A 123,454-nucleotide genomic window follows, 5' to 3' on the forward strand; every position below is an offset into this window, starting at 1 on the left:
GGACCAGATGACCTCTGGAGTTCCCTTCCAACCTCAACCAATCTGTGATTGATTCTGGGATTCTATAAACTTTGCTTTACAGACCTTGACAAAAGAGCAGCTTTTCAGGGAATGACCTGCTCATATCACCTTGAGCCAGCATTCAGGAGAGAGCAAATATCTGTGATAAGGCTGATGAGTCCAGTCGAGAATTTAAATGATTCATAGTCTGTGAGACCTCAGTGAGAGGACTCAGGCCATCTGCTAGCAATTTTAAGGATGTAAATACCATAACCAGTACAGAAAGATCTACAACATTGAGACACAGCATGAAAATATTTTTTGGTTGTTTGGTGCACTGTCTTGTACCTGTTGATTAAGGAGTCCATTTGTCTTAGTAACTCATCAAACAACTGCACTGACTCCATACAATGAAAACCTCACATCCTAGTGTCATGTCAGGGTACATGCCTTGGTATCACCCCTCAGTTATAATCAAAACAAAAGAAAAAGAAGCAGGTACGCAAGTAGAAAAGAAGTTCCTTGCATGACTACTCAGAACTGCCTCAGCCTGCTAGGTGTCCTCTGGAAAGGGCCTTCTGAACCGTTTTGAAATAGGGGCTAGCATGAAGTGACATAAGGGCCTTTAGACCTGTTTTGAAATGGATCACTTTGAGGATCTCTTTTGTTTTCCTTCTGTCATTTTACTGTTCCCTGAAGCGTTTCCTCAAATTCAAACGGTACTTGTGATTGTGGTAGTTCCATGTCTACTTCCCCTCCCTTTAAATAACTGGTTAGAAAGGGACCTTCAGTGAAGTTACTGCTTTTAGTTGCATGTCTTACTTTGTTATTTATTTAGCATTGAAAAATCTCTTGCCCTGCCTAAATGGATTATTTTTCTTCAATGAAAATAAAGTGGAAATTTATTTTACCAGAATACTGTGCTCCTCCTGACTGTGACCTGTCTATACTTGTGATGCATAAGCCCACACGCTTCTTTTCATTATGAATTAGAATGAGTATTTTCCCTGGTTTTCTGTTCTTTCATTTTCTATGGAATCAATAATAAACATTTTATGTCACTGTACATCACTGGAGAGGATACTTCAGTTAGACAATAACTACACAGAGACTTGGTTTTGGGAGCTCCTTCTTGCCTGGAACTAAGAGGAGAGTGGAAATTAAGGACATGCTTTATGCCGCTAATGGCTGCTATTTTTCGTTCTGTATGCATGCTTGTTTTAAAGGAGTTGTGTAGAAAGCTTATTGCACGAAAAAGCAACAAAGATGGTCCAGAGTGTATTTTTTCAATGCTATTTTAAACGTGTGGTTATGACTCTGAGAGACATGGTTTCACTAGCCACACCCTTCTCCTTTTCCCTGCTTCCTCAATCGGTTCCTTAGTGCTAGAGAAGATTCACTCCACGTGGAGCAATTGTGCAATCTTACATCATTCCTCACTCTCCGCCTCCCCATTTCCCTTACCCGCCATGAAAACAGTTGCTCCAATATATTCAAGACATAATCAGGGCATTTTTAAATCAAAGCTCCTAAAGCAGGCATTGCTATAATCTGTTTACATATTTTCTGTCAAATTACCTATAGTTTCATCTCAAATATATCTGAATGTCACATTGGATGAATTCTCAATAATACTTTTAAATCGCTGGCAAAAATTTTGAAGGAGACAAAGTTTTGTGGGATTATTTCCTCATATGATACTTCATTTGTCATGTAAATGGTTTTTGATGATCTTCTACTTTGAATTTTTTTCATGGATTTTAAGTACAACATGTTGAAAGAAATAGTAAAAACACTATTCTAATAGATACCCTCTAGATAAACACTGTATTTTGCAATGTTCTCTAGACAATTAAGCAGAAAATTAAAAAAAATTACCAGTGGGGTATTGGCATAGGTCCTGCAGAAACAGTAGAGTGGACTTCACTTAGGAATAAATTACAGGTTGAATACAGAGAGCTTTCACTGTTAGTTCAATTAATACTGACATTTTCCTAAGTTCCATTTTAATATCGTTTGTGTCACCATTGTACCTGCTCGTTAATGCATAGGTTTTAATACACATCCTGCAGCACAAGGAGATAATTCTGGTTTATGGATGAGGAGTTGAGAAACAGAGATTAAGCAATTTATACGAAGTCACACAGGAAATGTGTGGCTAACCTTGCATCTCTTGAATGCCAGTCTGGTGGTGCAACTACAGCAGCAGCTCTCTGCTTGCCAAAAAAATAAGTATGAGTTGTGCTAAAGCCCTACATTTGATATTGTAAAAAATCAAGATTATTATTAGCTATTAATATATTACGAATGATGCAATGCATAGCCCTATATCTAGTAGTTACGAATCTTAATTTACATAAGTTCTACCAGTCATGTTACTGCAAATTCCTGCTGCTCAGAACACAAGATTTTGGAGCAAGGTCTGCAAGTGTTGACATACTATTATGGCAAGAAGTGAATGAATGGTATCTGTTCTACTTTTGTGATTAAGATTATTTCCCTCCTACCATTGTAAAGTGCAATACTTTAGAAAACTGCTTAACTCTAACGTGACTCTACTCACCAACTATGGTTACTGTGTGTTTCATGACTGCCCACTTATGCGGAGTCCAGATTACCTCACCCACAATACCTCATATTTCTGTAACACCCTTGAATATGTTTCAGAAATACGCTGATAAGAGTGTTGACAGTGACTGCTAATAAAAGATGATTTTTGATGGCTTTGGACAGATTGTGTTGCTAAATTCAGTTGAGAAAATACAGTTGTTCATACAACTTTTTTAGATTTAGGCTATATCTTTGATGATATGTAGATGTGCTCGTATAATAAGGACACAGGTTACTTTGCAACTTGTGTGGATCCTCTGACACACGACCTTTCTGTGGCAACTGGAAGACCACAATGTACAAGCATATTGAGTTCACCATGTGGCAGTCCCTCTTAAGGCTCCTCCAAAACCTTTTAATTAGGTTTTGGTTTCAGTTTTCCCCTCATCTTTTTATTTATATGCCTCGACCCAAGACCCACCAGGTTGTAGGACACCCCCCCATCAGTTTCCTCTGCTGTGCTTCAGCTGCTCTGCCACAGCCTCAGGAGAGGATACCTGACGGGGATCTCAGAGACTTGAGCCTGTTTTGATTCTCTCATCTGTCATGTCTCTGGGCAGAGCACTGCTGCACAACATCCACCAGCTCCTTGGTTGGTTTCAGGGACCCTTGGAAGGGTCGTCTGTTTGTTGTCTCCTTCTATTTCCAAATACTGTTTTTTCATTTCTAACCTATGACCATGAAGTCTCTCTTTCATTTGTTGCCTCCCATCATTGTTTGTTTTCTCTCCAGTTTTTCTTTGTCTCACACACTTTGCTGGGAGGTCTTGGGGAGAGGATGTTCAGCTTTGTTAGGGACTCGCTGAGGCCCATTACTTTTGGAGGAAAATCCGTTAGGGATGGTGATCAACTTCAGTCACTCTGGGAAAAATGCAGGAACTGGACATGGAATCAGTAGTATTTCCCTGATTACTTTCCTGCACACCCACTGATCTGTAGCCTTCTGAGGTAGGTGCAGTCCTTATTCTCCTTCAAATATGATGAATTTTCTTAATACTACATTCAGGTAAATGTCATTCTGAAGGTATTTAGTGGGATATGGATTTAGGTATGGATATTACTGTAAGCCTGCTTCTGGACAAAAGCATGAGAAGATCTGCTGAGGGGAACCTTCCTCATAGAAAATGAACACAATTTTTTCTTCAGAAGTTCTGGATGTGTTAATAAACGCTCACCTTGTATTCTCTACAGTAAGATGACAGTCCACATAAATTGGGTTTAAGGTGCTTGCACAAGCATCCTGTATTAGCTTTCATTCTCAAAGTGAATATTCATACAGATTTTTAAAGTCCATTAGTCACCCAAATAATGTCACATCTAGGAAAAAAAAGCCGAGTGACTCAGTAGTGAGGCATCCCAATCTGAATGATGTTAAGTGGATAATTTCTTCCTCTTTGATTCATTAGTTACCTGCTTGCAGAAGTTGTGCTGTGGATACTTGAATATAAGGAATAGGGAACTAGTGAAAAAATGAAAAATTATTAGGGGCTAGGAAGGCTTGAAAAGTGAGCAGCAAAGAGACATTGCAAGAGAAATAGTCAGGAGGTACATGGAATGACTACCAGATAGGCAAATAATGGTCAGTGCTTAAAGGGTTAACAGCACGATTGCATGGGTGTCCAGCATAGGTAAGCAAGGTAGGGTGAAGAATTTGGGTCCTGGAGCAACTTTTTCATGCTATGTTGTTGCTCAGGGGCAGTGCTGGGGGAGTCCCTGTTCCTTCCAAGCTCTGCTGGAGAGCTGACTAATAAAGTGTTTGCTACACAGGCACAAGGGAAACGAAACTAGAACTTGCAAACTATCAAATTTGCATTGGAAGCTTTGGTAATAACAATTTTAATAAAGTGAATAATATTTCCCAGCTGTAACCTGTATTTTTAAGGAGGTCCTAGAAAAACATGTTGGAAAGAAATGATTCAACACTGGATTCCTGGTCTGTGAGGGTGTTTCTCTCAGTTGTTGATAATTAGCATCAGAAATATGTTCTTCTTATCAGCTAGCCACAAATCCCATCTTCTCTCTCTCCTCTTTTGGGTGTGAGTTCATGAGGTTTGACTAACCTTGGTAAATAATGCAAAGTAAAATTGCAGTGTTATATTTCGTGACAAGAAGAGGGGAGAAGCTGTGGTTAGTCAGTCTGAAGTAAAATCCTACCACAGCCAAAACAGTTTTCAGATGAGATAAGGAGCCAGGCAAAGATTGATTAAGCTCGTTATTTGAAACACACGTCTTTTGTCTCTGATGAGTCTACCTCTGCTAGTCTTGTACAGCAATAATCTTCTCTTTTTTTTTGTTATTTTGATAGCCTTGAATTTGTTCTGACCATTTTCATGATATCTTTTGCCTGTACAGTTACCTTTTGCCTTCAAGATTTCAGTTAAATACCTAATTTCTTATGTTGCTTGGATACTCCCTTCGTTTCTTAGACATCTTGTTTACTTAAAGAGAAGAGAGGTTCCAACTTTCATGTGAGTTACCCAGATGAGGGGAGGACCTGACTATGGAGTAAAATGCTTCAGCTGGATTCTGTTAGTGGCCTTGTATAGGTATATATAGGTGCTGAAATGAGAGTAAACTTCTGCTAACTTCACGGAGTAGGTGTTCGGAGCTGCTTCTCTAATGCAAGTGACTATATTAATGGCAGGGGACTGAAGACCTGGCCGTTGCCCATCTGAAAAATTTTTCTGCTGATAATCACCTAAGATATAAAAATAGGTTAAAAGACTAGATCCATTGCTGGCCAGTGATGGAATTGTGTTATTTTCAGGTATTTATCAGGTATTGAAAACTTGGTAAATTTAGCACTTTCTTAATTTTGTTTTTTAAAAATAAAGATATGCCAGATAGCAGAAATGGAACTGATAATGTCCTACGACTTCTTGTGATGGGCAAAGGGTTGTGCATAATTTCACGTGTGGATTTCTACGAACAGGATGCATGACTGTGTCTTAGAGAGGAGGGATGGAGTAGATTATTTAGACCAGCATAATGGGAAAAGAAGGAACTTCTAGATGCAGGAGCTAAGGCAGTGGTGATCCAAAGACTTACGTCCTTGTCAGGGCTAGCTGGAAGGTTCCAATACCTTTCTGGAAACAATTCCTTTAAGAAAATGGTTTAATTTTTATATATTTTTTCTTTTTGTGAGTCTTGTAGTTGTATTGAATCTTTCAGGATGAGAAAAAGCAGTTTATAACATTCTGGAATTTTAATTCTTTTTTTTGAACAGGGGATTTCTGGGTTCTCCCTTTATTCATTAGCACTTGAGAATGGTTTAAAGGTGTGAAATGCTAGCATCTCTTTATTTTGTTCAAAGTTAAAAAGAGAAATTAAAAACATCTACACCTTTATTCTAAATGGCAAAACTGGGGGAACAGCAAGACAGAATTGGAAGTTAATTTTTGTTATCTTTTTGCTAAGTTCTTAAAATTTACCGGTGGAAGAATCCAAACACTAGGGAACTCCTCACTAAGAAGAGACTAAAGTCCAATCCTTGAGTACAATCGTTTGGATGTTGGCGTAATTTGAGTTTTCCATTACCTCTGATGGGCTGAGGCATAAAGCAGCACAAAGGGGCAGGAGTGGTAAGCTGGCCTGGCCTTGGTTTGTTCATTTGTTCAATAAAATGCTGAGGAGGCATTCGGAACATACACCAGATTCAGGACTTGGTGATTCCTATTTCCCACTGGGAGAGTCTTTCTTACTTTAGAGGCTCTTCTAATGAAGCTGCCAGCCCAGAATTGTCCTGCATCTAATGGAAGAGGAATGAGAAGAGCTAAAATGGTGTCAAACAACTGAATAGCTGACTTTTCAGCAAAGACATGTAGAAATTAGTTAGATCCTGTAGACTAAGTATTAGTATTTTGTTGTCCAACTCAAGAATAAGATTAAAATGGTGAGATCTCTCTGAAGTCCTCTGGAAAATTTGATGAACAATTTGTGAGGATAATCAGCCATGTTGTGAGAAGGAAATTATGCAATTTACCAAAACCTCAGGAGACTTGGGTAAATTTACTGATAGTTCCTTAACCCTACAAGACCAAATAAAGCCCCAGCATGTTGTTAAATCCTTGAAATCTGTCTTTTCCACTGAAAATTGAAATTAGCCCTAAGTACAAGCCTAGCGATTAGTCAAGGACTTGAAATCTGTCTTCTCAGAGTGGCTGAGTCAAGCAGGTTCTGTATTTCGTCACAGGGGCAAGACAGAATCTAACCTGGATCTGATCCATAACAGTTAAAAACAGTTTGCTCTAGAGGTACTGCAAGCAAGACTGAATAACAGTAGTAACTGAACACATAACATGATAAGTGAAGCTAAGCGGTATTTACATTTTCCAATCTAAAAAGTGAAAAGAAAAAAAAAAGGTGGTGGCAGTGGAAAGCAATTCAGTATTTATAGAATTCATCCATGTGAACAAAGATGCAGCTAGTATTTCAGTTGGTGCTATAATAATTGATGACTTCATGTGGGAGCACATTATTATATACCTCATTTCCAAATTACCTAGCTTATTCAAACAAATCTTTTCAAAATGTATCAATTAGATTAGCTCAGTGCATCAATCAGCAGCATTCGAGATTGTGCTGACTTCAGTTTTTGTGGTGTCTTCTTTGCAGTATTGTTCTCTTATAAAAATTGTTTCTGTGGTCCTTTCAGATTTCCAAAGTCGGCTGCATCCAAATTCTTCTAGCAGTGGACATTTTGGGTAGTTAGGGATAACTATTTCCAAAACCACATTTAATTTATTTATTACCTCATCCCAGAACTTATTTTACCCTAGGGCACAACCAAAACATATGTAACTAATTATCCTGAGAATGTCCACAGCTCCAGTAAGTATGATTTTTTTTTTTTTTTAATCCCACTATTTTTCATTCTTTCTGGTGTCCATTAAATCCCACTGAGAAATTTCTGCTGGATAAATTCAGCTTTAAGTTCCTGTGCAAATTCATTTATGTTTCAGAATATTCTGTTTCATCTTTTGCTGTTCAAATAATAATCTAGATCTCGGTCCATGAACTGTTAAGCCTCTGTCAAGCATTTCAAGGATATTGAAAAAGAAAGTCACAAAATGAAAGCACCAAGGCCCAGATTTAGTCTGTTTAAATTCCACTAACGTCCCCATGCCTGGTGATTCCTCTTGGCTACACACAGCTGAAGATGCAGAGCCAGCCAGGAGGAACCATTAGGCAAGAGGAATAAATTGGAATTTAACCAATACAAATCAGATCTCGTGTCTCTGACTTTGATTAAAAAAACAAACCACAAAAACTCTGAATTCTTCAGGAAAGAAAGCTGTCTTATGAGCCTGAAGTTTGTTTAAATGCAGTTATTTTCTCTGCCTTCCTTCCAAAAGAGGGAAAAAATAAATACAAAAAACTTATTGAACTGCAGTGGAGTCATAGGAGGAATAAAGCCAGGCGATTCTGATTAGAAGACTTTTTGTTTGAATTTCTGTGATGTTTGATGTTCTGTGATGTCCTGAGTGAGTCCTTTATTCTAGGACTGTGATAGGAAGTGTTTAAACAAACAAACAAACGAACAAAACCCAACAACAAAAACCTATAGCAGAGTTCAGAGAAACTTTCAGGCAGATGGGTGCTAAATCTCTCTCAGATACACAGATTTTCTGCTCTTCATTGCCACAGAATAGACCCTTCCAGCTTGCTCATAGGAGTCAGGAGAGTTACACTTTAAGAGTATGCTGGTCCCAGTTCATTACAGTGCAGAGAACCAAACCTGTTCAGTCTAAATATTAGAAACATCTTGATTCTCATGGAGGGGAGTTCCACCTATGCTAATTTATCTTATCAGGAAGCCTGGTAAATTAGCCTGAAGCAGCCATCACCAAACTGTCTAAAAATCGGATGTGCATAATGAAGAGAAGATACTAAGTACTTTTGGGTCTCATTTCCTTTGCTGAAGATGTGGGAGCTCAACACATTTCATATTTAGGCTCTTGAATAAAGATTAAATTCTAGTGTCAGTGAAGGTAATGGGAAAACTCCCCTGACTTCAGTGAGGCAAGATTAGCCTGATTGGGCTGATAAAGGACAGGTACTTCCTCAACACAAGAGCAGTTTCACTGCAGCATTCAGAGTACCTGACAACAGAGTATGACTCTACAACTGAAACATATGTAGTTCCTGGTAGCATTGCCATGTGGGAGCAAGTTCTCAATGGAACCGTTTGTTTTTAATCTTGTAAACAAGAGGATTTAATATCTGCCGCTTCACATTTGTAAACTCCCCTCATAATTTTTCAGTAACTATAAAAAGGAATAATTTAGATGCCTGCTTTTTTTAATTAGCCAAATGGCAAAGTATGCTTGGTTCCATAAAAGACAAGTCAGTGTGCCCCCAGAAATAGTAATCACCCTGGCAAACATAGCAAAAGCAGGTTTAATGGAAGACATAGGAAAAAAGAGCTGCTCCAGATTCCTTAACTAATTTTGATGCTGAGTTTCCACATATCGTGTTTGCTGGACTTTTGGGTGACAACTGTCTTTGGGAATGTGAACTACATTTGAGAGATTTTATACAGAAATGTATCCTGCATGGTCTTGCTCTGTGTTGTGTGTGTCATTTATTTTACTTGTTGTCCATTGAAGCTATTGAGCCTATCCACAAGAGTAAACAAAAGATGATAAAAACTTCCCTGTTCAGATCCTAACTCACATCTCAAGATATGTGACCGAACGTCCGACATTCCAGTCAGAAGTCCAGATGAGCTCATCTCAGATAACTCACTGTGTTTCCATCTGGTTCAGATTTGAAGAAAACTATTTAGTTGGAAGAAGAAAAATACATTTTGTATCATTTTAATGCTGAACAGATTTAGTGACATACTTGCTTATTTAATCTACAGCATTGGAGAGCCTAATGAACTGAGTAAGATACATATCTTGGCTCCAGTTCTGTTCTAAGACACCAGAGAAGCCCCAATTGACTTAAACGGAATAGCATCTTTGTTAATGAGTGCAAAATGTACTCCGATGAAAAAAGTGTACAAGCATGGTATGTAAAACTAGTGGAAATTACTTAATGGTTCATCTGCATTTATGTCTTGTGTGTGTTTTTTTAGAGGAACAATACTGTTTAGTCAAGAAAATAGTCTAGTTTTTTCAACTGAGGAATTTAAGCATGTAACTCCCACTCCTGATAGCTGGAGAAATAATAGGTATCTGAATCTTCCAAATTCTGATGAGAGAGTGAAATCCAGTGTTATGCTGCACATCACATGCGGACGTTGTGTGTGCCAGACAGGTTACCTTTGATATAACACATCCCAGGCCTGGGGGATGCCAAGCACCTATTAAAGAGTTCATGGCCATCTGCTGCGTTTCAGAAAAATGGGTTTCCTCAGGAGCGTCCAAATATGCTTCCTTTCTGTTGTACTGAAAACGCAGAGGGACAACTGACATAAAAAATATGTCTCCCCGTAACCTAACTTTTATAGAGAAATTTGCAGCTTCTGGTGACCTTACAGAATCATAGAATGGTTTGGGTTGGAAGGAATATTAAAGATCATCTAGTTCAAACCCCCCTGCCACAGGCAGGAACATCTTCCACTAGATCAGATTGCTCAAAGCCTCATCCAACCTGGCCTTGAACACCTCCAGGGATGGGGCATCCATAACTCCTCTGGGCAACCTGTTCCAGTGCCTTACCACCCTCATTGTAAAAAATTTCTTCCTTATATCTAATCTAAATCTCCCCTCTTTCAGTTTAAAGCCATTGCCCTTTGTCCTATCACTACACTACCAGGTAGCAGCAAATGCCATAATCTTGCTTAAGATTGGCATTGCCATTGGAATAAAAAATCTGGTTCAGTCCATCTCCAGCTGCTCTTTCACTCCCTTTTCTGCTCTATGCCTTTTTCCTTTTGTATGTACTTGGGAGGCCTCATGGTGAAAAAGATCAAGGGAGAAATTCGGCTAAAGCTATCCTGTTGTTTGTGTGGGAAGGGACCATGTAGACAAGAGATGAAGGTGGGAAAGAGAAGTATAAACTGCATGAAGAGTGAGATCCATATTTTCAGTGGCAGTTCCATTTTATGCTGGTTAAAATATGTCACAGTACACATGAGGGTACGTTTTCAGCTCTCAGAGGTGAACGGGCTACTTTGCCACAATAAGAACTCATGTTATTGTCTCTGGCTCAAGCTTCAGCTATATCTCAGTTGTTTGCAATTTATTTTTTTTATTTTCCATGCTACGTAATGCATATGAAACCCTACAAGTAATACTACTGAAAAATACAGGAAAAAATGAGTCTAATTTTTGCTTACAAGTTTTTTGTCCAGTTCAGTTTTCTTAAATGTTGTGCTGTCAATTTATGTTTACACAGTAGTGTCATCATTGAAGTTTGGGATAAAAGGCTTGACTCCTAAGTGCCAATGCTGGAGTGCTGTTTTCAGTTCAACTGAAGAGAGAAAAAATCAGAGGGCTGCTTCTTTTCAAAAAAGTTTATACACTAATGAATTGTACAGAGACTATTATTTGGGCACTCCACTATAAAACATTAGGAGTCTTTTGACAAATCTTTTTTTGTCAGAAAATGTCATTTTGTTGCAGCATTCAGACTGAAATGTCAGTTCACCAAAATTTGGCAAAATAGCTTCTCCAGATGATATATGGAGGGAAGGAGAGATCAAGCTAAGAGAAAGGCCTTGGCTTTCTCCCAGGTGTGGAAAACCAACTTTCCAACCCCAGTTCAGTTAGTGAAAGCTCTCCAGAGGGCTCTCACCCTTTGCTGGGGAGTGCAGCCACTAAGAACCTTCTCTGGGGGCTTTGTCTCAGAGTTGTGCTTTGTTTTCAGTGGAAAGGTCGCGGATTGCATTCGCATGCACACAGAAAGAAATTTTGGAACTATACACAGTTTAATGAAACAGAATTCCAATTTTCCAGTCAGCCTTTCTTGCTACGCTTTGTCATCAGCTAAAGTCAATGAAAAAGTAAGTAAAAAGTAGCATTCTCTAAAAGAAACAGGCTGAAGGGAATATATTTGAAACAGGTATAAAGGCCAAATTTCCATCGCCATAAAATGATTAAGGAGAAGAACTTAGTGGCTGAGTTCTGTCCCCTTCATCATGGGCAATCTGAAGGTGGGAAATTTTCTTATAAAGATGCCAGAGCATTTAACTGCCTTTCTAAATATCACATTAAGTCTGAAGCGTGCATTGTGCCCTGTGCACTGACTACAGCAACAGCACAAACAGGCAGTCAATAAAGAAGGCAGAAGCAAAGGAGACACATTTGCTCTGAGTTCTTTTCAGCCAAACTATTGGGCATAGAGATTCACAGGTGTTGACGTGATCTTCTCTTTTATGGCATGCTGACAAACAGCCACCATTAAAAATCTCTTGGATGTTTACGAAGACCTGGGCAAAGAAGGAAAGGGAATTAACCTTCCTTCTTTTTCCCTTTCCTTGTGAAGATTCCTTCACTCCCTTGTTCTGAATCTTTTATGATGTTAACTGTCCATTTGGTAGAACAGAAAAAAGGTGGTTATTCTTACTTAAAACTGACTTCTAGTTTCTTGAGGACAACACAAGATAAAAACACTTAGGAGGAGATGGAGAACAGGACAGCAAAACAGCAGGAGAGTGCTTTTCTCATTCTGTTTCTTCCAAGCTTGCTGCTTGAGAAAGAAGAAAAGTAGCAGAAAACCTTATCAGCCACTCTGAGACCTGGCAAATTTACACTAGCATTTGGGCTGTCAAAGGCAGCGCTCCCGGTTATCTTGCTGGTTGCAGGCTTGCAGCAGTGTTGGGAAAGAAACAGTTTAGGACAGACTAACTAAACAGATGGCAAGAATGGAGAAAGATTAACTGAACTGGAGAAGGAAAAGGACATAGGACGGAGAGGCTGGGAACAGGAACCTGAGCCTCACATGCTGGATATCATTCAGAAGTTAACAGAAGCTGGTAGAAATGGGGTTAATCTTTTGGATCCTTCCCATCAACTCTGTCTGCCCACATCATCTCTTAGCATTAGGAGAATTAAGGTCCAACAATGCCATAAAGAACCCTCAAGTCCCAGCAGACAGCAGGCACTTTGTGCCACGAAGGTAAATCTTACTCCTTTCAGTCCTCTTGGCATCAAAATATGGACACAAAAGGGCAATAAGCAAAAAAAGATTATCCTTTTGTTGTTTGCCAAGTAAGCCAAATTTCCTGCTCATCACTTTTGGACTATTCCTCCCATTTCTCAAATGTCATCTCACTCAGTACTTCATTTAGCAAGCATTTTTCTCTGAACTTCTTAAGGCTTTTTGTCTATAATCTTTCCTGACTTTACAAACTCTTCTATATAACAGGGAGAGGGAGACTTTTGTTATTTGGACGTTGATGTATCCATTCAACATATATCTTGTTAGTTTTGGATTATTGTTTTTCATCCAGTAATTTAGCCACTATTAGTTTCCTTTAAAAATAAATAAACTATTCTTTTACACAGATTTTTTCATTGTCTTCTAAAAAATCTGATACTGTCTGCCATCAGAAAGGGCCACTGAACACTGATATGCCAGCAGCCTTAGAGCTTCTGCGATAGTGGACTGCCATTTTCTAAAAGTGTATTCCTCTCACAAATACGCCTTGCGAAGTAACTTGAGACCATCTGATGGCAATCACTGTGGAAGTGTCCCTGTGCTATGTGCCTGTCTCCTTAAAGATTGATAATAAACAGAAATAACTTAAGTTGTAAGATGCTAACTGTGCCCTAGGCAGTGTATCCTGTATTCACAGAAATGATTATGTGGCAGCACAGAATTCAGTCTGGGCACCGGGAACTACCTGGGACCCTGGCTAAGAGCCATGCAGTTGGGTCCTCAGCCTTCGTGTTGGCCTTGCTTTCTAAAGGAAAGCTAGTGTGGGCACACCAAGGCTTGCCACAACCACTTCTTCCTACTGCCATGTACAAAGGGAGTACGAAATGAGAACATTATGCAAAGAACGCTGCAGAGAACGCTAAGCAAAAAATGTTCTACAGCTGGAAAAATGTCATTGTCAGATTTCCTCTTTTTGCTTCTGTAAATTGCAGCACTAGGAGAATGGGGGAAGGCAGAAGAAGGGAAGTGGACTACGGCCAAATTTTGATAAGCCATTTAAATCATAGTCCCATCATAGACTACAAAGTCTTCCATTAAGAAATTATTTTTTCCAATGTTGTCTCAAGTTTTTCAAAGTTTCATTCTGGGGTTTGCTGCACTATTGGCCTCAGTAACACAATCAACTCTGCAATGGAAATAATCACCCTCTAGCGCATATTACCTCTTCATGGTGCAACAGACTACGCTGTTACAAACGACATTTCATTCTGAGGCAGAAAACGAATATTTTTTAGCTCACCTGGTGTTCCATGGAGAAGCTACCAAAAAAATTGCCCCAAGAGAGACAAAATAAGGAGACAGAAGGAAAAGCCAGTAGTCTGTTCATATTTAGTTTTACCCACTAGAACTTTGAGCGTTCAGGGTCCTGTGACTCTGAGTCATGCCTGTGTTCTCTGAGATATGCTGGCTTCCCTTCCAGCTCCTCTTCTCTGCACCATTCTCCAGTTCAGTTACTCATATTAAATCACATTTCAAAAACCCTCTTTCTTCCTCTACTGAGTGCTACCATGTGTACCACTAATAAAACCTAATTAGTATGGCTGCAATGCCATGATGTGGGTCTCATGACCAGAACATGAGCATCTGTGGCAGCAGCTTGATCCGGACAAGTGGAGCAGGGTAAGGAGGTGCTGCGCGTCGCAGTGGGCACAGCCTGGTCTGCTAGTGCCGAAGTGTCTGGTGAATGCCAAACCTTACCTACACATATGGGTCACATCTGTGAAATTCTGAAAGAGGAACCAGGGACTACCTTTTACAGATCACCTGGTCATTTTACGCAACTGCCTGAGATACCTATTTGTTAGTATTAAGAAGGAAAAAAATCTCGTGTGACTTCAGTTTGGATTTGCTAGGTATTTAATGCCGAACTCTAAAAGAGACTATAAAAATAAGAACCACCTTTTAAATACAGAAAGCCTTGAACCCAGGGGGGATGACTTACAATAGGAGCTCAGTCTAAGAAACGAAGAGGCGCTCTCTATGATTTTGTTACCTTATGCAAAAAGAATATGACATGAAACGATTAAAGGAAAAGATCAAGCCAGTTCTCTAAAGCGTAAAGCAGTTCTAGCCATAGTAATTAGGAACAGAAACTTAACGTGAGAACTGTTAATGAAAATTGGGAACTATTCAAGGATCTACTGTTGCTTTGTCTATGCACAGCATAAAGGAGAAGTAAAGACTAAGTTACAAGTCAACGTATGCAGGTCATAAATGGCAGTCAGTAGAATAAATGGACTGTTCAAAGTCAATTCTGTCTTGCGTTCCCAATAGAGCAGGAATACATATTCTCTCAGCTGACAACAAACAGTGTCACACTGTGCCATTAGCTACCTTGTGCATGACTGCGTAGATGCCCTCAGCACAGCATGCCACTCACTGGAACTGAAGCACGAGTCTGACGCATGCTTGAGCATATGGGAGGAAACCTTTGAAAAATAAATTTCAATTCAACAGGCCTGATTACCTCAAGGCATACTTACTGCCCTGCCACTGCAAGATACCTACCTATGTAGCTAACTAGCTAGGTCACTTACCACCTTTCTGCTTTCTTTTCTTTCACCAGTAAAGGTAAAACGGAAGGAGAGCAAGGGGAAAAAAAAAAACAAAACACAAAACAGAAAAAAACCCTGAGAACCCAAAAACTGTTGCAGAAGGGGGATTACTTTGAAATGTTTTCTATGAAAATATTAACATTTTCCCCTGGCTCTAGTGAGTGCATGAAAGAGACGTGCTATGTTCGGATGCTTCCTACACCGTTCAGGTTGCAGCCAAAGGGAAGTAAGGGTGGCTTTTTTCAGTTGCGGGTTTTTTGACAGGATTGTTCAGTCTTCATCTTTATATTTCCATTAGAACTTCACACAGAGCAAACTTTAATATTTCCAAACATCTCCTTAGTAACTAACACTTAAAATAGAAAAATCTCAACATTGACCTCACTGCTTGCTCTCTGCCCTCCCAATGATATAGAGGTTTCTAATAAAAGGAAGTGGGATGTGCAGGCATGGTCCAAGAAAGGGATCAGCTCCATGAAGACCTGAATCCAGGAAAGAGGCTGAGCAAATGAAGGTCCAGCAGAGGAGCTGTCTCTCAGCTGCTGCTGTATCCATGCTGTTGTGAACACCACTTTTTCTCTCGTTGCAACAAAGCTCTAATAACAGTACTATCTACTTCCACTTTTTGTGTTTTCTTTGGAGAGAAGAACTGCCAGAAGGAAATTCTTTTGCCTATGGCCAAGTAATGTTATTCAAAATTCCTGTGTTAGACGGAGGTTGCTAAAATCCCTTTGGAATCTCCCTTGTGTAGTGTTTCTGTACAAACACAGCATGGCACTATGTTAAATCACCATGGTTGAATGATCTCTGCAATCCATGACATGAGGAACATAGATTGATCATATGGATTGAATCACAATAGATAGGAAAGCCTAATACAGAATATATCTTCTTTAATTAGGAAATCTTTCTGTCTCAGGTACTCAAAAAGTGAAGCTAATTCATGTAAACATTTTACATCTGGGCAGACTTAAAAATGCATCAGCACAGAATATTTTAAAGTTGCAGCTTCCTAGGGGAAATTCAATAATTTTTTAGGGCCAAACACTGAAGCCAATAGGATTTTCGTCTGTAGAATCAGACTAAAACTGATCTCTGCTTGACTATTTGACGACAGGCACCAGAGCTCCGCAAAGGAAAACAGAAAATGAGCACTAATGAATTTTGAAGTGAACTTGCCAAGATACAATACTGTCTTCATTTAAGCCTCTTCTAAGAATTTTTCCAAGGTATTCACAGGAAATAAATAGCTTATGAAAACAGCAGTATAATTTCAGTGGAACCATTGACATACCCAGGAGCCCAAGTCAAAGCTTTTTCATGTGAGTGAGAGCCTCCATAGCCACTGACAGAATAGCACACGTTTCATCAGTTTGGGGGTTAGTCTGACAAACAGATGTGGGTACAACTGCTTGCTCTGCCCTGGCTTCCTCTGAAAGTCTTCAATACTTTTAGGATGATCCATTCAGTTCCTTTGGGTACCTTTCCATGCAGACATGTCCAAGCCAACTCTGAACCTTTTCATACCAAGATAATTTCTAAATCCAAGTTTCAGATAGTAAAAGGTAGTCCCTGAACGAGCAGTCTTGGTTTCTGGAAGCAGGATAATCTCATTAGCAAGGTACAGGTTGCTTTCCAGCAAGGCCGACTAGCCAAGCAAGCATGTTGTTTTCCCAGTGCCTGCTTTGATTAAGGTGGGTAGATTCATCTGTCCCTGCACCAGGTTGCCTAGTTATAACCACTGAGTCTACGTTCTTTAGGTGTAAAATGAAAGCATTAATAGCCTCCTCCTGCCTTGCACACGTGTAAAGGAAAAAATGTTAGAAGACAGAAAAAAGGCATGTGGGTGTTTCTTGTAAAGGGTAGTAGACCTGTCTAGTATCTCAGATCTCTCTTTCTGACAACTTTGTGAATTTTGAACCCGATTGAGGCTGACTGGCCATGTGATTTCATAATTTTATCCTGCTTTTATCCTCTTTCCCTCCTTTTAGTCACATCCATGTTCAGAGAGTGCAACTGTCCAGAGGGATGGTGAGAAAGGAGAGAGAGAGAGAGAGAGAGAGAGAGTTATCACAGAGCTGATGCTTGGGCTCTGTGAGTTAAAGAAGGCCTCAAATGCAGCGGAAAGCTGGCTGAGTTAGAAGCTTTCCAGCCACTTCCTTTTTCTGCTGCTACCGCAGCAGGATGTGAGATGGGAGGCACCCTATGTTAAGACCTATCCTGAAACTCAGATGATTCTCCCTTGACCACTTAATATGTTTCTGTTGGTAGATGACACTAGCAATGCCACTGAAAGTAGTCATACCAGGCAGAAGGATGTTGCTGAGCAGCCTGCTCGGTTAGAAGACTGGATACACATAATGACTGGTTTTGTATATGAACAAAGAAATGTGCTGTCCTCCAAGGTAAAGAGAAAGCAGCTTTCCGAGGCTGTTCAAAGTGCAGGCAAAACTCCTCTCTGTATCCCCTCTCCTGTTGCGTGGGTAAAATGTCTCACACATAATATATGTTCCACATGTTACTGACTCATTTTCCTTCTCTTACTGAGATCACTTTTAAAGCAAAATTTCAGTCTTTAAAAGCGAGTCCCTGCCCTTTTATATTTAGCAAAAGTAAACGACTTCTCTAAAATCTGTCTGAATTTCTCTGCAGTGGGTTTGTGGAGGTTGTATCACAGATCTGACAGTCATAGTGAAAGAGGAATATGACCTGCTCCATATATGAACCAGGAAGTCTATTCTTTTATGTAGAGCTAGTGAATTTCAGATGAAAGATCTGAATAACTTCCTTTTTCCACTTCAAGCTGAAAATACCATAGCCCAGCCCAGAAGCCAGAGGGATAGAGAGGGACGGGAATAAAGTAGGAGACTGTCAACCCTGTGACTCAGGAGTTGAAAGCCCTGCAAGAACATCACATGCTGATACCGTGAGCTAGACCAAATGGAAGTCTTGCAAGTGCTTACTATGCTATTTAAACATATTCTTAAACCTGTCCGCACTGTTACTCTGCCTTTCTTCCACTTCGTATTGACTCTTAGCAATATATTTTCCAGAAAAGAGGACTTGATGTAAGAATTTTTAAGTAAATGATCTGTGCCTGGTGCTATAAAGAAGCATAACCATGTCATTCTTACTGAAGTCAGCTACATTTTGTCTGCCCTTCATGACTAGTTTTGAGAGATCTCATATTGGAAGGTGAAGAGACTATTGCTTTTAGTCTGTATTTCTAGCTATATTGTCTCTGTGAGCCATGTGGCTGCAGTTCGGGCCTCTAAACCAAGTCTGAATGTCTCTCTGGATAAGTTTAAGTCACACAGCAGGTACGTGCTGTGAAGCACCTCAGGGTGGCTGTATTCTAGTTGTCTGCTTTGAGCATGTGGCTGAACTGTGTGTTGGCTCCTGCCTGCCCACGAGTCCCTCCCAGGAGCTGGTGGGGAGACAATGAGCAACCGAATTTCAAAGAACTGCCACCTGGCACATGAGTGTGAGGGTCAACATGCCTTTTGCATGGCTGGGAATCTATGTCTCATAATGTGGGCCTTTGATGAGGATCTCAGAGATGACTGATAACCTCATTGATTATTCTCTGCCTCTTAGCAGGAGGGTGGAGCTAAGTGGCAGAATTCAATATGTGAAATATCAACTCGAGAAGAGTTGGCTAAGAGTTTCTGTGCTTGGCATTGTTTCAACAGCTCCTAGAATAGTGCGGTTACCACTCAAGAATGATCTCCAAAAAATGGAGAGAACTCAAAGAGGATCTACAGCAATGGTTAAAGAACTGGAGGATTTACAAAGACTCCTAGGAGCTCAAGCTATGTATTCGGTAGGTGATAGAGTTAGGGGAAAGTCTGCAAGTCATGCTCATTGAGGAAGAAACAATTTGATGATAAAGGGCTTTCTGATCCAATAAACAAAAGTAAAAGACCTAGTAGATGTGATCTGAGGCCTCCCCTAAAAGCCCAACAGAAAAGAAAGTCCTCCCAATAGCTCCACTTTGGTCCAGCTTAGATGGTCGTGGAAGGAACTGTTCCTTCGACTGAATCCAGTGCAGGCACTGGCTCCAGCAAGACAAGCTATGGCTGTGGCCCTGGTTTGGCCTCAGCGGCACGGACATGCTATTGCATCCAACGCGCTGTGCATTAGAGAAGAAACCAGGCAAGAGCAATGGCTCTATAGCTGACAGGTCACCTCTGAATTGCTGAGGGATTCTCAAGAAGTCTGGATTGATTTTAATATCAGACCAGGCCTGGTAAAGCAGTCTTTTTAACATGCATTAGGATTGAGCAAACGGCCAAAATTTCATTTTTGGGTGCTCTGATAATTGAATTTGGCAAAGCAGGGTCAGAGGAAGAGACACAGCAATCCTATGACATGGTTCACTCCCATAGATGTCTGACAAATTCTGGAGCAACAAAGAAATTATTTCTGGTCTCGTGATAATTCAGAATCAGCATTTCAGATGAAAGAGGGTTAGAGAATTTCAGACCTCTAGCCAAACTTAGAGTAAAATGTTGAAGAATTTTCTATCACATACCATTTCAAACTGGTATCAGATCCTGCCATCAAAACTAGCATCGGTCAAAACCCAGGCAGCAGAGTTCCAATGACTGCAGGAAGTGCTGGGTTTATAAAACTGGCTGAAAATTTTCTTGTACAGTAAAAAAAGAAGGCCACTTACTTTTAGAACATTTTCTCTTCTTTTATTGAATTTATTAGATTTGGTGATGAAAAACTTATATTTAACTGACTGTATACTGAAAAGAGTTTCTGGAATAATGAAAGAACTTTTAGAGAATGGAAAAAGTAATCACAAAATCTTTAAAGAAATTCTATAGCTGCAGCTCTACTTACGCATCACTTTACTCTGGTTGTCCTAAGGTAGGGTAAAGCAGCCTTCCAAAATTGTATTCTCCATATCAAGGGAAAACTAAGCAAAACCAATTGCAGAATACTTATTGCCATTAAATTTCCTCCATCGGTTTTGGAAGAGTAACATTTAACTGGTCAAATTCTAACACATAATTAAATTGCGCCTGAAGCCCCTCTTGCCTAAACTGACATACACGATCATATTGTTTCATACCTCAGTAACCTGCTTTCCTTTATTAAACAAAAGAATTCTGATGTGCAGCTGGTGTACTTGTTTGTAAAACACTTTTGAATTCTTTAAAGAAAAAGTTGCTCAATGAAAATTATAAAGGCAGCTACACATACAGTGCACAAATTCCTCAGTTTTAGTTTGATGCAACTTAACTTATTAATATAATAGTTGCACAGAACTATTGTATCATCATGATAGTGGGCAAAAAGATAAAATCTATCGAATGAATATGTTGCTTCATGGGTTATTATAAATGCAAGATCTTTCAATTATTATGGATTAACATCTTTAACTTAATTTGTATAATATTCATAAGCCATTTTTCATTAGCAGTAACAACAGTAAAAAAAATTAAACAGCACATTTTTTCTTAAAAATAAACTTGATGCTAAAGTGAAAATGAATACATTTAATAAAGTATAGTTAATTGGAAAAGTTTTCAGTATATATCTTCAAAAGTATCTATTACTTTGTACATCCTTAGTAGTAGGAGCTGTTTTGTCTCCTCTGTATTGCCTTAAGAAATAATTAATTTGGATGTTAAAAATTAAGAAAAATTAAGAAAATATCCTTGGTTCTGAGTAGGAGGGAGTAATGGGTAATTCCCAGACATCACAAATACGTTAATTATAATTTTATATATATATATATCTATATAATTTTATATAGAGATATATATATGTAAAATCAAGGGCTAAAAGTAATTACTTTTTTACTGGAGAGGACCTCGAACAGTGTTTTTAGCCATTACTAAAGAAAAGTCAGAAATAATGCAGAAAATACAGTATGTTCAGTAAGTGGTTTTGTTCTTTTCTAGGGCAGGGGGAATGCAATACTGTATTCACATAATCTGTTGACAAGATACTTTCCACTACAGCAGTTTTCAAAAGGCGTCTCTATTCAACATATAGGAATGGGAGCTTTTGCCGCTTATTTATCCCACCTGTCTTGGGCTCCTCGCTCACTAAATCACTTTCTGAAAGTGCCTAAAGATAGGAAGTGTATCCCATCCTCTGGCTCAAAGAACACAAATTTCTGTTGTAAAGTGGCGTTTCTCATCAGGGCACAACAACAAAACAAAACAAAACAAAACAAAACAAAACAAAACAAAACAAAACAAAACAAAACAAAACAAAACAAAACAAAACAAAACAAAGAGGCTAGTCAGCTGCAGGATGCAGTCAGAGCAACAAAGTGACCTGAACGCAAAAAGGGACAAGTAATCTCAGGATGAATCAAGTGAGGGAAGTTCTTTTTAAAAGTGGGAAAATATTAGTGCTGCTTGCCAAGATTATTGGTAAGATGTTATCTGAAACTCTGTTCACTCATGTTTGAGAGTTCAAACTTGCGCGTGGCAGAGCAGGCACCTGGATGAAATGGGGAAAATCGCTCTTGTAGGGCAGGCGTGATGGAGCTTGTCTTGTTTATCATAGCAAAAGAAAGGCTGGGATGTGATATGATTGCTTTCTGGAAATACATCAGAGGACTGAGCACCACGAGAGAAGAAAGATATGTGAACTAACAGCATATACAGGAAATGGGAGATGGGGAGGTAGATAGATAGATGTATAGGTAGATAGATAGTCACATTCAAAGTGTCTCTCCCCTGTAGCAGTTGCATCAGACGCTCACACAGTTGGAAGCTGAAACGAGAAAAAATCAAATCAAAACAAGACAAAACCTTTAATTGTGATGCTAGTTGTAGCAATTTATCAGTTTGCATTAGATTCTGTCTCAGTTGAAACTTTGAAATGAAAATGTCACGTTTTCTCTAAAAGATATATTTTTGTTCATTCATAGCACTGGTCTTGAATCAGGAATTGATTCATGGAAATTGTATAGCTCCTATTTTGCTGTATGTCAACTAGCTAATTCCCATAGTGCCTAAAATCTTATTGCTATCATTCTACTTATTTAATTTACAGCTCCTTTTAAATTGCAAGAAAAGTGTAAATCAGACTCAATGGAAATGAGAATTGGGTCCTACACTTTAGCACGCCTGTGAAACAAAAATTCATTGTTTTATATGTCTTTAATCTTTCTTCTTGAATGGTTTTATTTCATACATGGTGATAGCTCAGAAGGCAGCTGTTGTTAGCTCACAATAATAGATTATATTCCAGTATTTTTTGTGTAGCTTCCTTTGCTGAGGAGGCCAGCCTCTAGGTTAACTTCTGGAAGTAACTTTGGAAACTAATTTTCAGGCAATGCTCCAAGAAAAAGAGGCACATGTTGAGGAACTGACATAACTTTTTAACACCACAACGAGCATATTTCTTCAGGCAAACCCAGCCAAAACAAGTTGCCAAAATCAATATTGATCTAGTCCTTCATCCAATCAACAAATGCCATTGTTTATAAGATATAACTTTTCTTGGTTAAAGTTCAAAGCTACACGCCAAGGATTTTCAAAACTATTAAAGTGAGAGGATTTAGGTTTCCAGAAACTCTGGCTTACTCTCAGCCTCAGTCAGTATTCTGAGCCATGAGGAATTATCCAAAGAACCTCCACAGTTTTTATATAGAACCTAATGGTGAAATGACAGCAAAGAGAACGTGGGTGCATGCACACATGCATGTGCGTGTGATACATGTACAGAAAAAGGTATTTATATTTTATACCAAAAAATGGCACTTAATTTTTCTGGATCAGTGAGATTTACTTTGAGACTAAAAAAAGAGAATTATGCAGTCTGATTAAATGAAATTTGCAGGATCTCCTGAATGTTGATAAAATGTCTGCTCTTCTAATCCAGCAAAATAAAAATTATGTTTGGTTCAAAATTCCATGAGCTTGGGTTTTATAACTGTAAATCCATTGAATCATTGCATACGCATGAGATTTATTTAACCGTTTCCTTAAGATGTTTCTTGAACAGAACCAGTCAAATATTCTTGAATTTTCCATGGTAATAACATGTCCAGAATTACACAAACCCAGAAGAGGCAGTGCAAACGTTTATCTTTCTTAGCATGAGATTCGCAAATTCCAGTCAAGGATTATATTCCAGAATCTGGGCTTCATTTTGTGAGACATCCTATAGGAGCTTTAGATAACATGTAGGCAGGTAGGCCACATGGCAGAAAGCCAAGTTTTCAACCTCAGTAAGTGGGAGCTGCACTTTCGAATGTTCGGAGTAATAATCTAAGTAGCACTGTCATGGTGTTCTTGAAATATTAGTGCATCCTGCTATCTAGCTTTGGCAGGCCATTTAGGTAGTGATGAAGCCTCTTGCTTAGATATTGCAAGGTAAAATTGGGTTTACTTTCATAGCCTTTAAATTCCTGGAACCATAGTGTAGACATCTGATTTTTAACAGGCTTATTTGATTCTCCAAGGCTCTTGCTTTGCTTTTACCTTAGATTCATGATTTCTGCTTTCCTGGTGAAGTGGTTGAAACCAATTATAATTTCCAGTGTTATCTCACTCCTAAAAAAAAACCTTACCTGCCTATTTGCTAAAAATTCTGGTTATTCATTGCACTGAGTGTAGACAGTGCTGCCTTCTCCTCACTTTTACCATTTCAGTGGCCCAAGACAGTCTAAAGGATCGGAGCAGTTCCTCTTTGTGCCTCCACATGCATGGGACTTAAAGTTTCTATTTTGTGACGCAACAGAGAGCAGTGGTTTAAATTCCCCCTTGCTGAGTGTTTTACGTGGTAATCTTGGATATGACTGAGGACTGTGCCATTTTCTTAGTGTCTTCTTAAAAATCAGAGGTATTTGTTTTGTAAACAGGAATGCCTGTGTAAATAAATGTGAATTGCATTAGTTTCACTTAGCTTTTTGAAGTCTTCTCTCTAAAAAATAATATGATAGATTATATAGTCTGGTATCTGGTAATCAGGCTGTGAGATGAATAACATAGCATGTTACAGAGTGGGAATTTGGTACAGAAATACCTAAAGGGCATTGTCTTTTTAGGTATTCTGAGAGTCCTTTAGGACTTCTTCTAAGCGGAAAAAAATAAGAATCCATGGTGCTTACTGATGAACACTCATAGATGATAGGTCTAGTTTTTCCAGAAATTGTGCATTATTGTGGTCTTAAGCTATGCCATGCTTTAACTTCTGGGTTTCATAGTCCTGGTATAGTCTCTGTGGTAAGACATACATTTCATGCAGCCAGTGTCACAATTTACAAAAAAAAATCCAAACCCAAACCCCAAAACATCTTCTCAAAGAAACCCACTTCTCCCTAGATACTGGGTTATTAAATTCCATCAAACTAACTTTTAAGTGTAGCTTCAAAATGAGCATCCCACTTGGATGTTAGTAGGCAGGGAAATACCTACTTATCCCTAGTTGTTACCTACAGGTTAATCATCTTTTCTTTATTAGGTGTAACTTGTTCTGGTTTATGGCAAGCAAAGATAAGGACCTCTTCCTCTACCCCACCAGCAGAGCCAGCCCTCCCTCCATGCAGCAACGTAGGCACTTTCTAGCAACCTCAGCCCAGAACTCTGACCCATCCCACAAAATGAGGGGCAGGGCGTAGTACCATGAAAAAATTCCAGCAGTGCCTTGGGTACACCACCAAGTATTCAGTGCGGAAGGGCCACGCGGGAGGGCAAGCTCCTACTCTGAACTGGTCAGAAGGGGCATTTCCCAGCAGGAGAGGGCACTTACGGCCAGCCTGGTTGATAGGGGGCGATCCAGTCTTCAGCTGTGGTTACATATGCTGCCTTATGGATTGAGTGGTTTGCACTGTGGCGGCCTTGTCTGAAAGTTTCACACACTTGAAAGTGATGAGGAGACGCCACTGCCATTTCTCAGCCCTGACGGTTGTAAGGTGCTATGAGCCAGTTGGACCTGTGGGACCTGTGGAGCAGTGGTGGACTGGGCACACACCAGAGCACAACTACACTTACCACACTTATCTGCTAATAACGTACTACGAGTTTTCTCTACCTGTTCTTATTTGATTCAGAGTGTTTTAAAGGGCTCCTACATAACTGCTTCACTGTGATGAATAATGATTTGTAAAGCTACATTGGGTTAATGTGTTCAGCATTTTAGGATCAACGGCGTCTGTACAACAAAAGCAGAAAACCCTACCCTCCTCAGCCTTTGCTTTTTTGAAAATCTTCCTGGATCTTGCTTAAAAGTAGGTGTAATGTTCACTTTTTTTTCCTCTCAGATACCAAAGGCCATTCTGGAGTGGACATCCAATGATATATTTTGTTTTCAGGGAGACATTTAAAAATATTTGAAATCTATTGCCAGTAAATATTCATAATATTCCCTGCAGAAAAGCTTGTTCCCAGAAGTTGCCATAGGTGACATGGAAGTTCAGGAATGATAAATGTTTCTTTTTGCTGACGATTTCACATTTTCTTCTTGCTGCTGACATTTAGACAAAGTTTTCTGCTGACATTAGAAAAAAAAAATTATTTTCCCTGTCCAGAATGTTCCTAGCCAAAACATCACTTTTGTGCTTGCTTTTACATTCTTAAGTTCCCAGTTGTCCTAAACAAATTCTTTTTTATTGATCTAATGATTACTAGGTTCAAATTCTCCCTGATTATTCTTTCACTTTATGCTTTCTCTCTGTAACTGTAGTAGGAAAGCTCAGCTGTTTCATTTTAATACTTTCAGTAATCTTCCTCCCTGTCTAGCCACACAATAACTTTCACCTGACTTTAGGTTAGTTAATGGCAGGTGGCTGCATGAATTCACATGGAGGTTTTTTCCATCTCTTCTGCGATCCAAATTAGCAATACTTTCCTTCACATACGATTCTCGAAAGTGCATCTACCCCATCTCTTTGGTGCATGTGTTCATGTGTTGTTTTACAGCAATAGGGTTGTAATTTTTTCACCACTCTTACATTATCAGGCATCTCTATCCCTGATCACATCTAGCGTTGTCTGTCCTCTTGAGTTCTGGGCTTGGCTTCTCTCTGAACATCATATATAACATTCCTCAGTGCTGTACAAAGTCAACTCAGGCTAAACTTAAGGTTGCAATGGCCACGAATGAATAGTTTTTGAAATGGCCTTACTTTCTAGAACTAACACTCAGTACAAGCTTTATTGGTTCCAGATTTGCTCAGATTTTTAAATGCTGCTAATTCAAAACTTTTGAATTTACTTTTATAATACTCAGACAATTAAATGCAGGCTGGACAACAATGAACAAATCTGGGACTTGTTATGACACCATTGTTATTATAACAGTTCTGGCTGTTTGTATTTTAAAGTGAGAAAATTGAAAGTTATTCTGCTCAAAACCAACGCTTGTGAATGCTAAACTTTTAAACTCAATTTCATTGCCTCTGTTTTTTCTACCATGGAGAAAAAAAAAAAAAAAAAAAAATCACAAAAAATCAGTTCTTGAGTGTCATTATGTGGCTACCAATCAATAAGTAAGCAAGCAGGGCACAAGTCTGCAATAATACAGGAAAAAGAAAACAAAACATGCATGCCAAATCCTAGCAGAGCTGAAAAATTCTACCTGTCTTACCTCAAAAGCCAAAACAGTTGGGGAGAGGCAACGAAAACTGTCTGCAGAAGAGCCTACTGCACCTTTGTAAATTGGAAAGATTTTTTCCATCTGTTGCTACCGAGGGAGAGGGAAGAGAGGACACAGAGAGTTTTGCAGGAAACACACGCTTGTGCAGGCCTTTTTAATACTGCTCTTGTTTATCACTTAAAATGATGGGAACCTGCACACAGCTGTTCCTGAGGAGCAAACCTCTTATGGTGGTAATACAGACCAAGAAAAACATCTTGGTGGGTTCCTACCTTCATTCCCTAAAGAAAGGCCACAGCATGAATGCTTCCTGGTGGCTGTTTCCTGGGGTTCTGGATTCCTTGGATCCACACCAGTAAAATAGTACTTGGCCTTTGGAGCCCAGTTGCCCATTTCCATGCTTCCACCCTTGTAAATTCAGATGCAGTCTGTGGCAAGGGAATTGCTTTGCAGTAAGAGGACTCGCACTATACTTTCTGTCCTGCTACTCCAAACACTCTGTAATAGCCTTTACTCTACTGATGATACAGGGATGGGAGGTGTAATATGTAACAAATATCTGCAAGGTTAAAGGCCCTATTCCTGAAGGCTCTTTGGAAGCAAAATGGAGAGCTGATAGCACATACAGCATGTTGAAGGTACATTACCTAAGAGACTCTTTTCCCCCACCACAAAATTCCTTCTAATACAAAAAGAACGAGAACTTCTAGCAGAAAAGTCACCCCAAAACTTCCTTTTCTGTTCGTGCCACTCCTAGTAGTGCCCATGAGAATGAAGCAATGGAAATGAGAAATGGTTCAGCTGCATGAAGGTATAATACCTGATATATTAAATTTCAGTTAAATTAAAAACTTGACACCTTGCATTAGGTGACAGAGAGGACTATATAAATAACAGGAAGTTTCCTGCTAAAGCAGGAAGCTAATTTTAATTTTTTTCTCAGAAGCCCTGCAGAGAGAGGTGGTAGTTACAAAGCAGTGATGCTTTGCACTCTTTTTCCTACTCATCTGACTCAGCACAATGGCTGCAGGGGCTTCCTGGTTTGGAAACCAGAATCATCTAAAAATATACATTGTTAACTGCAGAAGATAGATAAAACCAGTACTAAAACTAAGGCAACACTAGATGTTCAGGCAAACGTCAGCTTTGGAGCCTTCTAAAATTGCATTTAGGTGTATCCTTAAACACGATGTAATCCCAAGCTCAGACAGGTACCACTGGGAACATGCTTTCCTTCTCAACACAATTCTATATTGTTCAGCTGCAGGAGCACAGGAAGTTTAAGAATTAGGAAGCTATGGAGGACTTTTCCTTATGCACCAACATTAACCTTTTTTTTCATGAGCGATTAGGCGCTTCTTTGTGAGCCTTAAAAGGAGACATTTTACAAAACAACCCACAAAGGAGAACATTAAAAATTACAGCTGCTGTCTTCACAAAGGTTAGTGATGGTTCTACAGCTGGGCAGAGACCTTACCAGAGCTGCAGAGGTAGCAAAAATTAATTTTCTGAATTTCCAGATCTTGTTTATGGTAAAGAATATGGAAAACCAAAGAACCTGGCTACAAGCCCTTCATGGGGTAAACTTTCTCAGATTTTAAACATAAAGAAGCTGGACCTTGTCAGTAGAGCTCTATCTTTCCCTCTGTTAGGGTAACCCTGTGCAATCTGCTACATTTTGAGAGTCTCTCTCTTTGAATCTATTAAATCTTTCTTGGGATTTAAATACACTGGAGGTGACCAAACCCCAGAATATCTGAAGGGATGAAATTTTGGCACTTTAAAATTTGTTTATGTGCAGGCTAGAGGGGGAAAAAACCTGTGAAATTTCCCATTGAACAGGCAAAGCGAAAAAAAAATAATTCTGGAAATACCAACACACATAATTTCAAAAAGGAAAGGTGCTCTCCAGGGATCACAGCAGCAGTTTTGAGGAAGTGGCTGCTAGTCAGGGTAAGCAGTAGAGAAATCAACAGGAATCATGTCAGCATCTGCTACGGCTTTGAGACTCCGGGTGGGCTTAGGGAGCCTCGAAAGCCATCTGGACGAGGAGCCTGGAAACCCTGGGACCCTCAGCCCAGGTCAGTCTGAATTAGTGATGAACATCTGCAGCCTCCTCTGTGGCAGGATGCCTGGCAGGCAGGCTAATTTTGGCTTGAGCTGGGGTTGCAAGGTGACTGCTACAGAGACGGAGGCCAAAATAAAGCCCGAGCTTCCAAGGCTTCCATGCTCTTGGCTCAAGTAGGATCCCAAACCCCCTCCAGCCCCTGGCCCCAGGACTGCTTGTTCAGAGGGCTGTTCTGGAGCTGTGGGCTCTAGAAGCATGGGCTCCTAGATGGAAACCTCACAGCAATGCCACTGCAGCTCACCGGGACCAGGAGAGAGCACTTCAGGTCTGACAGATTTGTAGAAAAATTGTGTAACTTTTGTTCTTTTTGAAACTAATGAGCTGACCTCTGAACCAATGCTTCCATCCTGGCCACAGGGATAAGGCGTGTAAGAAGAAAACACAAATGTCTCAGACTGAACAAAGACTATATAGCAATTTCACAGAATTAGTAAATGTGTCTCTAAAATGTCAGAAGAGACATTTGCTGTCATGCCATCAATCCTATGGCTTTAACCCTGCAAAGTAGGATAAAACCTCTTGCTACTCATCTTAATTATATCGCTGAAGCCAAGACTGGCATTTTCTTTCTAATAACTGGGTCATGGCACATTAATGGCTATCTATACATCATGTGTCAGCTGGAAGTGGAGTAGTAGAAGGACAACAGTGTAAGAACTTGACTGAACCAGAAATCCCAATGGGTCATTTTGCCTTTGACTTTGCTACCACTATAATTAATTTTTTTTTCAATGTCAGTGTTCAAAGGACCCAATTAAAGCAGGTCTGCACTTTGACCTGGGAACTGACTACAAACTTAAGAGTGATTGTACTCCTGAACCTAAACTGCAAAGTCAGTTGGTGCACAACACATCTAGTTTTTCAAAATGATACAATTGTAGCCTTACACTGAGACAATGAAAGCTGTATATCAAAAACATTATGAAACATCACTTTGAAATACAGTGATTCAATTTAAGACCCAGATTGGCATAAATAGAAAACAGATGCTAAAACTGCACTCCTGTGGATCTTGGTTGAAGGCTAAGCTAATACTCTTATCTCTGAAAGTAGCCAACACTGATTTCTCTGAAGGTATAATACTCTGCTGCTTCTAATTTTATGCTTATGTAAGAAGGAGAAATTTTGTCTTCACTGAGCTAGGACTGTGAAGCAGGACTGATGTTTCTAGAGTCTCTCCCCAGCTGGTAGTGTAGCAGTGGAGGCAGATGCAAAGACATTATAGAAAGTAACATCCATCAGTTACATCCATCTTTATTCCTTTGGTACAGTATATGAACAAATACACAAGAAACATTGCCTTAACAAACAGAACAAGTAATTAATAGGCAAGAAGAAGAGCTGAAGTTCACATGCAATCATAGTTCCTTTTATTTCCCTTTCCACAAGATAAATTTTTTTAAACATGGACCAAGCTCATTATTCACATGCAGCGTGAACCCCAGGCTGTAGTCTCTCTCCCCACTTCCCCATATGCCTATAGAGCACAAAGTAGTGGGAAAATACTGTGGCTGCTTCTTACTGATTACTGTACATTTTTGTGATAAAATGGTTTGTGGGACTATCAGGATGAACTCCAGCTGACTGCTTTAGGTCCAGCAATATTCCATATAGCCAGGAACTAACCCTTGGAGCATTTCCTTCTTTCCTTGAGCTCTGCAGTGAGGAACACTGGGTAGTTATCTGTACATCTTGAGTGCTTCTCTGTATTTCTTTAAAGCAAGACAAAGAGGCATTCAATAGGAATTTGCCTGTATTATATAGCTTCTACTTCTGTTTTTGCCATCACCACGTATCAGCTCTGTTTTTGTTCCCCAGCCAAGTTCTTTTCATATTTTCCAGATCATTCAAATGCCTGCACCCAGTGCCTCAACAAGGTTTAATGAACAAATCAGTATCACTTTTTAAGCAAGCAATTATTTTTGATTCATCACTTTTCAGATCTGCAAGGGAAACAGTGAATAAAAAAAAAATAACGCAAAGGAGTTCTTGCTGCCACTACCATGTGCCAGCTCTGAGCCAGAGCCTGTGTAACATTTGCAGGAGTCATGAGTGTGAAATCAAGGTGGATGATGGCTTTTCTGTAAAACGGTTAACAGCGTTGGTCCACTTTCACTCTTCTTATGGAAAGAAGTCAGACAGTTCTTGCAGAAGAGCTCAACTTAAAAATATTCCCAGTCAGCCTGCAACAGGGAACCAGGATATCCTCAACCAGAACTAGCTCATTCAACCTTTCCCCCTACTCCCAAACATGTAAAAAGTTCATAGACAGGGGTACATTTGGGAGTCTGGCACCAATGACTGTTGCCATGTGAAGGAGTTCAGATCAGGATTAGGTCTTTTGGATGAAGATTTGGGCACCAAAGTCCATTTATTTTAAGGTTGGTTTTTTTTCCACTTCTGTTAGTCTGAAATACCTCCAGAGATGAAATTTCTGCACGCCAATGTCCTACCATAGCCAGTCTTTAGGAGAAAACACCTTTGTCCCTCTCACAAGAAAAGCACAGCAGAAGCTGGAAGTTTCCATCAAGCTCTGGCTGAATAGCATCAGTTTTTTGTTTTCCTTTTTAGCTATGGTTTTTGTCATCTCTCTGACATCTCAACCTACAAGCATTACTTTATTTTTCCCATGTCGTTGACAACTTTTTATGTCTTGCATTGGTGTATTGGAGCATTTCTGAAATGACCATGTCTCTAGTGGCCGTGGAGGGCAGAAGGAAGTAGCACATGCTGTAACCTGTAGGCAACTTTAGCATCCACTAGGTGCTCTTTGGTCTTCCCTCATCTAGGAATGACACACTAAAAGTAGAATCCTAAATTTAGTCTCCTAAGTGTATCTCATTTAGATGTCAAAAGCAGATAGTTTTTGTCACTTTTCTACATGCTTACGACGACAGAAGATAATCCTTGTCTTCCTCTGCAGCATGACAACTGCCATCTTTGTGGTCCTGATGACTAAGATGTCAAAAGAAACACTGATGCTAACAATACTGCATCTTTCCACACCAACTTCATGCTAAAGCTCTTTATCACTGTGATGGCTTGCACCTGAACTTCCTTTTTTATTTTCCCCTCTCTAGGTGATGCTAGCATGAATGTCTAAAACTTATGCTGATGTTAAAGTTTACATTTTATTTTTGCTTATGTTGTGTCTCTTCAGGCAGAGTTAATATTAAGGCTGTACTTGAAAATGAGTCAGCACATTCAAAAACTGCAGTCTTGAGTCCTCGAATGCTTAACCTTATGAGAATAGTTTTATATTGATAGCCAAGGACTCCTGAAGATTGGGCCTGGACTAGCTGGGATTGTAGTACTTGAGATGCTGATGTAAGTTTGCAACTTTTATTTCACCCTTACGAAGTTTCTGGTATTGCCTGTACACATGAATGGGCACAGATCAGCTGATACAACACAGATATAAACACATTTGAGAGAATTTGAGTTAGACTCCAATTAAACTTGCTTTGGTACCATTCCCTCTAATATTTTGCTTTCAGAAAGGCCATGAGCTCTTCTGGCTTAGCTGGCCAAGGAAACATTCCCTCTGCTACAGGCAATCCTTAGATGCAGGCAGCTGGAGTCCCAGTGTTCCAACACTCATCTTTTTTAGCCCCATTGCAGAGCTTGACCTGAAGACAAGAAACATGCCTAGGTCCTAAACTTTATCTCCTTCTTCTTCTTTTGGCACCGATTTCTACTTGCATCACAAGTCCCTGATTTCATTATCATTAAAAGGCCTTTATCACACAGAACCGTGATCACAGCTCCAAGCAGCGTTGCCTATTTTGAACTTCTATAAAGCACAGTATCTCACCACACCTTCCACTTTCTGTCTGGAAGCATCTCCCGACGTTGCCTGCTTTGGTTGTAAGGACAGAAGCCACTGCAAGTGTTCCTCTGGACTGACTGTAACGGAGGAAAAAGAACAGTGCAGCAACTTTCTAGGAAGGGTTTTTTTTAAAATGAAAACAAAGCCTATTGACTGGAAATGATCTAAATGTGATTCTAGCCACTGCCAGGTCTTTTGGCAGTGTGAGCTGCCAGCTTTCCTTTCCTGTTTTTTTTCCCTCTGATAACATATGTAAACAATCAGTAGTACACATCAGAAGGTTTTTCTTAGACTTACGTAGGACCTGCAGCATAAAGCACACACACGATACAGGATGGCGAAATCTACTCCATCAGAGCTAGGACTCGTTCTGTCATAGGGCAAATTTGCATTTGCAGGACGTAAAACAGCATGATGGTAATGGAACTATTTGCAATTCAGGGAAACAGATGCTGAGGACAGGGTCAGATGATTGCAAGCCTCTGCCCAAGGCACAGCGTGACATGATGATTGCGTGGTCCTGGCTTCTCACACCCATCCCATGGTTCATTCCCATTTGCCCCTCGTAGGCTGACGGAGGCACAGAGGTCATTACAGCAAAAGCCAAGGTTTTGGAGGGTTTAATAGGGTCTTCACATTTTTCTCCTCCTGGCACATGGATTTATTTGATAAAGTTGTCAGGGAACCCTGAAGCTACTGAACTTCATGATCCAGATCAGCATTTCTCACAGCTATTGTTTCAGATGGCACATGCAGGCATCAGTATTGGCATCTGTATTTCTTCAGAGGGCCTTATTTTTGAATGAAAACCAAGACTGTGATACTGCATCTCAGGAGGTTTTGGCTCTAAACTATTAAAAGAAATTATGCGTATACTGCCAGGTAGGTCTTTCCCACCTTCCCATCTTAAATCCTCCATCAGTTCTACACACACTCTTAAATTGGTTGAAATCCTTTAAATGCCTTTGTGCTTGCCAGAATAGCTATTTGGACCAGGGAGGGAACATGGTATAAAAAGACAGAAGAGACTGCAGAACTTACTGGTGAAAAACAGAAAAGAATAAAAAGTTGTAAAAACAGGGGCAAAAAGACACTCCGAATCCTCTCCTTCTGAAATGAAATCTCATGAATTGGGGGGGAAATGAAACCTGAGTTGGGTAATTAAACCTTCTGCCCTGTAAGCTCTGATCTGGGAGGCTCCAGGGTAGTCCTGGAACTTAACTAGGTTTGATCCCTGAAAGACTTCACTGGCACTGGAGAGTGTAAACAAAAACACTTTGTGTTGCCTTTTTTGTTTTCCCCACTAGTGTAAACAATACAGAATTATGTAATTTTGTCTGTCAGAGTGTCCTTAGAGACACTGACCTGGTGAATATCCTTGATATTAAAGGAATTGCGAATGATTCTATCAGATGAACCCCTGGCTCAAACAGCTGATCCATCAATACCTTGAGAATTATTTAAACAGAAGTGAACAATACCATATTGACACAGTAGGAAGCTTATCAGTATCCAGATAATTCTCACTCACTGAATTATTAAGCAGAAAAATATGTTGCATTATTAAATGTTATTTGCCAGAATATTTGACACTGTGATGTCAGACAGACAGCGAGGTGAGTACATGACAAAGTGATAAGCAAGTCATAAGTCACAGACAAAATATACTGTCTCTATATCAAGAAAGTAGCGTGTAAGTCATCCGCTGCTTCATCGTCCCAGCACCTTTGTATTGCAGACTGGAAAGCAGAGATTTTAAAGAAGAGGCTTGAGTACCCAAAAGGACATGCAACGTGTGCTCTTCTCTCTAAGGAGCTTCGAAAATATTTCACCCACCAGCTGCAGAGCACACCTACTTTGTAGTTGACTGTAGGCAGCAGTAGATGTGATGTCCACAAGGCCATGCCGCCCCATATTCAAGTCCACTTTTCCTGGTGTATCTTTGTCACAAATCGTAAAGCCAAGCTATCCACATGCACACCTTCACTCCTATTTTAAAACCAAGCAAGCAGTCAGATTTCCGATGCTCATTCTCAATGGCCTGCTCTGCTCCATAAGGTAAGAACAAGAAAAAGTCACTAAAAGCTGGGCTGTGTTTATTTCATTTCTTCAGGCTGACTCATACTCTCCAATCCCTTGTCCTTAGGGAAGATACAAGGAAATGATGTAATTATTTTGGGGTTTTTTTTCGTGCTTTAGACTTTTTTCTTTTGGCATCATCTGCACTGGGCCTGTTTTTTAATTAATCTGTATGGACCGTGCTAAAGTAAAAGCCTCCACCGTCTGTCTCTCTACTCACTTGTATTAGGAACATAATAGTTGAGGACAAAAAGTATTGATCTCCATGACTTACCAGGTGACCCTTTAACAATTGCTCAGGAGCTCTGCAAGCTTTCTTTAGACATCAGACATAAAAAGGCTGACCAAATTTATATTTTAAAAGCCTGATATTTTTTTTTAAAAAAAAAAACAGCATCTGTTTGAGAGATGCAGTTGTTATAACTTCTGCAACTCTAAACTTGTCGTAAACCTGGGGTGGAAGGGAAGATACTTTGCTTTTTTGTGTAAAATTGAGAAAAGGAAATCAGAAACATTGGAAGATGTTCAAAATCTGGATGCTAGTTTTACAAACAGCTCCTGGTCTTTTATCAAACTAACAGAGACCTTATTTCTGAACGCTCCCATGGACCACATCCAGTCCAGATTGAAAACTAAATCTGAGGCTATCTGTAGTGTCCGACTATGAGAAAACATCTAGTTTTGCAAAAATGAGGTGGAAGACTTTACAAAAATATCTTCTGATCAGGAAACAAATATACTTGTGGTCTTCTAGGACCAGAACTAGAAAGGGAGATAAGGTGTGCTGAGGCCGAGAACACCCAGGAAGTGGAAAATGTAGGTTTGAGTCCTCTCAGACTCAGAAAGGAGCTGAGCATGGCTGCCTCTGAAAGTTTCCTAAACTAGAATGACATTTCAAGGCATAACTGCAAAAGACATTCTAGAAGCAGGTTTTAGTTAGCGTGTGATGTGCCAGGAGTTTGGAGCCGCAGCTGACTGACAACATCGTAGCTCCCAGGGATGCAGCATCTTGCGGCTCTCCAGACAAACAGCCTCTCATCGGGGGATAGGAAAATTACAGTTTGGGACACTATTCTTAAAATATTATTGGAAGGAACCTGGACCAAATTGGATAGTGCACAAAACTGGAGAGCAGCAATTCCTACTTCTGCCTTGAGAAGAGAAAGAGAAATCCTTCCTGCTCCTGCCACTCATACCAAACTCATCCCGTACGACAGCCCCGGTGTCGTTGCACCAAAGCTGTTGTATCGCTCAAGTCTCGATGGCAGTATGCTGCAAGTTGGGATACACAGCTCTGAATTTCTGCAAATGCAAAACTGCAGGTGCCAAAGGTGCCGCCAGGTCAAAATGAGGAGGCTCTCAGAGAGCTCAGGCACCTCCATGGCAGAGGAGCATGTTTGCCTGAATATCCTGCAGTGCTCACAGTTTTAGGTGCCACCATTCCCTTCGGCAGCTAGCAAAGCAACCTGGAATGCAGATTGTGGGTATAATCCGCAGAGTAAACGTTGAGTGCTCTCTATTAAGGTTAAACAGAAGCTGAGCTGAAGTTCTAACACATACTTTGAATTTTAGGACATAATTGCTATTTTAAGTGACCAAATCCCTTTATGGATCAGACCCCAGTGGAAGAAATTCAGGACTAGTGACAGCCAACATGGCTGCCAACATGGCTTCACTAAGGGCAAATCCTGCCTGACTAATTTGGTGGCCTTCTATGATGAGGTTACAGCATTGAGGGATAGGGGAAGAGCAACTGACATCGTCTACCAGGACTTATCCAATACATTTGATACTGTCTCACACGACATCCTTGTCTCTAAACTGGAAAGACATGGTTTTGATGGATGGACCGCTTGCTGGATAAGGAATTGGCTGGATGGTCGCACTCAAAGAGTTGTGGTCAATGGTTCAATGTCCAAGTGGAGGCCAGTGACAAGTGGTGTTCCTCAGGGGTCAGTACTGGGACCAGTGCTATTTAACATCTTTGTTGGTGACATGGACAGTGGGATCAAGTGCACCCTCAGCAAGTTTGCTGATGACACCAAGTTGTGTGGTGTTGTGGATACGCTGGAGGGAAGGGATGCCATCCAGAGGGACCTTGACAGGCTGGAGAGGTGGGCCTGTGAAAACCTCATGAAGTTCAACAAGACCAAGTGCAAGGTCCTGCATGTGGGTCGGGGCAATCCCATGCACAAGTACAGGCTGGGCCGAGAATGGATTGAGAGCAGCCCTGAGGAAAAGCACTTGGGAGTGCTGGTGGATGAGAAGCTCAACATGAGCTGGCAATGTGCGCTGGTGGCCCAGAAAGCCAACCGTATCCTGGGCTATATCAAAAGGAGCGTGGCCAGCAGGTCGAGGGAGGTGATTTTGCCCCTCTACTCTGCTCTTGTGAGACCCCACCTGGAACACTGCATTCAGCTGTGGAGTCCCCAACACAAGAAGGACATGGAGCTGCTGGAGCGGGTCCAGAGGAGGGCCTCAAAGATGATCCGAGGGCTGGAGCTATGAAGACAGACAGAGAAAGTTGGGGCTGTTCAGCCTGGAGAAGAGAAGGCTCCGGGGAGATCTTATAGCAGCCTTCCAGTACCTAAAGGGGGCCTACAGGAAAGCTGGAGAGGGGATTTTTCCAAGGGCATCTAGTGATAGGACAAGGGTCAACGGATTTAAACTGAAAGAGGGGAGATTTAGATTAGATATAAGGAAGAAATTTTTCACTCAGAGGGTGGTGAGGCAGTGGAACGGGTTGCCCAGAGAAGTTGTAGATGCCTCATCCCTGGAACTGTTCAAGGCCAGGTTGGATGAGGCTTTGGGCAACCTGGTGTAGTGGAGGGTTTCCCTGCTTATGGCACGGGAGTTGGAACTAGATGATCTTTGAGGTCCCTTCCAACTCTAACCATTCTATGATTCTCTATGATCTGCTTTACACTGCGTTTATAAGATCAGGTACTTTTATAGACACACAGTTTCCATAGTTTTTTTCCAACCCATGTGGGTTGGAACTAGATGATCTTTGAGGTCCCTTCCAACCCAAACCGTTCTATGATTCTATGATTCTATGACTATTAGAGTGATGCCAATAAAGTACACTACTGTAGGAATTCTCTTTTTTAGCGCTTTACATTCCTTTCTATTGGATTTCTGGAAACATGCATTCACTGAAAATATGCCTGATCATTTGTTGAGAGTGAATGCAAAAATCATATATGCAAGAATCATCTGAAACTAGATTTTTGTACTCGTAGCAGCAGCTGCACTTAGAAACTTGCCTGAGCTCTGGCAATCCAGCCAAGGAACTGAAATTACATAAATCAATGTGACTAATCAAAATTAAAACACTCAGTGCAAAAAGTTAGCCAGCAGAAGTAAAGGACATTCAGAGCAGTGTTTTAAGAGTAAAGTAATGACTCATTCAAATAAATAAACTGGAAATCAGAAAGGTAAATTGTTAAGTGTTGAACTCTTTCTTCTGCTCTTCGAAGTATTAATATGCCTTTGCTCAGGTGGGAAACTTTGAATAGTAACGACTTGACAAAAGCTGAAAATCATTGACAAAGTCAGAATTAGCATTAAGGAGTTCTGACTTTGCATTTCAAATGTTACTCAGAATCACCTCTGGTAGAGGGGAGTAAGAACAAATGAAAGTTAACTACTTTTTTCAGACTTCAGATCTGATTCTTTCCAAGTTTTGACTGATGGTTTTGGTTAACTTTTTCCTTGACGAATGTAGAAGCAGAAGACAGACATTGCTTGTCACAGAGCTTTCGAATGTATCAACTTGCTTTTCAAGATTAAGCATCAAAACAAGTGAGCTGGAAAGAAAACGTTCTCTTTTGTTCAGATGCTGACATACATTTATTTGCTGTACTCATTGCTTAAAACATAAGTGAAAAGAGAAGTGTATGATACAAGCTGAGATATGAAAGAGAAAGGTCGATCCTAGCAGCAAACTCAAACTTTTAATGTGGGTGAAGTTTTAAATATCAGCTGCTTAAAGATCCCAAGTGTCATCATTTCAAGTTACTTCATCTGAGTCCTTTCTCCCGCAGACTGCCTAAAGTTCATCAACTAGGGGAAGCAATCAGTATTGTGGGTTTTTTCCCAACTAAGAAGACAGAGGAACTTGTTCATTTATTTTAATATCCAACATTTAAGTGAATGAATTTTCAAGCATATTGCTTTAAATGAAGCCTACATGATTCCAGATTTTTTTTCCCTTCACTCTTTATGCATACTCATGAAATCCTGCGTAGAGCAGGACCTTCTTTGATCACAGACAGTTAGTCTCTTTTCCTGATTTGGCAAACCCATCACTTTCTCTTTTTTTTGAGAACCAGAGTAAAACTTCCTTGATTTACACTGCAGTTATTTCATCACGCAGCTTGGAAACCAGTTCTTCATACTGTTTATGTGAGAGCCATAATTGTTATCACTTGATAAAATAAAATCTGCTCTTCTGAGTTGCGTGTGAAGTACATATGTAAGAATCTCTCTGCTTACATAATGATTCAGCGTAGCTGGCTTCAGTCTTTGCATCATTAAACACAGAGAGCTTACCAGAGGTTGCTGGCCAGAAAAGTATACAAACAGATACATGAGCATTACCGTGCAAAATCGCTGGCTTTGCATACAACAGAAAAATACGCAGTGTCTTCCCAAGGCCACAAAAACATATATGGTTGCCTATACATTAGCATTTTGGTTCAGAGCAGTAATGAAGTTTTGAAACAAATCCCATCCCCTGACCACGCCCATTGGTTTGGCTCTCAGAGCAGTTTTGGTGCGCGGAACGCTGAATTCCCTTTGCAGGGAACTAACCCAGCAGCTCTGCCCAGTGCACATGAGATGTGCTCCAGTGCCCAGTGGGGACGTAAGAGTCCAAACCAACCAGTGGGCCTTCGGGCAGCTTTAAACCACTTGCATGGTGAGAAGAGCCAATCCAAGGGATCAAGTTAACTGTAGCCTGAAGTTCAAATCCTTGAAGTTCTTATAATGAACATGCTTATTCTCAGCACTAACTACTTCAATATGGTGATCATTCTGTTATGAATAATTACTCATTAATGTAGACATAGCCAGCCCGTGAAACATACCCAAAAAAGAAAAAAAAAAATCCCTAAAAGTATTAAATAGGTTTTTGCACAGTATTCTGGGAGGTATTTCTACATGTTTGTTTATCGTGCTGGTAGTTCCTCTACAGCCCTTGCTCCTATCACCTCCTCCTATGACATAAAAAGTACAGCTAAGATTTTACAGATGAAGCAAGATACCTTTGCTTTAAATTAACTTATAGTTCAGATGGAAAAATCCTGAAATGGTAAATTTGAAAATATGGTATCAATTTTGGTCTGTTATATGTGAACCAACCAGACAAAATAATAAAGTAAACACTATCTCATTCTTAAACTGCTATACAGTGGGGGATTTCTGATGAGACAGACGTGATGGTGGTCTCATTTTACAACTGCTAAAGCATCTGTAGGTTCTTTCAAAATTATAACACACAGTAACTCACTAGTAAAAATATCACAAGAAGATCAGTTCCATTCTACACTACCTACTATTCCTACAGAGAAAGACAAATTGATCACTGATTTAAAAACTGGGGATTGTGTAGATGCCATGGGCCATGTTCAAATTAAATTCACTTTGAGAAACAGATTTTTTTTTTTTTTACTTTACAGGAGAAATTTCTCAAGACTGAAAGTAACTGCCAACTTCACCCAGCAAATGGAAACATTTTATTTTAAACCTGAATGATAACTGAAAATTTTTTAAGGTAGCTTTATTAACTTCAAACTCCTGTCATCAGGACAGGAGCCTTCCTTTGGGTAAAAAAAAAAACTCATTTAAGATGATGACAGCAGAGTGCTCAAAGGCAGATGCAGGTAAATTGAGCTTACCCACTTCCAACTTGGGCAATACAGAATTTACCATCTTCTCCGTTCCTGGCTGATATGCTCTAGAAATTAATGATAGCATTTCTAGTCTTCTGCCTCAATTTTTATGGTGCACTTCTCTGACCTTTCAGAAAGCAACAATTCCCAGAAAATCTGTAGACATTAGTGTTGTCCCCCAAGCAATACTCTCTTTTGCGTGCTGACATTGCCAAGTCATTCCCAGTAAGAGTAGCCATCTGGAGTGAATCTGTTGGTGCTGAAGACCCCGTGTTCACCCTCCTATATGTTGCAGCGGATTTTACTTTGAAGTAGCTTGAGCTGGACCCGTGGACTGAAAAGCCATGAGCTGTGTGAGTTCATTCAGGGAGCTCCTTCCAATCTAGTTGCTTTGCAACAAAACTCAGCTTTTGCACCCCCGGATTGCCATTTATTCTGAACAAGCACTGCAAGCGGGGGCAGATGGGAGATGACAAAAGTGCTACCACGGGCATATCTCCTGAGCTCTTGGATGCCCTCTTAGATGTCCAACCACACAGCCAGGCAGACAGTGGTAAAAAAACAAACAAAACCTAGCCATGCTGCTTCAGTCTGAGCTATGGGTGATGCCCTGGTTTCCACTCTGCTACGCATTCTCTTAGCCCATGCAATGAAATACAAGGGAAAGGCGAAAATGAGCCAGCTCCATGGCTTTGTTTCGGGCAGTATTTTTTTCCACTCCTGGTTGTTCTGAGCAACGTAAAGACATACCATCTTCCTGGCTTCCGGGGCTCTTTAACTCTTTCTGCTTCTCTCTGGAGGACGAGGACGTGAACTGTCCTGTTCACAGCACCACATGGTCCCTGGTGTGGGACCTGGTGTCTTGCAGTTGCTCCGTACTTCATAACGGTATTTGTGAAAGTGGGGGACTAATGTAAGCGTGTCTGTATCTCAGAGAGGTGGTGAGAGGGAACATTCGTAAAGTCTTACTTTGTTTTCTTGAGCCTTGCTATTGCAACTATATTCTTTGACAAAGCAGTGCAGAGATGTCGGATATGGCAATGACAATTTATTTTTATCACCACTTTTGCAGTGATTATAGAATCATAGAATGGTTTGGGTTGGAAGGGACCTTAAAGATTACCGTATTTTTCTTTTGATTTTGTCTTCCTGCTTTCAGCTTGCTCCCACATTCCCATTTAATTCTCCCCCCTCCCTCTTTTCTCCCCCTTCCTTGTTTTGTCTCCCTCAGGTTCTTTCATCGTCACATTGTGCTCCTTCAAATGCCGCACACATTTTGTCAATGGAGCCTCTGTAGTGGCTGGAAACCGAGAAGACCCTGTACTGCTGCTTGCCAGGCAGCAGGGGAGCAGGGTTTTCTCAGCTTCCAGCTGCTTTTGAAGCAGCACTGATTGGTTTCTCTCGCTGCTGCAGAAAAGGCTGGCACACGGGAGCAACAAATTCAGCATGTCCTTCTGGCCTGTTTTCAATAGATCTGCAAGTGCCAGAACAGAGATGGGGAGCAATTTGATGCTGTCTGCTCAGCCATCCCTCTCTCTATTTATTGAAGCAACAATCTCTCCCTTTCCCTTTCTACCCCTTTTTCCTTCACTCCTTCCATGATTTCTCTCTCTGCCACATCTCTTTCCAGTCCACAACTATGGCTTAGCCAGAGTTTCTGTAGGACCTTAAAGACAACGTTTTCCTCTTGTGCTACTTTCGCAGCAGTATTTAAACTGAGCAAGCGCAGTTCTGTCACTCGGCGAGGTGCTACTCAGCCATTAACACAGTGCAATGGCTTAAAAGGTGCAAGTAAAACAGAGTAATGCCAGCTGCTTTTGTAATCAACATAAAGGACAAAACAAAAGTTTAGTAAGTTGATTAAAGCAAGACAACCCTTTTAATAATCCTTTCAGGAGATTTCTATATCCACGAAAAGTAACACCATAAACAATGGGAACAAATATATTTAAATATTAAAAGCTTTGAATGTCTTTTTCTCCCTCTTGAAGTTTTAAGCATTTGCAATATGTTTGGGGAACCTCCTGTATTATATGCTTAGGAAATACCACTGCAAAGACTTATTCAATCAGGCAAATTCAAGGGGCTAAAATACAATGCTGTAAGTGGGTAGAGCAAGCAGTGAGAAGGGACGGAGGACAAAAGCACCAGAAGTCCACAATAACCGTATGTATGCCCTAGGCCAGCTGCAAATCACTAAAATATTGCTTTCATAAAGCTACATAATTGTATTTTATGAATCCATTATTTCCTAATGGTCGTTTATCTGGCCATTAGGCATCAGAAATTGGCAGACATTACTGCAGAAGCAATTTAGAGAATAGATTTGGAAGAAGATAGGTTAGTAGATTTGTAAATGAGTTCAAAGCAGATATGTTAAGAAACAGCATATAAGTGGTTTGGAGCTAAAAATCAGGCCAAGGCTCCACCAGGCAGTAAATCCAAACTACAGCAGTTAATCCCAGATCAAAAATGTCCCACCTCTTGATGCAATGTACTCAACTGGTAAAGCTTAAAGTAATAGATTAAATTTGCTCAAAAAGGCAAAACCTTGCCTCTGTGCAATTTGAGTTTGATGAAATATCACTTTTCCTCCCATAGTTGTCACTGAGGCAGCGTAAAGAATAAAGCTGGCGTAAACAGCCATTATGTGTATGTATTGTGTGCTCTGGCTGATTCAACATACGTTTCATTGTGCCTACTCTGCACTGAAATTGTATTGCCCAGAGATCTGGTAACTTGCAGAACTGGTCTTTACAAAAACATACCTACATCCTCAGAGATAAAGGGTGATGTGGATGAAGTAAAGAGGCAATGAAAAAATAAAACCGGTATTCTGGCCTAGATTTTCCCAACAGCTTGTCTCCCACTTAAGTATCTAAATAAAAAGTTGCCAGTGCAGCCTCTGGATGCTGTGTTGTTTCAACATTAGACTCCTAAGCTGTATGCCTAACTGGATAACCATTGGGCTGGGCACTACATAAATTCACTTCATCTAGGCAATTAGTAAAAATAAACTGAACTCTCTTGTTCACACAATGACAGATTTGCAAAACAGAAGTTAAGAATACAGTTTATCCAGGGCACCGTTTCTTCTAAGTATGCCACAATATGGTTGAGGAGGAGGGAGTATTCCACCAACAAGAGCATAGTTTAGCAGGAACATGCCATAGAACAAGGGTACCAGCATGATTGTTCATTTGCTTGTTCAGTAAAAGTTTTAATTTTATCAGAAAAGTTATTTTATTAGGCAGAATGTATCTATTCTTCTATTTTACATTTGTTAGTAAACACAGGACTTGTAAAATATCTCTTGAAGTCCCTTATTTATCTGCAGAACACATGAAAACAGTCCTAAATTTTCCCAGCATTAGTTGAATAATATGTCTGAGCTACGTCCAGAAGGCTGACTGAGAAACCCAGTCTATTCCCTCTGCTAATCTAGTCACTGGCTGCTAGAATAAAGCTGCCAACACAGGTGCAAGCAAGTGCCAAAAGGGATCATTTCCATGATGTACCACCCATCTATTGTGGACTAGACACACAGGACAACACATCACTTCTCTTGGACTACTGATGGGAATGACTTTCAGTCCCTACACATTTGAGGCAGTTTTATACCAATTACCTACAGGTTAAAGGTTCTTTCATTTTCCTTTCATTTTATTACTAGTGTCCTGACAGAGCCACTCCACCAGCTTCCCATCCCTTGCCTTCCCCTCTCCAAAATGAGAGACATTGTTATTTACACTTCACGTACATTTTAGTATGTATCTAAACTATACACTGACTACTCTTCTGTAAGTTTTTGCTTCAAACTCAGTTCCACAGCATTAGATTGTCAAAAAAATTCCTTCTTTTAGTTCTGATTCAGCACCGAAAGGCTGCCTAATTGTAGTACGAACCTGTGCAGTTCAGCTCCGTGCCGAACGGCTCAGGACAAGTGCCCTCCAAGTACAAATACATAGCTGAGCCTGGTGATGTTTTCCAAGGGAACACGCAAAGGCTCCGCATGCCCCCGCAGGCTCCAGAACCAGCTCAGCGGCTCCAGGGTGTGCTGGTGCCAGCAAGGCCGGGGAGGTGGAGTCTGGAAGGCATGTAGGTGCAGCTATCTGGAGGTCTCCTCTTCCGTATTATGTTTTCAGGCAAAACATCCAAGAAGGCTGTCAAACGTTACATGAACTGGAGAGGTTTTATGCAGAAATGCCCACAGTGGAGCTTAGTAAAAAGCGATTGAGGAGAGGACCGAACAAGATTGGGTTTGCTTGTGCCAAAACCACTAATTATCAGATGAAATGTCAAAGATTATCATAGAATCACAGAATCACAGAATGTTAGGGATTGGAAGGGACCTCAAAGGATCATCTAGTCCAATCCCCCTGCCGGAGCAGGACCACCTAGGTTAGATCACACAAGAACGCGTCCAGGCGGGACATAATACACTAGTGCTAATACACACTAGCACATACATAATACACAGCTAGTGCTGTGACAGACACTGCAGCTATGTGAGGCAGGGAGTACAGCAGTCCTTCATACGTTTTTGCTAGTACAGCATGGTTTCTAGCTATTTGGCAATGAGCCCCACTTTGAAAATGTTCTGGGTCCAGCTCCACCTGCCCTTTTCATAGCTTTCCAGGGCTGCTGCCCATTCCTCTCACCCCATGCTGGCGCTGCTGCCTGTTTTAACAGTGCTGATGCTGAGACCAAACTAATAAACTGGGTTGAATACTGCTGAGTTTGTCCCAAGCAATGCAGATGTCTGTGCACCGGGCTCCATCGCTCTCCTGCTTCCATTTTGATGCAGTGCAGAAACACTGGCCCTAGCCCTGCAGCAAGCTAGCCCAGATTGAAAAGTTGTGCTTTACCTCCGTACCTCTGCACTATGCATTAAGGTGCAGCAAGGAGACCCACCTCCAGTTCTCAGGTGTCTGTCTGTGTGCATATGTTCAGCCAAGGGTGCAGGACAGCACTAACTGAAGGGTTTGCAGTTCCCCACCATAACGCCTGATGTGTCACGCCAGTGGTGTTGAAGCAGCCGTTTTTAGCAGAAGAAAGGCATTGTTCACTAGTTGTTGTTCGGGCCAAAGAGATGCTAAAACTGCTCATTTGGTTTCAACATCACAGTGACACAGTTGTACTCATCCTGTTTCCAGGAACTGTTCAGTTTACGTCAGTCAGGGCTCTCTGCACCGCGCTCCGGCACATGGCATAAGCCCTGTAACAAGAGATACGCACAGACACGTTGGGGTAAGTGGCAGAGATCATCTTGCTGCTGTTACAGAATAATATACCCAAGTGTTTAACAATTTATCGCCAAAGATTTTCCTGTTTAACTGTCTTCTACGCAGGACTTTGTCAATAGGAAAAGGGGAAACAGAGACCCAGGCACCCTTTCAGCAATGCTACGTCAATTACAAATACAATGATCACTAGGTTTGGGCTTATTGGTGACAGTTTTTCTTCCCTTCAATTTGTGTTACGGCCTGAAATCACAAAGCTGTGATCCCCGAGAACCTCCTTTGTAATGCATATCAACTTTCGTTGTGCCCCTTTGTTCCTAATGTGACGGAGCATTGTGGTGCCTGTGTCCAGGGAGCAGGTTCGCTTTATTGTTCTTGTAAATATGTACTGCTGGGCGCAGCTCGGTGGAAGGCATTGAGTTTGTGCATGACTGACGCCGACCCGGACAACTGCTCTGACCCCCAGCAGATGGTGGTGCAGGGACTGCAATGATCTGGAAGTAATAGCATGTGCCATTTCTTTTTGTTTGGAACAGACAGCCAGACCCTGCGTTTCCCTCCCCTGCGCGGCAACAGCTGTATATACAGTACAAACTGGCAAAACCCTAACTGTCACTCCCGTCTTCCTCCTCTGCCATTAATCACAAAACCTTGGGTGCTGAGACTTCATTGAGACTAAACACTGTATGAACACCACATGGCTCTTTCCAACGTTAATAAAATTGTGTGCATTGGGGCATAGATCAGTTGCTTTCCTAGAAAAGAGTGAGTAATAGCTAAAAACATCTACCATCCGCAATATTAGACTCGGTAGTGGTGGAACTGCTGGTTTTTAACCTATACCCAGAAAAGGCAAGGGTACAGGAGTCAGTATTAACTAAGAATTTTAACTTTTAGACTACAAATAGCCTCTACCGTAGCTCTAATAAGTTTTCATTGACATTTGTATTTGTTTTTATCAGGGACCAAAATAAGTCTTTGTTTTGAAAGAAAGGTATAAAATGGGTGAAAGTCCAGAAGTGATGTTTTTTTCCAAGGCCACGAGAGATTTAGTGCTTCAGAATGACAGTGGAGCAGTTGGTATTTGTTTTCGTAAGTGAGAGGCCAGATCTTTTATAATTTGTTGTATATGGAGCATCTCATCAGAGGTCAAAAATGACAAATTATAGCGTGTTGGAGTTAATAATCATTCACTGTATGTTTGGCCTGTGTTACCAATCGCCATAAAATTGTCCTGACGGTCCAGAAGGGAACTTCCTTCAGATGGACAGAATAAGTGCTCTCTGCCCCTCCTCTCTCAGCCCCAGCCGAGAAGGCTATCAAAGAAAGGGGCTGAAAACCAGCTGCACTCTAAACATTGTATTTCTGGCTGCTGTAATGCTTCTGCAAGGTTTTCAGCCAGCAGGTCAAAGAAAGGCAGACTTGCAGCGCTCGAAATGAGGAACAAAGGTAGAGTAGGAGTAATGGCAAGGAAATTAATTTCTTTTTCCACAGAACCTCTTCAGACTTTTTCCACACTCTATACCAGCATAAACACCTCTTGAAGATTTCACACAAAAGACCCTCAACCTATAAGCCCACATCCAAACTCTCAGACCTTTGCTCTGAGAGAGTGGACACCTTTACGTTGTTTAATTCAGAGCAATCTCCCTCTTTCTGTGCAGGGGAAACCTGTCCTGGGTTTGCTGCTCTCAAACTCCTCACGTTAATGAAATATTCCTGGGGGGACCTGAAGTCTCCCAGGTCACAACATCATGACATTGCTATCATGTTACAGTCAGCCTCTGCTGCTGGGCCGTTGGCTGAGAAGCGTATTTCTCATTATCTTTCATTTAGAAATTTCATTGTAGACTTGAGAATGACCTCGTAAAGTTTACTGAGACCAGCTTCAGTTTTGACAAATCCCCATCTTCCAAAGAAAAAACAATTTTAGAAAATCTCTGTTCGCCTCCAGTGTGAAACCACCTTGTGTTCATCATCTATCAGGGTTGGGTCAAGAGAAAAATGTTTGAATTTCTCTTTATATGACTTTTAATGAAAATTACTGTTCGGTCTGAATTCCTTCCAGACTTTCCTGATCTTGTTTCTAGTTGCACTACCTCAAACGACAAACACTTAAACAGAAGTAGCTTTACTTTCCTGACTAATCCCATCAGCTTTAATGAGTCTAATCGCATGAGTAAAATTATGCATGTGCTCTTGGCAAGGTCAGTGCCAGTAACGAGCAGAAAAACAAACTGATAATGAAGCCATAAGTAATAAGAACGGCTGGATATCTGGATTTCTAGAAAAAAGATACAGCTGTCTGGAACGTTAAAAATGAAAACACCACTTGTTAAGATTAAAGAAGAGAGAGTGAATTCTGAACCAAGACTGGCAATAAATAAAATTATACAGAAATTCTTTAATTAATTAGCATCCATGACGTCTTCAGTTACCTCCGTAACAACTGTAAGCTCATTACCTTAGTTATGACTTATCTCTTCATCCATTCATTTACACAAAGCTCATCAATATGATATCCAAGCACTAATGAACTTTAGCATCAAAAGGTCACATGTAATCCTCTAAAAGGAAAAAATGCAAAAGGTTATTTTATTCACAAGTGTCAGCCACTCTGGATCTGAGCAATGAAATATTCTTAGGCAATTTGTATGGAATTTATTTTCATTAATTACTGCCAGAAATAGTCTTTCTTTCTTCAGGATGAGGATTATGGAAAATGGGCTACAGAACAGCAGAAGTTCAAAATGAGAGTGGTATGAAAGTTAGACTAAGTCCACAACAACTAGAATTTGTGCAACTGTTCTTGACAAAAGAAATAATCCAAATAGAGATCAACATGGCAGCATTACAAGATAATTATTTTTTAGGATTACGTGTTCTTTGACCATGCCTTTAGACTACTTTAAAAATATCTCCTGTTTCAGGAGCGTATAACTTCCTCAATGTTTTAAATAAACAAACAGCCCCAAACCAAGTATTATCTTCACATAGCCTGGGGCCATGGACAGTCTCTGTAAGCCTCGAAACAGACAAAAATTAGTTTAACTTCTTCATACAGGACCAGAATGAGGCTTAACTGTCACTAAATTCTCCAAAGAGTGTTTACATGGTACTTACCTTTATACTTGTGAAGCAATTCATTTCCTAACTCCTCTCTCCAACCAGAACTAGGCAAATTCCTGTGTGCATGTATTTGTATGTGGAATTACAGGTTAAGGATTTCTGTCTACGTTTCCTCCCATTTGACATAGTGTGCGGTTATGAATGGGACCTAGACTTTCCCAGTACATAGTAAAATGGGGTGGTTTATAACGTCAAATAGGTTTTTAGTGGTAGTTTTATCAAGGGGTTACGTGCAGTTTGTGGTTTTCTTTTAGAGTAGGCTGCTGAGCTTTTTTTTTTGTACCTTGTTATAGTTAGTCTGAAATTCCCTTAAGCACTATATCCAGCAGAAAAATGTGTATAATCAAGAGTGTGGGTTTCTCTTGTGTTTTGTCGAACCAAATGAGTTCTCATTCTTTGGGAGCTTTTCCAGAAACACATTTTGCTTGCAGGTAAAGGTGAAGCATGTTAGTATACATTTTCTCAAAGAGCTTCATGAATGGGAGAGCAGACTAGCTGAAAAAATCAGCTCTAACTCAGTCACTGAATCACAGGCTCGGATGTGAGCACATCTCTGGCAGTATAGACGGTAAACTAATATACACCATGAAAACAACAGAACTGTGACACCACCTCTGGCTAAATAGTTTTTCTGCACAAAGACATCTGTTTTCACATTGGTTCAGAACTGTAGCATTGCAAATTCGATTTGTATTTATATATTAATAAAATTGGTAAAACACCTGGAGCCTTATTATAATCTTTAAATATTCCTCTTGCTTTGTTAATTATTTGTGATAATTCACAGTCTAACTGACTAGTTCAGTTTTTCCTGTCCTCTTGATTTCAATGGGATGCAACTAATTTCCTTTGGTGTACTCTGCTCAAAGTCAGTCCTATAGGGAGCAGACAGACTGCAAACAAGCTGTATCTTCTCTAGCATGTTTTGGAAGCGCAGAGATTTTTGCAGTTTATCCTGCTATACTCTTTGTCAGTAATGACTTTGTAATCCTGCGTATTGCGGTTTAATCTTGGAACTGGTTTGGTGGGTACGCAGGCTAACCACGGCACAGGGTCAGGGCGGCGTGGGAGCCATGCTCCCGGCAGCACCCAGGTGGGGCCCAGTGAACCTCCGCTCTGTCACTGTCTGTCATTGTGAACACCAGGGTGCAGGGGCCAAAGGTATCTGCTGGGTGCTGGGCAGGCTCTGCCAGCCTCCAGGACATTTTAGTCTCCAGCTGATTCTTAGAATCTTAGAATCACTTAGGCTAGAAGAGACCGCTCAAAGATCATCGAGTCCAATCGTTAACCTAGTCCACCACTAAACCATGTATGTCCCTAAGTGCCAAGTCTGTATGTCCTTTAAATACCTCCAGGGATGGTGACTCAACCTCTTCCCTGGGCAGCCAGGTTCCAAAGCCTGACAACTCTTTCAGTCAATAAATTTTTCCAAATACCCAATCTAAACATCCCCTGGCACAACTTGAGGCCGTTTCCTCTCATTCTGTCACTTATTACTTGGCAGAAGAGACCAGCACCCACCTCGCTACAAGGCTGACTGAAGTCTGGTGGTACCTGCAGGGGCACTCCAAGGATGGCGAGGCTAATGGCACCAGCCCACCGCTGCAGATAGCACCGCTGTAGAAGAGGGCTGCATGTGGAGAGCAGGGCTAAGGGAATACGCAGGTGCCACACGTAACTGTTGGACAGGCACCCCGCATGTGCCCGTGCGGAGAGGAGTGCTGTGTAAGAGAGTTTCGGAGACAGGCTCTTTGAAGAGCCCAGTAAAACTGAGGTGAAGAGAGATGCAGGATAGTTTACACGCAAAGAGGAAAACAACTTCACCTTATGAAAAACAGGTGAAGATACTTTTCTGGGGTAAGGTGAAGAGCAAAATTTAATACAATGCAAAGTGTCTTAACAGCGTGTTCTAGAAAAGTATTTAAAAATAAGAGGTTACAGAAGTCAGTCATCAAGCTGTTCACACTGTTAACCTACATAACCACATGATGTTATTACTGTTAACCTCATCTTCCCTCCCCCTCTTCCTTCCTATTGTTTGCTATACCCACTTCTTGCACCTTGCCTTTACATCATAAAAACGTTCTGTGAAGGGACTGTACTTGTTTGCAAGGCAATAGCAGAGTGAGGCCCAAGCCTGACTATAGCTTTTGGGAACTACCACACTAAGGCACACTTATGCCTCAGCTGGCATCGAGATGCAGATTCAGATTTTTCTGTGTGCTATCGTCCTCTCTGAGGTTATGATACACGACTGAAAACTATATAACAACACTCCTGCTGCAGATTGCTAACTAGCCTATCCTTTCTCCCTATCATCCTCAAGACAACATTGCAAATCCTCTGAGCTGTGTTGAACAACAGCTTTCATTTCAAACAGCAGAGGCACTTCTGACATCAAGTTGTCCAGCCAGCAGCTGAAGCGATAACTTCTGTTGGCATACACACCGAAGTTCAGATGTAAGATACGCTCTGTGGGCAACTGTCTGTTTATTTTCTTTTCTAGACACGCGGTTAAACCACACTGTACATCCTGTGCTTATAAAATTCCAGCAGGGTTGTATCACAGCACCTACTACTAGAACGTGTGATTTACACCACCAGATACAAACTGCAACATCTCGAGATAAACCTGCTGCTTATAATGAAGATTCAGATAACTGTGTGGTTCTACTACCTACCATGCTTTTTAAGGTCGCTGGATTTTATAAACAGCTAGGATTTTACAAGACACACTGTGAGTAATTTTTTGTAAGAGGACAGACTCAACTGAGAGGGGACTCTTGTTCCCTTGTGTGTCTCTTACGTGCTTGTCCTAAGCACTAAGAGACACAGGGTGCTTCTACACAAACAGGTACAGGTCTGTTGCCTTCACATCTTTCTCCAAGCCAGCAAGGTGGGAGGCTCCAGCCAAACCAGAAGCCAGACAGCATGTTAGCTAGTGCTCTGCCCAAAGGAATGAGCTTAGGGGAAGCCCAGAGCTAAGGCTGAGATGGAGAAAGTTTGGTCCAGACTGGTCGAACAAGCTGTTGAAATCTTCAGCCTGGTTATCACAGCTTACATCCAGCACTCCCTGCCCCCACCTGCCCTTACGCTCCGGAGCTGGGCTGCTCAAGCACCACTGGCCAGCAGCTCCTTCAGTACCATCGATGAGACAAAACTTTGGGCCAAAAGACCTCCGCCTTGCCCACACAGAGGGCCTGATCCCTAACGACTCTGTGGGCTATTGCTAGGCTCCCTGTCTTTTCTCCTCTTTCCACCCAAAGTAAGATTCTGGGAGGACAGAGGAACTGCATGATTCTCAAATGAAGCCACTGGCATCCACTTAGCACAGACGCACGGACCTGGCTCTGTCCACATCTGCATGTCTCAGTGAATCCAAAGAAGTAGGAGATGGTCCTGTCCCTCAGTTTACAAGTCAGAGTAAACTGGATCTCCCTCTTTAACAGTCTTCTGCTTTTGAAGGCACCTAATGATTCTGAGCACCTAGCTGGAGTCACTCAGCAGAGCGTCTGCTTGGAAGAAGACTGAAGCCCAACACTTCCTGAAATCACATCCTTCAAACGTGCCTCCAAGCTCTGCTTCTCCAAATCACCTCTGAAGCGACAGGCCTGATTCAGAACCCTTCCACCAGCCCCAGCAGTGCTTAAATAACTACTGATTTGCATAGCAAACATGAGATTCTAAATGGTGCAAACCTTATATTTAAATTTGTTTTTCCACCCCAGCTTTGCAAGTGTTTACATTCATTAGAGGCCAGAAAGCACGGTCTAGTTCCCTTAAGTACTAGATGCTTTCAGTTTCCACTAAAGTCAACAGGAATTGCTCACACTCTACTATGTGAAATACCCACTTTCAGCAGCAAGAAGAAAATTAAATGCATGAACAATATTAAAAAACCCTCTGTGGTTTTATTATTTTTCCTTCCACCAGCTACTTGCATAATTTCAGGCTATTGTTTTTGATCTGAACAGTATTCCTGGCCTTGTGCACTACAGATTGTTTATAATCAAAAAGAAAAAAAAATTCAATTGTTATTTGTTTTATAATGTACCTCTGTCAGTGACGGAAAGGACTACAATAGTTTCTGTAATTATTAATTCTTCGAAATAATATACCTGCTCCAGCATCCAATCAATCTGGTTATTAATCAAAATGCCGTCTTTGTAAAATATTAAGAGTCTAGACACTGCAGATTACTGTGTGCTGTATTTTTAGATTTTCCAGTTTGATTCAAAACACACTAAAAGAGGGGCCCCAGAAAATGACCATCTAGAGACAGTCCATGGCAAATATCCAGAAACCATTCTTAATGGAATGGAGCTAGCATGAGCTGAGATCATTCTTTAGCCTTGGGAGGAAAAAAGAAAAAAAAAAAAGAGACAAGATGTTTTTAGGAAGAGATTTCCAAAGGGACTACGAGTTGCTCTTTGCAAACAATACAGAGGATTTCCAGTATACATTGTGCTTTTGCCGAGAAGTGCACCTACGAGGGAGCCAATCGAAGTCCTTTCATACCTAATGAGGAGGGGGAAATCACGATGGGGAAAGTCCCTTACTGATAGCAAACAACAGCTGTTTGTACAGTGAGTAGAATTACAGCAAACTTTGTTGCCAAGCAATCTCTTAAAACATGATTTTACTCATCTGAGACGTTATTCATTGAACTAGTATTAGCAGCAGAGAGCATACGCGAGGGAGAAACCCAAAATCATATTCACAGCATTACTGAAATGTTACCTTTTTTTCCCAATTTGGGAGACACCAGAGGTACGGACGTGAAGTAATAAATATTATGCGGGTTTTGGAATCTCAGCAGATCTTTAAATCACTATTGCATTTGTGCTTGAAGTTAGAGTGACATGTTATACTAAAGACACACAGGATGTTGAACAGACAGGACAGAATCCTTGATGTAAAAGGACAAATTTTCAAACATGCTCCTCTAATGGACAATCAGACTCTCACTTTGAAACGGTAATGTTGTTAAATGAATCCAAAATCGGGGTCTTCTGTTTTTTTGTTATGTCAAAATGTTGGAGCACATCCAGGTAATTTCCTTTTGCAAATACCTTCTGTCCCCTGCCTGTATTCAGCAGTCTATCTGAGAGGTCACCACGAGGTTCGCCTTATCAGTTGGCATCTTAGCAGACTCCACAACTTTTGTTTGCTAAGCAAACGTTATCTTACGCATTTGGGTTGCAGATGACAACAAAATTATGAAATCAGACTTTTCATTTAAAACTGCTTTTTCAAAAAAGTGATGTAACATTTCCATGTAAGAAACCCAGTAGATCTTTCTAATAGCCGTGCCTCTAGATCCCAGCCTCCTACTGTTAAGCTTTTATTCACTATTTGGAAAAGAACTTCTTTTCTATTTCCCACTGGTTTCTGAGCCCTGTGTGAATTAATTTGCAAACTCAGTAATGAATGAAAAAGCGTTTGGAGCGAGAGCAATGACACAGGTTACCCCCCGCCGGTGGGTTTTGACTTTTGCAGTTCTGGAAGGAAACCCAGGCTGCTGGAGTTACCAACTCGGCCTTATTTTTGTATGATTTAAGCGGTGCGGACACAGCAAGCATGTCACTTATTAACAAAACTTCCACAAAAGCTCCGGTTCGAGCTCCTGAGAGGACGTCCACTTTTTACCGGGGATAAAAGCTCGTCCGCCTTCCTGGCACCCCGCCGCCCACCCCGCTTCGCCCGCCGCCCACTGAAGGCCCCGCGTCCCTGCAGGCGCTTCACGGCACCGGAGCCCGCAAGGCCGCGCACGTGCCCGGCCCGCAGGCAGCACGAGGCGGGCGGCCCCACCGCCGCGTCCCGCGGAGGGGGGAGCGGAGGCGGAGGCGGCCGCCAGCTCCCCTCGCCGGCGCTCCCGCCAGAACCCCCGTCCTGGCGCTCAGGCAACCACCTCTCCCCTCCCTCCTCAACCTGAATGGTTTCTCCCCACCGCCGCCTCCCCGCGTTGGTCCGTCCCTCCCCGCCGGCGGAGGAGGGAGCAGGAGCGAGACGCGCGAGCGGGCTGAGGGAATCCCTTGCCCCCCCCGCCCCCCCGCGCTCGCTGCTCTCGCGAGAACTGCGCCGCGCTCCGCTCTGCCCGCCGGCCGGCGGCGCGCCGCTCTCGCGAGAGCGGCGCCGTTCCCACGCCTCGGCTGTTGTGTCTGAGGGGAGAGCCCCGGCGCTGAGTGGGCGGCGCGCGCCGCCCCGCGCGTGTCTCACGGGCCCGCGCACGCGCGCTCCGGGACCGGGGAGGGGGGCGCTCTCGCGAGAGTAGGAGTTTTGGCGAGAGTTTGTGGAAGATGGCGCCTGTTGTGACAGGGTGAGTGAGGGGGGTTCGCAGCGCCGCGCCGGGAGCCGTCTGTGTTTGGGGGTGTCGGGGCGCCGGCTGCTCGGCTCCTTCCTGTCGGCGCCTCTGCCGCCGCTCCGGGGAGGGGAGGGCTGCCCTCCGGGCGGCCCGGGGGCAGGCCCCGAGACGCAAACCCCGGGGGGCTGGGATCCCCCCGGGTGGGCACACGGGAGAGGCCCCCCGCGCCCTGGGTGAAGGGCTGCGAGCGGCCGTGTTCTCCGGCGGCCGGCCGGCGCGGAGGTCCCGGCAGGGCTGGGCGCTTCCTTTGCTCTCCTTCTCTCCGGCACGAGCACACCGGTCGGGACTCCCGGCAGGGTCAGTGCTCATCCCCGCTGCTGCCGAGGGGTTCCTTCTCTGAGGGCTTCCTAGAGAGCCGCGGAGCCCAGCAGGGAGGGGACCCGGGGCTGGCACGGGCCGTTCCCCCTTCTCTGTCGCCCCAGCTCATCCTGCCGCAGAAGGGGGACCCTCGGGCTCCCTCGGTCACAGACCGGGAGCGCTCGGACAAAGGCTTCTGTGGTTCGGAGAAGTTGAGCGCAGTGTTCCTGCCCTGCCTCAGCCCCCCTCGGGCGGCGGGGCCGGCTGGAGGCCGCCGGGCCGGGCTGCGGAGCGAAGCGGCTCTGTCACTGCCGCCCGCTGCGGTGGAGGGCTCTCGGTCGCGCCGAGTGCGGTCAGGCTTTCCGCTCCTGCTAGCAGGACACCCGTTCTCTCAGGCTGGGGGACTGCGGTTCCCTTTCTCTCCTCCCTGTGCACCATTCCTAGGGCTTTGTTGAGTATCCTTAGCTGCCTCCCTGCTAATATTGCATTGCAGGGAAGGGTAGCAGCCTCCCCACCCCACTAAGCCACGCTGGAGCATAATGAATGATAGTTGCCGTCCCTTTCAACCGCACTGGGTAATACTTAATCATGGCTAGCCAGCTGCAGCATGTGTCACTGTAATAAGTGACACCCTCTTAGCCACCTACAGCTGATGAATAATAACAGATCCACTGCTGGTATTCAATACGCAATCTCACCTGCAGTGTTACATTGCATATTGCCATCCTCACCACATCTTGAATTCTGCTGCTTATCGTAAGTGCCGTGTCCTTTATTTTGGAGCATACTGAGCACGTGTGACCTCCCTTTAGGTGTTGAGGGAAGGGACAGTCAAGAAAAGAACCGTCAGTTTCTGTACTCCACCTGTTTGTTCCAAATGACATCTTGACTGGTGAAAGTACTACTGTGTCTTTCTAAAACATGGACCTTATTTTATGATTTCACAGTGTGTCTGTGGCCTTCTGTCTTCCCTGTGGGATTACATTGTCTACAGTATTGGCTCTGTGGTTACAGAGCAACAGCCTGCTTGGGGGTGGGGTGGAGTTGGTGGTTGATGCTTTTGTTCTCATGAAGAAGGTAGCATTATGGTATTTTGTTGTTTTGTTTGGCTGCAGTAGTGTTTCCAATTTTTCACTCTTGTTTGTGGAAAACTAAATCTAAGCTTTTGTTAGATTTCTCTCCTGATAAAGGCGTCTTGCGCCTCATACACGTTTCCCAATTAAATGTTCTTTAGGGAAGCTGATCTTGTTTGTTATGGTTCCTGGAGTGTACTATTGTAGAGATTAGAGTTGAAAGAAGGGAGCAAATGCTTTTAAAGTTTGGTATAAGTACTAGTCTGCGCTCTAGTTAGCAATTAAGTTTTTCCATGTTTCTGTTAGTTTACTCATATGAGTATTTGGGTTCTGTTTCCTTTTGTTTATTGATTATTACAGGTTTGTCAGAAGTGTTCTCATGTTTGTGACGTTACTTTTGTCCTTCTGGGACATCTGTTAAAATGTTGACAGTAACAACTGTAGACTTTTTTTTTTTAATAAATATCAAATTGAACATTAGGAAAAACAGCATTTTAACAAGAGCGAAAAAATTGTATCTAGTTTAGGATTTTAATGCTAAATTTATTGATCAAAACCTGTAAGTTGAATAATTCTCTGAAAAAGTAGCCTTGCCTTCTTATTGCTAAATATTTTTAGTGTTGGTATAATGAAGTCTGTTAGCTTTGGCTAATGTTATAGTTAGATTACATTAAGGAGCCTTATGTTTTTGTATTATATGATCCATTCCGAAGTACGACTCTGATGCTGAGTTGTCTGTGTGTATTAGGATTAAAAATTGATGATACTCCAGTAGCTGAATTTTTTTCATAATAGTCGAGGCAGTTTTCTTTCTAGTCTGTTCTGTAAAAGCTGACTTGCACAGGAAAAAAGTGCTTGCAATTAAAAAGCTGTAACTGAAGAATGTAGTACCCAGATACCGCATTGTATTTTCATGAGCAGCTTGCTGTTCCTAGGAGTTCTCAAACTTTGAGATAAAGCAAATGGCTTTTCTGCAGTCAGTGTAAGCTGAATGTAAAAACCTATTTTTTTTCCTGTGAAAACTGTATACCTAAGCCTAAATTATGGTACATAGGTCTATGCTGTATTGGAAGGGAATAGTAGGGATTTACCGCAATAATTTTGGAGGGCAATCAGAGTATATTACCAGTTTCTTGTTTGCAGCATGTGGCACGCTCCTGCTACTTGCATAACAAGGAAAGTTTTGATCAAAATTGCTTGTATGTATGGTATGACTGAACCTAAATTGCAGTGGCAGAACTTGATACAATGAGAAAGTACACAGAAGCATGAAACAGGTAACTGAAAATGAATTATTAGCTGTTTGAACTATTATTTAAAATGAAGTGGCTGATTTATGGCTGGGCTAATAGGATAGAATTTTGGGGTTTTGTGGAGTATTTCTCGTTTTGCTTGTGAATGGTTTGGGGGAAACTCATCATTATGACAAAATTAATGAAAATGCTACTTAATTAGAGAAGCACATTTTGAGTGCAAAACACTTTGTTTTAAATAATTACTGATTCTGCAAAAATACCTGTAGACCTCAATTAGTTTGAAAATTGCTGTGCTAGACCTAATACAACAATATGACAAAGAGAATTTCTGGTCCTAAGAACTTATTTGGTGTTATTTTTAAGTGACATAAGATAAAGAATGGTGTCTTCTCTGTAGCTTGAGACAAGTTGATCTTTAAAATACTAGAAAATAATGTAAGAAGCCATTGCAAAAAACACTTGCAAAGATTCCTATACCAGTGAATAAGTGAAAAAAATTTATTAAGGGTAGATAAAAATACCTTGCCACTCAAGAGATAGAGGCAGGGGGAAGACTTGTGTGATCTGACCTTAGGCTAAAAAAGCTGTCTAGAGAGGAACGTTCAGAATAAATAGGACAGGGTCAACTCTGGATTTTGAAAGATGAAGAAGGATACTTCACTAGTTCAAGATGTGAGCTGCTGCGATCACAGGATAAAATTTAAGCTACTAAAGGCATGTTTTAGTGATGTGATGGGCATTGCCAGGATCTCAAAACCAAGTTATTTCTAGGACCTATAGAGAACCATGGTATGAAGGCTGATGCTTAGAGTCCTGGAAGTCAATGACATGCAGCGGTAGAAAGGAGACTGAAGCAATGATAGAAAGAGTAAGACCTGTGTTTTTTCTGTGCTGAGACTGAGCTGATAGTGAAGCATCCATATCGAGACAGAGGGATGCAAGCTGAGGTGTTAGTCTGGACAAACACAGGAGATACGAAGTAGAAAGTATGTTTCTGATTAATGGCAAGAAGTTAATAGTTGAATTTGAATCCTGGCCCTGGATAAAGTGAAGGAGAATGGAAAGGGATGCAAGATAGAAACCTATTAAATGATTCATAAAATAGTACAGGTGAATGACGAGGCTCCTTCGAGAGAATACACTGAAAGAATAATTAGAATGGTAAGAGATGAATCGTGAGAGCAACAATGCCAAGGAAACCAGGGAGAATGTTTCTGGAAAAGAAGTATTGCTGGTAGTCTTGGGTGATTGACAGGTCTAGGAAGATAAGAATTACATATTGATTCTGAGCCTTATCGTAGGGTTAGGCTGCAAGTGATGTTAGTGAGAATGGTTTCCGTGAAGCTCAAGGAGTGGAAACAGGATTATATAGACTATAGGAGTAGAATTCAAGGATGGGATCTTCAGGCTACAGTTTTTACTGTCACTAGAGGTTAAAACATAGTGCCTATTAAGATTTGAGTAATGGCATAACTATGACTGTTGTGTATATGCACATGATGAGTGTTAAAGGTTGGGAAAAACTCGTTTACAATCAAATGAGTAGATGGTTTTGTGTGACTAACATTTAAATCATTATCAGGGAGCAAGTCAGTGTCTCAAGTCTGGCTATTGGGAAATCTTTGTGAACACTATATTCTTGAAGGAGTCCTCTGAGATGCTTGCAAATGTTCTTTTAACCTTTCATAATTTCAGTAGGAGCAATTTTATGAAGTTAAGCTTTTGATTTGGATTTTATTCATTTTCATTATTTATTCATTGAATTAACCAGCTCTTTGTCATTTCTGACTTCTTCTGGTTGATACAGAACACAAAGAAACTTTGAAAATAATATTTTTATAGCTTGAGTTCTCCAGAAGTAATCTGCGGTCTGTTTTATTACAGGCATAATATGTGTGGTTTTTACTGCTAGTTAAAAGGCAGTATCCTTCGCTGGTATCTCTTTGCAGAGATAACTTGAAGTATGCTACTCCATACTGCAAATAGCATAAATGATCACGGCTTTGTGAATGAGAGAGAGTTTCTTTCCTCGGACTTGCTAATTTCTACTTTGCAGTAATAATTCATTCTAGGACTATTTGTCATTATTTTGGACTTAAGCAGTTTCTACTTTTAAAAATAATGTGAAAAGAAGCTAAAGTAGTATATAGCTACTTACAAAGCCTTCCTAAAAGACCTGTGGTGCCTTCATGGGCAAAGATTTTGTATAAAGATTTTGTAGTTAGTAACTTATTTTTGTTGTGAAGCTAAGGTGCAATGCATACCTTTTCTACGCTGTTTTTTCTTTGATAAAATCGAAGAGAGAAATTGTAATTTTAGACTCATAAAATACATAATTAATACAAACAAGTATTCTATCTTACGCAATACATTTGGATCTCTATTGGGAATGAAGAATATAATTTATGCAAAATATTAGTTTCACATTTGGAGAGCAAATCATGTCAGCAGAACTTTAAAGTTTCAGGGTATCTTCTCTACGTTTGTAATACTTGCAACCCTGAATTCTTTGGATTTTAATTGCAAGCACGTTATTGACTGACCTATATGGCACTGTAATGTGCTGAATCACTGCCTCCCAAGAGCATTTCACAGGGAAGGTGTACTTTTAAGTGGATTTTTTTTTTGTGTTATTGCAGTATTTTAAAAAGTTGAGCAATTGTAGTGCCTACCTGCTTTTAAAGAGCTGCTCATTTTTTCCTGTGTATTTAGGTAAGAAGGGAAAAACATAAACGTTTGTATGTTTTGTCATAAAAGCTGTATTGTCAGATGAAATCTTAATTTTGTTGACAAAACTGGGTATGCCTTTCAAGGCTATAGTGTTTCAAGGCAATTTTATAATTACAGGTGTAAAATTATATTCTTGATGTTACTGAACTTTCATTATTTTTACGTGGAAATGCTTATAATGTTCTCATATTGTACACTTTTCATAACATAATTGCAATAATAATTAAAATTATACGAGGCTAGAAAATAATATGGAATTATGGTTATCTCTTTCCAATGTAAAAGCTCAGAAAGGAAAACAGCTGATAAATTTCTTTGAAGAGAAAATTATTAATAGAAAGTAGCAATTTTCATATCATTATATTCTTACTGAGTCCTGGAAAAGTAAGCACTAAGCCTGGAGTTTGACATTATCTCATTTCCTGGGGTTCTACTTATGTTGTGGTGCTCTTTTCTCATAATTCACATATGTGTGTATTCTGTGGTTGCTACCTTGTTTTTTAAAAAAATGTTCAGTACCCTTCACAACCTAAAGAAACTCTTTCATTGCCTGTTTCTATGTGACATCACAGGCTGCTTTTCAGAGCCTGTGTATACTATTAAAAATAACTTCATTTTCTGAAAAATACTTCATACTCCTCAACTGGAGTTTAGTTAGCCAGACAGTGATGTATGGCCATGTATTTTCATGCTCTTTTGGTTGTAAATGCATAAACTACATATTTGCAGTAGTTAGCTCTTTTACCAAGAAAGGAAAGGTAGGGGTTTCAGTCTGTACGGTGTGAGACATCTCTTGATTGAGGTCACAGTTTAACATCCTTAGGAATATACAGAGGTTTTACAAGCATAAACACTATTTTTGTGTTCAATTAGTATTTTTTGTAGTTTTTGAAATGCTTGGCTGATCTATAAAATTTTACCATAAGATATAATCATTATAAAGTTTTACTATTTTGATTAATCAAATTATTCAGTGAAGGACATGCCGCTGCAGTATGATTTATCCTTTCTAAAGCAGTCTGAACGTCTCAGTCAACAGCATGTTTCTTCAGTAAGCTTGTGAAACTCTTATTTTCAATGTGTCTTTTTATGTACATAAGTCATATATTTCTGTAATTACTTAAGTTATTTTCATTACTTCACTTAAAAAACATGAAGACATTGAGGTAATTGCACTAAGGTACAACTTTTCCTTGTTTGTTTCTTACTCAGGAGCAAGAATGATCTCTTTTTCATTTTATTTGCATGACTAACTTGTATGAAGTGCCATTTAATCACTATATTCAAAATGCAGAACACTTGTTGTAATAGGCAACAAGCTGTATTGTCAGGTGGTGATTTCTGACTGCTCTGTGTGAGATTACACCTGTTACTTCATTTAATTTTTCTACTTCTGGTAGGTGAGATTCAATGGTTCCTAGTCAATCTTTTGATTGTTAATCTAATTATTTATAGTTATTTGAGAGGCAGAATGAACATTTATAATTTTCCCTTTACAAGTATGGACAAATGTAGACATTTTTCTCTACGTGCCAGTAAAAAGTCGTCTTACTGGTATTCTTGATAACGTTGCTTGGTCTGTAGAACATTTCATCTGCACTTTGTTTTTTTCAGAGCTATACTTGCAGCATATTTCCAGTGTGTGGTGCTTCGGCAGATTACCAGGGAACTTGGTATCAGAATGAAACTTGATCAGGCAGCCATGAAATTTAGAATTTTCTAAGCCTGAGAGAGGGAATTGAATTGTGTAAAATACTGGCTCCTAATTTTTGCTGGACTATAGAAATGGCACAGAGTGAAAAAGGCTCTCTAGGCAATATCCTACTTTTTTTTTTCCAGGCTGTTCTTATTTTAATTCTATAATTTAATTTTGTCTGGGACCAGCGGACAGTGTTCCTTTTGCAAGCTGTGGATTAGGAACTGCCAGTGTAGAAAATAAGGTTAAACTTGTTTGCTCAGCAGAAGAATTCATGAAACGAAGCTTTTATCAGTTTTTGATACACTGTGGAGGGTCTCTGATAATGGATAACTGCTTTCACCAGCACTCTTACGTAAAGCGAACTTCAAAATGAAGGTCTAGGGAATCAGAGGTGTTTGCACACACTCTGAATTTATGCCATTGCGGAAGAGTTCTAAGGCCTGGCATAATAGAATAAATAATAATTAAATTTAATCAGTTATTTTGTTGTTGTTACTGTTCCAGCCATCTGCGTAAAAGCCCTTCATGTCCTGAACATGAGAAAACAAGCCCAGAAAACCAGTGACTTGCCAAGGTCAAATGCAGAGTCCATGGAGAGGCGGAAATAGAATTACTGTCTCCTCATTTGGTTCTCGTTGGTCTGTGTGGTTGTGGCCGTTCGCTGTTTGGAGTTTGCTGGGTTTTAACGGGTGGCATCATGTCTTTTCTCCCGGCTGCAGCGGTGAAAGATGGTCAGAAGATACCAGACTTTCTTAGGTTTTTAATCTGCGTAACAGAAAGGTATGGTAAGGAAGACTAAGAGTGACTGCATTAATAATTAATGTGTTTCGGTAATAGTGAGGTATATTAGAATAGACACTAGAGAGATGCTGCTCTTACATTGTTGCGACGTAAAAACAATGGATAGGGCATGACCAGTGGATAAATGTGGCGTGAAGGAAAATAAAGTAGCACTGCAGTGTGCTAGAGCCATGTCTTTAAACTACTGAAGAAATTGTTCTGTGTAGGTATTTATTTTTAAAATTCCAAATATTTTACCACTTTCCAAATCAGCTAGCCAGCTCTGGCTTCAGTAGTGAGTGTAAGAATTCAGAAAAGAAAAAACTTTATTGAAAGACTGGTGTTATTCTGCATGTGTGTGTTTCTTTTCATGCTCTCTTAGTTTTGTAGTAGGTATACAGTGATGACTAGTAAAATCCTTAATAATGTAATATCTTCCAGAAGTGAGGGGGATATAGCAGAACTATTTTGGACATGTCTTCTCTGTCCAAGTATTTTTCTGGCCAATTATTTTTTCTTCTGCTGTTCTGTACTACTTTGCCAGCACTGAGTCCTGGGGTGTGGGTTTTGGTTTGTGTTTTTGTTTTTTTTTTCCCTTTGCATTCCATTTTTTTTTTTTCTGGTATTGAGTGGTTGGTGTTTTTGTTTTGTTTCCATATGCATTACAAATCTCTCATTAATAAGCTATGCAAAGCAGTTAAAGTAAGTGTTTGGGATCAGACTGCTTCTTTGGAAGGGAGGCCTCTAGCACTTTGATGCGTTGTGACAAACTCTTTCAGTCAGCACAGATGATACTAACTTTGATTCCTAGTCATGATGTAAAAGTTTGAGAAATCTTTGTGTAAGCACTAAGTTAACAATAGTGGCTTCCAATATTGTTTTGATGATCATGATGGAGGTGAATGTGTCTCTTAGTTTGTCTCCAAGAGTGATAGAAGAATGTATTAAGTAGAGATAGAAAATAGTTCTCTAGAGCTGAAGTAGTTTTTTGCCATAAAAGTCATCAGAAACTGGAATGTTCAGGCATAAAAACTTATTCTAATATCTATTTTAATCAATAATGCAGACATTGGCCGGGTTCATGTTCAGTTTTGATAATACAGTAAATAAGATTCGTGTTTGCAGTGCTTACGTTTAGATAGCAGCACTCTCAAAATACTAAGAACTGTGTTAAAACAAACATGAAAACTACGCTAAAACAAACATCAGAACTTTTTGCATTTTTATTTGCAATGGGCAAAATACTTGTATTTCTCAATAGTTAACAGGCAAAACAAAGAAGTTGTTATGAAACAATGTTTAAAAAAGGTCTTATTGAGTAGTTTTACTCACAATTAGCTTACTGAAGTGATAAATCATATTTCAAATGGTAGCCAAGAAAAAGTGGACCAGACTCTTTGTCATTTGCAAGTGTTAAAGGCTACTGGAAAGTACAGGACAACTCTTTTTATTGCATCTCTTGATCTGTAAGGGTAATTGTTTGTCTTTTTGACTAGCTGCTGCATCTACATGTAGCTTTTGAGACTGCAGTAAATAAAAGATGACCTCAGAAGATATGCTGAAGCTACCTGCAAGGACAGAGGTTGAAGCCAGTCATTATTGTCAGTGTTCCCTGAATCTAGGTTGAATTTTCATATGGAAATAAAATATATAAGAAAGAAATCTCTGGCCATATTCAGTGGTTTTCCAGTGTTTCATTCAGATAGTTTTTTGGTTTTTTTTTTGACAGTTTTGTTTTTTCTTTTTTTTATCTTCAATACTTAGCAAGCAATCAGAAAAACTGAACTGACTCTTAGATGTTTCACCTTACTGCTGTATGACTCTTAAAGTTAGCAGTAGACTGGTCGGATGTCAGTTTGCATATTCATGAAAGTCATATTGCATCAGTTCAAATTTTGGAAGTTTATCTTTTTCGGTTAAAACAGTTCTCAAAACACCCAAAAAGCAACAGACCTATGTTTGCCAGAAGTTATTAGGTAGTGATGAGTATTACATCTGTAGAGATAAGAGACTTCTTCACTTGCTGGAAGTTTTCCTCTGTGCTTCTGGTGCATAGAATTCAAATTGTGGATATTGTTGGTTTAGGTACTTTGTTAACATGAATTTTACTGGCGGCATTTTTGACACTTCCTCTATTGTATTCAGTATTCTCCTACTTGATGTCCTGATTTTAGGCGATTTCCTTCAGCAATGACGATACTTTTTTTAAAGATGGAAGATATTATTCTACCAGTGTCCAAATTGCTTTCCTAACTAATATTTTCTCCTTTTTGTTTTGACATTAGTTGAAAAATGTGTATAGCCACTGATTCACATTCCTTTCCTCTGATTCCAATTTAATTCCGGTCAATTCTGCTTCCTCTTGTTACATATACAGCATATTGAAATACTGTTGGTTTTTTTAATTTTACTTAGTTGCTTTCAATCTTGTTCTCTCCTGAATTTTGTGACCAGCCCTCAATTAGTTTTGCTTCTACATCTCTTTTTTTTTTTTTTCTTTTTTTAGTGGAGTAGTACACCAGAATACTTTCTCTCCACTTTTTTTTTTTTCTGTGGAAGTTTCTGTATAAGCCCTGTACTTTTTTCTCTTGAGCAGTCTGTGTTCACTTACCTTGATCCAGAGCAGTACTTCCAGGGTACTTCCCAATAGTGTTGCCCCTTACTCTGAATCTGTCCTGTTACTTTTTTCCCCCCAACTTTTGCTGTTACTAGCCCTGTAAAGCTTGTGGGTGTGCTTACAGCATTGCCACCATTATCTACAGAATGGGGAAGTAACTGTTACTACTAAACTAATGTCATAATCTAACAACTGTATGTTTTAAGTCAAGTCCAAGCCCTATTCCTTGCTTTTTGGAGCTTGGAGGTTTGCTGTATCTGTGTCTTTGATCGTGAGAGGAAATACCTATGGAGGACTGGTATGCTGCTTGTCTCCCAGCTAAAGAATTGGTGAGGACTGGGGAGAAAATAGAATCTAAAGAATTCAAGAACCCCAGATACCATGTGTAGCAAAAGACAAAACATTGATACAGAGAGATAAAGAAAATTGTTATATGGGGAAAGCCAAAGAGAGAGCATAAGTGTTAATATTATGAGGACACGATGTGTATTTTGGGAGGGATAGGAAGAAAGCGTAGTGGAGGATCGGTTCATTTTAGAGGAGATCCGTTACTTTTTTTCACCATACGTCTCTCTTTTGACATATTTCATTCCTCTTCATCATCTTAGAATTGTATGGGAAGCTATTAGTAGCTTTATTATTCTTTTTCTACTCCAAAACGGATGGATAAAATACAACTTTGAATGAATTCGGAGACTACAATCTGTTGCTAGTGGCTTTGTAGGGAGTATATTAAAAGCTGTGAAGAAACAGGACACTTTGTTCTTACTGACATGGTTCATTTCTGAAACAACAGAACTGGGAGGAAGGATTGGTTTTGAAGTGATGAAAGCAAACAAAGGAAAGTTGAGACCAGGTTTTGAAAGCTAAATTCTGTAAACAAGCATTACCCAAAAAAGGGTGGGATGTGTGTATACAGATAAACTTCAGATTGTTATACAGCTTTGTTATACAACTTGAATTTATATTTACTATACAGAAAGTTTCTCCCGAGGTTAGATGGGTTAAAAGAGCGTATGTAACTTTCTGCATAAAATTGTAACTTCTTTTTTTGCCTGGTTTGATGGTTGAGTACAAACATTAATTTGCTTTTCTTAATACCTTTTCAGAATCTTAGAGAAATAGTATTCATACCGGAGTGTTTTAATATGGGTTAATAACTACCAGTTTGATTGAAATAAGTTCACTCCTACATTTATTGTTCTTGTCAGAGAAAGAATCTTTAGTAGTTTGTGGATTTTATGATACACTTGTCATGAAGTTGTCTGCTGTTGTTGCATCACAAAAAATACATATTTGAAGGGTTAACATCAAGATACTCCTGAGAGAGATGTGTAACACTGGTGCACTTTTTCTTTCAACAGTGAGCCTCAGTGATTAAGCAGCATATGTAGCCCTGTGGCTAAAGCACTCCTTCCCCCTATGTTTTGTGACAAAATTTAAGAAGTCAAATAGGCATGTCCTTTGGGTATCACAATTGAATAATAGTTCCAGCCAGCGAGGCTCGATGTGTGCAACCTTTCTCCTTCGGTAAAAGGAACCTTCGAACATTGTCTTGCAACACTGGACCGTAGTTGGAGAAACAGGAAGCAAACACTTAAGCTTTGTCCCACATCTTCATTGCTCCTTCTGTCTGTGGCGTCTTCCTTTTTTTTCATCTGCTTTCCTAATTTCTGTCTTGGAAGCCAAAACCTAAGAGTTGAGTCATTTATCAGCTTCTCCTTTGCCAAATAATCTGTAATGGAATCCACTACATTTTCTTCTGTGTGAGGATGTTTATTGTATTGTCCTCTTGCTTTTGCTTTTCTGTCTCAGTCTTCTTGATTCCTTATTCTGTTATCTGTTTTCTACAATGTCTACAGTTAATTGTAGCTGTTAGAAACATCTTCCTGAGGTTGAGTTCAGAGCGCCCTAGGTCTTGGCACAGCATCGTTCCTGTAAGTAGCCTGTATTCACCTATAAGTCATACTGCTTGCAAACTTTGTCTTGGGTGGCATGCAGGTTCAGGGAGCTTTTTTAACAGGGGCTCTAGTATACGTGAAAGGATGGACTGTTGGTTTTCATTAAAAAAACAGTTGGGATAACTGGAGCTCTCGCGACCTCTCTGTGCTCCTTGTGTATTGTGAAGAGTGGTGCCCTGATGGTGAGTATACCTCACGTTTGTTCCAAGGTGTGCTGGCATGGTCCACCAGATCCTGTAGCTATTAAAAGGGGTATAGTTGAGCAGCTTTTGTGTGCCTGTCACGGCGTTGTCTGTGTAGTTAATGAAGACATATTTCCTAAAAGACATTGTGCTTTGTAGTTGCCAATCTCTGGGGAAAACTGAAAATCCTTTCCTTTGAAAAAAAAAATAAAAAAAAAAAAAAAAATAAACCAAACCAAACAAACCCAAACCAAAAAGACCACAAAACCCCCAAAAAATCTCAGCTGGATTGCAGGTTCTTTTTTTTTTTAAAAAAAAAAAAAGCTATATTTTCTCATTTATTTATATAGCTTTCTGAAAAACAAATATATGACTAGTTGAGATTCATTATAGTTTCCCTTACTGTTTGCAGATAATTTTATTCATAAGCATTTGTATTATACTGCTCGTGACAGCTGGTTTTCTGCGCGTACCTTCAGGCACCTGTGGCGTTCTGTCACAGTGCTCAGGTCAGCGGTGGGCGTCTGCGGCTTCTGAGCCATGTGATTTGCAGGCTTTTCAAATGTCACTCCAGTATGAAACTAGCTTTGCTGACATGTTTAAATGGCATTTTAGTTCTGGGGTGGGGTGACCCTTTGAGGCTGACCGTACTGAGGATGCCAAATTGCCTTGGGGGTTCCCTTGAACGTCTAGTGTAGCCCTGTTCTATAGCACAACTCTCCCTTGGTCTCTTCTCTGCCCCACTGGTCTCCAAAGCGCATAGTGTGTCTCCTTCACTATCTACAGTATGCTTGGACCACGTGAGGTCTCGTTGTTAATAAAAGCTGTGTTCATTCCTGTCATCATCATTGGGCTCAGAAATCCCTTGAACTGAAAATAGTCATAGGCAGGAGAATGTTCAGGGGAAGTACCATTCTCGTGGTTTAGGCCACTCTTTATCCTCTCCTACAGTACGTGAAAGTTCTGATTGGGCAGGACCAGCTCGATTGGCAGATCCTCTAGTGTTGACAACCAGATGGCTTTTGCTAAATGTGTATCCCAGTGTTTGAAAGTTCCACCACCCATTGCTTTCAGTGTGGTTTTTAGCAGTCTGTTATATTGTTCCATCTTCCCAGAAGCTGGTGCACGATAGGGGATGTGATATACCCACTCGATGCCATGCTCTTTGGCCCAAGTGTCTATAAGATTGTTACGGAAATGTTAGGATTGTCTGGTTCTTACTCTTCTTCAGCTGTCCATTAATTCTGCTGTTGGAGATGGACAAATGCATTGCTGGAGCCTTGGCCTGAATAAGAATAGCCCCTGCATCACCTAGCAGTGGGAGCCAAAGGCCCTACACCTCTGGGTGGACTGCCTTAACTCTGCTCTTCTTCCTCATCATTGTCTGACTTGCCTTTGCAGCAGCAAAAGGGAGTGGAGGGGAATGGATGGGCAGTAATGTGGGGTTGGAGCAGTGAATTAACTCTCTAAATACAAAACCAGATGATGTGTGGAGGCATCCTAATGTTCTTTTGTCTTTTGATTCTCTTGAGTTTTGTGGTACTGCAAAGACTTTGTTGTCTGAAGAAATTTTGGAGGTGAGAAAATTAGGTTTTGCTATCTCAGTGTTGAAGGTTTTGTCTGATTCTTTACTTTTTTTAAATTATTATTAAAGCATGGAAACATTGAATGACTTTTCTGTTTTACACATGTTCTTGTATTTAACTGTAGGGAAGTTGGTCTTTCTCCCCCCCCAAGGGAGTTTCCTGTGTATATGGAAAAAATACAAAACAGAAGTGAAAAATACCTCAGGCTTCCAAACCTGCCACTCACATTTCACTTCTCCCACTACCCTTCTCATCGTAGGAACAGTTCAGTAGTTCTTCCTCTGTCCCCATAGCAATACTGTCTATTTAAAGAGCTAGACACCATCATAGCTAATATGGTAGGTAAATTGGCAGACAGAATTATTACGACAACCTGTGAACCACTGGGAAAATAAATAAGAAAAAAAAATTTATGCAGTGAAATGCTTTTCTGGTGTTTATCTTTAAATTGCCAGAATGTTTTATTAGGCTTTCTTCAGGCTAGTAAACATGACATGATTTGATAGCTGTTCCAAGAGGTTCACAGTAATAAATAAATTTGGCATACAACTCATGGGTGTTTTCGTTTAAAAATCCACTTAAGTCAGGGGCCCTAAAATTGTTTGTAACTCAACAGTTATGTTGCATTTAGTAATTAATTATTGTCCGTAGAAATTCTGGATACCCTCTGCTTACAATCTGACTGTAGAACAAACAGTTGGTTTCTGTGTTTCTTACACCTGGGTGAAGACTTGTAAAATGAAATGCTGGTACTGTATTTTATATGCGTGAAGGCTGTTTTGACAGTGTTTAAATTTTCCCATAACCATATAAGATAATTTAAGCACTTTAAAATTGCTATTCTGAATTTTCTTCATTTGTTTAGGACTGCATTTTGCTTATGCTATTGTCAGTAATAAGTAACAGGATGTTTTTGGTCTTCAAGTTGTTCTGTAAACAGCAGGACTAAACAACTTGCTTTTCCTATACATTTGTGCTCTGTATGGTGAGGAAAGTTTATGCGACAATATCATGAGTTCCTTCATCCCTAATGGGCAGCATGTAGCTGTAGTGTAGCTAAAGCATATGCCTACTATCTACCTAAATGGCATATGCAACGTGACCAGCTGTGAAACTGTACGTAATTTCCAAGTTCTGCTTGTCTTTTTCAATGTCATCAGTATTTTGGAAATGTCTTATCCAGCCTCCAGTTTTCATAAAGCTCATAGCAACTTAATTGTCTTTAAAAACTCTTTTCTTCTTTTTAAACTTAGAACTGATTTATGGGTTCCAAAGTTACTGCAAGCATGGCTAATCAGTTTTATAGCATAAGCTTCATTTTTTAGTAAACTGGGAAACTAAACCGATGAGGGAACATTAGCTGTTAGTAGAATACTAAGGGTGCCCTGTGGACACATCAGAGTGTCCATGTTTTCCAGATTGCATTGCCTTGGAAGAAAGATAACTGTCTCTCTAAAATGCTGAATTCTAAGCCATAACTTCTAATATAGATCATCCCTGGATTTTCTTTAGGGCGAAACTTTTTTTTGTTCATTTATCTTGGCTGCACAGGCATCTGCATGTTTTAATTCAGCAGTTCAGCTTATCTATCTGATTGCTGAACCTTAGTGACCACATTTGTTAGTGGTTTTCCCAGTTTTCTTGGAGAGCTCAATCTGCCCTGTTTGAAGCAGCAGTAGGCAGGAATTGCGGGAAGGAAACCTCCCTATTGATTAACATGTTCCAGGTACTACACACTTGGCAGTCGTGTGCTGGCAATCATTTTTAAACCGGTAAGGATACGATTGGGATGGCGATAGCCATTAACTGAAATAACTTCTTAAATTTGATTGTTTAATACGTCAGAACGGTTCTGACAATTTACTTTTCCCTTCTGGCCTGAATGTACTTGAAAGGATGAGACAATGTTTTGAAAAGAGGTTGGGTTCAGAGCTCAGCAGTCGGGAGTCTTCGCAACACTGCTCTTAGGCACGCTTATCATGCAGTAAAATCCTTACACAAAAAATCGTGCCAGCACAGACATTATTTTGGGAAACTAGTGTTGTAGCAGTCACAGGTTCAAGATCATGCAGCAGTTAAGTGCTGTTGGGTAAAACTTTCTTTAAAATACTAGTTCCTTAAACACTTCAAGTACCTACGTCACATAGAATTTGTCTCAGAAACGTTCTTGTTTTCAAGTTGGCTTCATAGTTTATAGTGTACCTCATTAAGATGCAGAGAGAAGTTTTACCAGTAATTTGCATCTGTGTGGAGTTTAAACTTGACAAACTTGAAAAGCAAGCCTACTTGAATTAAGTATGATTCACACACTTTCCATTTAAAAAAATGGACAATAATAACTGCTGTGCTTTTGTGCTCTGCAGATTTTTTTTTTTTCCTATGAAAAACACCCCATAAAAGCTATTTGGGTGCAATTCGAGCATCTGTAACTATGTAATCGAACAGTAATATTATAATACCAGAAGAATGAAGGATAAGGTGCTAGCCTGCTGACATCCCAGGCATGTAATCTAATCTTATTATATGGTTGTTGTAAATGTACTGTGATAAGGAGGAGTAGAAGTGTATTTTTGGATTGTCCGTTTGATTATCTTGTTCAGAATCATTGACCTTTTTACCACAACAGTTATTAAAAATATTATCGTATTTGGTGATAGGCATTGTGGAGATTATATTTCTTCAGCAATTTGTTTCTAAATATTTGAGTTTTGCAATTAAGTATGGAAGCAATTGAAAGGAACTTACAGCTTATATCATTTAAACAGAAGTATACTTGTTGTTATACATACCCTGTTTTCCTCTTTCAATAGTCGATTTGTTGAGTTGGGAATCTGAATTTCTCTGTCTTTCCTGTGTGGGAATGCTCTAATTATTGCAGGGCAGTAACCGAAGTATAAATCAATCTCTTAGAAACACTTCAACAACAACAACAAATCCAAAGCTTTTAAATCTTTTAAAACATTTATGTTTTATTAAAACACAGGTTTGTAAACTGCAGAGGAAATATCACCTAATTTTGCTGTCTGATTATGTGACTAAAGGTTTAAGAATAATTTGATCATATGAAATGCTTCCCAGTTGGAGACCTTTAGCACAACTACAGTGAAAAAGAGTGACGATAAAGAACGGCCTCCAAATAATTTAGCTGTCCTAGAAAGTTGAAAAAGAGCCTTCTAATTCTCCTTGTTTCTGGAATGTGTGTTTGTTGCTGCTGTTTTTATATTCATGGGATGATGTATTCATAAGCTTAATTACAAAACAATATACTAGAGATTGATTAATTCTAGGATACTGACAGCTCATTTTGCAACTGTGCCCAGTTAATGTTGGTGTAACCACATAATTCCTGGGTGATGCAATAAGAAAACATCTGAAATCTAGGAAACCCTGTAATTTTGTAAAACAGGTTGGTGCCAAATACGACCTTGTTAAAAAGAATATGTATTCACAGGTTTTGTGTCATTTTAATCTACTGAAGAGATGAATTTTATTTGCCAGTTTGGAAATTACTGTTTGCATGGAAACCTGCTTATGAGCTGATAACCTACTCTCTGCTTACATACTGATAGAATTTGTGAATTGTTTTACAAGTCTGGAATCAGTGCATGAGACATAGTTGCATAGAAGTAAGCTTATATAACTCTAGCATTTTCCTTTCAGTGAATTTAAGGAGCTGCTTCCATTTTGCATTTTGAAGGATTACAGTGATATGGACCCTGGAGGAAGAAAGGGAATGAAAGGAGAGGGTGCAGACTGTAATACTGTGGGGTGGATTTGTTTGTTTGTTTTTTTAAAAAAAAAAAGAAATATTCCACAGTATAAAAAGTTGATTCAACTGACTGAGTTGCTGACTCAACTGACTGAAGATGATAGGGAATCATCCCCATTTCCTAAAGGTATTTTTTAGAAGTAAAAAACATAGTAAAGATTTTTTTTAAATGGCTTTTGAAACTTTTGCTTTGGTTGGCTAAGCACTGTATATACAATTGCTGTCAGAGCTTACAGTTCCTAAAACAAGGTTACTAAAGGAAATGTATGAATTTGTATGAATTATGTTTTATTATGTGATTTAAAATCCAGTGGAGTGGCTCTAAACTGAAGCTGTGAGTGCTCCAGCTTTCTAATCGCTCGCTGCTGCCGAAGTGGGAGGTTGCGTTCCCCTCTGTGTGTTCCTGCTGATTGCATGGCGGTGGCACTGGCAGTCGCTAGCTTCATGACTGAATCAATAAAACTCACTTTCCTTCCTTCCTTTCATCCCCCTCCTCCCCCAAAAGATAGTTGTTGCTCTGGGTTGCTAATTTGAACCTGTCTGTGGCAGGGTCTGAAGAGTGCTGGGTTCGGTGTGTAGGGGTGGGCCAGCGCAGCCGGGGAAGCTGGCAGGCACAGCCAGTGTTGGTGCTGACAAATATCTCAGCTGCTGCTGAAGCCACAGTCCAGCTGGGAACAAGAGCGGCCGGGACACAGACGCGTTTGCTTACCCTGACCTAGCAGAGAGGTGGGAAAGGCGTTTGAGGCAGTGGTGACTTAAACTCTCACGGCAAGACTTGTCAGGGTTGGTCTGCTTAAACCTTAGAGATGTTAGTATACTTAGGTGCTTTGCATTAAGTTCTGACTGTGTTTGGAGTGAGAGTCTTGTAACTATCCTAAGCTAAACTTTGACAAGGGGTGTTAGTCTGCTGGGAAGATCTCTAAATTATGCTTAAGACTTGTTTTTTGGAAGTCATTTTCCTTACAGAATTATTCTGTATTGTTTTCTTACATACAGTTCTTTCCCATGAGAGTTACACGCTTGCTAGAATGTAAGAGAAACCAAGTTTAGCTGCTCCTTCTGTGTTATCTCTTTTGGCTTCTGTTAAAGTTGAATTTGCTGAGGTGACTGAACAGCTTTCTGCAACCAAAACCACTGGTTTCCCTCTGTCTCCTGCTTTGCAGTGTATTAGTGGTGTGACAGATTGATGGCCTGAGTTGGCTGTCTCTGAAGGTCTGAGCTTTGCAGGTGCTGCAGGGGAAGCTGGTTGAGAAGCCTGGAGCAGGACAGTAAGCCCCTTAACAGAGAGATTAGTCTGTTCTCCTTGTTTTTCTGCTGATAGGAAGCAGTCGCTGTAGTAATGAAGCTCCTTTGTTTATATGGGTTATAGAGTAAGGAAAAGCACATGGAAGAGTGATAAATCTATTACTTTGATGGAGCTGTGGTTAGAAATTTTGAACTGACTATCCCTGTCAAGAACCTGTTATCTCTTTAAGAGATGTTCAAAAGAAATGTGTATTTGCCTTTATGGTTAGTGAGGTTAGGCTGGCTTTTTGAGAATCTTCCTCCTTTGCAAGTTCGGTATGGTTCTTTACCACTTCCTTGCAAAATCATTCACAATTTCTACATCTATTATGTATTTTTGGCATTACAGTGAATGGTGGCAATTCAAAGAAAACCATCAACATTAAGTTTTTGTGCTTTTTTGTTCCTTTTTTTTTTTTGTAAGTTGCCTTCTGCTCAGGAGATGAATGCTTATCTTCCAGTTAAGGAGGGAAGGTATATTTAGAGAGGGGACACTGCAGACATTCAGTCATTGAAAGCAAGGTTGAGCAAATCTTCGGGTATAGTGGCGGGTTCCTATATTGGCAGGAAAGTGGTCTAAAAAGTCTCATCTTGTGTCTAATGTGTGCCTTTTGTTGAGTAATAGGGCAACAGAGGTAAAAGTCAGTAGGTTTATTAAAGTTGATTCCTCATGTATCTAAAAAAATCCTTCTTCAAACTAAATCTTATTTGCAATTATGGGCAGATGGTAACTGTAAAAAGCATTGCTTTGTTATGTAAAAGGTCTGTTCTGACCGTATTTCAAAACTTAATTTCTTAAAAAAGAAAGGTAGCTGCTTGGTTTTTAAAGGCTTGCTGTTACTTAAATTATGGTTTAGTAGGGGACACAGAGTCACTTTCATAGGAAACAGAAGCCAGGTCCACTTGTGAAATATCTATTCATAGATGATGTGCAATGTGAGATCCAGGGGAAAATTTACTGTGCTGGATGGACAAGAAGAATCCTAATAAGCATACACTGAGCAAAGTAGTTGTCACTGAAAGCTGTGAATGTGGGACGCTACATGTGGAAGCATGCTTCAGACTGTTTTTATATATTAATAGTTTACCATTATTTTAGTAGCCAATTTTGTGAACTACGTGCAGTTGTTTTCCTTTTTCCAACAGTCGCTCTTTTTTGGTTAGAGTGGATAAAGATAAAACTAATGAGCCTTATACTACATGTTCCCTATGCAGTTACAATAGTTGAGCCAAATTATATTGTGTTTTAGAGACTGAGATTCTGTTGGCATGCTGATTTTTCAAGCCGATAACTCTTTCAGTTGCTAAGGTGAGTGTGTGCAAGTCTGCAGTTTCCACTGAACATTTAAGCCAACATTATTAGGGAGTCAATGAAAAAGAAATAATAGCGTGTGAATATAAAGGGATCTTAATAATTGGAGTCATTTTTTGATGATATTTCTCACATTCTACACCATTCTAACTTCTTAATGGCATCCTTTAAGTTGATAATATTAAAGTGCTTTACTTGAGATCTTTGGACTACTATAGCTTCTTGCAGCAGGCACCTACAGCAAAAAGCAAAAGCAGGAAAAACACATCTCCAGCTATATGTTTAGGCGCTTTCTTGTTCTTAAATAAGCTGTCATTACTGACTTTCTTGTCAAACTTAGTGTGCCAGAGTTCTGAGAGTTCTGTCTGGATTAAAATTTTTGGAGTACCCCTTTGATTTTTAGAATCATGTACAAGTATAGTGATTTACCGGATGAAGTTTTTTTTTCCCAAATGTAGGTAGACTACTATAAAGAAGGGAAATTTGTTTACTTTCTGTAAGTTGCTTTAAAGTGAGCCTATTTACTGATACGATGCAAGCTGTGTTTAAATTGCAGTTGTGGTTCTGTGATTTTCTTTTTATGGGGATTGGAAAGGGGACAGGACAATAATGAAAGCAATGTGGGAGGATGAAAGCAGGTCAGAAAAGGGAGAGGGAGTTTCTAATTGAACCAGTGACTTCCAGTGAGAGGGCGTGACTAAATGAAGTGGAGCTTTTTCTATTGTATTTATGTCAGTATTATTTGATATAGTGCCAAAAGTGTATATAGTGCTGTACAGTAGAAGACTTGTTTCAAACACGTAACATGCTCCATGTGCTGGAGGACTTAAATTCTTTAAATTTAGGCTGGAGGAGTACAGGATCATGCATTACAAAGATGTGATAGTGCATGGTTGGTGGCATTCATCCTGGAGCAGGTGGGTCTTTTTTTTGTTGTTGTTGAAGAGGAGGAATGTTTTGTGTATGGATCAAAAACTTACTGGTTTTGTGAATTCAGGGGCTGCTGTGCCCCCTACTTCCAAAGAGCCACAGTGCAGTTGGACCACCCATCATTTGCTCTTTAGAGGGCAAAAAAGGACTTTAGGAGTAGGAGAAATGCTAGCATTGTTCTCATCCCTTAGACATTCTCGATTGGTGAGGTTTTAATTAATATTATCTTTTGTAGGAAGGATAAGAGAGAGTACATTGGGTCAGTAGTATTTCAAAGCAGATTGGCTGAGATTGGCTCTTTGTACGTTATGTGTGGATATGAAAACTGTATTTATTTTTAAAACTGGGTTAGCTTTTAGTTCAACTCCTAATCTTCAGGACAAAGTCTTTGTGGCAATATTTATTACTGTAGACACCCTAATGAGAATCAGGGCCTAAGTGCTGCTGGCAGGCGAAAAGTGAGAGTGAGTTGATGACTGCCTGTGATGCGTTCATCCTGAATGATGAACCATGCTGCAGCATGGTGGGTGATCTGGAGACTGTCATTTTGCTGACTTCATCAGCTCTAGAGAATCGCACTTATGAACACAGTTACACCTGGAGGGAGCAACAGGGCAGACAGGTGTCTTGTCTTCAGCAGTTTCCATACCTCACATGTGTGGTATTAGAATAAGAGCCTCTGAAATGCGTCATTTATCTGTGTATTTAGTTACATGTCATATTATATAAATCTAGGTATGTTCACAGCAAAAACCAGAACGCTCCTAAAATACATATATCACTGTAAAGTAATGGATCTGCGTAATCTTCAGTGTCTGCTGCACCTTTTTTAGAGCTGAATAATGGACACAGCAGTATTTTTATTGAGGAAGTAGCACAGCAACAGCTTCTGTGGTTCTAGTAAGTGAAAGGAAATAGTAGAAGACCATAAAATGTTCAGGACATGAGTAGTCTAAAGATTTAAAAACTCCTTTCTCTAAGATGCTGCGCAGATAGAGCCACAGTAGTTAGTGAAACTCACAGTGTAGGTTAGGTCTACATATTAGGCTGTATGGCATTAAGTTGCAACAAACTATAAAGATCAGTGGAGGGCAAAGAAAAAATATGTGTATAGCTGGAGGGTAGCCTGAGAAAAGTCAATCTGCTCGGAGCTTTGTGAAGAACAAAGCTTGTGTGGAATTGTAGGCTGTGGAGTATAGAGTGGCCGAGAGAAGAATGACTTCGTCACCTGTCCTTTCTTTTGACAATATAGGCTGGTTTATTTTAGTTCTTTCCTTTTAGTTTGTGTTTCCAGTGTGGTTTTTGTTTAGCACTGAATGTTACTGGTAGTACAACTGTCTCTTTTTCCCCTTAATGATCAGACTTGTGGATATTGAACCCATTTTTGTTTTGGAGAAGATAAAATTTTCCTTCTGAAGGTCTTTGTTTTAGACATTTGTGTGATTCATTTATTCCATATCCTCATCCATGGAAAAGATAAATGTGAAATGTTCTGTTTGAGCATAAATAATATTAATTGTCTGTGTTTAATTCCATTTTAACTGAATTCATACATCCAATTTGCATTAACCTCTTAGACATTGTGTCTTTTAGATGTTTTGTTATTTTAATCATGTGTTAAACCTGTAGAACATCACTTTTTGAGCTGTGCATTTTTACCATTGGCAAATCACAAGTGCCCTATTTTCAGCTTCATTTGAAAAATAAAGGATATGTGTGTGAAATAAGGTGCACTTACAGAAATCAAATGCATCAGTTATCTCCAACAGCAAACAAATATTAAAAGTTATGTGAATCAACAGCTACGTTAAATGTGTATTTCGTAGACCAATCATAGCAGAAACCACTGTATGAAATTTTGTGGTCTTTTTTATGTACCAGCTTATACCAGATCATAAATGGCCATTTTTTTAATAGGTAGGAAATCTCTCTGTATCTGTGAAACCACCAGATGAGATAATGTTTCCTAGTGATAGATGATCTTTTCCCTTGGGAGTTGTGTTCTAAAATGTTTGTAAGGGAATACGGTTGTGTAGGTGAATGCACAGGAATATTTTTCAGTATTTGCATCTTGTCTTTACAGGAATCTGTGCACAGGAAAATATGCCTACATTAACAGAAAATTCCTGTGGTTTAAAATGTACATCTGCTACTTTGCTTTTACTCTTGAAGTAGTGTTATTTTGAATGTAGAAATCTGCAAAAACAAAACAAAGCTGATGTGGAGTAGCTGTGTCTTACCATGTCCGTTGCATTATACTACTTCACCCATACGAAATGTTTTTAACAAATGGAAGATTGAGTAGTTCTCAGGAGCTATCACTTAATGTGTTCTGTACATGGGCACAGTTGTATATATGCTGACTTTGATAAGTTTAACCTTGTTTAAAGTCCATGAATATGAACCTTCCTCAGTGCTTCTTCAATTTCTCAATAATTTGTCTGTGATAAGCAAATTGGAACTGGAAATGGGCAGAGGACAGAGGATTAAAAGAGAGAGAGAAAACAGAGTCACAGCATGCTACTTGAATCCAACTCTCAGCTTTTCTCAGATGATGTCTCTGTTAATGGCTGAAAAGGATTACTTTTATGTTAATCCTCAAGCTTTAAATGTAAAACTAGAAAACCTAGTTTTTCACTTACCTAGCTCTTAGATAACCTCAGTAGGCTAAGTAAACCTAGTGAGCTCGTTTACTGGTGAGCTTATAGTACGCCACGTTTAATAGGTTTGTGATAACTGATCACATGGTAACTTGAAATGAACTCTTTGAAAAGTATTTGTTTCTTATGGTAGAAGCAATAGGGCCTGTTACGATGAACCTCATCTTCTGCTAAAGGCTGAACATACATTTGAAAGACCCTCTAGCTTTCCAGATATGTAGCAGTTGTTTTAAAGTTGAGGGAGAATGATAAAAAATACCTGTAAATGACTTGTTTTATAAAAGGCTTTTGTCTCTCTGTCCACCCCCAAACTCTTCATATTCTTTCACAAGTTTCATGTCTATGTAACAGATCTAGGAGAAAGCAGCATCTGGCAGTTGACTGTGATTTTTGAACTGGGATGAAGTGAAGCACAGAGGTTTCTTTTGCTACACTCCGAACTACAGTATACCTATAGTAGTTGAAATGGCAGTATTTCTTCCTCCCCAGTCCTGTCACACTTAATGGCTTTTGGGATACCAACTATCTGGTAGGTATTAGAAATGACGGAACTTAACTTCAGCCTCTCACCAAACTTCATTGTCGCTTCATATTGTTGGAGAGCAGAGGTTGGAATTTATGTTCTTTCTTTCTGAATTGCATAGTGTATTCTGAAACTTCTCTAGAGATTATCCAAAAATCTGAAGTTATTTTCATTAGACTCCTCCTGTTTCAAGCATTGTTTCCCTCAGACCCCCTCTGAGGAAGTAAAAAATTTCTTTAGTCACTCTATTCTGTATTTAATTTAGTATTGTTAATCATCTCTATCCCCTAGTAGGCCTACGCAAAGCACGCTGTATTTGTCTCAAAAGCCATTTGACAGCTTTGTTTAAGGCAAGTGGGACTTGCCACTCAGTCTCCAGGTCTTCTGCTGCCCTGGATTAGTGATTGCCGTATCTTATTTCTGACAATGTTGAGAGGTTTGTTCTTCAGGAGAAGGAGATGGAACAATTGCGCTAAACAGTTACGGGATAACTTCCTTCCAGGGAAGTTCCCTTCTGAGCAGTTGCCTGGAGTTGTTTCCAGAATCCATACTGGCGTCTTACAGTCATCTCTTGTAGCTTATGAAAGAGTTCCTCTAACGTGTTCTGCATCAAATACTGTGATATATGCTATCACATAACTGGACTAATAAGGAAATGGTTTCGCTGTTCAGGAAAAATGTTAGGCCTTTGCTAGATGAGTCAAAAGCACAAACAAGTGTGTAGATCCAGTTGGAAATGATTTGGCCATCGGACGTTTGGGAGTGAAATTTTTCCAATGAATGAACACTCTGTGCCTTTTCAAAATTGGGCGCTTGTTTCCCATGCAGAAAGCATCCATTTTTCTTTAGTTTTCTCATTTTACTGGGTCTTTCTGAGATGGATTTAATTTTCTTCATGGCAGCTGGTATGGTGCTGTGTTCTTTGTGACCAAAGCCATGTTGATAACACACTAACGTTGTAGCTCTTGCTGAGCAGCGTTGCCGCAGCGTCTGCACAGTGTCAAGGCCTTCTCCATTTCTCACTGTGTCCCATGGCTGTCCCCACACAGTGGCCGGGAGGGGGCACAAGACACTGTGAGGAGACACAACCGGGCAGGTGACTCCAACTAACCAAAGAGATTCCATGCCATATGATGTCATGCTCAGCAATAAAATGGAGAGGCAAGGGGTTTAGAGAGGTTACCCAGCTTTTGTTTGGGAACTGGCTGGGCATCGTCCTACCTGTGGGAGGTGGTGAGGAATTGCGTTGTTTTGTTTTGTTTCTCTCCCACTTCTCCTTTGTTTGTTAAACAGTTTGTGTCTCAACCTACAAGTTACCTTGCTTTTTTGCTCATGCCTTTTTCTTCACCTGTCTGATAGCAGGAGTGAGTAAGTGACTGTGTGGTGCTTAGCTGCCTGTTGGGCTTAGCCCCCAACACCCATGATGATCTCTTCATGTTTGTGTAAGGCAAAAAGAAAACAGAGATCTCTGTTCATATCTCACACATGGATATCTGCTATAATATGTTTTGAGATTATTTTGCTTTTAAGACACCCTGAAAACTTCTGTCACGAAAAAAGTTGACAGAGAAAACAGTAGCTAGTGTATTTTTAATAGTCTTTGTATATTCTGGAGTTAAATCTGAATGTTTTGCCTTGCCACAGGCTTTTCTGATGCCTCATCATCCATAATGTTCTCAGGCCCCTTCTCACCTAGCAAGTCTTAGTTTGCCACTCGTGTCTTCCCATTTCAGTCCTTGCTCTCCCTGTTATTCCCACCGTGTTGGCCTTTCCAACATACTTACTTTCTGCTCAGCTGTTACTCCCACTGTATTCAAGTTTGACAACTCCCTTTTGATTTTTGCCTCTCTGGAGAGCATTATTTACAGAAAGATCCATGCTATTCCTACTAGATGCCAAAACTTATGTCATTCTGTAGGCCAAGTGAAGATGAAATTCTTAAAGCGAATTACTGAAGTTTGCCTCTATTTTAATGTTGTGGAAATATTTATATATATTTTAAGGCTTCTGTGCTTGATACATAAAGGTGAATGGACTTTCTCAGTGACTCTAAAAAGGATCTCCTTGGCTGAAGGCCAATACTGGAAAAATTTGAAGTTCATATTCTAGGCAGGAGGATGCTAGAGCAGTTTAATGACCACAGATTTTCAGTCAAAGTTGTGGATGGGACAGCGTGTGGGGTTTTTTTTGTTTGTTTGTTTTTTAATAATTTTTTTCTTGCAAATGGCAGAACCGTCTTGGTTAAAATAAATTTATTTATTTTCCCTTCCAAAGCTGACTTGACACATAGAACCATTGAAAAAAAAATAAAATTCAACCAAACCAGTTAAATTTATCTCCAGAAAGTAAGACTGCATAACAGAAAAATAGTTTGGTACTTCAGTAGAGGCATATAATAACTGATACATTTTCTTTGTGCACCTTTGTAGATACTGGAAACAGTGGAAATTTATACTTCTGCACCGTAGAAAATTATAGTGTAGTACATATTGTATCTGAACTAGGAATTCCAAATAGGATTTGGTGTTCAGATATTTTCTGAAAACATTTGAAACTTACCCTGTATGTTGTATCATGTTTTTACCTAACCTGAGAATATTAAAAGTTTGAGCAAAACTAGTTAGTGTGCTTGTAAGATTAATGTTAGTGCTCTTGTTCATTTCCATAGTTGCTTGAGTGGCAGGGTCCTGGTTTCAGCTGGGACAGAGTGAGTTTTTTCTTTTTAGCAGCTAGAAGAGCTCTGTGTTTTGGTTTTAGTCTGAGACTTGCCCTGAGAAGAACGCTGATAGTGCACTGATGTTCGTAGTTGGCACTGAGACCTCAAGGACTTTTCAGCTTCCCGTGTTCTTGCCAGTGTGCAGGAGCACAACAAGATGGGGGGGAGCATGGCCGGGACGGGGGGTCCACGACTCTCCTTATGATTTGTACTTAAGATTGAGGGCCAAACCGGCCAATTGGTATTCCATATCATGCAGCGTCATGCCCGGTATAAAAGTGAGGGACAGCCAGAAAGAAGGGCCTTTGCTTTTCTGTGACTTTCACTCTCGGACTCTGAGTGCTTTCTCTGTCTCGCTCTCTATTTTCGGGCCTCTTGCTTGTCCAGGATTGCGGTGTTGAGACTTATCTGTTTCAGGATCGTTAATTTGGGACGAGATGGGCAATTGCACTGTACACGTACTCATTTGTATATATTTACCATTGTACGTGCGTGTATATATTCCTATATTAGTAGTAGTAGTATTAAATTGTTCTTATCTCAACCCACGGGTCTCTTTCTCCTTTAATTCCCTTCCTTATCCCTGGCGGGTGGGGGAGCGTGAGCGAGCAGCTGTGTGGGGTTTAGTTGCCGGAGCGGCCTAACCCACGACAGTAAAGAGGTAAAAAGAAAAAAGAGCAAGTTCACTTCCCATTCTGTGAATAGGGAAGAGACGTTTGAATAAAAGTTTGAATGGCAAACTCGAACTTGCTAAGTGAAAAGGACGGACTTGAAAAGAAGAATGATTTGGGACATGATATCAGAGAAAAGTTGTGACTACAATGTAAAATGTGGAAGTGAATTTATGTAAAGCATCAGAAGACAAATAAAATACATGAAATAGAATACAAACTAGTGGTTAGAGAAAATACAGGACCGGGAAAAGAATTACTAGAGCAAGTATAACTTGCTTCAAGAGCAAGTGATTATGGTATGACTAACACTCGCACGCATTTGCAGTGCAGTGTGTTAGGGAAGTACTAACAAAATACATTTTGCACTGAATTAGTTTTGTGAATTGAAACAGCAGCTTCCCTATATGTCCAGAATTCCGATACAGTACACCTGAAACAGCACTTAGTCTTGGATAGTAAAATTTAAAAAACAAACAAACAAAACAGGAAAGGAACTTGGTGAGCATTCAGATACAATGATGTATAACTTAGAATTAGAATTCTGAATTATATATATTTAGCTTGCTAATAACCACTATAGGAATAGAAGTATGATACATTTTTAGTTTCCTCTCCTGCGTATTTTTGGTATCTATCAATGTGCATGTTTTCAATTTGTAAACAAAGAGGAGGAATAGAAGTACTGAATATAAAAAAAATATTCCAGAACAGTGAAATTCAGGGAAAAGCTACACAAGGAAAATGTTACAGTCTGTCATCTCTGACAGGTTACCTTAAAACATCTGAACTGGCTTATTTTTCAACATGTCAGTCAAATATGAAAGTTCGAAATAACAGCAATCATAGCTTGTACAATGTCTGTCATTTAGTATGAAACCATAGATAATGTGTGTCTTGCACTTTCAAATGGGCTGTCTTAACATCAGAAAAATTTAAAAGCATTTTCGTCTTTCCTTCTATGTGGTAGTTACTGATAGTTTTTGTACTTCGGGCTGTGTTGTCAATGCAGGTATCTACATTAAGTTGCAAACGTACAGAAAGAGTAAACCAGATGAACTGCTAAATGAAATACATGTGATACTTTTTGTTGTTGTTTTCATGTCTTGTTTGTGTATCTTGAGTTTTGCAATGTGACTGGCATCCTGGATGCAGTCACTGCTGTGGAATATATCTGGTTCATAGGAGAAATAAATACTGGACCATTACTGCTAGTCATCAGTAATGGAAGATTAAGGAGAGAATATGAAAGACAGGGTAACTGAAGACTGTTTTTTTCTTCCTGGTAACTTCTTTGCTGCTTGTAGAATGTGGTTTAGGTTTTCCTGAGAACATGGTTGTAAAAATATAGATCATTAGGCCTAATAGAAGCTAATGGAGTTCTGTACCAAACTTTCATTTAATGTTTTGAGTCTATTTGTGCTTTCAGCCTCCATGATATCCTCTGGCAATATGTTTCACAACTTAGTTATTGTAGAGCAAGGAATTTCTTTTTTTAATTTTAAAATGAAATTTTCAGATATTAGATATATTTCCCAATGCCGAGTTTGTGCGAGAGAAAGAATAACCATCTCCTTTTCACTTTCTGCATATCTTGTATTAGTCTCTTAAATCTCTGCATCTATTTGTCACTTTTCTCTTGTGCTCTCACTTTCACTAAAGACCGAAGAGTTTTAGCCAATTGCATATGACAACTATTGATCATCCATACTGAATTTTGTGGTATCTTTGATTACTCTGAGATAACTTTTTTCCCCAATATATTTTCAGTGAACTTCAGTCAGTTTTCAGAATTGTGGGTATGTGGCAGAGTAATACTTTGACACGGTAATGTTTGTGTTCCCTGTTCCATTCTTAATCATTCTAATTCTAACTTCTTTGGCTGTTGCTGTTGAGCCTAGGGAGGCTTTTTACTGGATGTGTAAGAACGAAATGTCAACCAACCTTATTCATGTACATATTGGTCATTTATTTAAATAATTTGATTCACAGGATTCTCATACAAGTCACATTAATTTTTCCAAAAATATAGTTATCCCTGTGAAAATGTCTACTAATCTAAGTGATTTGTAGGTCAAGTCTTAGCATTCTTAGATCTGAAGAACATTTATGGGATCTTTGAAATTATTTTGAGGTGGTACAGGAAAGTGCTGTTCCTTGACTCCAAGGCTAGGGTACATAACCATCAGTCATCCATCAAGATGACATTATTGAGGGAAAAAGAAGCTGAATTTAATTTAGAGACAGTAAAAAATTGGACTTAAAGTAAGTAAATATGCATATGTAATTTCTTCCTCTTCTACCTCTCCCTCTAATGTGTATTGAAAAAATAATAAAAGATCTACCAAATTTCATTTGCACCATCTCTGTGGAAGGTTCTTGTTGCTAAGGATAGCATTGACGTGTGTTCACAAGTCAATTACAGTGACATCATTAACTTTATTCTGGATGGAGGAGGCTAGGGAAAGCTGGCATGGGATTTATAAGGTACTGCACTGAGCATCAGATGATCAGTTTACCCTGTGCACTTTCAAAATGACTCAATACTTGAGCTCTGCCTCTAAAGAATGGAGATTTTGATACTTTTTCCTGTGCTGAATATTCAGGATTTGACTAAAGAAAAAGATGGGGTTCATTTCTTTCAGTAATTGCAACTGGTTTATGTAGATGCCTTGTTAATAAAGCTCTTTGTAGGTAGCAAAAAGTGTACATGCAAGGGGAAAGTATCTGCTGCGCTGAAGAGTTCTGCATGGGTAGATGTTGCCTTTCGGGAGTGTAAGATTTTGTCTGGGAGGATTTTTGTATTAATGCAGTTTCTGATGTACTAGCGTCCTTGTCTTGGGTTGGATCTGTTGGCCACAGTACAAACAAGCGTGGTGTGTAGTGTCTCCTTTGCTCCAAAATCGGCGCTTCTTAATTTTTTTCATGGTGGATTAAAATGTGCAGAGGGCTTGAAACAAAGACTGTAGTTCTCCTCAAAATCAGGCAGCTAATCTATTGGGATGTTGTTTGTCTGTACAATATTGCTTAAAGGAAACCTGTTGTCTAGTCAGTGAGTCACAGGCACGTGAGTCCTCTGCCAGATACAACAATCCTAGGTCGTCAGGGAAGAACAGTAACTATATAGATGTGGGAAACGCACACCTACTCACGCTGTTATCCAGGGAAAATCAGAGACACAGGGCGTGCTCAGGAGATGAAGCTAGGCAGATCCTGAAAAGATAAGTGGTAGAAGCAAAAAGGCTTTGGGATATAACTTTCCTGCTGCCAAACTGCAAAGCTGTTTGGGTTTTCTAGTTACCTTTTGGCATTACAAATACGACAATGCAGTGGTACATACCACAGAGAAACATACAAATGAAGTACATGTCCAATAGACCTCAAAATTTAAAATACATAAAAACAAGTTTTGCAGCAAGAATTTTCATAGAATCATAGAATGGTTAGGGTCGGAAGAGACCTCAAAGATCATCTAGTTCCAACCCCCCTGCCATGGGCAGGGAAACCCTCCACTACACCAGGTTGCCCCAAGCCTCATTCAGCCTAGCCTTGAACACTTCCACGGATGGGGCATCCACAAGTGCTCTGGCCAACTTGTTCCAGTGCCTCACCACCCTCAGAGTGAAAAATTTCTTCCTTATATCTAATCTAAATCTATCCTCTTTCAATTTAAAGCCATTGCCCCTTGTCCTGTCACTACACGCCCTTGTCAAAAGCCCCTCTCCAGCTTTCCTGTAGGCCCCCTTTAAGTACTGGAAGGCTGCAATAAGGTCACCCCGGAGCCTTCTCTTCTTCAGGCTGAACAGCCCCAACTCTCTCAGCCTGTCGTCATAGCAGAGGTGTTCCAGCCCTCCGATCGTCTTCGTGACCCTCCTCTGGACTCGCTCCAGCAGCTCCATGTCCTTCTAGTGTTGGGGACCCAGAGCTGAATGCAGTATTCCAGGTGGAGTCTCAGGAGAGCAGAGTAGAGGGGCAAAATCACCTCCCTCGACCTGCTGGCCACGCTCCTTTTGATACAGCCCAGGATACGGTTGGCTTTCTGGGCTGCAAGAACACATTGCTGGCTCATATTGAGCTTCTCATCCACCAGCACTCCCAAGTGCTTTTCCTCAGGGCTGCTCTCAATCCATTCTCGGCCCAGCCTATACTTGTGCTTGGGATTGCCCTGACCCACGTGCAGGACTTTGCACTTGGCCTTGTTGAACTTCATGAGGTTCTCACAGGCCCACCTCTTCAGCCTGTCAAGGTCCTTCTGGATGACATCCCTTCCCTCCAGCGTGTCCACAACACCACACAGCTTTGTGTCATCAGCAAACTTGCTGAGGGTGCACTCGATCCCACTGTCCATTGTCACCAACAAAGACGTTAAATAGCACTGGCCCCAATACCGACCCCTGAGGAACACCACTCGTCACTGGCTTCCACTTGGACATTGAACCGTTGACCACAACTCTTTGAGTGCGACCATCCAGCCAACTCCTTATACACTGGCAGTCCATCCTTCAAATCCATGTCTCTCCAGTTTAGAGACAAGGATGTTGTGTGGGACAGTATCAAGTATTTTAGTTTCATTGTTTCATTTAAAGCTAAAATAAAGCCAAACAAGTGAACAGTATACTAGCAACAACAAAGTAAAACATGAAAGGAACTTCTGTCTAGTTGGAAAAATAAATTTTAGCTTCGTTGTTTAAACTGAAAAAAATAATTTGACTTCATCTTGTTTATTCAGTTCCTCTACATAGAGCGGACCACCATAACTTTGGAAGTTTGGTTTCTCAAGCCCAGTTTTGGGCCCCTCGCTTTAAGAGAGATATTGAGCTCCTGGAGCGAGTCCAAAGAAGGGCGACTAAACTGGTCAAGGGGCTGGAAAATAAAACTTATGAGGAGCGGCTGAGGGAGTTGGGGCTGTTTAGCCTGGAGAAGAGGAGGCTGAGGGGAGACCTGATTACAGCCTACAAATACTTGAGAAAAGATGGTGGGGAGGTAGGGGAAGGGCTCTTTACATTAGTGTTGGGTGATAGAACAAGAGGAAATGGGTATAAGCTTAGTCAGGGGAGATTCAGGTTGGATGTTAGGAAGTATTTCTTCTCTGAAAGGGTTGTCAGCCACTGGAATAGGCTGCCCAGGGAGGTGGTTGAGTCCCCATCCCTGGCTGTGTGTAAGATGATCTACTTGGGGATATGGTTTAATGGGGATTAGGGATGGTTGGATTCGATGATCTCTAAGGTCTTTTCCAACCTAGAAATCTATGAAATCTATGAGAAATAACTTCAAAATTTGCTGAATTTTCTTCTTGCTGTCTTTTCAGGAGAGTGCTATTCTGCTCAACTATATAAATGGCAATAGCTTTGTATTTTTACTTTATACATTTCTAGAATTGCTCAAATGAAATTGGAATGTATCAAATCATTCAAGCACCAGTTGCTGTAGAGTTCTGGACAGATACACTGCACAAACAGGGGATTTCTTATCACATCATTTCATGATCAAGTTCTTGTCCTAGGGAACTTCCAACACTGTTGAAGGGCAATATTAGAGAGGGGTTTTTTTCACTATCCAGGATGCATAAAGAGAAAGATATGCCCACTTATCAAAGAGTTTGGCAAGTTATAGAGATATTTATGAACACTGACAGCAGAAGCAGAGTCTTGTATGCCTCAGTTTATTTTTAGATAGAAAGATTTTAAGTTAAGCCTGCACTTCCCCCTGCCCCTCCCTCTCCCCTCTTTGTCCTCATTTTAGCTTCTGGTTATACTTCCTTAGCAGGTTGAGCAGATCTACATTGCAGATGTACATTGCTGTGTGCAGCCTTCCTTTTTTTGGGTCTTTTACCTGACTATTTTGGTTTAATCTGAGGATGTTTCATTGATGAAAATGTTTGTCCTGTGTAAATTCAGTGTCTTATGTAAACAAAGACTTTTATGGAAAGTCTTAACCTAGTGTAAAGAGTGTACTCTCTCTCCAGAGCAATGTTAAAGCACTGAAAAAGATACAGCTGTCTCAAAACACTTTATGGCTAAAAAACATGAAGTGTGTAGCAGGATATTTCTGGATATCATGCTTGGCTGTGTTCGAGAGCATTTTCTTATAATTCTGTACTGGCACATATGAAATACATTTTCATCTTTTTTCTAAGAAGTCATTAAGGAAAAACAGATTTCTGAGAAATTGTGCTGATGAGGGAAGCATTCCCTGCGATTTGTCAACTCAGAGATAAGTCTGTTAATTTCTGTATGTTGGTAATAACTGCTTTTTCTTGTAATTTCTGGTCAATGCTGTGGCAGAGATCTCCTGGGTATGATATCTGAACTTTTCAAAAGCAATTCAGAGACAACATAAATGTGACTTTAGCAAAGAAAGTTATCTAGTGTTCCAAATAAATAAGCCTCTGCTGTTGTGGAAAAAGGAGGTGGTTGATATTTTAATGGTAATCTATCCAGGAAATTACAAAGAAAAGACACCAAATTCCAATACATTTTCAAAAATTGTAAAACTGGGATAGTATTTCACTGTAAAATTATGACTAAACTCTTTATGTTAAATTAGCAACTTCTTCTTTTTCCAGGAAATTTGGAGAGCGACCTCAACCGAAACGGCTCACCAGGTAAGCATTAAAGAAATTATGTTTTTAACAATTTTCTAAAGTTACTCTTTCATTCTCAGAAGGATTTCTAAGTTAAAAAGTTGTGACTTGCTAAATCTAGAATTTTAAATATCAGAGGTTTTCAATTAGTCTATGCAATCAGCAGCCAGAAGTAAAATTTTGAAAAGCGGCTTGTTTTTAGTATGATACTCAAAATGATATTTTTGATATGATATTGATTTCACATATCAGTTATTGTAGATTATTAAGTAGGATATGAGCCCTAGTTTTAAATCGCTAGGAATGAGCCAGATTTCTTTTTTGGGGTAAAAGTGTCTTGTGAGGTCATGTAAAATAACACTTTTTGCCGCCAAAATTCATCTGTTACGTTACTGCTGTCATGCAGCAGGTAAGAGCAAAATGAACACAGTGCTGTCAAGGAGTATTTTTGGTGAAACATCAGCAGTCAGAGATAGCATCAAATAGTGCCATGGAGTCAGTGCATTCCGAGAAGTGTTTAGAATGACTGCAGTACAGTGCCTGATTTGCTTCTGGTCTGCCTGGAAAGTATTTATACTGGAAGCTGTTAAGTAGTCAGGTTTTTTTTTCAAACTGTGTTGTAATACAGTCTGTGCAAATATTCTGTGCCACAAACTGTGCTGATGAATTTAAAATCCACTGTTTGCTTGAGGTACAGATGTGCAAATTTTTAGTTTTATGTGATAATAGTGCTTTATAAAGACATGGAAACCCATTGTCACTCTGCCCCACTTCTGTTTTGAATGAAATTATGATGCGTGATGGAAAGCACGAGGTGGGAGGGGAGCATTTACATTTCATGTTGAGGATATCTGTCTTATTGCATTTCTCAGTAAGTTTCAGGTTAGCTTGTGTCGTTGTTAAACTTCATTTCAATGGAAAATTGATCTATATTGACTTATAAGTAATTGAACAAACATTGCTGTTTCCTGCTGGCCTACCTATTTTCAGGGATATTTTACGAAGTTTTAAGTAATGAACTGATTTCTGTCTTGAGCTATTAACACCTGTTGGTATCACTGTGAAGTTACTGATAGAATTTATCTTCTATGATTTAAGGACAGCAACAACAACAATAATGACTCTTCACTGTAAGGTCTTTTAACTAATTTTTCTATTAATTATAGTGACTCTGAATTTTATGTGCAGGATTATAGCTAGTAGATGTGCCAGGTACTCTTTCCTGTGAGTAGAGTAGACATCTGGGAACTGCTAGTCATCATTCAAAGCAATAGCTTGGAAATATTTTCTATATTGATAGAGACTGGAAGCAAGCAACCTAACTTTTTTCCTTTGAAGAGAAAAATGTTAAAATGGGAAAACCATCCCACAAATTTTTAAGATAATGTTTTGTTTATGTAATGCTAAAAAATGTATCTGTAAACACCTAAAGCCATTTAGTTCAGTTATTTGAAAATTATTCTGCTTTTTTGTGTAAAGGCAGTCCTGTTTGTTTAATAACTTATTCATCATCGTGCAAACTCCGATGGAACAACACTACCTTGTTCATACTATGCTAGTTGTTTTTAGACGTAAATGATAATAGTACTACCTCCATGGACAGTTCTAAGATTTAATAATGAAAAATGTCCAGTAAGAATTGCAATGGTTATGTTTTCTTTATCAGTGGGACGGGTTGGAGGGGAACATTCCTAGTTCTCCTAGGACCTTGTATCGTACAAGTCCGCTGTAGCAACAGACCAGTAGAAAAGCCAGAATTTCTTCCTCAAACAATCCTAAACAAACATTAGATAGCACCTAGCATTTTTGTGTGTGGGTTGCTGGTTTTCACTGTTTTTTTTAATGGCAGCCAAGTCAAAAGTTTTTAATATAACAGATGTTCTTCATTTAGTATGACAGTGCTTTATTAATAGAGTATTTCGAATTGTCAGATAAAAAGTTTTTACACCACTTAAATGCAGCTAGTATATATCATAATGAAATGTATAATAATAATCTCACAGTGAATTATGTTTCGTGGTTTAAAATACATTCTTAAACAATGGTTGTAAATTAAGTCTGCACTTTGAGACAGCTGTTTCATCTGTGTCTGTGCTTTCATGGATAAACATCAGTTTTACCAATGTTAAATGTAAATTAGATCAAGTTAGTCCAAATTTAAAGCAGTAATTCAAGTCTTTGCTCTTATATCCTGCTGTTTACGCAGAAGATCTGGCACACTGATCACTGTCTTATGCAGGCATGACCAATGCAAGAATTTACAAAACATCATTAGCAAAGCTGGATTGTTGTCCAGCACCATCACCCACCCGCCAAGCTGTTCGCTTTCTATTATGTGGAGTTTTCTTCTGGAAAAGATCTCATCAAGAAAATACTGCTTCTTTTCCCTCTTTTTTCACTGGAAATGTTTGGTTTTCTAGATCTGTCTGAAGAGAATTCAACAGTTGGGTGCAGTTCACACACGCGTGTGCGCACACACACACACACCCCTCAACAAAAAAAAAAACCAACACCAACCAAAAAAAAAATCCCTCTTCTGTTATGTAGGGTTTCATCTCTTCATGTAACTTCCTGTTAAATTTATAATTTGTTTCTCTGGTTGATGACTTCGAAGATGAGTGCATTGGTGGGCGTTCAACCTGCAAAAGCTCCTCCAGGGACTTAAAAGTGTTCCTGTCAGCACTCCGACACAGCGAAACCCCAGGGTGCTGCGTTTGGCGTGCTGCTTAATGAACAGTTAGATTATTGTACAGAAGAATGATAGGGTGTATTGTTCTCTTACTTCTCTCAAGGAATTGCTGTTGGTGTGTTTGAGGTAATTACAGCTTTTATGTGATGTCTGTCATTACAGTGATGATGAATGATAGAAAATCTAGTTAGTTTTTTTTTTTACCTTTTTGTATGCAGGAAGTAGAGACTTTCTCTAGAAAACTAGATGAAACAATAAGCTGAAGAACTTAACTTTTCCTTAGCGTCTTTACAACCAAAAGACAACTATTATATAAACATTGCATTGATTTAGTTAATAGATTAAACAAAATTTCAGAACAATTTGTCATTATCATGCGAGTCTAAATCGATTAAGGAAACAAAATGGAATTTAAAAAGGTGTTCTAATCAAATATTTGTGGCATGATACCTAATAAAACCAGGCTTTGAATGAGATGCATAGATTGACATGGATACGATTTTACATCACAAGCATCTTTTTTCTGGAAAATGTGGTAATTTTAAATGACCACAGACTCCTACTGCTAGCTTTGTGCAAGATAGTTGCTTCTTCTTGCTGTGTAATTGTCTTCAAAAACCAAAACAAACACATCTTAACCCTGTTAATGGTTGCCTTTTTTAAATTCTGGATGTTTGGGGGGGGGTTTGTCCTAAAGCCATCTTTGGATTGTTAGAATTGTAAACAAAACCAAAAGAACTTTCAAAGCTTATGTTGTCTTTCAATTTTTAGGGAAGCAATGCGAAATTACCTAAAGGAGCGAGGTGATCAAACAGTGCTAATACTCCACGCGAAAGTTGCGCAGAAATCGTATGGAAATGAAAAAAGGTAAGCTTCTCTTCTTCCCTGGCTTCCCTCTACAGCTCCCAGCTGGGGAGATTACAGTGTGTAGTCTCCAGTGTAGTACATTGCAAAATTCCTCAGGTTGTACTATAGTTGGAAGAAATGGAAAATAAAATGTGTTCTCATAAATCATTTAATTATTTAACAGATGCTGCAAACCTGTGGCACTGAACATAGTGATGCCTGTTTCAACGAACAGGTTCTCTATCCATGGGTGAAGTTTTTCTTCCATTGAACTAAAATGCCTCCAATTTTAAACCTTGCATTTTAAGTCTGCAGTAAACAAGGTGATTAATGGTGACTATCTTTAGAGGAGTATTTTCCTGCGCAATTTTAAATTAACATGAAAGGGAAATTGCTAGCCTCATTAAGATATTTTTCTGAATCACATCTGTAATAGCTTTAAAAAGAATGACAGGTCAATCATAACCATATTTATGATACACATTCCCTTGTAAAAATCAGTACAAAGTTGCAACAGAATCATAGAATGGTTTGGTTTGGAAGGGACCTTGAAGATCATCTAGTTCAAACCCCTCTGCCATCGGCAGGGACACCCTCCACTACACCAGATTGCTCAAAGCCTTGTCCAACCTGGCCTTGAACGCTTCAAGGAATGAGGCATCTACAACTTCTCTGGGCAACCTGTTCCAGTGCCTCACCACACCCTCAGAGTGAAAAATTTCTTCCTTATATCCAATTTAAATCTACCCTCTTTTAGTTTAAAGCCATTACTCTTTGTTCTATCACTACGCACCCTTGTAAAAAGTCCCTCTCCAGCTTTCCTGTAGGCCCCCTTTAAAGTACTGGAAGGCTGCTAGAAGATCTTCCTGGAGCCTTTTCTTCTCCAGGCCGAACAGCCCCAACTCTCTCAGCCTGTCTTCATAGGAGAGGTGCTCCAGCCCTCGAATCATCTTCATAGCCTTCCACTGGACACAGCTCCATGTCCTTCTAGTTTTGGGGGCCCCAGACCTGAAGATAGTACTGCAGGTGGTCTCTGAGGAGATCATAGCAGAGGGGCAGAATCCCCTCCCTCAACCTTCTGGCCACACTTCTTTGGATGCAGCCAGGATACGGTTGGCTTTCTGGGCTGCAAGCGCACATTGCTGGCTCATGTTGAGCTTCTCATCCACCAGCACCCCCAAGTCCTTTTCCTCCGTGCTGCTCTCAATCCATTCTCTGCCCAGCCTGTACTTGTGCTTGGGATTGCCTCGACCCATATGGAGGACTTTGCACTTGGTCTTGTTGAACTTCACGAGGTTTGCACATGCTCTCCCTCAAACCTATCAGGGTCCCTCTGGATGGCATCCCTTCCTTCCAGCATGTTGACCATACCCCACAGCTTTGTGTCATCAGCAAACTTGCTGAGGGTGCACTCGATCCCATTGTCCATATCACCAACAAAGATGTTAAATAGCAGCGGCGGTCCCAATACTGACCCTTGAGGAACACCACTCATCACTGGTCTCCATTTGGACATTGAGCTGAGACCGCAACTCTCTTGAGTGTGACCATCCAGCCAATTCCTTATCCACCAAGTGGTCCACCTGTCAAATCCATGTCTTTCCAATTTAGAGACAAGGATGTTGTGCTGGATAGTGTCAAATGCTTTGCGCAAGTCCAGGTAGATGGAGTCAGTTGCTCTTCCCTACCTACTAACACTGTAACCTCATCACAGAAGGCCACTGAATGTGTCAGGCGGGATTTGCCCTTAGTGAAGCCATGTTGGCTGTCTCCAGTCACCTCCTTATTTTCCATGTGCCATAGCATAATTGCCAGGGAGAATCTGCTCCATGATCTTGCTGGGCCCAGAGGTGAGACTGACTGTCCTGTAGCTCACTGCCTACAATAATAGGTAGTTTTCTAAGGTACCGAATCTGTAGGAGAATGTGAGGATGAATGCTTTTTAGGCAAAGGTGAATTTACCGCAGTCTTCTCTGTGAAGTTTTTATTGCAGGACTAGTAGAAGCAAATAGGATGGTCCTTTATATGCAAATTTCTAGTCCTCTCATGATGAAATAGCATTTTCTTTAAGTGTAAATTATACTTTTCTACCTTAAATTTCACTCAAGTAAATAGCGTAGTATTTGGTTCATTTTCAGATACTTTGTATTATTAATATTTGTTCACAAAAGACCACATATTCAGCACAGTAATAGTTTCGAAGTTTTAACCTTTTTTTCACCGCTGTTGAGTAAGTCTTGTTACATCGTTATGTTTTTTACAGTTTTCTGAGATTTGAGACTTCAAACATGTTTATGTATGAAAGCATTAGAAAACAGGAATGTTAGAGTTAAGCCTGGAAAGTTCTTGTTTCATTACTACCAGTCTAAATCACACTTCCTGATGTCTGTGAATCGCAGAGAGGCAGATTATATTTTCAACTCTTCTTTAGTGTTTTGTGCCTGAGTACTTGTCTCTCAATGTGTCATCTTTTCTGTTAGCCAGTGTCTCAAATCCTTTCTTTTGGGCAGTGTCCAGGTTTTGCAGCTCCATGGAATTGTTTACTCAAAGTGCTTTTTAGAACTTTCTGAAATTCGTGATGAGAATCAAATGGGAAGTCAGTGAAAGAGGAAAGGCACAGAAACAGATTAAGTGTGCTGTATATCTGCTATGTAACTATACAGCCCTCTTGCTCACTGCCAAACTTAAAGGGTGGCAATGCAAGGTCTGACTAGCAGTAAATGTTAACTTTAACCCTTTACAGCAAACTCAACAACTAAAAAGATTTTTTCATTGCAGTACAGGGACATCTGATTGTTATCTTCTCAGTTGTGCTGTCATTCAAGAGTTGCATAGTTAACTCCTTACTGCAGATGAGTTAAGCCTATTACTCCCAAAAAATGAGGGGTGTGCCTGCAGATAAGAAAGTGACCTTGTGTCAGTTTGTTCTCCTGAGGCCAGAGCAGTTCATGAGGACAGGAACATTTTGCAAAGCTGTCCCGTGTATCATGATTTTGAAGAACAAATTGCATCAAAAGAAGGGAGACAATAAAAAGATAAATCATGTAATTTTGATTATTAAAAGTTCTGTTACTGTTTGGAAAACTCACATAAATGTTCTGAAGAATACAAGGCAAAGCTTCAAATGGTTATTTGCTATGTGCGTTTCATAGCATTGCTGTGAATTCCTGTTGCCTTGAATATGCACGTATGCTTCACTTGATGCTGTTGAAGTCACTCTGGCACATACATTACTGAGTACTGGTAATGTTCAGTAAACTAGTCACTGGTTTCTCACTGCTCCAAATGATTGCTAACTGGACTTAGGCATTCTTTTACCAGTTTAGATTTTGTCAGATGCAGTTCAGTTGGCTATCCCAGCACAACTGCATTTGTTCATGAAAGGTATCTCAGATTCACCTCTTTAAAGATGGAAGCATGTCAAATGAGTGTAGAGAATGTCAGAGCTCTGCAAAAGGTGACTAGGAGTGAAAATACTTGGATGTTTGTTATAAAATAACATGATGGTAAAATGATTGCCATTCTCCTATAAGTATGAAATGGAATTTGGAATACATACTAAGATTTCATTTTTCAGTTTAAATATTTTAGTTTTTCTTACATCTTAATGAACCATTTTGACTGTCTCTGGTACTGTTCTGCTAGCTCCCAGACTGTTAGCATTAGTAATGATGTCCTGTTGTTATTAGTGTAAAGAAAAATGCCAGTTATTAAATGCTTGGATCCATGTGTGCTGTTGCATGCATCTACTTTATAGATAGAAACCTATTTCATACCTGTTTTAAGGAGAAATTTCGTGTTTTCCATGGGCCTTCATTATAGCATGGATATAATCTCATTAATTTTTGATCCAGAAAGAGTAAGTTAAATTGCGCTATCTTCATAACTAAGAATTCAAGTTACAAAAGGAATTCTTTCTTAAATTTGATATGCCTTTCAAGTAAATATAGAACCTAAAAAAGCCCTGAACAAACTTTCACGTTTTGTTCCAGTCTTTAAACCTTGTTTGTTGTGAAGTCATGGGAAACATTTATCATTAATAAACTTTGCATGGCGTAATTAACAGGTAAGCACAATAACTACCTGTCAGTGTTTTGATGAGGCTTAGTCGATGGTGAGATACTCTGAAAACTCACTGTAGACGGTGCAGATCTCACGTAGTGTGGTTTGGTTTAAATAGGCCTCACAGAAACACAATTCTAGGTTGTTGATACCTGGATGGAGACTGTCTGGGTTAATTTGAGAGTGTTCTTGATATTTGTCCCTAAATAACAGTAGTGAAATCAGGCTTCTTTCTTTTTTGAGTGGACTCTTCATATAAGCCTTGCTCTTCCCAAAGTCAATGTTTTGTAGTTTAATAAAGAAGCCAAGAGGTAAGAAGCTTAAGGATGGACTTTAGTTGAACTTAAGACTTTTTGCCTAATGTTTCCTGTTGGATATCTGTCATTTTTCAAAGGCATTCAGCTGACAGAGACTCAGGTGATGTTTAGTCCTGATGAGTGTGGGTGTTCGGCTTATGCCTCTTGTATTTTTTCCGTGTTTACCATTCACTGAGACTTCTCTTCAGGATCTGAACAGTATGAACATTCAACAGTTTAAAGGACTGAAGTGTTTTGGATTCCAAGACATAGTTCATCAGAGACTGTGAGCCAGATTGGTAGTCGTGGATTACATGCTGTTCTGAATTTAAACGTTATCACTACTGATTAGCCTGAGAATGATGTAGCTACGTCTTGTTTTACGTCTGTTAGTGAAGGAGCTCCTGTGATTTCTGCACAAATACTTTCTTCACAGAACTGAGTGTGCCTGCCCTCTGATTAATGCTCGTTATTGAAAGCGTTGCCTTTTCCAGGGCTTGCCCCATGGCTCCACTACTTCATCCTCAGCACTCTAGCACCTAATGATTTTTCGTTTGTTGTTGTAGTATTGACTTATTTAATGAATGCTGCTAGTCCTTTCAGCTCCTAAGAAGGAGTAGTTTCGTGCTCAGAACAACGTGGGTAACACATCTTCTGCCTTGACTGACTCAGAATTGACCCACAGGTACAAAGGAAAAACTTCCCTGTTAATGTCATCCTGAACATTAAGAAAAACAACTGGTAGACACTTCTAAATCCTCCTGAAGGCAAAGACTTCTGTAAGATAAACACAGGGATGACTTGGATGATTGGAAAAAGCAAGCCTGTCTGAACAGAAGCCTGTGGTTTGAAAAGAGCATTGAATGCATCAGAACTAGGTGGCAATGACACAAGCTGATATTATTTTACTTTCTACCTCTTGCTTCCTTACTTCCTGGAAAGTTCAGTTAGGGTAGCTTCTCTACTTGAAGTACCGTATTTTTTCTGTGTTGATTGGCCTGAATTGGCTGAAGGGACTGAAGGAATATTGTTTTCTCCTTCAGTGATTGTCTGATTTAAAACAATATTCCAGGTGGTACCAAAGACTCAACCTATTCCTTTTTCCGTTATTGCAGTCAAGTCTCTGAAACTGCTTTTTCTTCCCTTCAAGTCATTTGGAATAAAGGGGAGCATCCTTAGACAAATCTCAGCTTGGTTTTCTTCCAGTGGAGAAACGTTGTGTTTCCAGTTGGTCTGATGGAAAAGATCTGTCTGAACAGATGAGTAACAACAGCTTGCTGTGGTTTGCTTTACTGAGTTACTGATCCTGGAGTCAGGCATGAGGTTGGCAGTACCACGGTCTTTCTTCACTTGAGTGACCCATTAAATTATAGTGTAAGAAAGCTCTATGGGGACGCCCTTTACTTTTTGGCGTTTGATCCTCTGTCCTTTCCTGGATAGTATCAGTCCCAATGTTAGCTTCATTTAAACCTGCTAATCGTTTTAATTACACTGATCACAAATTCTTGGAAGATGCATAAGAGGAGCATCACGGAGAGCCTCTTCCGAGAAACTAGGAGTCCACACAAAATGTTGTAGAGATGTGTTAAATGCATGAAGTATTTGCAGAGACTTGGTGTCCCAGAATGTTACTCTGGTTCAGCCACTGTGCTTTATATCAGCAAGTAGGAAGCACTGAATCTACATCTCGTCAAGCAGCTCTAACAAGTGTGGAATAGGTTTTGTCCAGGAAACACATTCCTGGTTGGTATACTTACCGTAATCAAAGAGCTCACAGAGTTGATCCTTAACAGATCTCGTGCTTTTTAGATCAAGTTGTTAGGTGTTTACCTCATGGAAGAATGTCATGTGCTGTTTTACTGATCATTCAACAAGGAATTGTCAGTCTACTCATGGCATAGAGAAGAGGTATTAAGAGAATATGTTATAAATCCAGTGGGGAAATTACATCCTACCTGATTTTCCACCATTACTTCTTGTAACTGAAAATTCTGAACAAGCTCAGAAGAACCAGACAGAGCTGTCTTTCACTCCAACGTAGTTTTCTTTTTACTGTAGGTCAGATTAATGCTTGAGAAGAATTTTTACATCCTACTCAGTCTAACTTTAGTTTTGTGGTTAAAGAAAAAAGAGAGGTAGGCCTTGTAAATCAAAGGTCAAAGGAAGAGTACTTTCATTTGTTCCACCAAACATTGTCCTACCTTATTTGCCATCAGTAATACTGGAAATAAATTACTTGACTTATTTTGGGGGGGTGTTTGTCTTTTTCTGTTTTCCCCTTTATAGTTGTCTGAAAGCCAGCCTCTCTCATAAACATTTACATACCTATTTACATCAGAAATGTTTCATTAATGAGAGAACCTGTTTCCAGCTTTTATTTTATACATATCAAAGAGACTTTCTTTAATACTCATGGCCTACTCACTATATTGGATATAAAATTTATAGTTAATCTCTTCTATACATGAGTTCTTAGGATTGTAAATATGAAGTAAAAAGCCCCCGTACTGTACTTGTCTAAATCTGAACGGTGAATAAAAGGCTAACACCTAGGAAAACCCATTCAGATTGGGAATGTCCAGGCTATTTCTTCTTGTTTGGTAGTTTTAACCAAACTTAAAATTCTCCCAGCTTCAAAAGTTTCTTTCTTTGTTCAGTAAGTCATAGTTTTCCAAGGTTTTTCTCTGTGTTCTAGTTTTAGGAGTGCTTTAATTGTTGTGGCCTGTTTTCTCTTCATGAATGGATTAAAAATTGTTTCTTGTAGGTCTTCATTGCCATCTAGTGGCCATAGTTTTTCAATGGACTTGGTTTAGAATGAAGCTGGAATGAAAAAGGATATGAAAAAGTTTGGCATTTTTTTCTTGTGTTCTAACCAGTAAGAAAAATGCAAAAGAGTACGTGAGGAAGAAAGGTAAATGTACAATGTTTGTTTTGTGGTGTTGTACCTACTTGGAATACAAGGGGTTTGGTTTCTTTTTTGCAAAGCATTGCTCTGTTAATAAAGGTTGATATTAATGTTTAGTCTGTGTGTTATTTCTTTATTGGAAATATCTTATAATTATTCAGAAGAAAATTAGTGGGATACATTCGTTAACACTGAAAGGATCTTGTGTTGTCATTTGAGTTTGAGAGTTGAAAAGCCGGCTAGATATATGGTGTGCTTTCTCTGGCAATCTGAGTTTTTCCAAAAGATCCGCTCTTGAATAAATGCATCTGTTACTTAAGTTTCTTCTCCAAAAAATTGCATTTCCTAACCTTGAAGTTAGTTCATAACCCCCATCTGAAAAGTATTATTCGTAGAGGATCACTGTCTTGTTTCCCTCATCTGGGATGGCAAAGTAGAGTAGGCCTCCTAAACAGTACTTGGGCATGATCATTGCCCTTGCTTGACCCCATGGTAGTATAGTAAAAATGTGACTCTTTCTTAAGCTCTTGCTTCCTTCCCATCTGCATATATATATATGTGTGTGTGTGTATATCTATATGTCTTTTATAATGTAATTACAAAAAAAAAGCTGTTAGTACTTGCTTTGTTTTGGTTTCCTGTTTTCCCAAAACATGCCGAAAGTTGCGGCAATCAGTAGATGAGCTTCAAAATAGATTTTTAACAATTATGGTATTTACATCTAGATGTGGGGTGATATAGAGCGTATAAGTTAGATTGGTCATGTAGAAAGTAAATACACACCTTGTACTTTAATAGAAACTGTGTGAACTTGACTGTTGTCATTGTGCTGTCTCCCTCATAAACATAAATCCTCTTAAGATCATTTTTCCTTTAGGGAAGAGAAGTGCTTGAGGGAAGTTAGGTCATGTCATCTGGGCTGTTTGAAATAAATGGAATTGAAAAGTAGGAAATGCATTCCTGCTTTTGAGATAAAAATTTGTAGTAGGAAGGGGAGGATTTAATTGGCAGGTAACAGAAACTCATGGTATTCTTAAATGTACCCCTGATGCATCATTCAGCGTCTTCATGAAGAAAGCTGTATCACAGAGGTCAAGTGGCAGAAGCAGCAAAAGGTGCAATAGCAAGCAAAAGGGGATACACAGTCTGTGCTGTTTCGTAACATTTATTACTGCTTACTCTTTCTGTGTGGGGTGATTTTCAAATTTCGGAACTTCTGTTCTTGCTGCAGTAAAGTTACAGTAACACATTCTAATGTTGATAACTATAAATTTCAGCTTTATGATTCATGGCTGGGCTAGTGGAGGTGTTCTCTTGTGTTGCTACTGTGAAAGTGTTGCATTTTATTTCTGAGATAGTTTATTGTGTATATTCTCAAGTTGACAGTTCCATCAGGAAACATCTGCTTTGTGAATCGGCGAGTTTCTACCTGTTGCCTTGCTTCTCTGTGTTCTGCATTTTCAGTTGGAAGAAAAACAATTCCAGAGCCTTCATATGACTCATAATTACCCCAAAGAATAAAATACAAATAGTTAAAACCAATGCAATAAGGACATGAAAAAATGTTAGTTGTTAAACTTCTATTAGTTTGCTTCTGCAAGTTGCTTTTTGTTAATTCATAATTCCATGTTTTATCAAAATTTCTACGCTTCAAAACAGCATGAAGGTGATAAAAAGAACAAATAATTGTTATAAGTCTTTGCTGAAATGGATTATCATAATAGAGGAAATATAGCATTTGCTTCTATTTGTTTAGAATAATCTGTAGGAGCAGTTTCACAAATTAATTTAATGATCTTGTCAAATGTGCACCTTTTGGTGTCACATAGCAAACTACTTTCTGTAAATTCTCTTTTCTAGGTCGTCTTTTTTCAAGCCAGAGCACAATACTTTTGAAAGACATTCATAGATATTTAAGCTGTATGCATATTGATATATCATCAGTTTTGTTGTCTTTTAAAAGGAGCAAAATTAAGTGAAGAATATTTGCTTGGATTTACTGGCAAAATAGAAAGTTTGATTTATTTTTTTTTTTTGCCTGCAGTAGGTAATTGTTGCTCATTATCACAATCACTGAGACATTTTGAATTGCAGTAAAATTTAAAATTTGGTTGGTTTTCTCTAACAAAGAATATACATTAATTGTGTGCATTAACTGGAATTATTACAAATCCTTGCATTTATTTATATAGACTCTTAGTATTTACATGTTATTATTATGTGATTATCTCAGGACTTTGATTTCATTTGTTAAGAATTCTATTACTTAGAAGAGAGAAGCATTTTATATCTATTATGGAAAGTAAAGATAATTTTACTGAATAGTTGAAGTAAAGAAGTCTGTTAGACTTGATTTTCATACTAAAGTTGACTTCCACTAATCGAGGTTTGTATAGTGTTTAATAGAAATAATCCATGAACTTAGTTGTCCCAAGCCAAATTAAAAAAATTAAATCCTACTTACCTACCAGTATAAGGTAGGAGTCGTCTTTGGATTTCAGAAGTGCCAAGTTAAGCACTACTCTCCAATTTGAAATAAATAGAATAATTTAAAACTTTTTCACTTAACGGTCTCCCTTCATGCCTCATTAGCTACCTCACAACTGGATGTACTCATTCTGCTTTTTTAACTTGGATCTTAACTAAGTGATGATAAAAACACTGCAGCTGTTGGCTAAGCTAAACTCAAAAGTGATTAGGATTTGCGTTTAACAGTTTGCAGAAACTTCAGGACCAATACATTGTGTTATAATGCTGCATTTAATTTCAAACATGTTGCTGTAAGTAGCATCTAGAACTATTTCAGTCGGTGCTGCTAAAGGACTGGATCGTATCTTTTAAAGTTGCTGATGAAGATGTAAAATCATCTATTCCATTTGAAAACTGAAGAGAGATTTATGCTTGGACAAAGTAGACTTCCTCCTTCCTCATGATGAAACACTAAATGTTTAGGAATTGTAGTCAGCAGTTGTTCATTAAATTAGTCTGTGGAACTGTTCTGTGTGTATTAATTGTTGCATCGTGTTAAGCACCTACAAAAGCAAAACACTGTCATCACTTCCAAGGCCTTGACTTGGTTTGAGAATCTCTTCTTTGTAAGGGTAGAAAGCATTTTTGTTTTATAGTGATGCAGACTGTAACCTATTATATATTGAACTGGAAAGATACTTGGTGACAGTGCATCTCATGCTGATTTTTTCCTTGCTTTTTCTCTCTTTTTTTTATTTGCATTTTAGAAAATCTTTCAAGGAAAATGAAGGATGGGCATGTATAAACTCGAATGGAAAGTGTGAATGGGCTGCGAAAGCTTCGGGTACACAACAGTTCCTGTCTTAAGAAATTTCTTGAAAGCTGTGTGTAATCTCATAATGCATTTTTCATTTTCAGGTTTTTCTGTCCTCCTCCATGTGTCTACCTTATGGGCAGTGGATGGAAGAAAAAAAAAGAGCAAATGGAACGAGATGGTTGCACTGAGCAAGAGTCACAGCCGTGCGCCTTCATTGGAATAGGAAACAGCGACCAAGAAATGCAGCAGCTGAACTTGGAAGGAAAGGTAGAAGAATTGTAATAGGCCACTCAGATTACTGCAAAGGACATTATAGCTATATGGTGCATATTTCAAGGAATACCTTTGCTTATTTTTGCTAACTTTTGTTACACTGTATCAGACATTACATAAGTGGTTTAAAAAATCCCTCAAAAATGTGTCGGACAATTTTATAGGTGGATTTGTTTCAGGATCATAGCAGGGTACTAACCTTTCATTTGTAGGTTGTTGGTTCAGAGTCAGTAAACTGTTATGTTATTTGGTAGGCATCCTTGGTTTACTGAAGTAAGGTTTCTGGCCCAAACTCTGTGTCCCTCTCCCTGGCTTGCATGAAAGGATAATCTTATCAAGGAAGTATCTAAAAAACATTTGCTGCTAGAAGTGGTCTTTAAGTCCTTTTGCATAAAACTACAATTAAAATAGCATCTTAATAAATTTAGTAGATTTTTTTTTTTACAGTGATATAAATTGCTACAGGATTTTTTAAAGATTTTTATGATGACTTAAATAGTTGGAATAGAACCAGCAGCACGAGTGCTTGTTTTAGCTGGTTGTTTTATTAAGCAATATTTTATAGCTACCTAGTATTTCCAGCACAATCTACTTGGAAATGCTTCATATGTTGCTGAATAGGAACAGAATAATGAAAGTTCTTTTTGAGTTTTATTTTTTTTTTAAGCTCCTGTTGTCACCTAGCATAAACACTTAGCCAAAAGTAACTTTCTAAGTGTTTCAAAACCCAGTCATCTTCCATCCTTTCAAGAAAAGTTACGCTCAACATGTTTTCTGCACAGGCAGCCCCTTGTGCATGCCCAGTGTACTGTCTGTATAGTTCTACTCAATTGTAATTTTTAGTAGTGCTCTCAACCACTCAGAGATGGCTTTGACACAGCTATAGTCTCTAATCATCTGTTTTCCAGTCCTGGTAAGGGTCTGTAGAAAGACAGTAAAGTAATGAAGTTGGGTGTAAAACGCACAGAGATAAACAGTAGTCATAAAAGATATCCATATGGAAGAGATAGAAAAAGCAGTTTCTGATATGTTTTAGAAACTATTGCATCAGTTTTCCTATTTTGTTCATAATTAAATATACATAGTTTCTTGAACTGGGTTGACTTGAAAGAAGGAACAACAGTATGTTTTCACCTGCAGAATTATTGCACTGCCAAAACGTTATACATATCAGACTCAGACAAGAGAAAGCACTTCATGTTGTCAGTAAAAATGTTCTATGGCAATAGTGACGACATCGGTGTGTTCCTCAGTAAGCGGATCAAAGTAATCTCCAAACCTTCTAAAAAGAAACAGTCACTGAAAAACGCAGACTGTAAGTATTTTACAGTTCTTTTCTTTATGTAGCAATTCATTTTGCCTCCTGTTGATATTTTCTTATATATTCTGAGGCCTGACTACAAAGTAAATACAATGAAATTTTCAATATCCCTTTGTTCTAATGTATTTCAAAACTGTACCCTTCAATGTATTTTAAAGTATTACAAAATAGGTTACACTGTTGAGTTTTATGCAGTCACAGTTAATTATTTAGTAAATATAAAAGGTCCACTAAAACACCTGTATTCTGAGGAGTGAATCCTTGTAGACAAATGCATAGAGAATGCTCTACCTGGTGCTTAGGATGTGTTGATCAGTATCGAAAAGATAGCTTACAGATTGTGATAAATGAGTAGCATCATGTTATCCAAACTGCACTTCGTCTTATCACAGCCACCTTCTTACTGTCTCATGCCATTTTCATGTTGTTTTTATTTTTAAGATCTCTTGCATGGTTCCTTTTAAGTAATTGGTTAAGAAATCCGTATGGTGATATTTCACCCAGATTTATTTGGTTACCATGTTTTTCAACTAAAGATATCTCTGGTGCTAATGTATAGCTGGGAGCATTTTTGCTTTTCTTCCGAAGTTTTTGCCTGCATACCACTGGAGCACCTCAAGAGATAGCCTTTTTTTGTTTGTTTGTTTTTCTCTCTCTCTTCACTAGTGCTTTAAAAGGCTCTTCCATCTGTGTTGGGCTGGAACCCATTCACCTATGGAATGTGGATCTCGGGGCCGCTAGCTTGCCACATGACTAAAGGCAATCTGTTGCTGTGCAGTTCACGCCCGTGGGCTCAGAGTATGCACTGTTGACTTTGTATTCAGACAGATAGTTTTGATGGACAGTGAATACGAACCAAGCATTCTTCGATAGTAATTGTGAACCAAGTAGAAGAAACATGCCCGTTTTGATGACAAAATGCTAGTTGCTGATTTTTTTTTTTTAGGGGAGCAGACTTAGCATTTCTCTCTTTTGAATAATAAGTAAGTTCAGATCTGAGAAAATCTCAAGTTGCATGGTTACAATTTTATAGTTATGTCTGTGTTCCTTTCAGTTGATTGTGATTTGTAAGAATAATTTCTGTTAATACTTCAAATGATCACTGAAGGTTGTCTTAAGTACTTCATGAGGGTAAGCTAAAGCTTCTGCTCAGATTATCAGTTGTTGGAGAACTATGAAGAGAAGGAGTTTTCAGCTGGCAAGCACTGGCCCATTTGGCTAAGTGGCAAAATTCTGTGAACTAGCAGGCCTTTGGAGAACGGCCACTATGTATGTTATTCGACTTGTAATTTTGTGATTATTTTTGGCCTGTCACAGATATAAATATTTTCTAAATTAACCAATAGTTAAGAATTATTTCTTGATTTCCAGTATTCATCAGTTTATTTTACTGTATTTTTGACTTTTTGTTATTTTTCTATGTAATAATGACGTAATTTTATAATCTCAAGTCTGTATGTGTTCCTTGCAGTATGTATTGCGTCAGGGACAAAAGTGGCACTATTTAATAGACTTCGATCCCAAACAGTTAGCACCAGATATTTGCACGTAGAAGGTGGTAATTTCCATGCCAGTTCACAACAGTGGGGAGCATTTTACATTCACCTCTGTAAGTAAAAATGAAGCAATATACTTTTTCACCTCCCTCCCTCCATCCCCACAAAAAAAAAGTCCTGCATTTTCTCCTCTATAATAATTGCCCATATGCAGATTTGTTTTGTTACTGAGTGTATATTTGGTGTACTATGTGATGTTAAATGTTCCATGAGAAAAACAATGATTAAAACACATAATGTGAAAATTCCTGTTTCATACAGTGGATGATGATGAATCAGAAGGAGAAGAATTCACAGTGAGAGACGGCTACATTCATTATGGGCAGACTGTCAAACTTGTGTGCTCAGTTACTGGCATGGCACTCCCAAGACTGGTACAGTTTAATTTCTCCAATGCTGTAATTAATTTGTAGATGGCTACTTGGTGTAATTGCATAGTTGGGTTTGCATTGTTTACAATTTTTGGCTTTGCATGCTTCCTTTGGTAATACATGTTTTGTATGGAAAATGGCATTCATTTTAATAAAAGCGTATTTTTATATCTGCAGATTAATTCTGTAAGCAAAGAACAGCTTGTAAAATAAGCATAGGGAATTTTTCAGAATTCAAACCTGCCAAAGTAGGTTAATCTGCAAGCTGTCCTTAAGGAAATGTCTGTTTTAAAAACAGTAATGTAGGTCCCAGTGTAGCAAAATACTTTAACTATTAATATTGAATAGATGAGTAAAGTCTTTGCTGACAGTAGGACTATTCCATTTGTTGAGTTCGGCACAGCTTTAAAAACATTCTGCTGATTTGAACCTAAAAGAACTCTGTGTACTTCTAAGAATATATAATTGTACCAGAATCAGCTTGCAAAAGCATTTTGGACATTTATTAATACTGTCTGTTTTAAATATGGATCATTGGAAGTGCCTTTGGAATAACCTTTTTTTAAGAAGCAGACAATTTCAGCCTTTGTGACAAGATAGAAAATTGATTATGATACACAGTAATGGTTTTATAAATAAATTGAAGTATCATTACAGCTTTTTTGTCCTGTTTTATGCACTTAATGCCAGCCTAAGTAGAATTTTATGCAGTGAGTAATAAACAATGCTTCACATGAGAACTTTTGTGAAATTGTGGTTTGTCAGCCCATTATGAATTTCATACAAGGCTTTGATAACTCCACTTTTAACTAGAAACAATTTTTAGAATGTGCCAATGTAAACCAAAACTTCCCTGCAGGCAGGTTTTTGTTACTCTTCCTGGGCTTATTTTACTAGGAACGTGATGAGAAATTCTCTCATTCTCTCCCAATAGCAAACTTAGCTGAAAAAGTAGATAGCCTGCTCAGACTAAATGGTATAAAATGATCATTTAAATAGATCTTTCTTTTTTCCCCTCCCGTTTTTAAATCACATTATTTGACAGAAAAATCCAGATGTGGTTACTACTGATCAGGTTCAACGCACATGAAATTCAGTCAGAGGATCTCACTTTCTTTGTGGGCTTCATGTTAATATTTTCGTATGCCAAAAGGAGGTTTCATCATTTATTATTCCATGAACCTTATTTGTAGGTGGAAATAGATTAAACCAAATTAGACTAAAGGTTCCTGTTACATTTGCTATTGGGAACATTTGTCATACCACCTTGCGAGATTGTTTGGAGGTGATGCGATTAAAAGGTAACTTGCACACATTTTATAGGTAAATGCAAAGAACTTGGAATAAACAAGTTAACCTTGAAACTTATATTGCTAATAATGCCATTTATTATCATTAGAAATCCCAGAGGACATGGTTGGCTTTGATTGTCGACTTAGAAATCTTCAAACGCTTTGGCTGCTGCTTCTGCTGATGTTGCATAAAACAAAATATTAATCTGTTTTCTAGAAGTTGAGTTAAAATTCCAAACTACAGATTTCAATGTCTGTAAGGGAATAACTTTTTTAATTTCTAAGAGTAAATTAGTATGACAGCTCTAAATTAAGTCAGCAGATACTTTTTTTGCTGAACTACCAGATGTAAGGAACAATTGTTCTTTGCAGTTGTCTTTAAGTAATATTTAATAACTGACTATTATTAAGATACACTATGATTGCTGTATTTGAAAAGCTGTGCTTAAGGGCATCTTAAAAGTAAATCTTAATTTTCAGCTGTTTTGGTTCAGCAGCCAGTCTACCACAGAATGTTGTTGATGCTATCGATGGTGGAAGCTTCTGTAGACATCCATTAACACTTGACCTACTGCTCTTTTGTACCAGGAAGCAGAACAAAAGTAGATTTTGCTGAAGCTTCAAGTTTTTTCCCAGTCTTATAGCAAAAAGGATTAGCTATGTGTGCATGCAGCACATTGAAGCTGTAGTACTGAGCGTCACTTCCATGTTATGTTCTTGTTTCAAAAGCATTGGGAATTATGAATCTAATATTGGTATTAAAACAGGAGGCATGGAGATTTAGAAAAAAAAAAGACCTTTCACTTCTTTTACTAACAGTATGTGTAATCTACAATGTAATGAAGTACAGAAATTGTCCTAAATATATATGTACAATTTTCATTCACAGATAATTCGAAAAGTAGATAAACAAACAGCGTTATTGGATGCAGATGATCCAGTATCGCAGCTCCATAAATGTGCATTTTACCTTAAAGACACTGAGAGAATGTATTTGTGCCTTTCGCAGGAGAGAATAATCCAATTTCAAGTGAGTTTTTTAAAACTATTTCAATAGATGAGAAGCGTGGTTGTGACGTTTTCCCAAATAATCCCAAAATATGTATGAATGTCAGTTTTGCAGTTGGTTTTGAATGCGAGTCTAATATTTTGGTTTGAAAAAAATGAGAATGGAAAGCAACAAACTTTATCTGTCTCTTTCCAAATCTTTTTTTCTTTCCTCATAATCTTCTTCCATGTCTTTCTAGACAATGAATTCTATTTTCTCCAATGGAAAAAATGGAAACACACTAGGAATTTGTGCATGTAATGATGATACCGTGGCTTAACATGTTGACATATGCCAGTGGAGTTGCACCACTTAGTTGTGCATCCACTTCAAGATTAAGGCAAACAGGAAATGATACAGTTCATGATAGTCTTATTTTATGATGAACTTGGCAGAGTTGCACTGTCTTGCTCTTGGCTAAGAGCAGAAACATAAGACAGCTATGGGAGTTGACCACAGAAATTTGATTTGACTGTAAAGAATGTAGCTGTCTCAGTCTTGAAATATTTGTTTCTCCAGCAGGTGGAGAAAAATATCTCTAGCAAGTTACTGTAATGGGAATGAACCCCTAGGGAGAGCTGTAAAAAATACCACAGTGTACAATTGTTCTGGCAGCTTACACAATATGCTGACAAATTGTGGTTTTAGTCTCGGGTGTATGTTAGCATGCTTTTAGCAGACTTTCAGCATGGTAATTGCCATCAGAGTAACAAGACTGAGCTAAGTTCAGGCCTACCTAAGTGTTGTAATTTCCTTTAAACATCCAGGGCAGCTCAAATAGCAAAGGGTGTTGAGAGAGAATGCTGTGCATTCAGGAGGAGGACCTGACTCAGGAAAGACTTGGGGCTTCCTTAGGAGAACAGCTGTAGCTTCTTGGGTAAGCAAGGTAGAGGTAGGAAAGTGGGAAGCTAACTTTTTAAAGATTTCCCTTAATTTAAGGGTAGGGACGAGAAGCATTGTTAAAGGCTCAGTTGACTTCTATCCTGGTCACTGGTGTCCGCTTGGACATCGAGTCATTGACTGCAGCTCTCTGTGTGTGACCATCCAGCCAATTCCTTATCCACGGTGTGGTCCATCTGTCAAATCCATGTCTCTCCAAGTTAGAGACAAGGATCTCATGCAGGTCAGCGTCAAGCGCTTTGCACAAGTCCAGGTAGAATGAAGAAGAAACTCCTGCTTCTTTGACAGCTGCCTTACTTCGTCATGCTGGACTTATCTGTGGGACTACCAGGACATCCTACCACTGTTCAGTTTCTGCAGCATTCATGGTGCCCAGTCAGATAAGAGCTGTGAACTTTCCACATGGGTAGGACTTAAATAAAAGGACAACTCATTATTCTAAATTCTTTCAATGGAGTAGGTACTTGCTGCTTTTACTTGTTGAATAAAATGTGGTAACTTGCACATCAGCTGTTATCACTGTTTGGTAAGTGTGTGGAAGATAAACTTGTTCTACCAGTGGAAGGAGAGAAATCCCATTTTATTTGTTTTTTCCTTTGGACCAGAAGACCAGAAACAGGAATGTGTTACATCTTTCACCTGCCTGCTCTTAAGCAGTTCTGTTGAATACAGTTCCTGTAGTAGGAGTCTAGACAGACTGTGGTCACTGTAAAAACAAACAAAGAAACAAACAAAAACCCAACAAAAAAAAAACAACCAAACTTTAGGGTGACAAGTCCTTCTTCGATGAAATAGACCAAAATAGAGGCTTAAAGCAGAGGGGCTGTAAAAAAAGTCAGCAGGTTAGCATGAACGTGCAAAAACCTTGAAGTTCAGTTGCTGAAGTACAAGCCAGATCTCTTTTTAAAGATGTCCATGTATTCTGGAGGATACAGAAAGAATATAAATAATGCCTTACTGGATCAGAGCATAGTCCGTATCTATGTCGAACAGCAGCAGGAGGCGATGGTGCTTACAGGAAGCAGGCAGACCTGGTTGCTTTGTGCAGTCCAGTGCAGTTGTACTCTGCCAGCTTTCATGCTTCTTGTATTAAGGGGGGGTAAAAGGCTGCGTCCCTGATTCTGTTGTTTAGTGTTGTCATTTGGTAGGTGTGTCGTGCATCAGTTTGATTCCTTTTGAATGTGCTGATGCTTTCTTTTTCTGCAGTGTGCTGTGGCAGAAAGTTCAAAAGGTTTCCTATCTGTGTAGTAAACTTTTGCTGTATTTGTTTTGAATGATCTAATAGTTTCTGTGAGTGATTCCTAGTTGCAGTTTTGCAGGATTTGGTGAGCAACAGCTCTATGTTCGCCCTGCCTATCAACATCTCAATTTCTTCTCTCCAAATTGGAGAGTCACAGTCTTCAATTTCTTCTTATAAGGTTAGCAGCTCCTTCGTGATTTTTGTTTGCCCTTTCTGTACCTTCTCTTTTTTTCACTATGGCTGTCTTAGATGAGGAGAGCAGAACGGCACACTGTATTACAGAATTAGATGAACAAAGGATTTATACTGGCAAAATAATACCTGATACCTTGTATTCATTTTTTCTGATCATGTCCAACATTGTGTTGCCACTTGTGGCTGCCACTGGCATGCTGGGCTGGTGATTTTGGAAAACTGTTAATGGTGACTCCAGGATCCCGAGTTGCAACTACCAGTTCCAAGTTCAGTATTTTATGGGCATCACTTACAGAATTTTTCTTTAGAAACCTCACTTTTATCTGAATTGAAGTGCGTTACCACTTTTTTTTTTGCCCTTTATGTTCATTTTGATGTCCTTCTGGACATACAGTCCGTGCAATTGTATCGACATTTTTAACTACCTGAAAAATAGGATCACACAGAAGTTTGAAGATTTGGCTTTACCAGCGCACTGCTGAGGATGTTGAATAATACTGATAGCAATGCTGTTCTCAGGGAGGGGACTGCACTGTTGGCTTCTGTGCCTTTTCAAGAGAGAATGACTGTTAAGTTCTACCTTTTGCTTTTTGCTTTCCTTTAATTAGCTTTATATTAAAAAAAAAGCCCACAACTTTTTCTCATGTATTTTAATTTCATTTCTTTAATATCCTTTGGTCCAGAGCTTTTGTAGGGTTTTTGGGGGCAAAGAGGTTAGTGGTGTTTGAGGGTTGGGGTTTTTTTGTTTCTTTGTTTTTTTTACTCCAAATATATTATATTCCTTGGTTTCCTGTTGTCTGTGTCCTTGTTGTAGTTACCTGTTCTCGGGGAATTCTGTCCTTTGTCCACTGATACTATGCAATTGTTTCCCATCCTGTCTCCATGTGAAGCCAGTCCATACACGAGGTACTAAGCATGGTGTTAAGGCATTTCAACCTTCCAGTACCAGCTATTTAGAAAGTTTAGTAATAAAAGGAAAGGAAAGAGGTGGGGAAAAAGTGCCTGGAGGTGAACTGCTGTATTTGGAAGTGACAAGGAGCAATGCTGCTCTGGAAAAGGAATCATAGTCTTTCAGCAATGTCTGTGACAGAAAGAGTAATGTGTTCCTTGAGAGAGAAGAGAAATGATTCTTGACATAGTAGGACTTTCAGAACAAATTCTGTGGCATTTGCCTTCCACTGTGGCAGGGATTTGGCAGGTCTGAAAAAGCCAGTCAAGGATCTTGTACAGGCTCATTCATTTTTTATATCCATATTTTTGTCATGAGTTAAAATACATGGGTCCATTCATGCCAACAGGAATTGTAGTCACCCTGTAGGATAAATGTCATTCATTGAGATAGTATACAACACTTCCTCTTTTGAAGTTGAGCTAGTATTTTAAAAGCTCCATGTACTTCTAATAAAAATATCCATTGGGTCTTGAGCTGGGAAAGATTTGTAGTTGCTATCCTTATTGCATGTTTACCTTGCAAGCTGTTTCCAGTGCTTTTTTACACGATCGTATCAGAATGAAGAGTCCACAGGAGAATGCAGCTTTGATCTTAACTTCCTTTCATCTGAAATGGGAAATTCGTGCTAATTGAAGTTTATCTAACAATTTTGAAGAGTAAAGGTTGTGGTTACATACCTAGATATCTTTAAAGCTTGATGGAAGAAAACAGAATTTAGATATTAAAATTAGAATTTTTGAGCCCTGTTTTTTTTCTCCTGTGTTTAACTAAAACACAATTTCCTTATTGGTTGTTAGATAATGGAATTGTTCAGAGAGGCTTTTGTTGCCATAAAAATAGTTGTCAGTGTACTCTATGTATGTGTGTATACTAATTTAGTAATGTTTACAAGGAGATAGTGCAAGTTTCTGACTAATTTGCAAGGTTGTCATTTCAGCTTCTCTCCCATGCCTTTGCACAAACACTGAAATACAAGTTTGTGTTTTCTGTCATTTCATAATTAATGAAAAGTGTTCCATTTCAGTCTGTAGCTGGTTTGGTCACTTTACATTAATACAAGATCTAATTTAAAGTAGCTACTTCTAGTTGTAGTTTGTTGGTTAATGGCTATTGAAAACTGTACTAAAATAAAACCCAATAATAAACAGAAGGTTGGAGAGGTGACAGTATCACAGGTGCGAGTTATCACAGGTTTTAGTTTTCTATTGGTTTTGCCAAAATGTGTGTCGCTGCTTCTCTAGATCATTTTGTTAGAGGAAAAACATAAGGAAACATGTTCTTGAAATAATAGACTTTGTTACTGACTGAGTTGGGTTTTAGCTCTGTGACTGGCAAACAAGTCTACAGGTCAGATTTTAAAACTTTTCTTTCTTTCTAAGGCCACTCCATGCCCAAAAGAACCAAATAAAGAAATGATTAATGATGGAGCTTCTTGGACAATCATTAGCACAGATAAAGCAGAATACACGTTTTATGAGGGGATGGGACCGGTCCATGCTCCAGTGACACCTGTGCCTGTTGTAGAAAGTCTTCAAGTAAGTTTTGTTTTGGTTGTTTTTTTTGAATAAACTCTTTTTATGTGAGAGCATTTTTGTCATACTGATTTAACTTTCATGGTACCTTTGTGGAATACTGTAGGGAAACATTTGTACTAGCTTTATAAATAGGTAAATTACTTTATGTTGCAGTAATTTTTCTCACCTACATTTCAGAATACATAAGCCTATCTGTCATAGGAATGATATTGTTATATACATAAAGAGTTTTATTTCTTGAAATAGTATGGTAGTGATATCCTTAGGACTTCTACTTCTGTTTGATTATTTAGAAATTGATTTTGGCTCTTAATACAGCCAGTTACAGATCAAAGAGAATCAGACTGAAACATTATTGACAAAATCAGCATTCTGCTGTGGAAAAACTTGAAGCTCTCCTAACGTCTTCTCTGAAAGATTCTTTGTTTTCAAAACCTTGTTAGTTTTTATTCTAATTGGCCACTATCCTTCAGAATATCAAATTATGTGGCAGTATGTTTTAGTTGTTTTACTCTTTACAGTTCAGTTGTGCGGGTGTGTTTCAGTTTTGTCCAGCTGATAGAAACAGCACTGTTTACAGTTCTTGTATGCATGTGAAGACTTTTTTCTGTTGTTTGTTTTGTGGTTTTTATTTTTTTTTCTGAGAGGGAGGGTTGTTCTTATTAATACATGTTTTTTTGTGGATTTTCTTTTCAATTCACTCCCTTTCCAGTTGAATGGTGGCGGAGATGTAGCAATGTTGGAACTTACAGGACAGAACTTCACTCCAAATTTACGTGTCTGGTTTGGGGATGTGGAAGCTGAAACAATGTACAGGTATAGTGTTTCCTACTGCTTTTATGGTGATTACATTTTACTGGATGCTTTGCAGAGTGTATACTCTTGTGTATACACTCAAGTATATACTTTCTGCCCTGCAGAAAGGGATCTGGGGGTGCTGGTTGACAGTAGGCTCAGTATGAGTCAGCAGTGTGCCCTGGCAGCCAAGAGGGCAAACCGCATCCAGCTGGTCAAAAGAGGTGAGTATTCCACTGTATTTAGTGTTGGTGCAGCCTCACTTTGAGTACTGTGTGCAGTTCTGGGCCCCACAATTTAAGAAGGATGGATGTTAAGGTACTCAAATGTGTACAAAGGAAGGCGACAAAGCTGATGAAAAGGCTGGAAGAAATGTCCTTCGAGGAGCAGCTGAGGACTGTGGGTTTGTATAGCTTAAAGAAAAGGAGTCTGGGGGGTGACCTCATTGCTGTCTACAGCTTCCTGAGGAGGGGACATGGAGAAGGAGGTGCTGAGCTCTTCTCCCTGGTATCTAGGGACAGGACACATGAGAATGGTTCAAAGCTGAGTCAGGGAAGGTTCAGACTGGACATTAGGAGACATTTCTTATTGGTAGTCAAACACTGGAACAAGCTTCCTAGAGAGGCGGTTGATGCCCAGTTCCTGTCAGTGTTTAAAAGGCATTTGGACAATGCCCTTAACAACATGCTTTAACTTTGGGTCAGCCCTGAAGTTGTAAGGCAGTGGACTAGATGATTGCTGTAGGCCCCTTCCAACTGTTCTGTTCTATACTTTAAGCTTAAGTTTTATTATACTCAGTTGACTTTCCTGTTTTTCAGATGTGCAGAGAGCATGCTATGTGTTGTTCCAGACATTTCTGCGTTTCGAGAGGGTTGGAGGTGGGTCCGTCAGCCAGTCCAGGTTCCAGTAACTTTGGTCCGTAACGATGGCATAATTTACTCCACCAGCCTTACCTTTACATACACACCGGAACCAGGGCCACGACCACACTGCAGTGCTGCTGGAGCAATCCTCAGAGCCAACTCAAGCCTCATGGCTTCCAGTGAAACAAATACAAACAGCGAGGGAAGTTACACAAACGTCAGCACAAATCCAACCAACGTCACATCATCTACAGCAACTGTAGTTTCCTAACTACCGTTGTTTGTCTGGACTTTAACTGACTTTTAAGTGCTACATTCAAGAGAACTGAACGATTTTTGTGGTTTCATGGGAAAACACCTTTCCATATTAGGTGATATTATTTGAACCTTGTTACCTGCAAGTGCTGATCTTAAACATAGAAGCCACAATAAAAAAAAAAAAACACAAAACATCCAAAACATAAGAACTTTATTGAAAATCTATTTTTCAGCTGTTTTTTTTTAATGGGCAAGAAACAAAAAATGTGGCTGGGATACATGTTGAGCAAACTAGAAAACATGAACACAACATAGTTTTTATGGACCAAGGACCTTGTATAAGCTTTAGTATAAAAGGTACATTTTCACCATACCTTTTTTGTATCACAACATATAGTACACTTTTGTTACCAAATAGTTTATATTTTTTTTTTTCCTCTGAGCTTTTGCTCTGAAGTATATTCAGGTTCCAAGCCTGACCATGCTTGTATAATCTAATTACCATACTCTTCCAGTTTTAAAAAAATATATATATTTTTGGTCTGTGGCTGGAACTGTTCCTTTTTTTAAACTGAAGTCTTGTGACTTTTTATGAACTGAAATTGTTTTTATTTCAGCAAGTAGAACCTTGTAAAGGCCAGCATATTTTTTTTAAGATTATATGAAGTCTGTGCAAAAGCTTTAAAAAAATGCCTCTGCCTTGCCTGCAATACATGCAATGTATGTTAACTTTAGTGCTCTGTTTTCAGTCATTGTTAATAGTTATTTCTGTTTTCCTTTTTTAAATATGTATTTATAGTGATAATTCATGAGGTTCTAACATTACATGAGTTTTTTTTTAAAGTGGCATCTCAAGCAATCATGTTAATGATTGTTCATGTCACAGGCCTACGTTGGTGTTTTTGAAGGGTTGTTACTGGGTTACTCCCCCTCCTCCTTGCTCAGTCATATTGCATCTGAAAATGTTTCAGGATCTGTTCAGGTTTTTCTAATCTTGTACATAATTTGTATTAAGTGTAAGTTAAATGTTTTATTTCAAAAGTGGAATGTTCCCAATAACTTCATTTGGCAGCATGTCTTCTGTCTTGTTGGCATGTAACTAAGATACCATGAGAAGTATGTGCTACAAATGGGATTGGTAGGTAATGCCCTTCATCACTGAGAGTCACAACAAGCATGTTTTTCTTTATACTGTTCAGTGAATTAGGCCAGACTTTGGTGTAACACTTGTATTGAGAACGTGCTTTCATTGTGAAGTGACCATACCATAAAAACTAGAAGTAAATTTTAATACTTAGAAATGGGCAAATAGAAAATCGTAAAAGCACTATGAAGATGTCAGCTCCTCCCATCCTTATTTCCTGTGGGTTTCTCTTTCCCTGCCAACAGCTTGTGCAACATTCAAGTCTTCTCTCCATCATAAATTCAAGGCTCATTTGCACTTTGACTTTGTTGGTTGTTGCATTTGTTTTTCATTTTGACTTTGCCATGTTTTGTCCCTCCTTGTAGACCTGCCTGCTTCATTTGTATTTGAAAGTATACCCTGGTAGTTCATTTGTAGTCACAGCACTAGGCATAGACTCATAGGACAAGTTCTGGTAGCGTGATCTTCCTCTTTAAAAGCCAAAATACAAATTTTATGGTGTGTTCAGCCTTTTCTATACCCTGAAGCAAGAGCCACAACTGCTGTGTAAATGTGAACCTGTGGCATCCTACAGTGCATTGCTTACAAGCTTATCTTTTGACCCTTTTCGTGGGGTTTTTACTTCTGACCACTTATTCCAGTTTCATCATCCACCACCACCATTTTAAACGTTGTCTCTGCACCATATTTGTGTACTCCGACGCTCCATTCTACTTGTTTGCTTTAGTGCTCCGTTGTACGTGTGAAAACAACGTGGTTAAAGGAAGAAATTGGTTACGAAGCATGTTTAGCTGATAGTTTAAATGAGTGCCACTGTCCTAAAACGTGCTTGTATTGTACCACAGGCCTTCATGTTTGCTGTTCTGTATTACGAAGCTTATTCCCGTGACATAGTCGCAGTGCTGGTTCGTAGCACGAGTGAATACTGCCTCACCTCATCTCCGTTTCAGTGACCAAGGGCAGAATTCATTGTGGCCTTATCTCTATTTTAAACTGTTTACTGGCATTTACTTGCAAATCTGTTTACCTTTGTATGTGCTATAAAATTTTGTTTTAATTGTGTTGTGGCAGGAATCATTTCACGGTGTTTTTGTTAGAAGCGCGTACGTATCTTACAGTATGGCTGAATTCAGAGCCACAGATTTTCATCACTAATTAGAATCATAGAATGGTTCTATGGTAATTAGACCGAGAATTAAAATAAGCAAGATATATATCAGCTTTAGAAGGGTGTTCAAGAACAAACTGTGATATACACACAGTCAGCAAACCGTAACAAGCCTTTTAACCTTCAAAGACTACTTTACATAGCTTTTCAGAACTTGACACCTGCTTTTATACTCATTATTTTAAAATAATTTTTACATATAAATGCAATACTTTTTATATTCAGTTTCTTTACTTGCAATAATTTTGCCCAATAGATGGAATATTCCTTGACTTGTAAAGAGCCTAATGACAGCTTAATTTCTGCTGTTCTACACACTACAGCCAAGTGAGTGAAAAGAGACTATTAAGTTCTGCTTACAAGACCATTTTAAACCCCATTTTTCCCTTCGGCTCATGGTGCCATTGTTGCCAATAGTTATTATGTAGTACAGAAATGGTCTTCCAGGTCCTTACTGTTGTTAAGATGTCCAGTTGTTCAGATATATTCCTGAACTTTTTTTCTGTGGGGTGATATTGTTACATTTATTGGCCTTGTGAGCTTTTAATCAATTTTCATGGTATTAACAATATCTCAAGACTTTCATGAAACTACTTTTAGAATGTTTCAGTATGAAACTATTACAACGGTTCAAGTCTCACTGTTAAGTCTGCTGTTAATTCTGTATACGTAGAAATTGAGTCTGTGTTCAGAATGTTGTTATAGTTCCAACTATAGGAAGAAGAAGCAAATTAATGCTCAAATTTAGCTATGCCTTTTCTTGTTTTATTTTGTTTGGAACTGCATTTCAGAATTCAACACTAGTGTAGTCTTTAATCTGCTGCTGATGTTTTTCCTAATTATTTGCCCTGAGGGCATCCCACAACTGTGTTAATAATGGTCTTGTGTACTTCTTTTCATTGCACAGACTTACAAAATCGGAATTGTTACCTGAAAAGACATGAGCTCCACACATAAATCAGTGAATTCCCCATATACAAAATATTAATGCCAAGTGAAACAAATTATCTATTGGAAGTAAGCTACCCACTTGTAGGTTAAATGACTCCATAGAGGTGTCCATCTTGAAACTAAGACGCTCTTCAATTATTAACTATATTATTTACTTTCTTTCAAAAGCAGCTGTGTTTATGAGTACTGAACAAATGTGTATACTTTCCTGTGCCAGACTTTTGACTTTGTTTTCAAGCACTGTACTGTGGGATTGAGTGGCAGCTTTGTTAGAAAAAGAAGTATATTAGGGTTTCTACTTAACCCTTTTAGGACTGAACAATTTCTTCCCTTTAGAAGCTGTAAAATAAATGAGCAGTTCTAACTTTGTAAACATTCTGTGTTCAGCACTGCATTTACCCCATCTGGAGGTGCTATGCTAGTGTCCTTTTTTTAAAAATCCTGTAGCATGTGTATGCATTCAGTCTTAAAAGGGTTATTTTTACAAACTGTGCACCTGTAAAGTTTCTTAGCAATAAGGTAGAAAAATGAGCAAGTTTTTACCATAATTTTGTAGAATTAATTGCTCAGTTCCATATTTCATCAAGAAAAACCCTGCAATATGGGCAGTTTTGAGGATTAAATAAAAGTGAAATGTAAACCACATAAAAGCGTTTTTGTCAAGTGTACTCTGTGTGTACTTACATATAATATCGGGTTTCTTTTTTTTTCTACAAGGCTAAAGATAAAATGTCATGTTACTGTTGATGTGACAAACATAATTGAACACCTGTATGATGATATCATAAAAGTAGTTACGCTTTGATGAGGTGTTGAAACTTACCACGGTTTTGTGGTTTTTTTCCAATGTTAACCAAGGAATATGTTTTGGTTTTTTTTTTTTTTTTTTTGCAAATGAACAGTGAGGCCATCTGTGGAACCAGAGAAGAAGACCAACCTCAGGAGTGGAAAAGTCATCAGTAGTTGTGAGGCTGTGCACACTGGACTACACTTAAACGGGATATGGAATGTCCACCCAAAAATCTAAATCGGTTTCATTATTGCTTGTATTATTGCTGGAGTTAGATAAGAAACACTTTTTTCCAATAATGTAAAAAACAAACCAAACAACCAAAAAAACCACGGGTTCACTTTTTTATATTATTTATTAAATAAGAAAAAATGAACTGTGTTTAATTGTTTAACTTTAGCAACTTTATTATTGCAACTAGTATACCTGACTTGCATTCATCCATTTCTTAGTTGCAGACTGTCTGATGTTTCTTTCAGTTGGTTAATTATTAGAACTAGAAATTTAGCAAGATAACTTATTTCTTGCTTTGACAGAATACTCTTATTGTTTCTTATGGCCCTACTAGAAATTATTCACTTAGTTTGCAAGCACAAGTGACTCAGTCATTCGAAAAGAGTTTCTGAGACAGGAGATGGACGCAACAGAGAGAATTTGGAATGGCAGAAGCCTGCCGGTACTACTTTTGTGTTAAACTAGTATTAGTTTATCCATAAGACTGCAAAGGGGCCAGAAGTGGTTTTTAAGAAGGTGTGGTTAGAGCAAGAGAGATTGGTTAGACTGGAAAAGATAGGTCATTTGACTACATAGAAACCATTACAGGTTTTTATTGAAACATCTGAAAAGTGAACGCTGTTGTTATTGATACATAAAATAGCCAGAAATTCAATGCTGGTAGAGCTTCTGCTGAAACGGACAGTATCAGTAGATGACATTTCAAAATTATTTTAAAGAGATTTGCAGTCTGTTTCTGGAATGATTATCAATTATTTTTTTTGAAAATAATAGAAATTAGATTTCTTCTGAGGTTTTGGCAAAGAGGACAGTCACTTGCTAAACTTTAGTGTTGGTATAGTTGGAAGAAACCGTGTGGGATGGTGCTGGTCTTAATGAAGAGCTATAGATATAAAAAAATCTCATATTCTAAACTTGGCAATTATCTACATAGATAGTAATAAATCCTGTTAAAATCCAGAGTGGAGGATTAAAGGAGCATGGTGTGAAATTATTGACTAGAAAAAAGTATTCACTTGGAGGATTACATGCAGTGTATGCCATCTCAGAACGTTTGGAATTCGAGAGCTGGGACACAAGTTGTGTGCTTCTGAGAAGGGTAGAAAAAACCTGTATGTACTCTAGTGTATCCATAAATGATACTGATTTCTGATACCCAGTAGCACATGCTTAGTGTGAGGCCAAAAGCATGTGGAGTTACAGCCCATATTACTTATTTAAAAATACTTTTGTATTGAATGTCAACTTTTATTAGGTATGCCAAAGAGAAATAAGTTGAAGAAGTCTTGGTTCTCTGTAGAAGCAAACTTGCAAGCTAACTGCTGTCTGAAAAAGATCTGATAAAGCCTTCTGAATTTGACATATTTCAGGTTCTGCATCTCCTTCAAGAATGGAAACAGGTGGTTACAAATTTGCTGTCTTTTCCATCCACTATTGCCTTTGTATTCTAGTCGCATTTCCCTTACTTCTCATGTGTACTTTTCCAGATCCTTAATTAGTTTGCAGTTGTTCTCAGAACGTGTGATTTTTGCTGCATAATTTAGGAGAGAAGAGTCAGTGTCAGTAAGGCGAACTGCAACTTTTGAGACTGCATGCTGTCATCTCTTTCTGCTGTTTCTACTGTTGTGCAGTGGGGTTGGGGAGAAAAGAGTATTGGTTGGTTGTTTTTCAAGCTGCTTAGAGGTACACTGGAAGTTTCTACTATACCTGGTCTTAATGATCTGCAGGTCTGTTTCTGAAGATGGCACACTTAATTTGGAAACATATAAAGGTGCCTGTGAATCTTTTTCTGAATTTAGAAATTCTTTGCTTATTATCCGTCTTACATTGTATTTGCTGGCATGTTGTCTCCTCATCTGTGTTCATTAAAACCTTACATCATCTCTGCTTTTAACTAAAATACTTTTGTTCCATTTGCTGATTTCTCCACTGGGAAATTCGTCCACTTCCATCCCTACAAACCGCCACAGATGCATTTCACTGGCACGATGTGACCTTGTGCCATTCAATCCACTTCCGCACCCTGCCTCCCTTATTTTCTGCTACAGCTTCTCATGAGTGACTTGACTTTCAGGCCTTTGACACACAAATAAATAGTAGCACCTGAATTCCTTTGTTCATTGCTTTATCAATACTCTAAGACATTTATAATAAATTGCTATCCATTGGCCATCCAAGAAGGAAGGAAGGAAGCATTTTGTTAGAGAAAACGCAGCCTTACAGACCATATGATCTGAATCTTTTTAAGAAATTCATATTTCTACTTAAAGAGTGACTTCAACAATTGTATAAAAGATAAAAGCACAGATCTATACATGGTGTGTTTTCTGGCTTGAAATTG

At 39.4% G+C, this 123,454-nt stretch overlaps 1 protein-coding gene across 4 annotated transcripts; it reads left to right on the top strand.

Moving 5' to 3' along the window:
• Window positions 1–55,444: 55,444 nt before the first annotated feature.
• On the top strand, window positions 55,445–120,812 carry RBPJ (recombination signal binding protein for immunoglobulin kappa J region). 4 transcript variants are annotated; one of them, XR_015222144.1, is made up of 12 exons: window positions 55,445–55,469; window positions 90,126–90,164; window positions 93,604–93,699; window positions 104,329–104,494; window positions 105,641–105,815; window positions 107,293–107,430; window positions 107,639–107,751; window positions 109,930–110,070; window positions 114,755–114,910; window positions 115,623–115,726; window positions 115,831–115,929; window positions 116,524–116,539. XR_015222144.1 is itself a non-coding variant. In XM_086611386.1 (11 exons), the coding sequence occupies exons 1-11, from the start codon at window positions 55,450–55,452 to the stop codon at window positions 116,837–116,839; spliced, it is 1,464 nt and encodes a 487-aa protein (XP_086467512.1). In that variant the 5' UTR covers window positions 55,445–55,449; the 3' UTR covers window positions 116,840–120,812. The 4 variants fall into 4 exon arrangements, 3 of the variants coding, with proteins under 3 accessions (XP_086467512.1, XP_086467513.1, XP_086467511.1); XM_086611386.1 differs by lacking the exon at window positions 115,831–115,929 and having other exon boundaries at window positions 116,524–120,812; XM_086611385.1 differs by lacking the exons at window positions 55,445–55,469; window positions 115,831–115,929 and adding an exon at window positions 56,464–56,567 and having other exon boundaries at window positions 116,524–120,812.
• The last annotated feature ends 2,642 nt before the right edge of the window (window positions 120,813–123,454 follow it).

Source organism: Tauraco erythrolophus, chromosome 5 (genome assembly GCF_009769465.1).
Source record: "Tauraco erythrolophus isolate bTauEry1 chromosome 5, bTauEry1.pri, whole genome shotgun sequence".
Lineage (NCBI taxonomy): Eukaryota > Metazoa > Chordata > Aves > Musophagiformes > Musophagidae > Tauraco > Tauraco erythrolophus.

Bases quoted from the DNA above. Each gene is read 5' to 3' on its own strand.
- RBPJ (XM_086611385.1), top strand. From the start codon at position 56,464: ATGAATAATAACAGATCCACTGCTGGTATTCAATACGCAATCTCACCT. The intron at 56,568-90,125 runs GTAAGTGCCGTG...TTCTTTTTCCAG, and splicing joins CTTGAATTCTGCTGCTTATC to GAAATTTGGAGAGCGACCTC. The intron at 115,727-116,523 runs GTATAGTGTTTC...CCTGTTTTTCAG, and splicing joins GAAGCTGAAACAATGTACAG to ATGTGCAGAGAGCATGCTAT.